The 144,179-nt window shown below is 42.4% G+C and overlaps 1 pseudogene; it reads left to right on the top strand.

Annotated features, from left to right (window-relative positions):
• The first annotated feature begins 35,610 nt into the window (after nt 1-35,610).
• On the top strand, nt 35,611-128,649 carry LOC117513206 (annotated as a pseudogene).
• Nucleotides 128,650-144,179: the final 15,530 nt, after the last annotated feature.

The following is a 144,179-nucleotide window of genomic DNA, read 5'->3' as shown; positions in this document are numbered from 1 at the left end:
CCTGGACAAAAAGCATGTGAGCCTGGATGTGCTCAATGAAAGGATTCAATCCTTCAACTATGGCTTTGCTGACTCTGGAAGCAAGCCAGCCAAGCTCTCCAGGAGCTCTATTTACCGTTGCAACGGAACTGTGAAGCAAAACGTGAATGAGATGTGGTGCATAATGCAAATGCTTCCCTTGATGCTGGGTGATAACATCCCACAAGATGATGAACACTGGGAGCTGGTAATTAGTCTCTGTGAGATAATGGCAGTGGTGTTTGTCCCAGCTATTACTAGTGAAGCAACCTACTTTCTGCAGTACCAGATTGCAGATCATCTAGATCTGTTCAAAGAACTCTTTCCAGAGGCAAGGCTCTGTCCAAAGCAGCACTACCCCAGGTGTATTCAGCTTGTGGTGCCTCTTGTCAGATTCTGGGCCATGCAGTTTGAGGCCAAGCACAACTTTTTCAGGTGCTTCTCTCATATTGTCTGCAATTTCAAGAATATCTGCAAGACAATGGCCATGAGACAACAGTTGGCTCAGTGTTATCGTTTCTACTCCAAGGCTCACATTGATTCCAGGGCATTAGAGATTGGCAGTGGGAATGTCACAGTACTGTCTAGTATTGAAGGTAGTTCCATCATTGCAGAACAAGAGACACACCGAGCAGAAATAAGAGGAGTTCACATGAACAATGTTCATTGCCATGTCAGCTGTGTTCAGCAGAGGGCGACAATGTGCCGTCTGAACACTCTCTATTGATCACTTTGGGTTTCTAGCATTCTAGTGACAGGGGTGTTCAGTCTCATAATGGGCAGTCCCATTCTTCACAACAGGGTACATCGGTGACGGCACCACACGTGGTACAATGGGCAGGCGTTGAAACACCCATTATGACTGTACTTGGAGGAACTTTGATACACGATATCAGGATTAACATGCGGGTGGACATTGCTTAAAGTAGACTAATTTGATCAAAAACAAACACAGAAACGTTTACTATCTCAGTTCTCTCTACGATTTAGGTGTCACATACCCTTTTAAAATAGTGGCCATGAATGGTGCATAATTTTGACCCACTTGATCTCATCATTTAATCTAGTGGCAAGCATCTTCTTCAGGTGCAACAATTGCAACAGTATAATTAATTGTTATATCTAATAGTTCTGTACATATGTATATACTTATAAATGTGATATCAACAAAATGTGAATGAATGTTGAATTGTAATGACTGTATGGTATGTAGAAATTGCAACAAGATGATTATGATGATCAAGCACTGATGCCGACCGACAGCAGTCCCCACAGAGAACCTAGCTCCATCACTCCTGCCGCCAGGTCTAGTGGCCCCAGTACAAGTACCAGTACCGGGACCCCTAATGTTGACAGAAGGAATGATTTGCCTGAACAGCTAATGCCACCTCCTTCACAACACAAGAAAGCAAAACAGTGTTTCTATATGAGTAGTACATTCCGTCAAAATGGGCATTATCTGATTATACAGTTTTACTGCTATGGTAAGATATTCTTTCTGATTTTGGAGGTGGTCTGTTATCTTGTAGGACATCAGAAAGACTTTGGAAGATGACAAAAATGGAGGGAACCATGTCATAGAGGAGTATGATGAGATGCGGGCACTGTCCAAATGGTCCAGAGTAAAAATGGTGCAGGTTGCCTGCAGCCTGCTGGTCAAGCAATCTGGCACTACCAAGTAAGTGACTCTAGTTTTTGTAACCACACTACCATAGTACTCAAGCCTACATGTTCAACTGAAAGTTATTTAGAGTCAACAGTCTGGCTATCCAGTGTCTAAATCTGTTGTTTTCTGTTCTAATCTTCTAAATTTGACTGTTTCTTACAGCACAAGGAAGGAGAAGCAGAGACTGGCTGAGTCCATCATCCACTGCTTCCCGGACTTGAGGTGTGAATCCGACAGTGGCTATGTAAGTTTCTGTAGATCTACTATGCCTTCATTTGCACAATTTCCAAACCTCGAGCTATAGTCAGTTTTCTTGCAAATGTCAACCTGTTAAATGGTAAACTTTACCAGTTCTACAGTACATTAATCATGTTAATGTTTTCCTTGTATTCTTTATTTCTAGGGTCAGTTCTTCACCCCTGGAAAAGGGAAAATTCCTGCCACTGGCTATGTCCAAGAGTGGTTGCTGAATCTTCAGCGCAAACTCAGCAAGCAGAAGGGGGGAGAGCTAGAGGTCAAAATGGGACTGGGAACACTGCTCCCTCACCTTCTGGTCATGGAATCACTGTTACAGGTACGATAATCTGATTGCAAATGCTTCTGAGGGTGATTCCCTCTGAAGTCACTAATCAATTGATCTGCTGCACCATTGTTCTTCTAGTTCTCAGATGCCTCTGACCAGCAGCTGGTAAACAACAGCTATCTGTATACCTGGCAGGATAGTAATTACCCTTCCTCATTTCTAGCTGCAGAAGACCTGGAAGCAACAGTGACAGAAAAACGGAACTGGCTGAAACACAATGTGGAGCCGCGGCACATGGTCAGGTCATACATGGGTGACACCAGACAGCCGAGGATGCACTGGATACATGGTAATGAGCAGCCATCCATAGGGGAGATATTGGCAGCCTATCCCAGATACATGGATCCAGGAGCATACATATGGGTAAGCTGCATAAAGTAGGTACCTATATGTAGTACTACCCCTCTGACCCCTGAGGTCTAACTCCTGACTCCTGACCTGTTAGTCTGGCTATGCGGGAACAGGAACCCAATGGGACGAATCGACCAAGAACGGGAATGGGATACAATGTACAACAGCCACATGTATAGGCTGATAGTGTGACTGATTCTAGTGTTGTATTATTTCTGTTTTCACAGATTGATGATGACTTTGAGCACCTGTTCAGTGAGGAGTCTAGCCACTTTACAGCTAAATGGGAGAGCATTGCCCCAAGGCTACTGCAGCAGCTAAAGATGGATTGCAAGGACAGCTCTGCTCGACAGCTGCTTGCAGAGCTGTTCAATCCAGCATTGACTCCCGGTGCTGACCCGGACCAGGAGGATATGGAGGAGGAGTATTCACCATCACAGGGGTGAGTATACATGTGATTGCTGCTGAGTAAAATTAAAACATACACATGCATTTTCTTAGGCCCTGGACATTTGTTTCAAAGTTTTCTTTGTTTTCAATGCCGAGTATCCAGCAGAATGTATGGCTGTGTGGACCTTGCTGCAGAGGGGGGTGTTTGGCATCACCACACCCTATGATGTGGAGCTGCTGGGACTGATAAAATGATTTTATGTCGGATTTCAATGAGATATGGGTTCTGATTGCTTTATATGGTAGAACTAAGCTAGAGCGCAACATCTGTCCATTATTTTGGCGGAATTGTTCCTAACGAACATGTAATTAGCTGACGAAGCAAAAACTGCTTCCATGGAAAACGCTTCACACCCATCAGTTTTCAACCAGTTTCAATCCTGATGGGTGTTTTAGGAAGGCCCCTCTCATGGGAACAAAACTTTGTCATTTGTTTGTTGGTTTTTGAATTGTGAACAATTTGTTTATAACTTTGTTCATTCTTTTTTTTAATCTGATTCTGATTGATTTATATGATAGAAGTAAGCCTAGGGCACAACTTATTCATTATTTTGGTGAAATTTTACCGAATGAGTATGTAATTAGCTTACAAAGCAAAAACCGCACCGTCACAGAAAACACTTCTCATCTTTTCGACCTATCGGGGTATTCCAATCCTGATGGGTGTTTTAGGAAGTCCCCTCTCATGGAAACAATCATGTGAAGAAACCTTTGTTGATTTGATATCATATTATTATTTGCTAAAATTTCGATCCAATTTTTATTGATTGCTCCATGTGGTAGAATTAAATCTTCAGATGGTCAGTTGAGCTACTATGCCCTTGACGTTCTAGTTTACATTATTAATTGCGTAACAATTTTGAATTCCCTTGTACCTGTACTGTAAACTATAAAGTAAACAATTGAATGGCAACATGTCATTGGTCAGTACGCCAATGACTGCCCAAATGGCATTCTCTTACTGTAAATTTGTATAAGGTATGGTAATACATGTACACAAATTTCACTTGGGAGAGGGTGTGCTTGAGGGTTTCAGGTATAGCATTGAATCGACTGTTGCAACCTGACACTGTATGATGTGGAATATGCTTTGTGAAATAAACAGTTGTTTATTGCATTAATTACACAAGTAATTGGTCCTATTAAATAATATTGACCAATATTATTATATATTAAACTTGTATATTATTATATTATTAAACTATATATTATTATATATTAAATATTATATTATTAAACTGATGTGGTGACATCATACATCAGTTTTTGTGAAAACATGCTGATCCCTACTAAAACTGTGAAAATATTCTCTAACAACAAGCCCTGGATAACTAAAGCACTTAAAATGACACTGAATGAAAAGAAAATAGCATTTAATTCTGGAAATCTGTTTGAAGGCAAAATCATTCAAAACAGACTTAATAAAGAAATTAAATCTGCCCAAAGAATATACAAGGATAAGGTGGAGAGGCTCTTTCAAAGGAGCAAAGCCAAAGATGCCTGGTAGGGGGTTAAAACTCTGGCTGGTCTCCCTACATCCTCCTCATTATCAGGACTTCCAGTAGAAGTATGTATACATATGGTTGAGGACCTTAACGACTTCTACTGTAGATTTGATCAGGGGGACTACACACAGGAGAGGGAGGAGCTCTTTGCACAGCTTTCCTCCATGGCCAAGACTACTCCTGACCTGCAGCTACTGCCTGGTGATGTGGAGCGCATCCTGAGGCAGGTGAAACCGGTCAAGGCCCCTGAACCAGATCAGATCTGCGGGCGCCTCCTTAAAACCTGCAGTGGTCAGTTGGCCGATGTCCTCTGCACACTGTTCAACCGCTCCTTGGCTGAACATTCCATCCCCTCCCTCTGGAAGTCCTCCATCATCTGTCCAGTGGCAAAGAAGAGCAACCCTACTATCAGCAATGACTATCTGCCTGTAGCACTGACATCACTGGTCATGAAGAGCTTTGAGAGGTTCGGCATGGCCCAGCTGCAGGTCGATGTTGGTGTGCATTCTGACCCACTCCAGTTTGCATACCGGCCACACAGAGGGGTGGAAGATGCAGTGCTGACCCTGCTGCATGGTGCCATCACTCACCTGGAAAAGCCCAAGTCCCATGTCAGTCTGGTCTTTGTGGACTTCTCAAGTGCATTCAACACCCTGCAACCACATCTCATGGGACGTAAGCTGCTTGAGATGAACTCCAACCCTCACGTCATCCTTTGGGTTCTGGGTCAGGGTAAATGGTCATCTCAGCTCGATCAGGACAATATCCAGAGGTTCACCCCAGGGCTCAGTCATCTCTCCACTTCATTCTGTACACTAATGACTGCAGGAGCACTACCCCTGGAATAACATATATCAAATATTCTGATGACACTATTATCATGGACTCCACTAACACAGATGGACTTCTACAGGCTGAACTGGATACTTCTTCACTGTGGTGCAGAGATAATTGTTTGGATTTAAATGTATCCAAGACTAAGGAAATGGTTGTCCTTTTCCATCATGGACACTCCACCACTCCTACACTTACAGTTAACAATGAAGCAATAGAAAAGGTCCACTCATACAAATACTTAGGTACAATAATTGATAACAAACTCACATTTCAACTCAATACAGAATAAATCTTCTCAAAATGTCAACAGCGCCTTTTTTCCTCCGTAAACTTTGCAAATTACAGGTTCACCACTCAATTCTTGCAGTTTTTTTATAAATGCTTCATAGAATCCATACTTACATTCAATATCACAGCCTGGTTTGGTTCACTCAGTCTTACCCATCGTAACACTCTCAATAAAGTCATCAAGATCAGTAGCAAAATCATTGGACAGCAGCAGGACTCACTTACCTCCATCTATAACCACAGAGTCGTGAGGAAAGCCACACAGATCTCCACAGACCCCACTCACACTCTGCACCAGCACTACAACTTTTTACCATCAGGTCGTAGGTTCAGGTCCCTGCCTCTCAGGACTAAGAGGGCCACCTCCAGTTTTCTGCCCACCTCTAGCCGCCTGATGAACAGCAGCTAATGTGACTAGGTTATAGTCCTATCAAGCCCCACTTTGATTAACCAATCTCTTGGTCAAACAGACCAATCCACATTGGTTGCCGTTACCACCAATTTTGATTGGTTGAGTTCCCAACCATATAAGATTGGTTGTCTTAACCAATAGATTAGTTGGAGACATATCTACCAACCAGATTGGTCACTTTCAACCAAAATTTTGGTTGTATTAACCAATCTGTTTTTAGGGTGTAAGGAACCCCAACTGGGGCCTTGTAGAAAAACCATGTAGAATATATATGTTATCCCACCAAAAGTAAAACCAGGGCCAACACTTACCCCCTAAGCTACTGCTGGAAGTAGATATTCCTTCTCTGACAAAAGTAAAAACTGAAATCCCAATATCAGATTATGTGCTCCCTTCTTATCTATTATTTTCTCTTCATATCTCCTTACCACTTAAATTGGTGAATCTGGTTGATCCTGTTGATACGCAAAATCCACATAATGTGTCTTATGTTCCTATCTGTGGGAGGATCAGTCTTACAACGTGTCTTGTGTATTGCATTACTCAATACTCCTGGTTCTGCTGGAGGTTTCTTCCTGTTAAAAGGGAGTTTTCCTTCCCACTGTAGCCAAGTGCTTGCTCACAGGGGGTCGTTTTGACCGTTGGGGTTTTACATAATTATTGTATGGCCTTGCCTTACAATATAAAGCGCCTTGGGGCAACTGTTTGTTGTGATTTGGCGCTATATAAAAAAATTGATTGATTGATTGAATACTTCCCCCTCTAGCCACACAGAGGTTCCAACCAATGGTGATGTACAGCACATCTGAGTACCCACTCACCAACCTCCACGGGCGTAGAATCCACCTCCTTCTCCTTCATCAAGATCTCCGTGACCTGTTGAGAAACACTAGCAACAGTATTCTTTAAATGTCTGAGATACTCACCCACATCCTCCGCCTGTGGCTCCTCAGCCGAGGAGTCTAAAGGGGTAGGCATCACTCGACCCATCAAAAGTTCATGCGGGCTGATGCCCATGATATTGTTAGGAAGTGATCGAATTCCAAACAATACCATTGGCAGAGCCAACCAACCAAGTAAGGGTCCTATCCGCACAGACCTTAGCCAAGGCCTCGTTTAAGGATCTATTGGCCTTTTCCACCAATCCCTTGGATGCTGGATGGTAGAGTGCTCCAAACTGAAGCTCAATCCAAAAAAAATCTCTCCATTTCTGCCAACATCCAGTGGTGGGCACAGATAACCAAAAAATTAATTTCAATAACAAATAATCAGATAACTGAAAAGTTATGTTTGATAAAAAGATAAACCACCCAACAATGTATCAGACGTTACAGATAAATATAATATACAGATAATATCCAGTATTGTCTCTGGTACATTTAGAACTACTAATAAATTGAATTTGTGTTTTAACATCACGATCGCTTCTGGTAGCATCAAAAGCAACAACAGACCCAACCAATGAGCCCACACTTTGTCTTTGAACATCTTGCCCCCTTCTGGAAGCTGTTGTTTACTACATGGCTTCAAACACAGAAGCCAGCTGAGAGCATCCACAAAACCCAGCTTTCTACCCAATCACAGCACTCCGGTCAGGCGGAGGTCTTGGAAAATAAAGCAGTGCTGTCTTATGGTTTTGATTTATAAATAACATTAATACCGATAGAATAACTCCATTAATGTCAATTCTGTCATTTTTACAAAGTTAAAATATAACAAATATCTTTTAATGTTGAATAATGCACTAATTCTGAGGTTTTGTAACAAACACAGACAGATCACAAAGGATTCTGGGTAAAATGTGCCTCTGCTAAACACTTATTGGTTGAGTCATTCATTATGTAAACCAACACGTTAATGTGACGTGTGTTGGTGTTTACAGTTGAATGTGCTTTTGTAAAATATTCCATTTTTTTATTTGTAAAAACAGGCATTTTTACGGAGCCCAGGAAGTGTCATTGCAAAATTTTTGCATGTGGAGAGAATGTGTGCTAATTTTTTTATATTGTGCACATGTTTTATGATGTTGTGCGCACGTTTTTTGATGTTGTGCACACGTCTTATTATATTGTGCACATGTTTTATTGTAAAATGTGCACTCAATATTGTCTTGATACATAAATGTTGGCTATTCGCTCTATTGACGTTTCAAATCCCACAAAACCTCGGAGAGTTCGCCACACTGCAAGATCTCAGTAACATTGAGAACTGCACTGAGACACTCCGATCATGCTGCACTTTAATCGCTGCACACAGACAACACCATTAACATTGCAACATAAAACAATTTTTATATTGTGTCTAAAACTCTTGTGAATATATTCTCTGGGTTTATAGATGTCGCTATTGTGTTTATTTTATGTGAACATGCGAGAATCACAGGCTGTCTCTCCATTATTTTCAATGGGAGCTGCTGTGAGCTACAATCACTTCCTGTTCATGTCATTCTGGGGGAAAGTGAAGTTTGCTCTTTAACGTCTTGATTATTGTTCTTTACAACACTATTTGTCCTCTTTGTTCGAGACTAATATATATAATATGTCTGAAATTCCGTTTGCGTTTATTAAATTCCACGCAGTTTAATAGAAACAGACACAGATTATTTGTTATAATTGTTTTCGCAAGGGGCAGCATGGTGGATTAGTGGTTAGCACTGTTGCCTCACAGCGAGAAGGTCATGGGTTCAATTCCCGTGGCCTTTCTGTGTGGAGTTTGCATGTTCTCCCCGTGTTTGCGTGGGTTTCCTGCGGGTGCTACGGTTTCCTCCCACATCCAAAGACATACGGGTTAGGTGGATTGGAATCTTTAAATTGTCTGTAGTTGTGTGTGTGGATGTGTCTGTGTTTGTTTGTCTGTTTGTGGCCCTGCGACAGACTGGCGTCCTGTCCTGGGTGTACCCCGCCTCGCGCTCTATGGCTGCTGGGATAGGCTCCAGCCCCCCGCGACCCTTAAATGGACTAAGCGGTAGAAGATGAATGAATGAATGTTTTAGCAAGTTTTCAGGGTATCATGCATGCAGTCTGTTATTAATGTGATGAAAAGCATAAAAAATACATTTTTTGTTGTATAATATTCATTTACAACTGTCATCGTGTTGATTCCCTATATGTTGGATTGCAGCGATGCTCTGGCACGCAAGGGATTATGGGATACATCAATACGGTGAATAAACACTACTGGCCAGTAGATGGCAGTAGAGACCTTGAAAACTTGCCAAAACAAAATTCCAGACAATCCGTGTCTGCTACATTTAAGATCTGTGGAATTTAATAAACACAGACACAATAACAACGTCTGTAAACCCAGAGAATATATTCACAAGAGTTTTAGACACTAGAGTTTATCCCAAGATAATTAGTCAGGTAATGGTTTTTAAAGTTATCTAAAAAGGTAATCTGATAACGAAAACATTATCTGTTTATCAGATTATTGGAACTGTGTCCAGCAGCATACGCTGCTACTAATTATCTGTATCCATATCTGTAGTCGGACTGGGTAGGGCCTAAACCAGATGTGGGTGTGGTTTAACCCAAATGGCTGGGGCTTAAATCAGTATATTATTTTATGACATACTATATTTACTATATACTATATTTTATGATATTTTATGATAATTGATATGGATTGATCAGAAGTTGCTATATTTATTGTTTATTTGAAAACTATTTACAGAACAGCCTCAAAATTGAGATTCAAATCAATGTTTTTGGTCACAAAAGTAAGAGAAATATTTGTAGAACTTTTTTTATGAACTCAGAACATGAATATTCTTAAGTGTATGAATGAATAACAGAACAGCCTCAGAATTGACATTCAATGTAGTAGGAAATTATGAACTACTACTGGCATACTCAACTTTTTTAAAAATTTTATGATCAAAACTGTGATTGTTTTTCAATTATGTATTTATTTTTACTACGTAACGTTCTTGGCATTTTTTCCCAAATAAAGTTAAACAATATTGATTAAGGTGTGTGTGTGTGTGTGTGTGTGTGTGTGTGTGTGTGTGTGTGTGTGTGTGTGTGTGTGTGTGTGTGTGTGTGTGTGTGTGTGTGTGTGTGTGTGTGTGTGAGTATGACTGAGTGACTGTGTGAGGGGGAGAGAGAGGTTGTTCGACTGACCATTTTATTTTTATGAACTGCAGTGAGAAAGTGTCAGATACTGCATGCAGCCATGTTCAATAAAAATATTACTATAGGCTACTTTGTGTGTTCAGCTACATGTGTGTATATGTGTAAGTGGTCTATAAGACTGTTTATTTTTTTAATGATCTGTGTGAACTTGGTGATTCATGCAAACATCCAGTGATGGCAAACGGAAATAATATGTCAGCCTTGTTCACTGTATTCTTCTCAAAAGCACCGCGTTCAGCAGGAGCAAAGTTTTCCACCTGACTTTATATCACCAACAAAATGAAAAGCAAACAAACGGTTAAATAAATAAATAACCCGACCGGAGTGGAGGCAGTGACCGACGCAACATGAGCTGTTTTCAGCTCTCTCTTGTTAAAAGCACCGTGTATGATACGAAACAAGTTCAAGTAACTTTAAATATCAGACAAACCGAAAAAGAGGCGAGCTAAAGAAAACTTTTAAAGACTATTAAGAGAGCAACGTGAGGCAGAATCCAGCTAAGCACAGAGAGAGATCCTGTCTGTCTGTATGTGTGAGAAGCTGCAGTGAGACGTGTCTGTGTAGGGAGGGGTGGGCGCTGTGTGTGACTGGCCAATCACAGTGCGTGAAGACAGTCAGTCAATGAGAATTTTCCTTCAGCATGAACACAGATACTGATGAGTTTTAATCAGATCATGCTCGTGCTCGTCAAAAATGCTTTATCCATATGGGATACTTGTCTGAAACGAGTATCCGGCTCAACCATAGTGGAATCCTTCCTCAAACCTAAAGTTATATGGAATACACACCATTAGGATCCCTTCTGTACAGCAAGTCACCCCACATTTATATGAAAAAAAGCAAGCGTTCGGGACTCAAGGCGAAGCACTCCTTGAAAATTCATCCCTCATTGAGGCTCGTAACCCCGACAAAGGGAACTCGCCCTTCTTGGCTTCGAAGACCCTCCTCCCTTCGGCTCAGCCAGACCACGGAACGGCTGGACTTTCCCCACTAATAAAATTACTGTAAGTATTAGAGAAAAATAAAAACTGAACTTTATTTTACAGTGGCTTTTAGGAATATCCAAAGTTAATAGCGAGAACTTTGGAGAGAGCAAGACCAACACATTAATACAACCAATATTAATTTTACAGTAATCAATATTGAAGAAATTCAATAATAGGTTTCCTGATCACCATAGAAAAGGCGCCTTAAAATTGGTTGCACAAAGAGGTGCATGTCCACAAAACAATGGGCAGCACAGCAGCATAGTGGTTAGCACTGTTGCCTCACAACAAGAAGCTCATGGGATGGCTGCCCACCTGGTGTGTGGAGTTTGCATGTCCTCCGCTTTGTTGCATGGGTTTCCTGCATGGTGCTCTGGCTTCCTCCCACTTCTAAAGACATTTGCTGTTTTGCAGTTATGAATCGTGCACCATCTCGCGGTCCGTGACTCATGTGAGAGGTCAGTTTCAGCAGAGTTCCAGTTCAGGGCACAATGTAAACAAACCTTGTGACGTATGGACAATAAGACAACATCGGGACACGGCAGAAATCCATCACAGGTGCTACACATCCTCTAGATAACCCTCTCAACGGCATCCACATCCTCGCAAGCCATTGTTTACATGCGCTGTGAGACACCGGAACTCTGTTGGCACCGTAGTGCATTTTGGGAAGCGAAAGGGGCCGCCATGGGTGATTATGGGAAACATTAAAGTACTGAATGCAGGTTAGGTGGATGTGACTGAACTGACCGTGGATTTGCATGATTGCGTTTTTTTTTGTTGTTTTTTTTTTGTCTTGTCTCTATGTGGCACTGTGAAAGACTTGCATCTGGTCCAGGGTGTAACCGGCCTCACACCTTATGACTGCTGGGATAGGCTCCAGCCCGTCTAACCCTTGAATGGATAGTATAGAAAATGGAATGAATGTTCTCTAACCGAATCCATCATTTAACGTGCCATCATTTAATGTTTATGTGACTGTCTCCCCATTCCCTGCGTGTGTATGTGCATGTATGTGGTCATGTCCCGGCTGTCTGTTGTGGGTATGTGTGATTGTGTCTGCCTCCCTGCTGTGGGTCTGACTCCGTATGCACTTGTTTCCCTGCTCCCTGCATGTGTGTGTCCTTTGTGGTTCCCTGCATGAACACCTGTTTGTTTCTGGAGGTGTGTGTTCACTTGCTGTTGCCCCGTCCCGTTTTGTCACTTTCTTAGTTCGTCTGGGGTTCCAATTATTGATCTGGGTTGTGGAATTTATCATTTTGCATCATGAAATTGTTGGTTTTATTCTTTATACTTTTTTCACTAACCTCCAGGATTGTCTCATATTTCTGTTTGCTATTTCTCTGTCCAAGGGTTTTCGTTAATTGGTAGTTAAGTTGATTCACCTTGTGTTGTCAGTGTTATTTTCCATGTTTGTAGTCTGGCAAGTTATCAGTTATGTTGCAGTTGTTTTCTTATGTCATGTTTATTTTTGTACTAACATTTCGTGCCACTTCCGTTCCGACTAATCTGCACCTGTACCTCATTTTAGTTTTTGTATTTAAACCACTCCAGTTTTGTTTGCCTCTTGTGGGTCGATTGCACATAGTTACATCCAGTTCTTCTTGTCCGTGGTGTCCTTAGTTCCTACTCACTCCTTGAAAATACTGTGTTGTAAGTACCTGTTTAGTTTTGTCATACATTTTGCCAGCCTTTTGTTGTAATCTCCTGACTGTCTCACCTGCTGATTTCCCTAAGTCCAGTGCATTGAACGGACTCTGTATTTTAGTTGTTCTCTCCCTCAGCACCTTTGTTGGATTTGGATTTGTTCACCGTGTGGATTTTTAAAGTTTTGGAGTTTTTGGTACATGCTGCCTTGCATATTTGGGGTTGTATTTAGTCTCTGCTCTGAAAATGTAACAATAATCATGTTTTCCTTTTGAGAAATCACATTGCCAACTACAATACATGTCTGTGCTGAAGGTGTCTTTGGGCATCCTTCCCAGAATCTGACTTTTCATTAAATTATGATGTCATTTTGACATTCTTGTCTAACTGGAGCTCAGAAAGTCAGCACAGCCCAGTGCAGCTCAGTGAATCAATTGTGAACACAAAAGGTTGAATAAGAATAAGAAAGAACTTTATTAATCCCGAAGGAAATTATTTTGCCAATACAATGAGAACAGTACAGCATGTTTATGCAAAATATCTGAAAGATATTTGTACAAGATGTTTGACAGTATTGCACATAGCTCTGAGTAATTGAAAACTCTTATCGTTATGTAATCAACCTGCAGAAGGGGAAGCAGTGATACAGTCTGATTGCCACAGGTAGGAAAGACCTCCTGTAGTGTTCTGTGGTGCACCACAATGGCCTCAGTCTTTGACTGAAGGTGCTCTGACAGGACATTAGTGTGGCATGCAGGGGATCCGACACCTCTGCCACAGACTCCAGCTCCACCACCAGGACAGAGCCAGCTCTCCTGATGAGTTTGTTGAGGTTGTTCATGTCAACTGCCTTCAGCCTGCTGCCCCAGCACACTATAGCATAGTAGATGATGCTGGAGACCACTGAGTGATAAAACATCTGCAACATATTTCTGCAGACATTGAAAGATCTAAGGAAGTACATTTGGTTTTGACCTTTCATATGCACAGCATCTGTATTTACAGTCCAGTCCAGTTTGTTGTCAATGTGGACACCCAGGTACTTGTAGAAGTCCACAATGCCCACCTCAGTTCCATTAATGGAAACTGGGTTCAGACAGGTCTATCATCTCCTGAAGTCCACCATCAGCTCCTTCATCTTAGATACATTGAGCTCCAGGTGGTTGAGTCCACACCACTCCACAAACCTGTCCACCACACTCCTGTACTCAGCCTCTGGATCACTGCCGATGCAGCCCACAATGGTAAAAGTCATCTGAAAACTTCTGCAGGTGGCAGAACTGTTACCAGAACCTGAAGTAGTCTGAGGTGTAGAGTGTGAACAGAAAGCGAGACAGGACCATCCCTTGTGGTGCCCCCATGCTGCTCCTGATGGTGTCAGATGTAATGTCCCAAAGCCTCACATACTGTGAATGCCCTGTGAGGTAGTTGGTAATCCAGGCCACCAATGGACCCTCCACCTTCATGTCACGTATCTTATCGCTGAGCAAGTCAGGCCGGATGATGTTAAAGGCACTGGAGAAGTTGAAGAACATGACTCTCACAGTGCTGCCTGCCACCTCCAGGTGAGAATAAGATCTATGCAGCATGAAGATGATGGTATCCTCCATTCCCCTGTTGAACTGGTACTCAAACTGCAGGGGGTCCAGTGATGATTCAGTGACTGTGCAGAGGTGCCTCAGGACGAGCCTCTCAAGTGACTTCACAATATAAGCTGGGCGAATTGGAGACTCGGCTCCGCACCGTGGAAAATTCTACAGCTAGCCAGGCCCCTGTAGTCGGTGCGGACCAAGGTAGCTTAGCCGCCGTTAGTTACCCCCTGGCAGATCCCGAGCAGCCGGGAAAGCAGGCCGACTGGGTGACTGTGAGGAGGAAGCGTAGCCCTAAACAGAAGCCCCGTGTACACCGCCAACCCGTTCACATCTCTAACCGTTTTTCCCCACTCGACGACACACCCACCGAGGATCAAACTCTGGTTATTGGCGACTCTGTTTTGAGAAATGTGAAGTTAGCGACACCAGCAACCATAGTCAATTGTCTTCCGGGGGCCAGAGCAGGTGACATTGAAGGAAATTTGAAGCTGCTGGCTAAGGCTAAGCGTAAATTTGGTAAGATTGTAATTCACGTCGGCAGTAATGACACCCGGTTACGCCAATCGGAGGTCACTAAAATTAACATTAAATCTGTGTGTAACTTTGCAAAAACAATGTTGGACTCTGTAGTTTTCTCTGGGCCCCTCCCCAATCAGACCGGGAGTGACATGTTTAGCCGCATGTTCTCCTTGAATTGCTGGCTGTCTGAATGGTGTCCAAAAAATGAGGTGGGCTTCATAGATAATTGGCAAAGCTTCTGGGGAAAACCTGGTCTTGTTAGCAGAGACGGCATCCATCCCACTTTGGATGGAGCAGCTCTCATTTCTAGAAATCTGGCCAATTTTCTTAAATCCTCCAAACCGTGACTATCCAGGGTTGGGACCAGGAAGCAGAGTTGTAGTCTTACACACCTCTCTGCAGCTTCTCTCCCCATGCCATCCCCTCATTACCCCATCCCCGTAGAGATGGTGCCTGCTCCCAGACTACCAATAACCAGCAAAAATCTATTTAAGCATAAAAATTCAAAAAGAAAAAATAATATAGCACCTTCAACTGCACCACAGACTAAAACAGTTAAATGTGGTCTATTAAACATTAGGTCTCTCTCTTCTAAGTCCCTGTTGGTAAATGATATAATAATTGATCAACATATTGATTTATTCTGCCTTACAGAAACCTGGTCACAGCAGGATGAATATGTTAGTTTAAATGAGTCAACACCCCCGAGTCACACTAACTGTCAGAATGCTCGTAGCACGGGCCGGGGCGGAGGATTAGCAGCAATCTTCCATTCCAGCTTATTAATTAATCAAAAACCCAGACAGAGCTTTAATTCATTTGAAAGCTTGACTCTTAGTCTTGTCCATCCAAATTGGAAGTCCCAAAAACCAGTTTTATTTGTTATTATCTATCGTCCACCTGGTCGTTAATGTGAGTTTCTCTGTGAATTTTCAGACCTTTTGTCTGACTTAGTGCTTAGCTCAGATAAGATAATTATAGTGGGCGATTTTAACATCCACACAGATGCTGAGAATGACAGCCTCAACACTGCATTTAATCTATTATTAGACTCTATTGGCTTTGCTCAAAAAGTAAATGAGTCCACCCACCACTTTAATCATATCTTAGATCTTGTTCTGACTTATGGTATGGAAATAGAAGACTTAACAGTATTCCCTGAAAACTCCCTTCTGTCTGATCATTTCTTAATAACATTTACATTTACTCTGATGGACTACCCAGCAGTGGGGAATAAGTTTCATTACACTAGAAGTCTTTCAGAAAGCGCTGTAACTAGGTTTAAGGATATGATTCCTTCTTTATGTTCTCTAATGCCATATACCAACACAGTGCAGAGTAGCTACCTAAACTCTGTAAGTGAGATAGAGTATCTCGTCAATAGTTTTACATCCTCACTGAAGACAACTTTGGATGCTGTAGCTCCTCTGAAAAAGAGAGCTTTAAATCAGAAGTGCCTGACTCCGTGGTATAACTCACAAACTCGTAGCTTAAAGCAGATAACCCGTAAGTTGGAGAGGAAATGGCGTCTCACTAATTTAGAAGATCTTCACTTAGCCTGGAAAAAGAGTCTGTTGCGCTATAAAAAAGCCCTCCGTAAAGCTAGGACATCTTTCTACTCATCACTAATTGAAGAAAATAAGAACAACCCCAGGTTTCTTTTCAGCACTGTAGCCAGGCTGACAAAGAGTCAGAGCTCTATTGAGCTGAGTATTCCATTAACTTTAACTAGTAATGACTTCATGACTTTCTTTGCTAACAAAATTTTAACTATTAGAGAAAAAATTACTCATAACCATCCCAAAGACGTATCGTTATCTTTGGCTGCTTTCAGTGATGCCGGTATTTGGTTAGACTCTTTCTCTCCGATTGTTCTGTCTGAGTTATTTTCATTAGTTACTTCATCCAAACCATCAACATGTTTATTACACCCCATTCCTACCAGGCTGCTCAAGGAAGCCCTACCATTATTTAATGCTTCGATCTTAAATATGATCAATCTATCTTTGTTAGTTGGCTATGTACCACAGGCTTTTAAGGTGGCAGTAATTAAACCATTACTTAAAAAGCCATCACTTGACCCAGCTATCTTAGCTAATTATAGGCCAATCTCCAACCTTCCTTTTCTCTCAAAAATTCTTGAAAGGGTAGTTGTAAAACAGCTAACTGATCATCTGCAGAGGAATGGTCTTTTTGAAGAGTTTCAGTCAGGTTTTAGAATTCATCATAGTACTGAAACAGCATTAGTGAAGGTTACAAATGATCTTCTTATGGCCTCGGACAGTGGACTCATCTCTGTGCTTGTTCTGTTAGACCTCAGTGTTGCTTTTGATACTGTTGACCATAAAATTTTATTACAGATATTAGAGCATGCCATAGGTATTAAAGGCACTGCGCTGCGGTGGTTTGAATCATATTTGTCTAATAGATTACAATTTGTTCATGTAAATGGGGAATCTTCTTCACAGACTAAAGTTAATTATGGAGTTCCACAAGGTTCTGTGCTAGGACCAATTTTATTCACTTTATACATGCTTCCCTTAGGCAGTATTATTAGACGGTATTGCTTAAATTTTCATTGTTACACAGATGATACCCAGCTTTATCTATCCATGAAGCTAGAGGACACACACCAATTAGCTAAACTGCAGGATTGTCTTACAGACATAAAGACATGGATGACCTCTAATTTCCTGCTTTTAAACTCAGATAAAACTGAAGTTATTGTACTTGGCCCCACAAATCTTAGAAACATGGTGTCTAACCAGATCCTTACTCTGGATGGCATTACCCTGACCTCTAGTAATACTGTGAGAAATCTTGGAGTCATTTTTGATCAGGATATGTCATTCAAAGCGCATATTAAACAAATATGTAGGACTGCTTTTTTGCATTTACGCAATATCTCTAAAATCAGAAAGGTCTTGTCTCAGAGTGATGCTGAAAAACTAATTCATGCATTTATTTCCTCTAGGCTGGACTATTGTAATTCATTATTATCAGGTTGTCCTAAAAGTTCCCTAAAAAGCCTTCAGTTAATTCAAAATGCTGCAGCTAGAGTACTGACGGGGACTAGAAGGAGAGAGCATATCTCACCCATATTGGCCTCTCTTCATTGGCTTCCTGTTAATTCTAGAATAGAATTTAAAATTCTTCTTCTTACTTATAAGGTTTTGAATAATCAGGTCCCTTCTTATCTTAGGGACCTCATAGTACCATATCACCCCAATAGAGCGCTTCGCTCTCAGACTGCAGGCTTACTTGTAGTTGCTAGGGTTTGTAAGAGTAGAATGGGAGGCAGAGCCTTCAGCTTTCAGGCTCCTCTCCTGTGGAACCAGCTCCCAATTCGGATCAGGGAGACAGACACCCTCTCTACTTTTAAGATTAGGCTTAAAACTTTCCTTTTTGCTAAAGCTTATAGTTAGGGCTGGATCAGGTGACCCTGAACCATCCCTTAGTTATGCTGCTATAGACTTAGGCTGCTGGGGGGTTCCCATAATGCACTGAGTGTTTCTTTCTCTTTTTGCTCTGTATGCACCACTCTGCATTTAATCATTAGTGATCGATCTCTGCTCCCCTCCACAGCATGTCTTTTTCCTGGTTCTCTCCCTCAGCCCCAACCAGTCCCAGCAGAAGACTGCCCCTCCCTGAGCCTGGTTCTGCTGGAGGTTTCTTCCTGTTAAAAGGGAGTTTTTCCTTCCCACTTTAGCCAAGTGCTTGCTCACAGGGGGTCATTTTGACCGTTGGGGTTTTACATAATTATTGTATGGCCTTGCCTTACAATATAAAGCGCCTTGGGGCAACTGTTTGTTGTGATTTGGCGCTATATAAAAAAATTGATTGATTGATTGATTGATATGTAATGTTAGGGCCACGGGACTATTGTCATTAAGTGTATTGGGATTCTATTTCTTGGGCACAGGGACCAGACATGAGGTTTTCCACTGCTCAAGGAACAACCATCTGGTTCAGGCTCAAGTTGAGGATGTGCTGGTAATTCCCACACAACTGAATAGCACATCCCTTCAGCACTCTGGGACTGAGGCCGTCAGGACCCACAACGTTTCCTGGGCACAGGTGACTAAATTCTCTTCTCACCTCTTCCGCAGTGATGGGAGGCGTTGATGAGAATGAGTGAGTGGTGGTGGGAGGGGAGTGGAAGCAAGTTGGTGGGAGGATGGGGGTGGTGTTGACTGGGGTGTCAGGAGAGTGCACAGAGGAGGATGGCACTGAGAGGAACTGGGGAAAGAGACCATGTTGTCAAACCTGCTGAAGAACAGGTTTAACTCTGTGGCCTCATGGTCTCCTTCCATCATCTGGTCCGCCTTCCTACCATGACCAGTGATGGTTCTCATCCCCTTCCACACCTCCCTCAAGTTGTTCTGCTGGAGCTTGTTCTCCAGCTTCCTCCCATAACTGTCCTTACCCTCTGTGACCTTCTTCCTCATTTCAAGCTGCACCCTCTTCAACTCCTCCCTGTTTCCACACCTGAATGAAGACTTCTTCCTTTTCAGTGTTGCCTTGATGTCCTTGGTCTGTTATTGGTCCTTCGTCGGTTTGTTACTGGGGTAATGGTGCCCAGTCTTGGGTGGGATGATATTGTCTGTTCAGAAGTTGATTTAATCAGTTATGCAGGCCGTAATGCTATGGATGTCCTCCCCCCCAGGCCAGACACATCATGGGCCAGTGATGTCATCCCTTCCACGATGATGACCTGCAGATGCTGCATCCCAGTGCTTTCATTGCCATCTCTGGTGATTTTAACCATGCTACCCTTTCAACATCCCTTCCCACTTTCAAGCAGTTTGTGGATTATAAAACAAGAGATAAGACAATTGACCTACTGTATGCTAATGTCAAGGAAGCATACAGTGCTACAACCCTACCAAAGCAGACCATAACCTGGTTAATTTAGAAACAATCTACATTCCTGCAATTCTACAGCAACCTGTGATCACCAGAGTGGTACGGGGGTGGTCATCATCATCGTGGAAGGGATGACATCACTGGCCCATGATGTGTCTGGCGCTGGTGGAATGTAAACAATGAGGATGATGCTGTGTGAAAACTCCCTCGGCAAATAATGACAGAGACTCGCTACCAGCAGCTCGATGTCTGGATTACATACACACTCCTTCACCGTAACATGTCCTGGATTGCACCACTTGTTGTTCACATAAACAATGAACACCCCCCCCCCCCCCCCTTCTTTTTGCCCTTGACGGCGCAGCTCTGGTCTGCTCACACCAGCTGACTACAGAGTCCGGTATGTTGTCATCAGTGGTGGGCTAAGGGGAAGGAGTGATACTAATCCGCTAATTATCAAAGCTAATGTTTTCATTATCAGAGTAGCTTTTCAGATAACTTTGAAAACCATCAGTGGGCCAATTAGCTTCCCATAAATATAGGTATAATGAATAAAGCTTAATAGTTATAAATATTTGTGAAGTCAAGGTAAAGTATATTAGCACCTACCTGTTAAATGTTTCCTAGCAGACAGACAGCCTTATCTTCTACAGACAGATGAGAGCTAGTTACAGAAGAGAAAAGAAGCAAGAGAGAGAAAAAAAAAAAGACAATTTCTCTTTATACCATAATGACTCGTGAGCATATCACTTAAGTCATCAACAGGCATACAGTTTTAACTTATGGTTAAAATTTTAACCAAACTAATTCCAGGCAAGTTATTTAAATAAACGTCACATCTGTGTTTTATAAAGTGAAAATATCAGCTATATGTTTTGGTTATAAAGTAATGCACTAATTTTGAAGGTTTTAGTGTTTGGACCACACATGCTGCAGTGCATTATGGGTAGCGATTCACGATAGGAGAAATGCATTGACATGCTCTGATGAGGCTGCACTTTAACTGCTGCACATGCACAACAGCAATAATTTCTTAGTATATTGTGCCTAAAACTCTCGTGAATATATTCTCTGGGTTTATAGACGTTGTTATTGGGTTTATTTTATGCCAGAAGCTTAGGTTGTGTGAGCTGTAATCACTTCCTGTTCATGTCATTCTAGAGGAAAGCGAAGTTTGCTCTTTAACATCCTGCCACCTACTGGCCAGTAAATGGCAGTATAGACCCTGAAAACCTTTAATAAACTTGAGCTTGTGGAGTGTTTATGTAGTGAATATTTATGCCTCCACAGGGGGCACCAATAAAATGTAATGAATATGGGTTAAATTTATTAATAATTTACTGAATCGCGCTCACACGGAGCACCAATAAAATGTAACAAATTTAATGATTATTGGTGATTTGAGTGGAGACACTTTGCTTTACATATATTCAGGCCTCACTACGGGCACCAATTATATGTAGCATTTAGTTGTAGTGAATAAGTAATTAAACTCCCAAACGGAATTAGACTGGATTAGGCCCCAAAATAATGGGTCACCAAAATAATTGATTTAGGGTTTAATACTTATTATTTAAGCATTAATGGGGCACTACTTAATTGTTTTTTATATGGCATAAGTACCATAATTTAAACATTAATTTATCAGTCTCAAATTAATTATTTAGTCTCGATTTAATTTAATCAATCTCTGATCTGAAAATCATGAATTCTTCAATACGGTTGACCAAGAGTTTCCTTCTGTACCCAAAATAAACCACAGCAGAAAATATTTACAATTTATTTACAATTTATACAACAAATGAACATTTCACTGTCATTTCACTGACAGTGATGAAAAATACGTTCATTCAGAGAAACAATTTTCTTACTCACTCATGAGACGTTGGAAGAAAGAGGTGAAGCTTAAACCTTTAAGTAAATTAATCTGATTGAAATTTAGTGATGAATTTTGAAGCCAATTATGAAATAGAATATTACAAGAATGTCTTTAAAGAAAAAGGAGATGAGGAGCCACCTGTACCCATTGACAACAAACCTCCTTCATGGAGCCTGGACTGGGTCGATTAGCTGCTGCTGGAGGGCTGGTTCCATCCGTCCGTTGTCGATATCGGCAGCGTGAGCTCACCTGGGTCGGAGGGGTTTACTGAGGTGTCCCAGGGTGATCCCAGGGCTTGTGTCAGCTGGTTTCACCAGCTGCTGCAGTCACGTGTGGAATCAGCAAAGTTGTCAGCTTGCAGTGACCCAGAAGCGGAAAGTGTTTGTTGAAAATGGTTCTTAGTAGCTTTCAAAATGGTTCGAGCCAAATTAAAGTCTTTGTGACTTTAGAAAAAACTAAAACTTTAATAAGAGCATTGAAAATTGAATGAAAAAGAAAAAGTCGCTTTTCTGTAAATTCGCTCTTAATTTGAAAAGCTCAGCTCAGAAGTTCTCTTAAAAATTCAAAAGCTTGACACACCTTAAAAGCGTCAGGTTAAACTTTGAGTTTGTCCCAAAGGTAAAGAATGAATGAATGAATGCCACGTGGTAGCTTAGCTTAGCAATGGCTCTTGGCCCAAAATAGAATTAAGCATTAAGCAAAAGAGAGAGGAAAAAGTTGCAGAAGAAGAAGAGCGAGAGCGGAGAGAGCGGGGGCAGAGCGGGAAGAGAAGACTCGGTTCTAACTTTTAAAGGGGGACTTACATCACCAAACTCCGCCCATTGAGGGTGTGTGTAATCTCAGACACTTCATGTCTTAGAGCAGGCAGAAATGATTCAACTATTTAAACACATTAATTAATTAATAATTAATTAATTAATTAACACATTAATTAACACATTAATTAATACTATTTGTTCTAAGGCACCCAAATGAACACATTATTACGAGACATTTAAACACATCCTTTGGATAAACAGAGTACTTCAACATCAGCATTTTAAATACAACTGAAAGGTCACACATACACACACATCAGTTAACATGAGCACATGAATAAATGGAATGACTACATGCAAAGCATTTCTTTTGAATAATGAATGCAACATTATAAGTCTTTAGGTATAAATGAGAGACATACTGATGTAAATTCTTATTTCAAACCAAAGGTCTTTTCTTTGTTTTACTCAAGATAAAAGTTAGTTGTGAAGAATCAACGATTCTGGTTGTGGGGGAAGGGTCCCCCCTTGGATGAGGAGAGGTCCGGTCTTATCTTATCTTGATCATAAAGGTTTTTGGGTTCTCCTGTCCTGGAGAAGCTCAGATTCTGACATTAAGCCATTATCATGTCATGTAGTTCATGAATTACAACCTTGTTTTTCTCTGAAAGGCAGTGTTAGACCATGGGGTGATGTCTCCAAAACTTATCTGAAGATCTCCAGATGACTTAGGAATTTCTCCACTGAGGTGGAAATGCAGTCTCTGCATCCAGTGGGTTTTTGTGATTGAGAGAGGATTAATATATTTTATTTAATCAGGTCTAATCAAGGCCATCGTGCTACATTTACATAAAGCAAACACTATAACATCTATATATCCAATATATTCATGAGAGTTTTAGGCACAATATACAAAGAGTTTAATATTGTTATCCATGTGCAGCGGTTAAAGTGTAGCCTCATCAGACTGTCTCATTGCATTTCTCCTGTCGTGAAATGTTATCCATAATGCACTGCAGCATGTGTGGTCCAAACACTAAAACCTTCAATAGTAGTGCATTATTTTAAAACTAAAACATATAACTGATATTTTTACTTTATAAAACCCAGATGTGACATTAATTTAAATAACTTGTCTGGAATTAGTTTGGTTAAAATTTTAACCATAAGTTAAAACAGTATGCCTATTGATGACATGTGTGATATGCCAGCAAGTCATTATGGTAGAAAGAGAAATTGTCTTTTTTTTTTCCCCTCTCACTCTCTGTTTTTTCCCCTCTTCTCTCTGTCACTAGGGCTAGATCTTAGTTCTATTCCTCAGTCCTTCCCCTTGTCCTCTGTTTTGCGAGGGTATGAGAGACAGGGAGGCATCTCAATTCTCTTTTTGAAGCTAGGCAGAGGGCTACAAATCCTTTCAAACAGAATAAATCTGGATGCACACTCCGTTTGGAGGGGCAGGAGAAGCTTACCGCTGTCTCCACAGAAACAAACACGGCGCCGAACTTGCCGAAAAACTTTACAGGCAATTGCCTATGACAGGAACATGTATGCTGCTGGATGCATGTTGCGTATATTGTCATTCTGAGGAATATCCTAACTTCGCTCGTGCGGTGAGGCGTTAAAATGTATATACACATGAACGCTACGATAAGACACTTTTATATCTCACAATGGAGAAAATCATGATAAAGGATAAGCACGTTAATTTGTATGTTCATAAATCTTTCGATAATAGCGATCCCTGCTGTTGGATTTCAAGGTCTGTAACGTGTGTATTTTGTCCTACAAACAAGGGAGCCCTGAGCACACTCACCTCCAAATAAAGCTTTCGGGCAGAAAATGAGAAGTTTCACCAATGGGAATAAGTTAGAAAATATATACACACGTGTATGTGTAACACATAACCTTACGTCCTAATAGACTGCTATTATTTGCCAAGGAAATTCCTAAAGGAAATAGTGCTGGATGCAAAAAATGGGAGAATTTGAAAAAGAAATATAAGGTTAACAGAACTAGATACAGCCCATAACATACATACAGGTGCTGATCATATAATTAGAACATCATGAAAAAGTTGATTTATTTCAGTAATTCCATTCAAAAAGTGAAACTTGTATAATGTATACATTCATTCCACACAGAGTGATATATTTCAAGTGTTTATTTTTATTACTAATTAATTAATTGCTAATCAATCAATTGATTAACCAATGAACAATATTAATTATTACTACTATTAATGATTATTATTATTAGTATTATTAACATTAATTACTAATTACTTAATTATTAATACTAATTATTATTATTATTATTATTATTAGAAATTACAAATTAATTCACTGAATTATTAATACCACGAAATTCTCCAACATGATTGCGATGCGTCAAAGAAATCTGCGACTTCTTCTATTTCTTTGTATTTATGCAGAAAGGTGAGAAAATAAAAAGCGCAAACAGGCTACTAGAACAAGTTGTGCTTCAGTTGCCATGTTGACAAACAGTGAAGACGGCAGTTTGAGACGGGCAGTTTAGTTTTTTCCCTGTAAGGTGGAGGAGTTTGTGACAGGCCCTGTGCCCGTCTTAATGTGTTTGTGTGACTGTGTTTATTGTGTGTTTTGAGGTCCTGGCCACCAGGAGGCGCTGGTGTGGTCCCCTGACCGGGAGGATAAAAGGAGGAGTTTCTGCCTCTTCGCTCTCTCTCTGCTGTGCTGCTGTTGCTGCTCTTCCTGTTCCTCCTTCGGCTCGTGGCTGGGAGTGCAGTCGCGAGCGTCTGGTCCTGGCTGGACTTTTACATCACGCTGCACTTTTGTTTTTCCTTTTTCTTTTTCTTATTTTAATAATAAATATTAGTTATTGGTTTTAAAAACCCTGTTGCTCTTGTGTGTGCCTCAGTTTTTTGTTGCAGCTTCTGAGCCGAGTACGTAACAAATGGGGGCTCGTCCAAACAGGTTTATGACGTTTAATTTCCCTAGACTCGTGTGGTGACGTGCGGTAAAGGTTTGGGATTAGAAGCGCGTCTTGTTGTTATAGCTGGTGCTTGTTTGGCGGTGATCTGCTGTGGAGTGGAGCAGGTGCATCAGTATGGACCTGCGACGCAGCAGGTGGTGGTCAGGACGCACGGGAGCATGTTTGTTTTTTTTTTCTCATTTTTTTGGATGGCGTGGCATGTTTTTGTGGACACAACCAAGAGAATATGAGTAAGTGGAGTGTTTGACTTGTGCACGAGTACTGAGCTCTGTTTTGTAGCTGTGTCTCCTGTTGAGGTAAGAGGTTGCGTTGCTTTACGCGTGGCCTGTTCGTTTTTTTGATAGTGTCGCGGGGTGCGGTTGGTGTTCACTGTGGGTCACAGTGTTCTCGGGAGCAGTCCAGGAGAAAGGTTTTCTCACTGGTTGTGTGCTTAATCATCCCGCTGCCAAACCAGGTGAAAAATTAGGTAAGTTAATTAGGCAGAGCTTGTTAAGCAGTTGTAGAATAGAGGGGACACGGTTGCATTGAGCATCGGGCTGTGCACGTGCAAGCACTTCAATTTGCAGTGTGTTAACTCGGTTTGTGTGTGATTATGTGACACGGTGTGTGCACGTAATTATAGATTTATCCCACCTTTTAGTGAAAAGGATGTGGATAAATATTTTCTTTAATTTGAGTGCGTGGCATTGATATTAAAGTGGCCGAGGGAGGTTTGGCCATTGCTGCTGCAATGTGTGCTGACAAGTAAAGCTCAGGAGGTGTATGCTTTGTTATCACTGGAAGATAGTTTGGTTTATGACAAAGTGAAAACTGCTGTGGAGAGAGCATATGAGCTTGTGCTAGAGGCATATAGACAGAAATTTAGGTGTTACAAAAAATTTGACCATCAAAATTATGTGGAGTTTGGATGTGCCAAAACTGCATTGATTGATCGCTGGTGCGCTGCGCAAAATGTTAAAAATTTTGATCAGCTGCAAGAGCTAATTTTGATGCTCATTTACATAAAGCTTAAATTCAGACCTGAATGTGTTGCTGATAGTGTGTGCCTTTGAAGGATATTAGTTGTAGCTGCTGACTTACCTCACCTTTTCTATCCTTCGCAGAGTCGGTTTGTCGTGTCCACCTGGGGGGTGTTTGGCGGTGAACGTGGCTCCAGAAGCGCCGGGCTTCGATCCTTTTGGGAACTGGAGAGCGCGCCGTCCTTCACTCCGCCAGACAGATGCATTTTACGTTTGTACACGTTGTATTGCACAGAAGGGGGAAAATAAATTGTTTTGTTATTGGAACCGCTTTCTGGTTGTTTTGGCGCTGGGTTCCGTCAGACGCAGGTCCGCTCCTCAACCCGCGTCGACACATAACAGTAGTTCCCGGCCATTCTAAAATGGACCCAGCGGCAGAGGCGGTTCCATTTGCCGAAAGAGTTCAAGAACACTTGGAGAAAATATGGGAGCAATTACAGCATCTCGCAAACCAAATTAAACAAACAGATGCCCACGTTATGGAGCTTGCAGCGCAAGCCGTTCCGCTTCCTGCTGCTCCAGCTGCGGCACCATCGATACCGGTGCAGATAATTCCGTCACCCAGAGATTCGGCTTCCGAACTGATTATTTGTCGTCCGGAGCCTTATGCGGGAAACGTTGAAGCCTGTGCTCCGTTTTTGATGCAATGTTTTCTGGTTTTTGCTTATACCGTTGCCTAACGGTTGCTGAATCTCAGGCAGGGGAGGCAGAGTGCGGCGGATTATTCTGTGGATTTCCGAAGTTTTTCTGCTCAGTCCGGTTGGAATGCCGCAGCATTAAGCGGAGTGTTTGTGGATGGTTTAAATGATCCATTAAAAGACGAGCTAGTAGTCTGTGACGAACCAAACGATTTAGATGAGCTAATACCTTTGGTGATTCGTCTAGATGATCGGATAAAGGAGCGTGGACGCGAGAGAGGGCGGCCATCAGAACGGGTTTTTTCGTCTCGGGGCTTTCCCCGACATAGGTCTGGACTGCCTCTTCTTCGCCCCACTGAGACTCCTCCGATGGGACCTCTGGCTCCTCTTGCGGATGAGTCCATGCAGCTCGGACGAGCTGAAGTCGCTATATTGCCCCGTCATATAAGCGTCAAGAAAAATAGTGGTGACGTATCTCCAGGTGTTCTGGGACAGGCAAAATAATACACACACAAAAAAAAAATTATTTGGGCTGTTTTGTTCTTTTTTGAAAGGGATTATAAATTGTTTGGGGATTCAGAGGCGGTTCTGGTGGAGTGAACGACAGGCGGTTCGAAGCCCGGCTGGACTCAGTTGATCGTTGGTTTTTATTATTTGTACTTAGGTATTTTCTGTTTGGGTTTGGGGTCGTTTTGTTTTGTTATTTTTTATTTCCCTTCTTCCCTAACCCCAACCTCACTCGCCCCAAGACCGTTCGTCTTGTGGGTTGTGGGGTGGTGCAGGTTGGTCACACTGAGCGTTCTCAGAAGACCTCTGCACCTGGGGGGGGGGGGTTGTCAGGGGCGTTATTTTTGGTTTGGTTAGGGCCCGGTTCCACTCCAGCCTCGGTGGGCCTTTGTACCGTTCGTCATTGGTGTTGCCGGGGTGTGGTGCAGCAGGAACATACCTCCGTCAGAGGGGTGGGCCGATCTGTTGCCGTTCGCCATTTCGGTAGTTCCACCCCTCCCGATAGGCTGGGGGTATGGTCGGGTTGGGGCACCGGACGTATTTCCAGTTTCCGCTGCGCCTTGGGGTTGGGGCCGGGTTAGTTTTTCCTGTTCCCTTCCTCGGCTTTGTAATTTTGTGCCGTTCACCAAAATTGAGCCGCCGAAGGGCTCTGGGAGTGATCTGGGGTCTTTCGGGGTGCTGGGGGAGGTAACAGGGTCTGTCGGTTGTTTCATTTGCCCCCGGGGTTGTTTAATGTAGTCCACCGGGGGTTGGAATTTTGTGTTTTTTCTGTTTCCTTCCAGGTTCCACCTCCAGGGTTGATGGGACGGTCCTCTGGGGGGGAATTGGCTTGTGGGGCCGACTAGCCAAGTTTGGCCGGGTCTGGGGTTCCTGCGTTGTGGGGAGGGTGCCTCCTGGGGTTTGATGGTACGGTCCTCTGGGGGGCGCCGTTGCTCCATGTGTACCTGGGGACCTCTGTGGGATTCCGGCTTTGGCTATTTCTCCTGGAACTGGCGGTAAAGGCCTTCTGGGGGGTGTTGGGCTCTGCAAGTCATTCTGGGGGGGTTGTTTGTTATTTTTCTTGGTGCATTTATGTTTGCATTGTGTTTGTGGGGCTGTGTTGGGTTTTTGTATTTGGGAGTTTTTCTTTTCTTCCCGGGGTTGGATGGGACGGTCCCCTTGGGAGGTTTTGGGTGGGTTTTGTGTTTTTCTTGTATGTTAGGTTGTACTTGGGACTGTTTTGGGGTTTTTGTTTGATGCCAGCCGGCCTTCCAGCTGTGGTGCCCTGCCCTGCTGTCTGCGGTGGACCCTGGGAGCGTTATGCTGTCTGCTTCCTGACGAGGACCCCGGAGGGAAGTGCTGTTCTCGGGCCTGGTCTGTTCGGTCGTGGGGAGGCTTCCTGTTAAACGGGGGGTACTGTTGTGTGTTGGGGGGGTTTGGCTGGACATTTGGGTGTTCTTTTCTTTATTTTGCTCTCCAGGTGGTATGCAAACTGATTTATTGTCTGTGGAGAAGGTGCTGGCAGAAGAGTCCTTCACCCTCATCAACGTGATGTGCAGCACCTGTGGATGGTGCTCATGTGCAACCTTAAAGACTTTCAGCTGAAGCAGATAATGAGATGGCGTTCTGCATTTAAGCCATGTGTGATTCAAGCAGAATTGCCGGGAACTCGACCTTGTGATGTTTGTTTGTGAGACGCTGAGGACCGTGCCTGGGTTTGACACATCGTGCCTGTGAAGGAGGACGGGTGAGGGACACATGCTGTCAGCACACATCAGAGGTGATTTGATTGTCTGCATAATTGTTAACAGTAACTTGGTATTTTGTTACGCAGTATATGTGAATATTGATGAGAGTTGTGCAGCTTGCTTCTCACTGCCGTGGCGTGCGGACTGATGATCCTCCACCTGTTGTGAGAAGCTGCTCATTTACATAAAGCTTAAATTCAGACCTGAATGTGTTGCTGATAGTGTGTGCCTTTGAAGAATATTAGTTGTAGCTGCTGACTTACCTCACCTTTTCTATCCTTCGCAGAGTCGGTTTGTCGTGTCCACCTGGGGGGTGTTTGGCGGTGAACGTGGGTCCAGAAGCACCGGGCTTCGATCCTTTTGGGCACTGGAGAGCGCGCCGTCCTTCACTCCGCCAGACAGACGCATTTTACGTTTGTACACTTTGTATCGCACAGAAGGGGGAAAATAAATTGTTTTGTTATTGGAACTGATTTCTGGTTGTTTTGGCGCTGGGTACCGTCAGACACAGGTCCGCTCCTCAACCCGCGTCGACACATAACAATCTCCATGTATTTTGGCTCCTAAGTCAGATAATACCTTGCGTTTTTGTTCTGTTTTTCGTAAGCTTAATCCAGTTACAAAACCAGATTGTTTTGTCCTTTGCCAAGAATGGATGATTGTGTAGACCAGGTGGGTTCTGCCAAGTTTGTGAGTAAATTTGATCTCTTGAAGGGCTACTGGCAAGTGCCATTGTCTAATGGCCCATTCACACGGCACTTAACGAAGGGTGATGAAGCCCTGACGAAACAAGAAATCTGGACTTTCGTTGACTGTCGTTGGCATCATTTAACCTTCGCGCAGCTTCGTTCCTGCAGCTGGCGCTTCGTCAGAATTTTTAAACTGTTGAAAAAATTGAACGAAGGGCAACAAAAACCTCAGTTCATCTGTGTTTCGTTTTGCTGTCGTTCTTGACATTTTTTAATTGTTTGTGTAGTTTTTGGAACGTTATTGTTTAGTTTGACTTCGTTGGAGCAGCTGAATGTTTTCACACAGTGCAGAAGCCGGTTGTGAGCACTGAGGCTGCTGCTGCTTCATGTACCCTCGGAAATTACAGGGCAAACTCAGCCTGCTTGAGCGGATTTTTTTATCTGTGTGGGGGGGGGCAGCTTCAGTGGGCTCCGGCACATTACATAGGCCAGAATTAATCTTTTGTGTGGATATAATTAATTATTTTGCCACAAGCAAATGTTGAATTTGAAACAACGAAAACGTTATGTAATTTCCAACGGTACTTGAATGCAGCACCAGCGGCAGTAGGAGCTCCTGCGTGCGCTTATTATTTTGTATTAAATATAACAATATGAGTGTTAGAATGATAATCCAGTCCTTCTGTACATGTGGCAACAGGTAGATGAATCAAAATGATGATATAAAGAGCTGTTCTGGAAGGAAGAATTCACGTTGTGGATCAGTGATCAGCTGGTGGAATAACCGCACGAGTCAATGCGCGCGTTCACACGCACTGATTAATTTACTGCTCTGATATATTCAATCATCTTTACACTTATGTTTATATTTATTCTCCCTTTTGACAGTTTTCTGTTATAAATAAATATATATGGCTACATGACCACGGAACACTTTTTTTTTTAATTGGAGCACGACGGAGCGCACAGAGTGTCGACAGACAGTGTGGATTCTTATGATGATGGAGATGATCCCTCTTTTGTTCTGGACAAGGAACCAGAGCAGGTGGTCCATCGACATGCACACAGATGTCCACAGAAGTTAAGTTCCTCTTTCGTCCCTTTTGCGCTCTTGCTTCACAGACTGTTCGGTGATAAAGCTCTTTCGTCCACCTTTTCTCAATGAATTGTGACGTTTTTTACTTTTTCCCTTCGTTCAGGAATCGTCGTGTGCCGTGTGCCAGCTGCGTTCCACAGATTGATGAATGCTGTTGTGGGTGACATGTCTGGTTGTGCAGTGTATTTGGATGACGTGGTGGTTTATTCTGACATCTGGGAAGAGCATTTGGAGCGCATTGAGGAGCTTTTCCCTGACTGTTAATCTTGCAAAGTGTGAGTTTGCAAGGGCAGCTGTTAGCTACTTGGGACGTGTAGTTGGTCAGGGGGAAATTCTCCCTGTGGCAGCTAAAGTTCAAGCCACTGAGTAATTTCCAGTTCCTAGCACTAAAAAAGAACATCCGTTTTTTTGGGACTGGTTGGTTATTATCGTTGTTTCTGTAAGAACTTTTCCTCAGTGGTTGCGCCGTTAACCAACTTGTTGCACAAAGATGCTAAATGTGTCTGGTCTTCCCTTTGTCAGCAGGCATTTGAGAGTGTGAAGAAGCTCCTCTGTGCAGATCCGGTGTTGGCTGGCCCACATTTAAACGAACCATTTCAGCTGTACGTGGATGCAAGTCTCGTGGGGGCTGGAGCGGTCCTGATGCAGTTGGATCTGGTTTGGATAGACCTGTTAGCTGTTTCTCAAAGAAATTTGATAAACATCAGCTAAATTATTCAACTGTCAAAAAAGAGACACTTGCGTTGATTTTGGCCCTGAAGCATTTTGAAGTGTACTTGTGTGGCGGTGCCAAAATTATCGTATATACTGACCATAACCCCTTAATGTTTTTGGCTGCTGTTAAGGTGGCTAATCAGCATTTGGTTTGGTGGTCTTTGTACCCCCAGATGCAAAATTTGGACATAAAACACATTAAGAGGGCAGAAAATCTGGTAGCAGACGCGTTGTCGTGCGCCCCTCTATAAAAGCTGCATGGCAGAGGGTTATGGTGGAACCAGTGTTTTGTGGAGGGGGGGTGTGACGGGCCCTGTTCCCGTCTTAATGTGTTTGTGTCTGTGTCTGTTGTGTGTTTTGAGGTCCTGGCCACCAGGAGGAGCTGGTGTGGTCCCTTGACCCGGAGGATAAAAGGAGGGGTTTCTGCCTCTTCTCTCTCTCTGCTGTTGCTGCTCTTCCTGTTCCTCCTTCGGCTCGTGGCTGGGAGTGCGGTCACAGGCGTCTGGTCCTGGCTGGGCTTTTTCATCTCGCTGCGCTTTTGTTTTTCCTTTTTCTTATTTTAATAATAAATATTAGTTATTGGTTTTAAAAACCCCGTTGCTCTCATGTGTGCCTCCGTTCTTTGTTACAGCTTCTGAGCCGAGTCGTAACAAGTGTCTCAATTCATAGGACTAGAGGCATACCCCTTCACCTTAACCCTTGTTTTAAAGGGGTAGGCATAGGAGTAGGGCCAAGGGGAAGGGGAAGGGGTACAAAAGAGAATTGAGATTGGACCTAAGTCTCTTTTGTTGAGAGAAAGCAAATCTGACACAGAAGCACTGGCTCATTGTTGTGTCAGTAGCTCCTAGTGTACTTGTTCGGATGTTTTGATTATACCCTCCGAATGGGTTAGTGACAGGCAGTACACCTGGTATGACTCGTGTTTGTCTCTAGTTTTATAGTTTATTGGAATGTGGCATGTTGGTGTACGGTATACCTTTAAGGTGAAGGTGGGCGGTGCCAACAGGGTCTTTAAAGCATGCAGGGCGCGCTCACAGAGATATACCACCTGGAGTGGGCTTGTGGTGGCGGCGTGCTGCAGGTTCTGTGCCAAATTGTTTGGCCACATTTGCATTAGACTCTGAGGGTTCCAGTCGTTCTTACAGGTTAGTTTTGTGCTTTTCTGTAGCCTCAGTTGACATTGGCGTTATTTAATTGCATGTGTCTCGGGTTCAGGGCAGCAGCCTGGCTGGAGTGTTTGTTTGATTTCTGGTTGTTGGGAGTGCGTGTTGTCGGGCACGCATCGTGGGCTCGGGGCTCTCTCCTGTGGTACGTTTGTTCATGGTTTTGCTGGTTTGTATGCTGTGTCACAGCTAATGTCAAATTCTGCTTTAGAGCCTGAGTTTTTGTGGGCTCTTTCCTCCTCCTTCTGCCCTCTGCGGGTGCTGTTGGCGCACTACACGGGATTGATTTCACCTGCTGTGATTGATGTGGTGGGGTGAGGGGTTATTCCTCCTCAGCTGAGTTTGATGCATGTTTGGTTGTGTTTTTTTTTTATTTGTTTGTTTGGTTTGCTGTTAATGCTTTGGTTTGCAGTGGGGTTTTTTTTGTATTAATTTGGTTTCTTTTGTCTGAGTTGGACCCTTGCTCACCCACATTAATTCGGTTGAAGCTGAATAATTTAACTCGGTTAAGTGCAATAGGATATTGATGGAAAGCTGAATAATTTAATTCAGTTAAGCGCAATATAAGATCTGGTTAAAATTGAATGAGACAATGCTGTGTAATATAAGGTTAATGTGAAAAGCAGTACTGCGAGATTTGTAATGTTTTTTTTGTATTTTTAAGCTAACTTGATAAAAATAAATATACCTTGTGATCAGTACACCTCTCTGTTTCCCGTACCTTGCGGAGCCTCCTGTTACGGATTGGGCTTTGATTGGTCCCAGGGCCATATCCCTGGGTGGTGTTGTTGGTCCTTCTTTTAAAACTGGAATTAAATTATAGTGTGTTTTTAATTAGGATAAACAAACAAATAACCCTAGCCCAGGAGCGAGACTCCACTTCGCCACACTTGGCGTTGTCGGCAGGATGGAAATGATGTAGAGGTGTGATCACTGTGGTAGTATTTATGAACTGTGATTCTTGTTTGTACTGTTTCTATGTAATTTTGTTGTGGATAGGCACAGTTGGACGAAGCAACGGTATTCTTTTTAGGACCCAAACTTGAGGTTGGTAGAACTTTTTTTTTTTTTTTTTTTTTTCTTCCCTTTTCTCCCTTGCCGTAGAGGTCGGTGTGTGTACTTGCAGCAGTATGGAGGAGGAGCTCCAATGGCTCAGAGAGCAACTGTCTCAGCTTAAAGCAGACAATGAGCGACTTCTCCAGGAGGGGGCCCAGACTGGGCCTAGCGGAGCTGTCCAGGCTCCAGGCACTCCTGCTGCCAGTGCTTCTTCAGTGATTCCATCTGCGTCCATAGAGCGGGTGATTGTTATGCCCCGTGATCGTAAGTGTCCTCTGTTCAGTGGTAGAACTGGTATAACATTGGATGAATGGACAGAGGAGGTTCAAGCTTGTATGCGTGCGCGTCACCTTGCTACCAGGGACAAGGCGCTATTCATGTTCGATCATTTGGAAGGTGAGGCTAAGAGTGAGATAAAGTTCCATCCCTTAGAGGATCGGGAGGACCCAGCTCGGATTTTGCAAATCCTTTTGGAACTGTATAGCTGTACAGAGCCATATGTCACTTTACAGCAAGCTGTTTTCTCCAGACAACAACAAGGTGGAGAAACTTTACAAGAGTTTTCATTGGCTCTAATGTCGCTTATGGAGAAGGTCAAACAGAGTACTCCTGGTGGTGTGCCAAATGCCACAATTCTTCTTCGAGATCAGTTTGTTGAGCACGTACGTGACAGCGCTCTGCGTAGGGAGTTAAAGCGGTTTGTCCGCGGAAGTCCAACTGCTACCCTACTGCAGGTACGTGCAGAGGCCCTTGTGTGGGAAAGGGAGGGGCTTCCTACTGTTCATCGTGAGCGTAGCTTTTCCCTCCCATCCATCTATGGTCTTCAGTTTGAGGTTAGAGGTAATGCTCTATCTCCCTCCTTGCCAGCACCAGGACTGAGTGAAGTCCTGGAGCTGCTTAAGAGCCAGCAGGAACAACTGAATCAGCTCACTCAGACTGTGGCTTCTCTCCAGGCATTGCGGCAAAGTGGTAGGCTTCCTCGTAGTAGTATCATATGCCGGAGATGTAATCAATCTGGCCATTATGCAAGTGAGTGTGATGGAGAGAAGGTTACATTTCGCAACCAAGTAAACCCTTCCTCTAGGCCTCCTCAAGCTTCTGAGCCACAGGGAAACTAGCGCCCACTGCACTGGGGAGCCAGAGTTCAGGTAGGGTGTTTAGGGGCTCAATGGTAGGCAATTTTTCAGGCTTAATGTCGTCTTGTCCGACCATTAAGGTTGGCATGGGTGGAATAAAGTTCCATGTTTGTTGGACACTGGATCTATGGTGTCAACTATTACGGAGAGTTTTTTTCAGAGAACATTTTGAGCCTTGGGGCACAGACCGTCTGCAGGCCTGTCACTGTTTGCAGTTGAGGGCCGCCAATGGGCTCAAGATTCTATATATTGGCTATCTAGAACTGGACGTGGTTCTGTGCAACAAAGTGCTAACTCACTGTGGAATACTTGTTGTAAAGGATTCCCCGGTTGCAAGACTGCCAGTGCCTGGTATTTTAGGAATGAATATAATTCGTTGTTGCTATCGAAAGCTTTTTTACACCCATGGTTCTTCTTTTTGAACTTCCAGTGGTTGCAGAGGCTCCAGGTCCCGTCATGGAGGCCTTACAGAAGTATCATTGGGCAGAGGCTTGTGAGCCAACTGCATCAGTCGGACTGGTAAAAACGCGGGGTCCACGAGCTGTGCGAATATCGGGTGGCACTATGAAGTTGGTTGCCGGCACTTGCCCTCAGCACTTTGCTGGCCAGGCAGTTCTTTTTGAGCCATCAGAATCAGGTCTTCCAGCTGGTCTTCTCACTTCTCCCTGTTTAGTGCGTGTTAACAGAGGTACAGTTTACATCCCGGTGGTTAATGTTGGGTTGACTGATGTTTTACTGTATCCTCGTATCAGCCTTGGAACCCTTAGCAGGGCTGAGGTCGTAAGTCTGCCAGCAGGGGTAACGGAGATCATCCCGGGGACAGCAACAGTGGCTGCCCATGTGGCTGACATGTCTGAAAGTGTGGGTGGAGGCAGTGGATTTGTCTGCACTTAATTCTAAAGATCAAGGAGAGGTTCGAATGTTGTTGCACAAGTATAGTACTGTGTTCTCTGCTCACGAAGGGGACCTTGGGTGTACCAGTTTGGTCACCCATGAGATTCCCTTGCTGGATGATGTGCCTGTTTGGCAACGCTATCGTCATATTCCACCTTTGGAATATGAGGCTGTGAAGGCCCATATTAATCAACTCCTCGACGTGCAGGTGATAAGGGAAAGTAGCAGTCCATATGCTTCTCCTATCCTCTTGGTCCGTAAGAGGGATGGTGGTCTTCGCCTTTGCGTGGACTATCGCCTTCTTAACGCTAAGACCAGGAAGGACGCCTTTCCCTTGCCACGCATCGAGGAGAGTCTCAATGCGCTGTCTGGTGCCTGCTGGTTTTCTACTATCGATCTGGCCAGTGGATATAATCAGGTCCCTGTAGCGGAGCAGGACAAGCCAAAGACGGCCTTTTGTACACCTTTTGGCCTCTTCGAGTTCAATCGGATGCCCTTTGGCTTGTGCAATGCTCCAAGCACATTCCAGCGGTTAATGCAGAGGCTGTTTGGTGATCAACAATGTCTGTCGTTGTTATATCTTGACGACATTGTTGTGTACTCTTCCAACCTGCCACAGCACCTGGAGAGGCTGCAACTGGTTTTGGAACGTCTCCACCGGGAAGGCTTGAAGGCCAAGCTAGAAAAGTGTTCCTTTTTCCAGCCAAAAGTTAAATATTTGGGACATGTGATTTCCCAGGAGGGTGTCTCTACTGACCCCTCCAAGATCGAGGCAGTGGCCACATGGAAGCGGCCTCAACATGTCACAGAGTTGCGTTCTTTTCTTGGGTTTGCTAGTTATTATGGAAGATTTGTAGAGGGTTTCGCCAAATTGGCTGCCCCGCTGCATAGGCTGGTGGCGGACGTTGCTGGAACAAAGCACAAGAGGGGTCTGGGAAGCCCCTGGTTGAGGGTTGGACTCCCCAGTGTGAGGAGGGCTTTGAAGCCTTGAAGGCTAAGCTGGTCTCAGCCCCAGTGCTTGCATATGCAGATTTCTCCAAACCTTTTATCTTGGAGACTGATGCAAGCTACAGTGGTCTTGGGGCTGTGCTGTCGCAAGAGACTGAGGGTGGCATTAGGCCGGTCGCCTATGCCAGTCGCGGTCTTCGGCCCACTGAGCGCAATATGACCAACTATAGTTCCATGAAATTGGAACTGTTAGCGCTCAAGTGGGCCATGACCGAAAAGTTTCGGGAGTACTTGCTTGGCCAGAAGTGCCAGGTCTTTACAGATAACAACCCCTTAAGCTACCTTCAGTCCGCAAAGCTTGGAGCTCTTGAGCATAGGTGGGCTGCCCAACTGGCTGCGTTTGATTTTGAAATAAAGTATAGATCTGGTCGCAGCAATGGCAATGCAGATGCATTGTCCAGGCAGTATCTTACATCTTCTGAGCTGGCTGCTAGTGCGCTTCCAGGCAGCTCTGTTCCACTGGCTTTTCAGCAACTTGCAGCTCCACATCTTGCCCGCCAATCTTTGGTTAGTGCCCTACCAGAGCGGTCTCTGCCTGAAATTGGTGCTTTGCAGGAAGATGATCCTTGTTTGAAGGAGATTTTGGTCTTTTGGTGGAGACGTGCACGACCCTCGTTAGAAGAGCATCGTGGCCTTCCTAGGCAGACATTGTGTCTCCTTCAGCAGTGGGATCTTCTTGTTGAACAAGAAGGAGTATTGTATCGTCAGCTTTTACGGTCTGATGGGGGGAAGAACGTCTTCAACTGCTCCTGCCAGCAGTACTCAGGGAACAGGTCCTTGAGCAGCTCCATCAGGAGCACAGCCACCAGGGTATTGAGAGGACTGCTGAACTGGTGCATCAACGATGCTTCTGGCCTGGGATGTTCTCTGACATTAAGTCCTGGGTGCAACAGTGCGAAAGGTGTCAAGTGGCTAAAGATTCTGCACCAGTACCTCATAGTTATATGGGGCATCTGCTTGCTTCCCAGCCTAATGAGATAGTGGCTATTGATTTTACACTGCTGGAACTGACCCGTAGTGGCATCGAGAATGTTCTTGTCATGACGGATGTATTTACTAAGTACACCATGGCTGTTCCCACTTGGGATCAACGGGCTTCTACTGTCGCCCAAGTGATCACCCGGGAGTGGTTCTATAAATTTGGGGTGCCAAGTCGCATCTATTCAGATCAGGGGCGATGTTTTGAGGGTGCCATTCTACAGCAGCTCTGCCATTTGTATGGGGTGAATAAGTCCCGGACCTCAGCATACCATCCTGCCATGAATGGTCAATGTGAGCAGTTCAACCGTACTCTACACAACCTTCTTAGGGCTCTTCCACTGTCCTGGAAACAGGACTGGGCATCTTGTCTCCCTCAGGTGCTCTTTTCATATAACACCACGCCTCACCAGAGTACAGGGGAATCTCCTTTTTTCTTGATGTTTGAGCGAGAGCCCAATCTATCCAGTTGATTTTGTTCTGGGACAGGTGCCCGATCCCCTCCCTGGGACAGTGCAGAATTGGGTTGCTGAGCATTGTTCAAGGCTCAGAGTGGCTTTTACTGGTTCCCGCAAGAGATTGGCTATGAGTGCTGGCCGTAGGAAGGAAAGGTATGACCATCGGGTTAGGGAGGCACCTTTGCAGGTTGGCCAGCTGGTTTACCTTCGAGACCATAGCTATAAGGGGCATCATAAAATCCAGGACATCTGGCGCCCTGGCTTGTTTCAAGTTTTGAAGACCCCCATTGGGGATAGTCCGATTTATACTGTTGCGCCGATCTCCGATTTGCATGCCTCTTGTAATGTACATTGGGACATGCTGAAGGCTCAGGTTGCGCCTGGCCTTATGATTGGACCCCAAAGAGTTGAACCCGTTTCTCATGTGCGCTCGGATAGTGAGTCTTCTGGAGACTGTGATGTCTGGGTGGTGGCTCCTTTGGCGTCTTGGCTCTCCAGTAATTCTGTTCCATCTGATCCTTGTTCCTCCAGTGATCCTGTTATTGTTCCAACAGAGAGTATGCCTGCAGGAGATGATGGTAACAGACTTATACCGGCGACTTTATCAAGTGCTAGTCGTCCAGTATTGCGTCGCACTACTCGTGCGACTGCCGGACAACATTCCAATGTCCATCATCTTCCCCGGGGCATTCAATAGGTAATTTTTTTTTTGGTTGTGTCATCGGGACGTCGACAAAGAAAGGGGGGGTAGAATGTGGCATGTTGGTGTATGGTATACCTTTAAGGTGAAGGTGGGCGGCGCCAACTGGGTCTTTAAAGCGCGCAGGGCGCGCTCACAGAGATATACCACCTGGAGTGGGCTTGTGGTGGCGGCGTGCTGCAGGTTCTGTGCCAAATTGTTTGGCCACATTTGGATTAGACTCTGAGGGTTCCAGTCATTCTTACAGGTTAGTTTTGTGCTTTTCTGTAGCCTCGGTTGACATTGGCGTTATTTAATTGCATGTGTCTCGGGTTCAGGGCAGCAGCCTGGCTAGAGTGTTTGTTTGATTTCTGGTTGTTGGGAGTGCGTGTTGTCGGGCACGTGTCGTGGGCTCGGGGCTCTCTCCTGTGGTAAGTTTGTTCATGGTTTTGCTGGTTTGTATGCTGTGTCACAGCTAATGTCAAATTCTTCTTTAGAGCCTGAGTTGTTGTGGGCTCTTTCCTCCTCCTTCTGCCCTCTGCGGGTGCTGTTGGCGCACTACATGGGATTGATTTCACCTGCTGTGATTGATGTGGTGGGGTGAGGGGTTATTCCTCCTCAGCTGAGTTTGATGCATGTTTGGTTGTGTTTTTTTTTTTTGTTTGGTTTGCTGTTAATGCTTTGGTTTGCAGTGTTTTTTTTTGTATTAATTTGGTTTCTTTTGTCTGAGTTGGACCCTTGCTCACCCACATTAATTCGGTTGAAGCTGAATAATTTAACTCGGTTAAGTGCAATAGGATATTGATGGAAAGCTGAATAATTTAATTAAGTTAAGCGCAATATAAGATCTGGTTAAAATTGAATGAGACAATGCTGTGTAATATAAGGTGAATGTGAAAAGCAGTACTGCGAGATTTGTAATGTTTTATTTGTATTTTTAAGCTAACTTGATAAAAATAAATATACCTTGTGATCAGTACACCTCTCTGTTTCCCGTACCTTGCGCAGCCTCCTGTTATGGATTGGGCTTTGATTGGTCCCAGGGCCATATCCCTGGGTGGCGTTGTCGGTCCTTCTTTTAAAACTGGAATTAAATTATAGTGTGTTTTTAATTAGGATAAACAAACAAAAAACCCTAGCCCAGGAGCAAGACTCCACTTCGCCACAGGAATTTCAAACAGAACAGACCACAGGTCATCAACCTGAAAACACACAGAAATGAACAAAATTTACAATTCTATATTCATTGAATATAAATGCAACATCATTTCAATTAAACAATACATTATACTATTTAGCTACAAATAATATGACCTTTATTTCTAATTTTTCATACTTGTATACTTATAATTATTCTTATAAACCCCATCCAATCTATATTCCCTGGTTTTCTAATCTCCCACTAACGCAGTAGGCCCTGCAGACTACATTTCCCATCATGCATAGTGTTGAACACGCTTGCGCAGAGCAGAGCTCCCCCACGCTCCGACTGGCACAGTGCATAAACCCATTTGATGCTCAGGTGACAGCCCTTTAGACTAGCACGACTCCTTTAAAGCCTACCACGCTATCGTCCGCTACATTATTTGGCTTGATAATCACCAAACACACAGTTTTGGCTGCAGCTAATATGGCTAACCGAGTACACACTCCTCTCATGCCACGCACCACACGTGATGCAATTTAACCAACTTTCTTTCATGCTACACAGACATAGCACAGTAAAGTAAATAATTACAAACTAACTGTGCTTTAAATTGCGTCTAAAGCAAAGTACATTAGCAACTGGTAGCTTTCAGTACACATTTCACAGTTTATAAGTTGCTACATACCGATGGGCTGTGTGCTCCTGATGATGGGTTGATGATAAGTGACGAGACTGATCAACACTTTACAAAGATAAGAGCGCAACTGCACATGCTCAGTTTTAATGACCGTCATGTACCAAACATAATAAAGGATTACGGGATATGTATAAACTTACAACTGAAATGACTGTATAAAATAAATTATTTGAAATGAATTACTCTTAGTATTTTAACCAGATTCCCATACCAATGAAATTTTTACTGTTTTATTAACCAGTGACCCAAAGAACTGAACAGTACTGCAATCAAATACGGAAAGTTATCGGTTTATCTTTTATGAGGTCTGTTAGAAAAGTATCGTACCTTTTTATTTTTTTCAAAAACTATATGGATTTGATTCATATGTTTGTACGTCAGCCAAGCTTGAACCTTCGTGCGCATGCGTGACTTTTTCCACGCCTGTCGGTTGCGTCATTTGCCTGTGGGCAGGCTTTGAGTGAGCACTGCTCCACCCCTCTCGTCGTTATTTCATTGCGAGTAAATGGCGGAATGATTTGGGCTTTTTTTCCATCAGAATTTTTTCAGAAACTGTTAGACACAGGCAGCTGGAAACCATTCGAAAAATTTATTTGGCTTTCGGTGAAAATGTTACGGGTTCACAGAGAATAAGGAGTGTTACTACAGCTTTAAGGACAGCCCACAATGGTGCACAGTGCGCCGCGCTCTGAGCCGCCATCAAGAGGCAGAAACCACCACATCATTTCTAAACAGATGGCTGTGTGGAGCCGGGACCATCGTGTGCAGTTTCTCTGGTTATAACAAGAGCTGGACATCAGCCATTTTCCGGCAGATTTCACTTTTAACAAGAGATTTTGTCATGGAAAGCCGCGTGGAGGCTTCGCGCGTCACAACCGATTCGCTGATGAAGCGAGACAAAGGAACACCTCCGTTTCGGAGTGTTAAAGGACAAGTTGGGCCATGCCTATCTCGGCTTTCAGTGCTTACCAGTCGAGTGAGTATAAGAGAAATTGTGGCGAGCTGGGCATGTCTCTTCTTCTGACCAGAGAGAAACAAGGAGTAAAAGGGGGGAGGGCAGAGGATGGCATGGGTTGGGGGTCTGCCATCTTCTCCAATCAGCTGTGCAATCAGATGCCTGCTCAGATCCTGACAGTGACAAATATGCCTTTTAATGTCCCACTGCTCCACTGCGATTTAGATGAGCATCATGCAGAGCAACCTTTGGTGCAACAATTAACAGCAAACAGCACTTATGATGTGCAGCTCACACAGCTCAGTTCAGCATGCTGGCACACCACAAAAAAACTGGAAGATGATGAAATGTAACTGCTCACCCACACAGTCAGAACAATAAGTCACCCAAAGACAAAGTCGTTAAGCTGTCAGAACCTTGACATGTTTTAACAAGGAGTCCTCAGCTGTTGCAGAGGTTTAAATTCTACTAAAACACCTGCTGGTTTTTGCGGTGAAGTGGAGGCCTTACGTTTAGAGAAGTCAGCTTGTGCACAGGGTCATAGGTTTGATCCCCCATCTGGACTGGAAGAGTGGGGAAGGTGAAGGTACGGCATCAACCTCACTCTCATTACCATCATCAACATGCTCTGAAGTAAGATCCTGAACCTCCTAGTTGTTCCCAGTGTGTGTGTGTGTGTGTGTGTGTGTGTGTGCGCGCGTGCGTGCCTGGGCATTGCAAAACATTCAGAATGATCTAAAAATACTCTCCACTTGCTACATAATTACATCACAGACATATTTTCGATGTCTTATTTTACATATTTATCGTTTGAAAAAAGCAAAAAAAACAAAACGATTACTGTCACCAAACAAACTTACTTTCAGAAGAAAATTCTGCCTGACCTACTTTCATCTTCTGATCTACTCTTCCGGCTAAACTGTTTAGTACTTGCAAACTACTATAAAAAATAGAAATGACAATGCCAGGAAAAAACAAGTTCAAAGGTCTTTTACCATATACTGTAGAAACAACTGTCCTACATCCTCATCAAGACGTCAGAGACACCAGCAAGCAAAGGTTTAAATGTCTCTGATGTAACAAGTTTTTTTTTTTTACAGTTTACTGTCTCTTATGTACTTCCATAATCAATTCGTACTTGTGTGTATTACTGTACTGAAGCAAGACAGTGACACCATGTCTTCAAAGAACAGGGGATGAACAGGTTCACACAAAAAGGAGAAGAGACCGTGAGCTTCAGTAAGGGCCCTTCCCACAAAATATGAAATTGGGCGAAAGTGGAGAAAGGTTGTCCATTTGGCTGCTCCCGTTTTTGTGTTCGGGGTCGCCACAGTGGATACAACCAGATCCGCACTGATATTTGGCACAGGTTTTACGCCGGATGCCCTTCCTGATGCAACTCCAGTGTTACCTGGAGAAACACACACAGCCGCTGGTATTCCAAAGAGGTCTCCAATCCAAGTACTAACCAGGTCCTGCACTGCTTAGCTTCTGAGATCTGACGGGATCAGGCTTACACAGAGCAGACCAGCTGCGGGCGAAAGTGGACAAAAATCCACAAAAAAATAAAATAAAATACATGGGGAACCGCGAAACATTTCACCTGCTGTCAGGAGGGAAGCACGGCCGGACAGGCATGCATGATACTGTGGCAATGGTTTCATGCACACTCGTGTTCATGCGCACCAACACAGTGTGAGCACGTGGAAAGTCGTACACACAGCAGCGGAGCAAAAGAAAAAAACACACCACAATTTATAATACTTAATTCCTGTTATAAACAGTACTACAGGACTTAGCCTCCGCCTAGATGTACACCAGGAAGTAATGAAAAGACGGAGATTACTGTTCTTCCTTTTAGACTTAGACTTAGACAACTTTATTCATCCCACCAGGGGCAATTAATTTCAGCAGACTGCATACCGGCACATCACAAAAAAACAACAACAAAAAAAAAACATACTACATCCACATAAAATGTGCAACATACTACATCCACATACCCATACATCGATCTTTACAATGATCTTTGAACATGTCTTTGTGATACTATGCAAGCTACTTTTATCTTTCAGTGCCAGGCTAGGAAACCAGCAGATGAAAGAAAAACATAAAAGACTTTCAATAAAGGACTGATAAAAACGACCCATAATAACAGAACTGACAGAGAAGGACTTCAATTTGCGAAGGAGGTACACTCTCTGTTGCCCTCGCTTCACAATGTCTGCCAAATTTACGTCAAATCTCAACTTCTCATCAAAAAAAGTGCCCAGATATTTATATGCAGGAACTTTTTCTACAGCTTTCCCATGAATAATGCTGTCTATAGCAAACCCTTAGTTACGTCTAAAATCAATTATAAGCTTTAAATGAATTACCTGATGCACTCGTCTCATGAAGACATCAGCCAGGCTTTTGTGTCATGAATACATCAGCCAGTATGGTGTGTCCAACGCGCAGTCATCCACTGATGGCTGCGTTGCAAATGTGATATGTGTTTTAATTTTACAATGTGGAGAAATCCCACAGATAGATGCACCTTGCTGTGATTTTCTGCATGGCACGATATTCACCAGTGTTGCAGTGCGATGACACGGTGGTTAGCTGAAGCGATATGTCTTTTAATTTGTTTCCACGAGAGGACAGCATGCCAACATCTGCACCTCATGGTAAAGTTATGTGAGGTCATATTCTACAAGCTACTACAGGTGTTCCCCAGCTGTGACTGGTGAGCACAGATATCTGAACATCTGCCAGTTGCAGGGACACGCCCACCTTTGGCTGCGGATGTGGTCAGCCCACAGGAAAAAAAACAGCTCACTCTGTTCTTTTAATCTGTGATTTTTATTTTATGTATGTATTTTTTTTTTTGTCCTGCATCTGTCTGATGTCTGTGTTTTTAATTTAACACCTTGTGTGCACAGTCAGGTCCAGCTAACAGTCATCAGTCAGCTCACAGGAGCCGTATGTCCACAGCAAAGCATATGAGCAAAGCAATCACACATGAATGAGTTCACGCCTTTACCCTTATTTGTTTTATTTATTCTCCACTCTTTCTGTCTGTCATGTAAGCTACAGTGACATCAGCCTGCCCGGCTGGCTTCACACCGTGCCGCGCGCTCAGACACTGGCTGGTACTCGTCATGAGGGCATGAGTGCCCGCCCACACATGCATTGCGTGTTCATCAGCAGTTGCAGTACACAGTGGTCAGGTGGACAGCGACTGGAGTGGTGTATTTGTGGCATGGTTGGCTTGCCATGTGCCATAGTCCTGCGACACGCCGCTCACAGGACACGTGTGTCCTGTCAGACAAACGTGACATTCAGATCGGGTGATCTGAATGTCACATCACATGATCTGACAGTCCATTCACCTGGGACAGCCTGTCAATGTGTGCGCTGTGCTCTCGCTTGCTGCAGCCCGTCGCAACAGCAATATTATACAAATACTGAATGTTTATGAGTTCAATGGTACAAATATTTCATGAGGTGAAAGTTGTTCCAGCTTTGTTCCAGCTTTCACCGAATTAAATATTCGTTCCATTGAAAGAATGTAAAAACATTCATTATTTGTTTTATATAACATCCAAAATAGATCCTTGTCATTTGATATTTTATTCATTTATAAACAACAGAAAGGGACTTACATTTTGGTGTTCCACTACTGCTACAGTCCAAATTATGACCTGTAGTCCAGTGATGCTGTGCACTGACTTTGTACTTCCATTAAAAAAAAGACTTTGCGTAGTTCCTCAGTCCAGCCAAAAAATCACGTCAGCGTTTCATCTGAACAGCTTTTCATGTATCCAGACAGCTTACAGCAGAGTGGATTTTGTGTGTGTATATGTATGTGTGTGTTACAAGAATTAGTAGCATCAGTTAGCGCAATCAAATCATTGTGTCGTTGTACCCCTGCGCGCACACACACACACAACCGGGTCTGCGCTTGTGCACACGTGTACTACTTGTACAAAGTACCAATCAAATGACAAGGATCCACTCACCCATTATATAATGGGGCTTAGTAACCACGTGCAGAGGTTTCCAGAGTAAAGCCAGCATCGTTTTGCCAGCATTGATGTTAAGTCTAGCGAAGTGGTATCATTCAGAAGTAACACAATGGGAGAACATGTTACAGTGACATCCAGTACAAAGAAAGAGCAGCACAGAGCTCACCCCAAAAACGCCTCACATCTTTACGTTCCCAGTACATGTGCATGTATGAGCCTATAAATCTGTCTGAGCACAGAGTACAGATTGGAGATGTTAAACATTTCAAGAGAAAGTTTCTTCTTGGAGTGAGGTAAGTCCTTTGAAGGTAGTTGAAATGGATTTGTTGATGGTCTGGGTTTTTAGAAGTAAAGGTAATTGAGGATGAGATCTTTTCCCAATCCAGTGAATCACATCCGATGTAGTGCTCCACTTCACTAGACCATACAAGTGTAATGGGAAGGGTTTTATAGGTGGTGTCTCAGAAAAGTGAATATATTCAGGAGACCCGACCTCTTTTTCATCCTTTATTGTATAAAATGGAGTGCAAAGGATGGGTAGTGAGAGGAGAATTCCATAGCACTCCATATGCTTTCATGGATGATTGCAGTTGAAAGTACACAAACAGTGATGTTGCAGGCAAATGAAAAAAAAAACATTTTCAAATAAATGAACTCTGGACAAAAGTTATTTGTGGTATATATACATTCATGCCTGGTAATCTTTGTATATGTTCCATAGATTGTTTGTACATTGCGTAACTTATTCTTAGCTAGTCTGACAACTAATTTACTCAGTTTTTTCTACCTACTATAAATATTTCAAAACCTTTTCTGATACAATAATTACGTATAAATGGGGGTAGTCCCTAGTCTGACAAAATAAGGTAATAGACTCTTACCCTATCCCTTAAACGTAAGTTAAAATATAATGTTACCTACTTATTAGAGGGGGTGATCACTAGCCCTAAAAACCAAGGTGATTTACCTAGTTCCTTAAGCAAAGGTTAAAATATTATGATGGCTACATACAAGAGTGTATAAGAGGGGGCGGTTACTAGTCCGCCAAACCAAGGTGATGGACTCATACCCTAGTCCCTTAAACGAGGGTAGACCTCTTATTTCCAACTCGTCCTGTGATTAAGATGTTACATCCCCAAACCCTACTTTGGTAGGAAGGGATGTGATTGATGCTACACAGGACACTAAAGTTAGTAAATGCGGTAGATGTAAAACTTGCAAATACATAGTAGAAGGGAATAACTTCAGTAGTAACACCACAGGTAGACAGTACAATGTTAGCTCACGTGAAACAGAAATGACATGCAGTACAAAAAATATAATTTACTTGATTAGCTGCAAAAAATGTGGTATCCAATACGTAGGAGAAACTAGCCAACCCTTAGGAGTAGAATGAACAACCATAGACAGAGGCTTAACAAAATGTCTGATTTATTTTTATACCAATACTTTTGCTTATATGGTCATAGTGTAGATGACATAGATGTAATACCTATAGAGGAAGTATTTTTGGAAGAGGGTGAATGCCTGAGCTTAGTTTCAAAACAATTACAAAGGGAGGAATACTAGTACATGGAACTAGCCACAATTTATCCATACGGACTTAATGACAATGTCAAAAACTAGGTAATGTTTCTTAAAAAGATATTGAAAATATTGTAATATGGACATACTTTAACAAAAAATGATCAGGTAAGCGCAGTAGACAACATACAACTAGAAAGACAGATTTAGAACTTAGATTAAGAGAACTAGTTAACAATCACAATAGATCTGGGTTAGTACATGAATTTATCACATTATTTTTTTCAGTTTTACAACAAAAACTTGGCATCCTAATAGCTTTAGCAAATACAATACTTATAGAACAAAAATTACCTATTTATATTCCTCTTGTCATAAAAGATTTAGCTAGCTTTAGGTTAGGTTTACATAAAACAGAAAAAAAACTAATATATCCAAAGATAATAATAAATCTTTCTTGAAAATTCCGTTTTACAACAAAGGCATTGAAATGATCAATCTATCACAGATTCTACATAGCAAACAATCCAAAAAACTATACCAAATTTCATCAGTGATCAGCCAGTGTTCAGGATGATGGTGGAGGATGAGGTAGTGTTGATCCTGACACTCTGTGTCCTCCCAGTCAGGAAGTCCAGGATCCAGTTGCATAGTGCTGAGGGGACTCCTAGTTCAGCCAGCTTGGAGACCAGTTTCTGTGGGATGATGGTGTTGAACGCAGAAGTGAAGTCCAGGAACAGCAGCCTTGCATAGGAGTCCTTTTCTCTGTGTGGGAGAGGGCCTGGTGCACCACGGTGGAGATGGCATCAGCTGTGGAGCGGTTTTGCCTGTACACGTACTGGTGCTCATCTGCAGTCATATCGATGGTCTGCTTCAGGTGCCTCATCACCAGCCTCTCAAAGCACTTTGTGGTGATGGGGGTGAGTGCAACTGGCCTGAAGTTGTTGAGGCAGGATGGTGCAGAGGTCTTTGCCACAGGGATTATCCTTGATGTCTTGAGGCACGGCGGAACTCTGGCTTGGGACAGAGAGGTGTTGAATATATTAATCAATCAATTGTATTTATATAGCGCCAAATCACAACAAACAGTTGCCCCAAGGCGCTTTATATTGTAAGGCAAGGCCATACAATAATTACGTAAAAACCCCAACGGTCAAAACGACCCCCTGTGAGCAAGCACTTGGCGACAGTGGGAAGGAAAAAACTCCCTTTTAACAGGAAGAAACCTCCAGCAGAACCAGGCTCAGGGAGGGGCAGTCTTCTGCTGGGACTGGTTGGGGCTGAGGGAGAGAACCAGGAAAAAGACATGCTGTGGAGGGGAGCAGAGATCAATCACTAATGATTAAATGCAGAGTGGTGCATACAGAGCAAAAAGAGAAAGAAACACTCAGTGCATCATGGGAACCCCCCAGCAGTCTAAGTCTATAGCAGCATAACTAAAGGATGGTTCAGGGTCACCTGATCCAGCCCTAACTATAAGCTTTAGCAAAAAGGAAAGTTTTAAGCCTAATCTTAAAAGCAGAGAGGGCGTCTGTCTCCCTGATCTGAATTGGGAGCAGGTTCCACAGGAGAGGAGCCTGAAAGCTGAAGGCTCTGCCTCCCATTCTACTCTTACAAACCCTAGGAACTACAAGTAAGCTTGCAGTCTGAGAGCGAAGCGCTCTATTGGGGTGATATGGTACTATGAGGTCCCTAAGATAAGATGGGACCTGATTATTCAAAACCTTATAAGTAAGAAGAAGAATTTTAAATTCTATTCTAGAATTAACAGGAAGCCAATGAAGAGAGGCCAATATGGGTGAGATATGCTATATATATCCGCCAGAACCTCAGACAGCTGGTGTGCACAGTCTTTTAGGACCCTCCCTGGTATTCCGTCAGGGCCTGGGGCCTTTCAGGGGTTGATCCTCTGCAGCACGTTCCTCACCTCAGCTGTAGTGATGTTGCTGACTGGGGGGTCTTTGAGGGAGGGACTCGGGCGGGGTGGTGGTGTTGACGCCTTAAAACGCACATAAAATGTGTTCAGAGTGTCCGGGAGCGCTGGGTCTGCAGAGCACTGTGCTACATTGTTTTTGTAGTTCGTGATGCATTTGATGCCCCTCCACATGCTCCGTGGGTCGTTGGATTGGAGGTGGCCGTGAACCTTGAGGGCACATGTGGACTTAGCTCTTTTTATTCCCACTGACAGGTTCCCTCTGGCTGCTCTGAGTACTATTGCATCGCTGTCTTTGAATGCAGCATCACAAATTTTCAGCAGGGAGCGCACCTTTCCGATCATCCAGGGTTTCTGGTTTGGCCTGATGGTGATGGTCTTGGAGGTGGCCACATTGTCTATGCAGCTCCGGATGGAGCAGTGCACAGTCAATGAGTATTCCTCCAGGTCCACATTGCTCCCTGTTGTTGCAGCGGCTCTGAACATTTGCCAGTTGGTGGTCTCAAAGCAGTCTTGAAGCATGGAGACAGCACCAGTTGGCCACACAGAGATGGTCTTTGTGATGGTGTCCCTGCTTTTCGACACTAGACTGTAAGCAGGAAGCATGAGGAGTGAGATGTGGTCTGAGGCGCCAAGATGGGGGCAGGGGGCTGCTCTATAAGCTCCACATATATTTGTATACACTTTGACAGCGTGTTTTCCCCTCGTGTGGCGATGTTTACATGCCGGTGGAATTTGGGGAGAATATATTGCAGGTTTACATGGTTGAAGTCCCCTGTTACTACATACATCGCATCTGGATGTTTATTTTGATGCAAGCTGATGGAGTTATGTAGCTGCTTCAGAGCATCGTTAGCATTAGCTCTTGGGGGGACGTAGACGGCCACAATAAACACTGCTATAAATTCCCACGGCAGATAGTGAGGGCGGCATTTTACTGTAAGATATTTTACAGCTTCAGAGCAGTGTCTTTCCACCACAGAACAGTTTGTGCACCAACCTTTGTTAATGTAGATGCATGGCCCTCCTCCTCTGGTTTTACCGGAGCGCTGCTGGTCTCTGTCCGCACGGAAGAGTGTCCGCTCATGTAGCTCGAAGACAGAGTCCGGCATGTTGTTGTTAAGCCACGTCTCCGTCAGGACATAAACACTGCAGCTCCTCATGTCCCGCTGATGTAATCTCTGTCGTAGCAAGTCCATTTTGTTATCCAGTGCACGGACATTGGATAGAAATAGTGACGGGATAACCGGTCTTCTGCCATTAGCTTTTAGCTTGTTTAACAGACCTCCGCGTTTTCCCCATTTTTGCCCTCGTGCGCAACGCTTCCTCTTGGGTCTGAGCCAGCTCCAGCTGTAACTCGCTCTCAGGATCGTCAATATGCTGAGCATTGCCTTTAGGTCCGGGTGGATTCGGACATGACGGCAGTTGTTGTTTAGCTTGATCAAATCTTTGGAGCTGTATCTTATGCTTGTTGTGTTACTCGGAACACTAGAGCTGCTAACACCGCTAAAACTATTTTTACTAAGGACTACACCGGGAGCCATCTTAAAAAAAAAAAACAAAACATGATTGAACATATAGAATTCCTTGTAGACAATATCTATATAGAGGTTGGCAACAGATTTTCAAACAAACAATAGGGATACCTATGGGAACAGATTGTGCTCCACCTTTAGCTAACCTTTTCTTTTTTATTATGAATATAAATTTCTGAAAGATAAACTTAAACAAATAGTCAGTCAGCAAAAACCTTTAGTAATACGTTCTGTTGCATTGATGCCCTACTTATTTAAATAACTCTAATTTTGAGAATGAAATTAAAAATATTTATCAATCAGAATTAGAGCTTAAAAAGACTACAGAAAACAATAACATACTCTCATACTTAGATATAGAATTGAGCATTATAGATAGACAGTTTAGAACAGCAGTTTTTGACAAACGGGATGATTTTAACTTTCTGATGAGTAGTAACATACTGAGTAAACCTACATACGGTGTTTACACCTCTCAGTTAGTCTGAATTGGTTGAATCTGTAATACGTTTTTCCACAAAACACCATAAACTTACTTGTAGATTAGTTAAACAAGGGTTTCTGTATGACAAATTGGTTCTTCAGTTTAAAAGATTTTTTAATAGATATCAAGAGATAATATCTAAGTTTGGGGTTTCCATTAGAAACTTTAGATCTTAACTTTAGATAGAAACCTAAAACATATTATATTTTAGCGTCTGTTTATATAGTAACATAGCTACATACAGTGCTTTATGCAGAGAAAGCAACAGAGTTATCCAGTAACATTCACATGCAAACTAGTGGAGCAATCCTGATAGTTACACACTCTTTGTTTGAGCGCGTGAGATTGTCATCAGAGGCTCTCCGTGTGCCCCTGCTTTCACTGATCGCTGTGCGTAATGGCGCAGGGCGCACTGAGTATGTAGTAATAGTATGTACTCATTGGAGCACCCAGGGGGCTATTCAAACGGGCCAACTAGTAACATATCACTCCTGAAAACAATCTTTGGCTTTTCACGTGAGGTAAATCTGCCCTACGATTGGATTTTGGAAAACCATGTGATGGTGAACCATTTCCGATTGGACACTCACATTGCGCACGTCATCACACAGCCTCTATGAGGAGTACAAAGATGGCCAATGGCTGGCTCGAAAATCCGCGGAGTTAACTTTTCAGCAAAAAAAAAGTAAGTTTCTATCTCATATCATTCAAAAGTTATTTATAATTTAGTAAAGCTTGGTCTTAGCCATCTTATACAACGGCGTCAGCCCCAGAGGGTTAATAGATATCCACAGATAGTATCTATATTTGGGGTTTCCATTAGATTGCATATACAGTATGTATTTTTCTTCCTATAGTAAGCTAGCAGGGTGAACTTTAGATAGATACCAAAAACATATTACATCATAGCTTCTGTTTCTATATATTAAAAAAACATATTTATAGCTTAGCCTACTAGCTATAATTTAGGTTTTAGAAGCTAACTCCTATAATATTATGTAGTAACTATATTTCTTGTATATGTTTATTACCCTGATTGTGTAAATATCACTTACAGTATATACATGCTGTCTATTTTCTTGAGCTGCTTGGGTGGGTAGGAAGAGTTCCCATGGGATAAAAAAGCTTTTCGAAACCTACCATCCCTGGTTCTCAAGACCAGGCACCTAAGTGGCTCTACTCTACTCTTCTTTTTTTTTTTTAGATATTTAGATATATCTTAGTATGCAGGGGTGGTGGCCAACTGGTTAAATTGCTTGGTTTCAGTTCAGAAGGTTCCGGGTTCAAATCCCACCCCTGCCACATTTCTCCATGTAATGTGGAGTTGCATCAGGAAGGGCATCCGGCGTAAAACCTGTGCCAATTCAACATGCAGAGCCACCTTGGATTTGCTGTGGCGACCCCGAGTGCAAACAAGGGAGCAGCCAAAGGAACTTACTAGATATATCTTAGTATACACTAGTAGATTTCTACCTTAGAATTGAAATGTATTATAGAAGACATACCTTACTGAAATGCTATTTTCTGGCCATATACGATTGTTGTTCCTCACTTTCATATCTTCCAAATATTGTTAAAGTAGACCTGCATTGAAATAAATGTGGTCAGATCTCAGGAAAAAAATAGCTGATATGTATTTATAAGACCCTTATGAATACAGTAAAGTAAATCTGTAAGCCCAAATTTGTAATTCAGCTGAGAAATCTTCATTTAAAAATGACAAATCTGCACAAAAATTTGGCCCTCGGCGAAAACTGTTTGTACATCCAGGTCATTGCAGTGACGTCCGGCAGAAGACAGAGCTCTCCCGCCTTCAGTCCGATCCTGCATTGAAATTGATTTTATCTGTTAGTAATGTTACTGTTATACACATCCTGGTTTCAGCATCCAAAAGTAAGCTGCAATGAATGTGAGATTCAGCTCTGCATGCTTAGATCAGCGGCGACATCGACAGCGGGTGACGTTCTTCCCCGACACCTCGCTCTCTGCCTCTGATGCGCTTACTGAGTCTGCATGCTCGGTAAACGCTGAAGCGGACCACTCACATCGCCCCCGTGTCTGCTGTGCAGCCGGCACCACCTCCCAGTATACTGAATGGAGGTGCAGCCAACTTGGCAAAAGTCCAGAGAATACACTCGCTGTTTTGATGCGGAGCGGCCGGTGACACCTGTTGCTGCAAGGACAGACTTTCCACAGCGCCGTCTCGGTAATCGGAGCTGCAGAGCTCCATGGCCGCTGAGAGAGGTTTATATCTTTTTAATGACTTGGATTCTTGCGGGTCCCGCATCCGTATCCTGCGACAGTAACACCGGAGGCGAAAGAAGGTAGATTTTCAATGCGACACCACTCAATCAAACGGGCGTATGAAAAAGTCCCCCAAAATAATTTTCAAGCACAATTAAAAGAAATATGTTCTCACCAAACGTGCCGCAAGACAATATGAAGTTTTAAAAAAGTAGATCCTTCTGTATAAGACAAGAAAAAGGTGCAGATGCAAACTGACGTAAATCCACAAATTACAGTTGGCGCGTGCAATGCATGCTGGGATAGGGTCTTTTCCCTGACGTCTCGGCAGCATCCTGGATGTGATGACAGTTTTGCGGAGGGCTAAATTTTAGCTGTAAATTTGTAATTTTTAAATGAAGATTTCTCTGTTGAATGACAGATCTGGGCTTGCAGATTTACTTTACTACATTCAGAAGGATCTTATGTGTAAATATAAGTCATTTTTGGTCCAAAGATCTGACTGCATTTATTTCATTGCAGGTCTTCTTTAAGGATAGGCTACATCTCAGCACCATCCGTGCACCACAGCTTTTAGAGTTGAAAGCAGGTGCAGCCGTAGTATAGTAATAACGATTTGACAAGCGTTGTTTATCACACGTCAATCAAGGCCACGTCAATCTTATGTCTCTTAAGCCAATCTAGGCACAGTGAGTGCTTAACGGGAGCATTTAAGCCATTTATATTCCAGCTTGCTATGTATATCAGACAATACTGGGCAAAGTTTTGTGTTTCTGCATTATAATCAGAGATATGACGATCCTGATATATAACTCCATGTCGCCCAGAAAATGTGAACTCACATCTACATAACAAATAACAAGGTGGCAGTAGCCACAAACAAAACACCCACAATATGGGCACCTGAGCTGAGAAAGCTGGCTATCACACATTATAAATGTCATCCCCTCATACATTATTCTAACATGTCATAAAAAGAACAAAACAACTGAAATTGTCCATGGTGCAAAATAAAATTATCCATCAAAGTTAGAGTTTTTGAGATTGTTTTGCTAAACAAAAGATATGAAAATCTACTGCAATACTGTAGTTACTAATAATTCAACTAGAAAAGAGCCTTTTGGGATTTATCCATGCAATACTAACCCAGAGATCCCATGTTACGAGTTCAGAGTGCAGACATCAGATTCCTTCATTAGTCCGGCGGTGGAGTCTGGGCGCTGAGGAATTCCTCAGCCTCTGCCTGGGTCCCAAAGATGTGCACTTCTGATCTGTGGGACTGCTTTGGTTTGGCTGGATAAATCAGGAACGGAATGAAGCTGAGTTTTGTCTCTGACTCCATCGTTTGGGGAAAATGAGCAACACCGTTTGATGGTGTAATTACTGCAGTCCGCGGCAAAGCGAACGTCTTTGCCGTTGACTTCAATGCGAGCCCCTCTGGCTGCTTTCACCTAGTGGGCCCGTTCTGTGTAACGTAGCATCTTGCAGATCAGGGAGCGGGATCTGGTGCTGGGCTCTGGTCCAACGTGATGAGCCCACATCACTTCGGTTTTCCCACCGGCACGATGTGGAACCATTTAGTGAGCAAGGATGAAATAAAGATCACAGCGTCGCCATTCTCAGCTTTTTGTGGCAGGTTGATAATGCAAACGTTTATCTCTGTGGGACAATCTTCCAGCGTGCGATGGGTTGCTTCAAGTTTGCAGCATTTATTTGGAAAGACTGCTCAGGTTTAGCTAGCTGAGTGAAAAGTTCTTTGTGGTCCGTTTCAGCTTCTTAGAGTTTTTTCGTTAGCTATTTTTTTATGTCCGTTCAGCTGTTCTGAAAACTTTGCAAACTCCTCCTTAATAAAAGTTTGCTGCTCTTTCATTGTGGTAGCTAGCATGGACGAGACAGCTAGCTTATATGACCCAGCTTTTCATGATCTTTCAGAGGGTTAGACCTAGCTTTGCTTCTCAAACCTTCAGCCATCATGTACACGGAGCTTATGGAGACTCGGGGCAAAACGTTTTTAAGTGTGAGATGAATGGTTAATATAGAAAAATGGGAGGAAGGGGCAAGAGTAATGCACTACGTAGCCATCTTGTCTGCAGGTCACATGCCACCTCACAAAATATATCTCTTTACAGTATGGAAAATTAAGTTAATGAACTTGTATTATTATTTTTGGATTTTGTCTATTACTTATTTGGTTGGGCTGAACAAATTTAGGTTCAGTAATTATCTTCAAATGTCTGTCTTTGCTCTTGTTGTATTCCTTATGACGAGTATAATTTCCTAAGGTACGAACGGGGGAGGAAAAAATAAGTGTTTGCTTCAACTTGCACCCTTTACGCTAACTGGGAAATCAGATTTTTTTTTTTGTACTGAAAGAAATTCATTCATTCTCATTGCTCCTTTGAACACCATGAGTATGACAGATAAGGATTTGATTATTAAAAAAAAAATCCAAACGATACCTGTCAGTGTACTGCCCACATCTAAATGATATTCATTTGAAATATTGCCAGTTCTCCCACCTATATTGGTGCCATAGGAGTACCTAGGGGGTTGTCTGATGAATATAAATTGGTGGATCAAATTGTAGCGGGATTTGACCATCTGTTGGTGGGTACAATTAACAAAAAATGTAGATAAAATTAATGACATCCATTATATTTTTCAGTGTGCAAAGATTGAATAATCTGACCATCTGTGACTGGACGACATGAACAACTAACAGCCACCTCATTCATGGCTTGCTATAAAAAGTTGGCTCTGGACTTTGTCATAGCCAAAAAGGGGGCTATATGCCACATGTTTGGCCAAAGAGTGTCACGCATTTATCCCAAAACAATACTGCACCTGACGGCTCCATAACTACAGCCCAGACTGGACTAAAGACACTCTCTGAGGAAGTGGTTGAAAATTCTGCAATCATTAACCCAATAGTTGACTGGTTTTAGAAGCATTTAGGCAAGTGGAAAGGACTGGTAGCTTCTATTGTCATTTCTCTGACTCTAACAGTATTGGTAAGACATTTCTCTCCAATACATCACTACTGCCTTATATAACTATTAAATGCCACAGCACTCACCTAACAAAATCATAAATTAATCTCCCTTTCCTGAGGGAAAAGTGGAAGAAAAAGACCTGGAAGAAGATGAGGATGAAGACTGATATGTTTTTATTGCAATTTTACATTTTTTATTTTCAATTATATAGCACCAAATCACAACAAAGTCGCCTGAAGGCGCTTCACACAAGTAAGGTTTAACTTTACCAACCCCCAGAGCAGGCACACAGGCGAAAGTGGTAAGGAAAAACTCCCTCTGATGATTTGAGGAAGAATCCTCAAGCAGACCAGACTCAAAGGGTGACCCTCAGCTTGGGCCATGCTAACAACACAATGGACAAACCAATTTACAAAATGAATATACAGGAAATTTTGGAGTTTTTGTGGGCTCTTTCCTCCTCCTTCTGCCCTCTGCGGGGCTGTTGGCGCACTACACGGGATTGATTCACCTGCTGTGATTGATGTGGTGGGGTGAGGGGTTATTCCTCCTCAGCTGAGTTTGATGCATGTTTGGTTGTGTTTTTTTTTTATTTGTTTGTTTGGTTTGCTGTTAATGCTTTGGTTTGCAGTGGGGTTTTTTTTTGTATTAATTTGGTTTCTTTTGTCTGAGTTGGACCCTTGCTCACCCACATTAATTCGGTTGAAGCTGAATAATTTAACTCGGTTAAGTGCAATAGGATATTGATGGAAAGCTGAATAATTTAATTCAGTTAAGCGCAATATAAGATCTGGTTAAATTGAATGAGACAATGCTGTGTAATATAAGGTTAATGTGAAAAGCAGTACTGCGAGATTTGTAATGTTTTTTTTGTATTTTTAAGCTAACTTGATAAAAATAAATATACCTTGTGATCAGTACACCTCTCTGTTTCCCGTACCTTGCGGAGCCTCCTGTTACGGATTGGGCTTTGATTGGTCCCAGGGCCATATCCCTGGGTGGTGTTGTTGGTCCTTTTTTAAACTGGAATTAAATTATAGTGTGTTTTTAATTAGGATAAACAAACAAATAACCCTAGCCCAGGAGCGAGACTCCACTTCGCCACACTTGGCGTTGTCGGCAGGATGGAAATGATGTAGAGGTGTGATCACTGTGGTAGTATTTATGAACTGTGATTCTTGTTTGTACTGTTTCTATGTAATTTTGTTGTGGATAGGCACAGTTGGACGAAGCAACGGTATTCTTTTTAGGACCCAAACTTGAGGTTGGTAGAACTTTTTTTTTTTTTTTTTTTTCTTCCCTTTTCTCCCTTGCCGTTGAGGTCGGTGTGTGTGTACTTGCAGCAGTATGGAGGAGGAGCTCCAATGGCTCAGAGAGCAACTGTCTCAGCTTAAAGCAGACAATGAGCGACTTCTCCAGGAGGGGGCCCAGACTGGGCCTAGCGGAGCTGTCCAGGCTCCAGGCACTCCTGCTGCCAGTGCTTCTTCAGTGATTCCATCTGCGTCCATAGAGCGGGTGATTGTTATGCCCCGTGATCGTAAGTGTCCTCTGTTCAGTGGTAGAACTGGTATAACAATGGATGAATGGACAGAGGAGGTTCAAGCTTGTATGCGTGCAGCGTCAGCCTTGCTATCCAGGGACGAGGCGCTATTCATGTTCGATCATCTTGGAAGGTGAGGCCTAAGAGTGAGATAAAGTTCCAGTCCCTTAGAGGATCTGGGAGGGGATCCAGCTCGGATTTTGCAAATTCCTTTGGAACTGTTATGGCTGTACAGAGGCCATATGTCACTTTACAGCAAGCTGTTTTCTCCAGACAACAACAAGGATGGGGAAACTTTACAAGAGTTTCATTAGGCTCTAATGTCGCTTATGGTGAAGGTCGAAACAGAGTACTCCTGGTGGTGTGCCAAATGCCAGCAATTCTTCTTCGAGATCAGTTTGTCGAGCACGTAGTGACAAAGCTCTGCGTAGGGAGTTAAAGTGGTTTGTCCGCGAGAAGTCCAACTGCTACTCTACTGCAGGTACGTGCAGAGGCCCTTGTGTGGGAAAGGGAGGGGCTTCCTCCATGTTCATCAGTGAGCATAGCTTTTCCCTCCCATCCATCCTATGGTCTTCAGTTTGAGGTTAGAGGTAATGCTCTATCTCCCTCCTTGCCAGCACCAGGACTGAGTGAAGTCCTGGAGCTGCTTAAGAGCCAGCAGGAACAACTGAATCAGCTCACTCAGACTGTGGCTTCTCTCCAGGCATTGCCGGCAAAGTGGTAGGCTTCCTCGTAGTAGTATCATATGCCGGAGATGTAATCAATCTGGCCATTATGCAAGGAGTGTGATGGAGAGAAGGTACATTTCGCAACCAAGTAAACCCTTCCTCTAGGCCTCCTCAAGCTTCTGAGCCACAGGGAAACTAGCGCCCACTGCACTGGGGAGCCAGAGTTCAGGTAGGGTGTTTAGGGTCTCAATGGTAGGCAATTTTTCAGGCTTAATGTCGTCTTGTCCGACCATTAAGGTTGGCATGGGTGGAATAAAGTTCCATGTTTGTTGGACCACTGGATCTATGGTGCCAACTATTACGGAGAGTTTTTTTCAGAGAACATTTTGAGGCCTTGGGGCACAGACCGTCTGCAGGCCTGTCACTGTTTGCAGTTGAGGGCCGCCAATGGGCTCAAGATTCTATATATTGGCTATCTAGAACTGGACGTGGTTCTGTGCAACAAAGTGCTAACTCACTGTGGAATACTTGTTGTAAAGGATTCCCCGGTTGCAAGACTGCCAGTGCCTGGTATTTTAGGAATGAATATAATTCGTTGTTGCTATCGAGAAGCTTTTTTACACCCATGGTTCTTCTTTTTGAACTTCCAGTGGTTGCAGAGGCTCCAGGTCCCGTCATGGAGGCCTTACAGAAGTATCATTGGGCAGAGGCTTGTGAGCCAACTGCATCAGTCGGACTGGTAAAAACGCGGGGGTCCACGAGCTGTGCGAATATCGGGTGGCACTATGAAGTTGGTTGCCGGCACTTGCCCTCAGCCACTTTGCTGGCCAGGCAGTTCTTTTTGAGCCATCAGAATCAGGTCTTCCAGCTGGTCTTCTCACTTCTCCCTGTTTAGTGCGTGTTAACAGAGGTACAGTTTACATCCCGGTGGTTAATGTTGGGTTGACTGATGTTTTACTGTATCCTCACCTCCTCGTATCAGCCTCTTGGACACACTTAGCAGGGCCTGAGGTCGTAACGTCCCTGCCAGCAGGGGTGAACGGAGATCATCCGGGGGACAGCACAGTGGCTGCCCATGTAGGCTGACATGTCTGAAAAGTGTGGGTGGAAGGCAGTGGATTTGTCTGCACTTAACTTCTACAGCTCAAGAGGAGAGGTTCGAATGTTGTTGTCACAAGGTATAGTACTGTGTTCTCTGCTCACGAAGGGGACCTTGGGTGTACCAGTTTGGTCACACCATGAGATTCCCTTGTTGCTGGATGATGTCCGTGTTGGCAACTGCTAGTCGTCTCTTCCACCTTTGGAATATGAGGCTGTGGAAGGCCCATATTAATCCAAACTCCTCGACGTGCATGTGATAAGGGAAAGTAGCAGTCCATATGCTTCTCCTATCCTCTTGGTCCGTAAGAGAGGGATGGTGGTCTTCGCCTTTGCGTGGGACTATCGCCTTCTTAACGCTAAGGACCAGGAAGGACGCCTTTCCCTTGCCACGCATCGAGGAGAGTCCTCAATGCGCTGTCTGGTGCCTGCTGGTTTTCTACTATCGATCTGGCCAGTGGATATAATCAGGTCCCTGTAGCGGAGCAGGACAAGCCAAAGACGGCCTTTTGTACACCTTTTGGCCTCTTCGAGTTCAATCGGATGCCCTTTGGCTTGTGCAATGCTCCAAGCACATTCCAGCGGTTAATGCAGAGGCTGTTTGGTGATCAACAATGTCTGTCGTTGTTATATCTTGACGACATTGTTGTGTACTCTTCCAACCTGCCACAGCACCTGGAGAGGCTGCAACTGGTTTTGGAACGTCTCCACCGGGAAGGCTTGAAGGCCAAGCTAGAAAAGTGTTCCTTTTTCCAGCCAAAAGTTAAATATTTGGGACATGTGATTCCCAGGAGGGTGTCTCTACTGACCCCTCCAAGATCGAGGCAGTGGCCACATGGAAGCGGCCTCAACATGTCACAGAGTTGCGTTCTTTTCTTGGGTTTGCTAGTTATTATGGAAGATTTGTAGAGGGTTTCGCCAAATTGGCTGCCCGCTGCATAGGCTGGTTGGCGGACGTTGCTGGAACAAAGCACAAGAGGGGTCTGGGAAGCCCCTGGTTGAGGGTTGGACCTCCCAGTGTGAGGAGGGCTTTGAAGCCTTGAAGGCTAAGCTGGTCTCAGCCCCAGTGCTTGCATATGCAGATTTCTCCAAACCTTTTATCTTGGAGACTGATGCAAGCTACAGTGGTCTTGGGGCTGGCTGTCGCAAGAGACTGAGGGTGGCATTAGGCCGGTCGCCTATGCCAGTCGCGGTCTTCGGCCCACTGAGCGCAATATGACCAACTATAGTTCCATGAAATTGGAACTGTTATAGCGCTCAAGTGGGCCATGACCGAAAAGTTCGGGGAGTACTTGCTGGCCAGAAGTGCCAGGTCTTTACAGATAACAACCCCTTAAGCTACCTTCAGTCCGCAAAAGCTTGGAGCTCTTGAGCATAGGTGGGCTGCCCAACTGGCTGCGTTTGATTTTGAAATAAAGTATAGATCTGGTCGCAGCAATGCAATGCAGATGCATTGTCCAGGCAGTATCTTACATCTTCTGAGCTGGCTGCTAGTGCGCTTCCAGGCAGCTCTGTTCCACTGGCTTTTCAGGCAACTTGCAGCTCCACATCTTGCCCGCCATCTTTGGTTAGTGCCCTACCAGAGCGGTCTCTGCCTGAAATTGGTGCTTTGCAGGAAGATGATCCTTGTTTGAAGGAGATTTTGGTCTTTTGGTGGAGACGTGCACGGACCCTCGTTAGAAGAGCATCGTGGCCTTCCTAGGCAGACATTGTGTCTCCTTCAGCAGTGGGATCTTCTTGTTGAACAAGAAGGAGTATTGTATCGTCAGCTTTTACGGTCTGATGGGGGGCAAGAAGTCTTCAACTGCTCCTGCCAGCAGTACTCAGGGAACAGGTCCTTGAGCAGGCTCCATCAGGAGCACAGCCACCAGGGTATTGAGAGGACTGCTGAACTGGTGCATCAACGATGCTTCTGGCCTGGGATGTTCTCTGACATTAAGTCCTGGGTGCAACAGTGCGAAAGGTGTCAAGTGGCTAAAGATTCTGCACCAGTACCTCATAGTTATATGGGGCATCTGCTTGCTTCCCAGCCCTAATGAGATAGTGGCTATTGATTTACACTGCTGGAAACTGACCCGTAGTGGCATCGAGAATGTTCTTGTCATGACGGATGTATTTACTAAGTACACCATGGCTGTTCCCACTTGGGATCAACGGGCTTCTACTGTCGCCCAAGTGATCACCCGGGAGTGGTTCTATAAATTTGGGGTGCCAAGTCGCATCTATTCAGATCAGGGGCGATGTTTTGAGGGTGCCATTCTACAGCAGCTCTGCCATTTGTATGGGGTGAATAAGTCCCGGACCTCAGCATACCATCCTGCCATGAATGGTCAATGTGAGCAGTTCAACCGTACTCTACACAACCTTCTTAGGGCTCTTCCACTGTCCTGGAAACAGGACTGGGCATCTTGTCTCCCTCATGTGCTCTTTTCATATAACACCACGCCTCACCAGAGTACAGGGGAACTCTCCTTTTTCTTGATGTTTGAGCGAGAGCCCAATCTATCCAGTTGATTTTGTTCTGGGACAGGTGCCCGATCCCCTCCCTGGGACAGTGCAGAATTGGGTTGCTGAGCATTGTTCAAGGCTCAGAGTGGCTTTTACTGGTTCCCGCAAGAGATTGGCTATGAGTGCTGGCCGTAGGAAGGAAAGGTATGACCATCGGGTTAGGGAGGCACCTTTGCAGGTTGGCCAGCTGGTTACCTTCGAGACCATAGCTATAAGGGGCATCATAAAATCCAGGACATCTGGCGCCCTTGCTTGTTTCAAGTTTTGAAGACCCCCATTGGGGATAGTCGATTTATACTGTTGCGCCGATCTCCGATTTGCATGCCTCTTGTAATGTACATTGGGACATGCTGAAGGCTCAGGTTGCGCCTGGCCTTATGATTGGACCCCAAAGAGTTGAACCCGTTTCTCATGTGCGCTCGGATAGTGAGTCTTCTGGAGACTGTGATGTCTGGGTGGTGGCTCCTTTGGCGTCTTGGCTCTCCAGTAATTCTGTTCCATCTGATCCTTGTTCCTCCAGTGATCCTGTTATTGTTCCAACAGAGAGTATGCCTGCAGGAGATGATGGTAACAGACTTATACCGGCGACTTTATCAAGTGCTAGTCGTCCAGTATTGCGTCGCACTACTCGTGCGACTGCCGGACACACATTCCAATGTCCATCATCTTCCCCCGGGGCATTCAATAGGTAATTTTTTTTTTGGTTGTGTCATCGGGACGTCGACAAAGAAAGGGGGGGTAGAATGTGGCATGTTGTGTATGGTATACCTTTAAGGTGAAGGTGGGCGGCGCCAACTGGGGTCTTTAAAGCGCGCAGGGCGCGCTCACAGAGATATACCACCTGGAGTGGGCTTGTGGTGGCGGCGTGCTGCAGGTTCTGTGCCAAATTGTTTGGCCACATTGGATTAGACTCTGAGGGTTCCAGTCATTCTTACAGGTTAGTTTTGTGCTTTTCTGTAGCCTCGGTTGACATTGGCGTTATTTAAATTGCATGTGTCTCGGGTTCAGGGCAGCAGCCTGGCTAGAGTGTTTGTTTGATTTCTGGTTGTTGGGAGTGCGTGGTTGTCGGGCACGTGTCGTGGGCTCAGGGGCTCTCTCCCTGTGGTAGTTTGTTCATGGTTTGGCTGGTTTGTATGCTGTGTCACAGCTAATGTCAAATTCTTCTTTAGAGCCTGAGTGTTGTGGGCTCTTTCCTCCTCCTTCTGCCCTCTGCGGGTGCTGTTGGCGCACTACATGGGATTGATTTCACCTGCTGTGATTGATGTATGTGGTGGGTGAGGGGTATTCCTCCTCAGCTGAGTTTGATGCATGTTTGGTTGTGTTTTTTTTTTTTTGTTTGGTTTGCTGTTAATGCTTTGGTTTGCAGTGTTTTTTTTTGTTTTAATTTGGTTTCTTTTGTCTGAGTTGGACCCTTGCTCACCCACATTAATTCGGTTGAAGCTGAATAATTTAACTCGGTTAAGTGCAATAGGATATTGATGGAAAGCTGAATAATTTAATTAAGTTAAGCGCAATATAAGATCTGGTTAAAATTGAATGAGACAATGCTGTGTAATATAGGTGAATGTGAAAAGCAGTACTGCGAGATTTGTAATGTTTTATTTGTATTTTTAAGCTAACTTGATAAAAATAAATATACCTTGTGATCAGTACACCTCTCTGTTTCCCGTACCTTGCGCAGCCTCCTGTTATGGATTGGGCTTTGATTGGTCCCAGGGCCATATCCCTGGGTGGCGTTGTCGGTCCTTCTTTTAAAACTGGAATTAAATTATAGTGTGTTTTTAATTAGGATAAACAAACAAAAAACCCTAGCCCAGGAGCAAGACTCCACTTCGCCACAGGAATTTCAAACAGAACAGACCACAGGTCATCAACCTGAAAACACACAGAAATGAACAAAATTTACAATTCTATATTCATTGAATATAATGCAACATCATTTCAATTAAACAATACATTATACTATTTAGCTACAAATAATATGACCTTTATTTCTAATTTTTCATACTTGTATACTTATAATTATTCTTATAAACCCCATCCAATCTATATTCCCTGGTTTTCTAATCTCCCACTAACGCAGTAGGCCCTGCAGACTACATTTCCCATCATGCATAGTGTTGAACACGCTTGCGCAGAGCAGAGCTCCCCCACGCTCCGACTGGCACAGTGCATAAACCCATTTGATGCTCAGGTGACAGCCCTTTAGACTAGCACGACTCCTTTAAAGCCTACCACGCTATCGTCCGCTACATTATTTGGCTTGATAATCACCAAACACACAGTTTTGGCTGCAGCTAATATGGCTAACCGAGTACACACTCCTCTCATGCCACGCACCACACGTGATGCAATTTAACCAACTTTCTTTCATGCTACACAGACATAGCACAGTAAAGTAAATAATTACAAACTAACTGTGCTTTAAATTGCGTCTAAAGCAAAGTACATTAGCAACTGGTAGCTTTCAGTACACATTTCACAGTTTATAAGTTGCTACATACCGATGGGCTGTGTGCTCCTGATGAGGGTTGATGATAAGTGACGAGACTGATCACACTTTACAAAGATAAGAGCGCAACTGCACATGCTCAGTTTTAATGACCGTCATGTACCAAACATAATAAAGGATTACGGGATATGTATAACTTACAACTGAAATGACTGTATAAAATAAATTATTTGAAATGAATTACTCTTAGTATTTTAACCAGATTCCCATACCAATGAAATTTTTTACTGTTTTATTAACCAGTGACCCAAGAACTGAACAGTACTGCAATCAAATACGGAAAGTTATCGGTTTATCTTTTATGAGGTCTGTTAGAAAAGTATCGTACCTTTTTATTTTTTTCAAAAACTATATGGATTTGATTCATATGTTTGTACGTCAGCCAAGCTTGAACCTTCGTGCGCATGCGTGGACTTTTTCCACGCCTGTCGGTTGCGTCATTTGCCTGTGGGCAGGCTTTGAGTGAGCACTGCTCCACCCCTCTCGTCGTTATTTCATTGCGAGTAAATGGCGGAATGATTTGGGCTTTTTTTTCCATCAGAATTTTTTCAGAAACTGTTAGACACAGGCAGCTGGAAACCATTCGAAAAATTTATTTGGCTTTCGGTGAAAATGTTACGGGTTCACAGAGAATAAGGAGTGTTACTACAGCTTTAAGGACAGCCCACAATGGTGCACAGTGCGCCGCGCTCTGAGCCGCCATCAAGAGGCAAGAAACCACCACATCATTTCTAAACAGATGGCTGTGTGGAGCCGGGGACCATCGTGTGCAGTTTCTCTGGTTATAACAAGAGCTGGACATCAGCCATTTTCCGGCAGATTTCACTTTTAACAAGAGATTTGTCATGGAAAGCCGCGTGGAGGCTTCGCGCGTCACAACCGATTCGCTGATGAAGCGAGACAAAGGAACACCTCCGTTTCGGAGTGTTAAAGGACAAGTTGGGCCATGCCTATCTCGGCTTTCAGTGCTTACCAGTCGAGTGAGTATAAGAGAAATTGTGGCGAGCTGGGCATGTCTCTTCTTCTGACCAGAGAGAACAAGGAGTAAAAGGGGGGAGGGCAGAGGATGGCATGGGTTGGGGGTCTGCCATCTTCTCCAATCAGCTGTGCAATCAGATGCCTGCTCAGATCCTGACAGTGACAAATATGCCTTTTAATGTCCCACTGCTCCACTGCGATTTAGATGAGCATCATGCAGAGCAACCTTTGGTGCAACAATTAACAGCAAACAGCACTTATGATGTGCAGCTCACACAGCTCAGTTCAGCATGCTGGCACACCACAAAAAAACTGGAAGATGATGAAATGTAACTGCTCACCCACACAGTCAGAACAATAAGTCACCCAAAGACAAAGTCGTTAAGCTGTCAGAACCTTGACATGTTTTAACAAGGAGTCCTCAGCTGTTGCAGAGGTTTAAATTCTACTAAAACACCTGCTGGTTTTTGTGGTGAAGTGGAGGCCTTACGTTTAGAGAAGTCAGCTTGTGCACAGGGTCATAGGTTTGATCCCCCATCTGGACTGGAAGAGTGGGGAAGGTGAAGGTACGGCATCAACCTCACTCTCATTACCATCATCAACATGCTCTGAAGTAAGATCCTGAACCTCCTAGTTGTTCCCAGTGTGTGTGTGTGTGTGTGTGTGTGTGTGTGTGCGCGCGTGCGTGCCTGGGCATTGCAAAACATTCAGAATGATCTAAAAATACTCTCCACTTGCTACATAATTACATCACAGACATATTTTCGATGTCTTATTTTACATATTTATCGTTTGAAAAAAGCAAAAAAACAAAACGATTACTGTCACCAAACAAACTTACTTTCAGAAGAAAATTCTGCCTGACCTACTTTCATCTTCTGATCTACTCTTCCGGCTAAACTGTTTAGTACTTGCAAACTACTATAAAAAATAGAAATGACAATGCCAGGAAAAAACAAGTTCAAAGGTCTTTTACCATATACTGTAGAAACAACTGTCCTACATCCTCATCAAGACGTCAGAGACACCAGCAAGCAAAGGTTTAAATGTCTCTGATGTAACAAGTTTTTTTTTTTACAGTTTACTGTCTCTTATGTACTTCCATAATCAATTCGTACTTGTGTGTATTACTGTACTGAAGCAAGACAGTGACACCATGTCTTCAAAGAACAGGGGATGAACAGGTTCACACAAAAAGGAGAAGAGACCGTGAGCTTCAGTAAGGGCCCTTCCCACAAAATATGAAATTGGGCGAAAGTGGAGAAAGGTTGTCCATTTGGCTGCTCCCGTTTTTGTGTTCGGGGTCGCCACAGTGGATACAACCAGATCCGCACTGATATTTGGCACAGGTTTTACGCCGGATGCCCTTCCTGATGCAACTCCAGTGTTACCTGGAGAAACACACACAGCCGCTGGTATTCCAAAGAGGTCTCCAATCCAAGTACTAACCAGGTCCTGCACTGCTTAGCTTCTGAGATCTGACGGGATCAGGCTTACACAGAGCAGACCAGCTGCGGGCGAAAGTGGACAAAAATCCACAAAAAAATAAAATAAAATACATGGGGAACCGCGAAACATTTCACCTGCTGTCAGGAGGGAAGCACGGCCGGACAGGCATGCATGATACTGTGGCAATGGTTTCATGCACACTCGTGTTCATGCGCACCAACACAGTGTGAGCACGTGGAAAGTCGTACACACAGCAGCGGAGCAAAAGAAAAAAACACCACAATTTATAATACTTAATTCCTGTTATAAACAGTACTACAGGACTTAGCCTCCGCCTAGATGTACACCAGGAAGTAATGAAAAGACGGAGATTACTGTTCTTCCTTTTAGACTTAGACTTAGACAACTTTATTCATCCCACCAGGGGCAATTAATTTCAGCAGACTGCATACCGGCACATCACAAAAAAACAACAACAAAAAAAAACATACTACATCCACATAAAATGTGCAACATACTACATCCACATACCCATACATCGATCTTTACAATGATCTTTGAACATGTCTTTGTGATACTATGCAAGCTACTTTTATCTTTCAGTGCCAGGCTAGGAAACCAGCAGATGAAAGAAAAACATAAAAGACTTTCAATAAAGGACTGATAAAAACGACCCATAATAACAGAACTGACAGAGAAGGACTTCAATTTGCGAAGGAGGTACACTCTCTGTTGCCCTCGCTTCACAATGTCTGCCAAATTTACGTCAAATCTCAACTTCTCATCAAAAAAAGTGCCCAGATATTTATATGCAGGAACTTTTTCTACAGCTTTCCCATGAATAATGCTGTCTATAGCAAACCCTTAGTTACGTCTAAAATCAATTATAAGCTTTAAATGAATTACCTGATGCACTCGTCTCATGAAGACATCAGCCAGGCTTTTGTGTCATGAATACATCAGCCAGTATGGCGTGTCCAACGCGCAGTCATCCACTGATGGCTGCGTTGCAAATGTGATATGTGTTTTAATTTTACAATGTGGAGAAATCCCACAGATAGATGCACCTTGCTGTGATTTTCTGCATGGCACGATATTCACCAGTGTTGCAGTGCGATGACACGGTGGTTAGCTGAAGCGATATGTGTTTTAATTTGTTTCCACGAGAGGACAGCATGCCAACATCTGCACCTCATGGTAAAGTTATGTGAGGTCATATTCTACAAGCTACTACAGGTGTTCCCCAGCTGTGACTGGTGAGCACAGATATCTGAACATCTGCCAGTTGCAGGGACACGCCCACCTTTGGCTGCGGATGTGGTCAGCCCACAGGAAAAAAAACAGCTCACTCTGTTCTTTTAATCTGTGATTTTTATTTTATGTATGTATTTTTTTTTTGTCCTGCATCTGTCTGATGTCTGTGTTTTTAATTTAACACCTTGTGTGCACAGTCAGGTCCAGCTAACAGTCATCAGTCAGCTCACAGGAGCCGTATGTCCACAGCAAAGCATATGAGCAAAGCAATCACACATGAATGAGTTCACGCCTTTACCCTTATTTGTTTTATTTATTCTCCACTCTTTCTGTCTGTCATGTAAGCTACAGTGACATCAGCCTGCCCGGCTGGCTTCACACCGTGCCGCGCGCTCAGACACTGGCTGGTACTCGTCATGAGGGCATGAGTGCCCGCCCACACATGCATTGCGTGTTCATCAGCAGTTGCAGTACACAGTGGTCAGGTGGACAGCGACTGGAGTGGTGTATTTGTGGCATGGTTGGCTTGCCATGTGCCATAGTCCTGCGACACGCCGCTCACAGGACACGTGTGTCCTGTCAGACAAACGTGACATTCAGATCGGGTGATCTGAATGTCACATCACATGATCTGACAGTCCATTCACCTGGGACAGCCTGTCAATGTGTGCGCTGTGCTCTCGCTTGCTGCAGCCCGTCGCAACAGCAATATTATACAAATACTGAATGTTTATGAGTTCAATGGTACAAATATTTCATGAGGTGAAAGTTGTTCCAGCTTTGTTCCAGCTTTCACCGAATTAAATATTCGTTCCATTGAAAGAATGTAAAAACATTCATTATTTGTTTTATATAACATCCAAAATAGATCCTTGTCATTTGATATTTTATTCATTTATAAACAACAGAAAGGGACTACATTTTGGTGTTCCACTACTGCTACAGTCCAAATTATGACCTGTAGTCCAGTGATGCTGTGCACTGACTTTGTACTTCCATTAAAAAAAAGACTTTGCGTAGTTCCTCAGTCCAGCCAAAAAATCACGTCAGCGTTTCATCTGAACAGCTTTTCATGTATCCAGACAGCTTACAGCAGAGTGGATTTTGTGTGTGTATATGTATGTGTGTGTTACAAGAATTAGTAGCATCAGTTAGCGCAATCAAATCATTGTGTCGTTGTACCCCTGCGCGCACACACACACACAACCGGGTCTGCGCTTGTGCACACGTGTACTACTTGTACAAAGTACCAATCAAATGACAAGGATCCACTCACCCATTATATAATGGGGCTTAGTAACCACGTGCAGAGGTTTCCAGAGTAAAGCCAGCATCGTTTTGCCAGCATTGATGTTAAGTCTAGCGAAGTGGTATCATTCAGAAGTAACACAATGGGAGAACATGTTACAGTGACATCCAGTACAAAGAAAGAGCAGCACAGAGCTCACCCCAAAAACGCCTCACATCTTTACGTTCCCAGTACATGTGCATGTATGAGCCTATAAATCTGTCTGAGCACAGAGTACAGATTGGAGATGTTAAACATTTCAAGAGAAAGTTTCTTCTTGGAGTGAGGTAAGTCCTTTGAAGGTAGTTGAAATGGATTTGTTGATGGTCTGGGTTTTTAGAAGTAAAGGTAATTGAGGATGAGATCTTTTCCCAATCCAGTGAATCACATCCGATGTAGTGCTCCACTTCACTAGACCATACAAGTGTAATGGGAAGGGTTTTATAGGTGGTGTCTCAGAAAAGTGAATATATTCAGGAGACCCGACCTCTTTTTCATCCTTTATTGTATAAAATGGAGTGCAAAGGATGGGTAGTGAGAGGAGAATTCCATAGCACTCCATATGCTTTCATGGATGATTGCAGTTGAAAGTACACAAACAGTGATGTTGCAGGCAAATGAAAAAAAAAACATTTTCAAATAAATGAACTCTGGACAAAAGTTATTTGTGGTATATATACATTCATGCCTGGTAATCTTTGTATATGTTCCATAGATTGTTTGTACATTGCGTAACTTATTCTTAGCTAGTCTGACAACTAATTTACTCAGTTTTTTCTACCTACTATAAATATTTCAAAACCTTTTCTGATACAATAATTACGTATAAATGGGGGTAGTCCCTAGTCTGACAAAATAAGGTAATAGACTCTTACCCTATCCCTTAAACGTAAGTTAAAATATAATGTTACCTACTTATTAGAGGGGGTGATCACTAGCCCTAAAAACCAAGGTGATTTACCTAGTTCCTTAAGCAAAGGTTAAAATATTATGATGGCTACATACAAGAGTGTATAAGAGGGGGCGGTTACTAGTCCGCCAAACCAAGGTGATGGACTCATACCCTAGTCCCTTAAACAAGGGTAGACCTCTTATTTCCAACTCGTCCTGTGATTAAGATGTTACATCCCCAAACCCTACTTTGGTAGGAAGGGATGTGATTGATGCTACACAGGACACTAAAGTTAGTAAATGCGGTAGATGTAAAACTTGCAAATACATAGTAGAAGGGAATAACTTCAGTAGTAACACCACAGGTAGACAGTACAATGTTAGCTCACGTGAAACAGAAATGACATGCAGTACAAAAAATATAATTTACTTGATTAGCTGCAAAAAATGTGGTATCCAATACGTAGGAGAAACTAGCCAAACCCTTAGGAGTAGAATGAACAACCATAGACAGAGGCTTAACAAAATGTCTGATTTATTTTTATACCAATACTTTTGCTTATATGGTCATAGTGTAGATGACATAGATGTAATACCTATAGAGGAAGTATTTTTGGAAGAGGGTGAATGCCTGAGCTTAGTTTCAAAACAATTACAAAGGGAGGAATACTAGTACATGGAACTAGCCACAATTTATCCATACGGACTTAATGACAATGTCAAAAACTAGGTAATGTTTCTTAAAAAGATATTGAAAATATTGTAATATGGACATACTTTAACAAAAAATGATCAGGTAAGCGCAGTAGACAACATACAACTAGAAAGACAGATTTAGAACTTAGATTAAGAGAACTAGTTAACAATCACAATAGATCTGGGTTAGTACATGAATTTATCACATTATTTTTTTCAGTTTTACAACAAAAACTTGGCATCCTAATAGCTTTAGCAAATACAATACTTATAGAACAAAAATTACCTATTTATATTCCTCTTGTCATAAAAGATTTAGCTAGCTTTAGGTTAGGTTTACATAAAACAGAAAAAAAACTAATATATCCAAAGATAATAATAAATCTTTCTTGAAAATTCCGTTTTACAACAAAGGCATTGAAATGATCAATCTATCACAGATTCTACATAGCAAACAATCCAAAAAACTATACCAAATTTCATCAGTGATCAGCCAGTGTTCAGGATGATGGTGGAGGATGAGGTAGTGTTGATCCTGACACTCTGTGTCCTCCCAGTCAGGAAGTCCAGGATCCAGTTGCATAGTGCTGAGGGGACTCCTAGTTCAGCCAGCTTGGAGACCAGTTTCTGTGGGATGATGGTGTTGAACGCAGAAGTGAAGTCCAGGAACAGCAGCCTTGCATAGGAGTCCTTTTCTCTGTGTGGGAGAGGGCCTGGTGCACCACGGTGGAGATGGCATCAGCTGTGGAGCGGTTTTGCCTGTACACGTACTGGTGCTCATCTGCAGTCATATCGATGGTCTGCTTCAGGTGCCTCATCACCAGCCTCTCAAAGCACTTTGTGGTGATGGGGGTGAGTGCAACTGGCCTGAAGTTGTTGAGGCAGGATGGTGCAGAGGTCTTTGCCACAGGGATTATCCTTGATGTCTTGAGGCACGGCGGAACTCTGGCTTGGGACAGAGAGGTGTTGAATATATTAATCAATCAATTGTATTTATATAGCGCCAAATCACAACAAACAGTTGCCCCAAGGCGCTTTATATTGTAAGGCAAGGCCATACAATAATTACGTAAAAACCCCAACGGTCAAAACGACCCCCTGTGAGCAAGCACTTGGCGACAGTGGGAAGGAAAAACTCCCTTTTAACAGGAAGAAACCTCCAGCAGAACCAGGCTCAGGGAGGGGCAGTCTTCTGCTGGGACTGGTTGGGGCTGAGGGAGAGAACCAGGAAAAAGACATGCTGTGGAGGGGAGCAGAGATCAATCACTAATGATTAAATGCAGAGTGGTGCATACAGAGCAAAAAGAGAAAGAAACACTCAGTGCATCATGGGAACCCCCCAGCAGTCTAAGTCTATAGCAGCATAACTAAAGGATGGTTCAGGGTCACCTGATCCAGCCCTAACTATAAGCTTTAGCAAAAAGGAAAGTTTTAAGCCTAATCTTAAAAGCAGAGAGGGCGTCTGTCTCCCTGATCTGAATTGGGAGCAGGTTCCACAGGAGAGGAGCCTGAAAGCTGAAGGCTCTGCCTCCCATTCTACTCTTACAAACCCTAGGAACTACAAGTAAGCTTGCAGTCTGAGAGCGAAGCGCTCTATTGGGGTGATATGGTACTATGAGGTCCCTAAGATAAGATGGGACCTGATTATTCAAAACCTTATAAGTAAGAAGAAGAATTTTAAATTCTATTCTAGAATTAACAGGAAGCCAATGAAGAGAGGCCAATATGGGTGAGATATGCTATATATATCCGCCAGAACCTCAGACAGCTGGTGTGCACAGTCTTTTAGGACCCTCCCTGGTATTCCGTCAGGGCCTGGGGCCTTTCAGGGGTTGATCCTCTGCAGCACGTTCCTCACCTCAGCTGTAGTGATGTTGCTGACTGGGGGGTCTTTGAGGGAGGGAGGGAGGGACTCGGGCGGGGTGGTGGTGTTGACGCCTTAAAACGCACATAAAATGTGTTCAGAGTGTCCGGGAGCGCTGGGTCTGCAGAGCACTGTGCTACATTGTTTTTGTAGTTCGTGATGCATTTGATGCCCCTCCACATGCTCCGTGGGTCGTTGGATTGGAGGTGGCCGTGAACCTTGAGGGCACATGTGGACTTAGCTCTTTTTATTCCCACTGACAGGTTCCCTCTGGCTGCTCTGAGTACTATTGCATCGCTGTCTTTGAATGCAGCATCACAAATTTTCAGCAGGGAGCGCACCTTTCCGATCATCCAGGGTTTCTGGTTTGGCCTGATGGTGATGGTCTTGGAGGTGGCCACATTGTCTATGCAGCTCCGGATGGAGCAGTGCACAGTCAATGAGTATTCCTCCAGGTCCACATTGCTCCCTGTTGTTGCAGCGGCTCTGAACATTTGCCAGTTGGTGGTCTCAAAGCAGTCTTGAAGCATGGAGACAGCACCAGTTGGCCACACAGAGATGGTCTTTGTGATGGTGTCCCTGCTTTTCGACACTAGACTGTAAGCAGGAAGCATGAGGAGTGAGATGTGGTCTGAGGCGCCAAGATGGGGGCAGGGGGCTGCTCTATAAGCTCCACATATATTTGTATACACTTTGTCCAGCGTGTTTTCCCCTCGTGTGGCGATGTTTACATGCCGGTGGAATTTGGGGAGAATATATTGCAGGTTTACATGGTTGAAGTCCCCTGTTACTACATACATCGCATCTGGATGTTTATTTTGATGCAAGCTGATGGAGTTATGTAGCTGCTTCAGAGCATCGTTAGCATTAGCTCTTGGGGGGACGTAGACGGCCACAATAAACACTGCTATAAATTCCCACGGCAGATAGTGAGGGCGGCATTTTACTGTAAGATATTTTACAGCTTCAGAGCAGTGTCTTTCCACCACAGAACAGTTTGTGCACCAACCTTTGTTAATGTAGATGCATGGCCCTCCTCCTCTGGTTTTACCGGAGCGCTGCTGGTCTCTGTCCGCACGGAAGAGTGTCCGCTCATGTAGCTCGAAGACAGAGTCCGGCATGTTGTTGTTAAGCCACGTCTCCGTCAGGACATAAACACTGCAGCTCCTCATGTCCCGCTGATGTAATCTCTGTCGTAGCAAGTCCATTTTGTTATCCAGTGCACGGACATTGGATAGAAATAGTGACGGGATAACCGGTCTTCTGCCATTAGCTTTTAGCTTGTTTAACAGACCTCCGCGTTTTCCCCATTTTTGCCCTCGTGCGCAACGCTTCCTCTTGGGTCTGAGCCAGCTCCAGCTGTAACTCGCTCTCAGGATCGTCAATATGCTGAGCATTGCCTTTAGGTCCGGGTGGATTCGGACATGACGGCAGTTGTTGTTTAGCTTGATCAAATCTTTGGAGCTGTATCTTATGCTTGTTGTGTTACTCGGAACACTAGAGCTGCTAACACCGCTAAAACTATTTTTACTAAGGACTACACCGGGAGCCATCTTAAAAAAAAAAAAAAACATGATTGAACATATAGAATTCCTTGTAGACAATATCTATATAGAGGTTGGCAACAGATTTTCAAACAAACAGTAGGGATACCTATGGGAACAGATTGTGCTCCACCTTTAGCTAACCTTTTCTTTTTTATTATGAATATAAATTTCTGAAAGATAAACTTAAACAAATAGTCAGTCAGCAAAAACCTTTAGTAATACGTTCTGTTGCATTGATGCCCTACTTATTTAAATAACTCTAATTTTGAGAATGAAATTAAAAATATTTATCAATCAGAATTAGAGCTTAAAAAGACTACAGAAAACAATAACATACTCTCATACTTAGATATAGAATTGAGCATTATAGATAGACAGTTTAGAACAGCAGTTTTTGACAAACGGGATGATTTTAACTTTCTGATGAGTAGTAACATACTGAGTAAACCTACATACGGTGTTTACACCTCTCAGTTAGTCTGAATTGGTTGAATCTGTAATACGTTTTTCCACAAAACACCATAAACTTACTTGTAGATTAGTTAAACAAGGGTTTCTGTATGACAAATTGGTTCTTCAGTTTAAAAGATTTTTAATAGATATCAAGAGATAATATCTAAGTTTGGGGTTTCCATTAGAAACTTTAGATCTTAACTTTAGATAGAAACCTAAAACATATTATATTTTAGCGTCTGTTTATATAGTAACATAGCTACATACAGTGCTTTATGCAGAGAAAGCAACAGAGTTATCCAGTAACATTCACATGCAAACTAGTGGAGCAATCCTGATAGTTACACACTCTTTGTTTGAGCGCGTGAGATTGTCATCAGAGGCTCTCCGTGTGCCCCTGCTTTCACTGATCGCTGTGCGTAATGGCGCAGGGCGCACTGAGTATGTAGTAATAGTATGTACTCATTGGAGCACCCAGGGGGCTATTCAAACGGGCCAACTAGTAACATATCACTCCTGAAAACAATCTTTGGCTTTTCACGTGAGGTAAATCTGCCCTACGATTGGATTTTGGAAAACCATGTGATGGTGAACCATTTCCGATTGGACACTCACATTGCGCACGTCATCACACAGCCTCTATGAGGAGTACAAAGATGGCCAATGGCTGGCTCGAAAATCCGCGGAGTTAACTTTTCAGCAAAAAAAAAGTAAGTTTCTATCTCATATCATTCAAAAGTTATTTATAATTTAGTAAAGCTTGGTCTTAGCCATCTTATACAACGGCGTCAGCCCCAGAGGGTTAATAGATATCCACAGATAGTATCTATATTTGGGGTTTCCATTAGATTGCATATACAGTATGTATTTTTCTTCCTATAGTAAGCTAGCAGGGTGAACTTTAGATAGATACCAAAAACATATTACATCATAGCTTCTGTTTCTATATATTAAAAAAACATATTTATAGCTTAGCCTACTAGCTATAATTTAGGTTTTAGAAGCTAACTCCTATAATATTATGTAGTAACTATATTTCTTGTATATGTTTATTACCCTGATTGTGTAAATATCACTTACAGTATATACATGCTGTCTATTTTCTTGAGCTGCTTGGGTGGGTAGGAAGAGTTCCCATGGGATAAAAAAGCTTTTCGAAACCTACCATCCCTGGTTCTCAAGACCAGGCACCTAAGTGGCTCTACTCTACTCTTCTTTTTTTTTTTTTAGATATTTAGATATATCTTAGTATGCAGGGGTGGTGGCCAACTGGTTAAATTGCTTGGTTTCAGTTCAGAAGGTTCCGGGTTCAAATCCCACCCCTGCCACATTTCTCCATGTAATGTGGAGTTGCATCAGGAAGGGCATCCGGCGTAAAACCTGTGCCAATTCAACATGCAGAGCCACCTTAGATTTGCTGTGGCGACCCCGAGTGCAAACAAGGGAGCAGCCAAAGGAACTTACTAGATATATCTTAGTATACACTAGTAGATTTCTACCTTAGAATTGAAATGTATTATAGAAGACATACCTTACTGAAATGCTATTTTCTGGCCATATACGATTGTTGTTCCTCACTTTCATATCTTCCAAATATTGTTAAAGTAGACCTGCATTGAAATAAATGTGGTCAGATCTCAGGAAAAAAATAGCTGATATGTATTTATAAGACCCTTATGAATACAGTAAAGTAAATCTGTAAGCCCAAATTTGTAATTCAGCTGAGAAATCTTCATTTAAAAATGACAAATCTGCACAAAAATTTGGCCCTCGGCGAAAACTGTTTGTACATCCAGGTCATTGCAGTGACGTCCGGCAGAAGACAGAGCTCTCCCGCCTTCAGTCCGATCCTGCATTGAAATTGATTTTATCTGTTAGTAATGTTACTGTTATACACATCCTGGTTTCAGCATCCAAAAGTAAGCTGCAATGAATGTGAGATTCAGCTCTGCATGCTTAGATCAGCGGCGACATCGACAGCGGGTGACGTTCTTCCCCGACACCTCGCTCTCTGCCTCTGATGCGCTTACTGAGTCTGCATGCTCGGTAAACGCTGAAGCGGGCCACTCACATCGCCCCCGTGTCTGCTGTGCAGCCGGCACCACCTCCCAGTATACTGAATGGAGGTGCAGCCAACTTGGCAAAAGTCCAGAGAATACACTCGCTGTTTTGATGCGGAGCGGCCGGTGACACCTGTTGCTGCAAGGACAGACTTTCCACAGCGCCGTCTCGGTAATCGGAGCTGCAGAGCTCCATGGCCGCTGAGAGAGGTTTATATCTTTTTAATGACTTGGATTCTTTGCGGGTCCCGCATCCGTATCCTGCGACAGTAACACCGGAGGCGAAAGAAGGTAGATTTTCAATGCGACACCACTCAATCAAACGGGCGTATGAAAAAGTCCCCCAAAATAATTTTCAAGCACAATTAAAAGAAATATGTTCTCACCAAACGTGCCGCAAGACAATATGAAGTTTTAAAAAAGTAGATCCTTCTGTATAAGACAAGAAAAAGGTGCAGATGCAAACTGACGTAAATCCACAAATTACAGTTGGCGCGTGCAATGCATGCTGGGATAGGGTCTTTTCCCTGACGTCTCGGCAGCATCCTGGATGTGATGACAGTTTTGCGGAGGGCTAAATTTTAGCTGTAAATTTGTAATTTTTAAATGAAGATTTCTCTGTTGAATGACAGATCTGGGCTTGCAGATTTACTTTACTACATTCAGAAGGATCTTATGTGTAAATATAAGTCATTTTTTGGTCCAAAGATCTGACTGCATTTATTTCATTGCAGGTCTTCTTTAAGGATAGGCTACATCTCAGCACCATCCGTGCACCACAGCTTTTAGAGTTGAAAGCAGGTGCAGCCGTAGTATAGTAATAACGATTTGACAAGCGTTGTTTATCACACGTCAATCAAGGCCACGTCAATCTTATGTCTCTTAAGCCAATCTAGGCACAGTGAGTGCTTAACGGGAGCATTTAAGCCATTTATATTCCAGCTTGCTATGTATATCAGACAATACTGGGCAAAGTTTTGTGTTTCTGCATTATAATCAGAGATATGACGATCCTGATATATAACTCCATGTCGCCCAGAAAATGTGAACTCACATCTTACATAACAAATAACAAGGTGGCAGTAGCCACAAACAAAACACCCACAATATGGGCACCTGAGCTGAGAAAGCTGGCTATCACACATTATAAATGTCATCCCCTCATACATTATTCTAACATGTCATAAAAAGAACAAAACAACTGAAATTGTCCATGGTGCAAAATAAAAATTATCCATCAAAGTTAGAGTTTTTGAGATTGTTTTGCTAAACAAAAGATATGAAAATCTACTGCAATACTGTAGTTACTAATAATTCAACTAGAAAAGAGCCTTTTGGGATTTTATCCATGCAATACTAACCCAGAGATCCCATGTTACGAGTTCAGAGTGTCAGACATCAGATTCCTTCATTAGTCCGGCGGTGGAGTCTGGGCGCTGAGGAATTCCTCAGCCTCTGCCTGGGTCCCAAAGATGTGCACTTCTGATCTGTGGGACTGCTTTGGTTTGGCTGGATAAATCAGGAACGGAATGAAGCTGAGTTTTGTCTCTGACTCCATCGTTTGGGAAAATGAGCAACACCGTTTGATGGTGTAATTACTGCAGTCCGCGGCAAAGCGAACGTCTTTGCCGTTGACTTCAATGCGAGCCCCTCTGGCTGCTTTCACCTAGTGGGCCCGTTCTGTGTAACGTAGCATCTTGCAGATCAGGGAGCGGGATCTGGTGCTGGGCTCTGGTCCAACGTGATGAGCCCACATCACTTCTGTTTTCCCACCGGCACGAATGTGGAACCATTTAGTGAGCAAGGATGAAATAAAGATCACAGCGTCGCCATTCTCAGCTTTTTGTGGCAGGTTGATAATGCAAACGTTATCTCTGTGGGACAATCTTCCAGCGCTGCGATGGTTGCTTCAAGTTTGCAGCATTTTATTTGGAAAGACTGCTCAGGTTTAGCTAGCTGAGTGAAAAGTTCTTTGTGGTCCGTTTTCAGCTTCTTAGAGTTTTTCGTTAGCTATTTTTTTATGTCGTTCAGCTGTTCTGCAAACTTTGCAAACTCCTCCTTAATAAAAGTTTGCTGCTCTTTCATTGTGGTAGCTAGCATGGACGAGACAGCTAGCTTATATGACTCCAGCTTTTCATGATCTTTCAGAGGGTTAGACCTAGCTTTGCTTCTCAAACCTTCAGCCATCATGTACACGGAGCTTATGGAGACTCGGGGCAAAACGTTTTTAAGTGTGAGATGAATGGTTAATATAGAAAAAATGGGAGGAAGGGGCAAGAGTAATTGCACTACGTAGCCATCTTGTCTGCAGGTCACATGCCACCTCACAAAATAATATCTCTTTACAGTATGGAAAATTAAGTTTAATGAACTTGTATTATTATTTTTGGATTTTGTCTATTACTTATTTGGTTGGGCTGAACAAATTTAGGTTCAGTAATTATCTTCAAATGTCTGTCTTTGCTCTTGTTGTATTCCTTATGACGAGTATAATTTCCTAAGGTACGAAGGGGGAGGAAAAAATAAGTGTTTGCTTCAACTTGCACCCTTTACGCTAACTGGGAAATCAGATTTTTTTTTTTTGTACTGAAAGAAATTCATTCATTCTCATTGCTCCTTTGAACACCATGAGTATGACAGATAAGGATTTGATTATTAAAAAAAAAATCCAAACGATACCTGTCAGTGTACTGCCCACATCTAAATGATATTCATTTGAAATATATGCCAGTTCTCCCACCTATATTGGTGCCATAGGAGTACCTAGGGGGTTGTCTGATGAATATAAATTGGTGGATCAAATTGTAGCGGGATTTGACCATCTGTTGGTGGGGTACAATTAACAAAAAATGTAGATAAAATTAATGACATCCATTATATTAATTTCAGTGTGCAAAGATTGAATAATCTGACCATCTGTGACTGGACGACATGAACAACTAACAGCCACCTCATTCATGGCTTGCTATAAAAAGTTGGCTCTGGACTTTGTCATAGCCAAAAAGGGGGCTATATGCCACATGTTTGGCCAAAGAGTGTCACGCATTTATCCCAAAACAATACTGCACCTGACGGCTCCATAACTACAGCCCAGACTGGACTAAAGACACTCTCTGAGGAAGTGGTTGAAAATTCTGCAATCATTAACCCAATAGTTGACTGGTTTTAGAAGCATTTAGGCAAGTGGAAAGGACTGGTAGCTTCTATTGTCATTTCTCTGACTCTAACAGTATTGTGTAAGACATTTCTCTCCAATACATCACTACTGCCTTATATAACTATTAAATGCCACAGCACTCACCTAACAAAATCATAAATTAATCTCCCTTTCCTGAGGGAAAAGAAGTGGAAGAAAAAGACCTGGAAGAAGATGAGGATGAAGACTGATATGTTTTTATTGCAATTTTACATTTTTTATTTTCAATTATATAGCACCAAATCACAACAAAGTCGCCTGAAGGCGCTTCACACAAGTAAGGTTTAACTTTACCAACCCCCAGAGCAGGCACACAGGCGAAAGTGGTAAGGAAAAACTCCCTCTGATGATTTGAGGAAGAATCCTCAAGCAGACCAGACTCAAAGGGGTGACCCTCAGCTTGGGCCATGCTAACAACACAATGGACAAACCAATTTACAAAATGAATATACAGGAAATTTTGGCAGTGTATAGGACAGGAGGGTTGCAGATAGAGGTAGTCGGATCGATCCTGATATTGATAATATTGATACCAACGCTGGTATTGATATTGAACGATCCTCATGTAAAAAGATCGATACTCAAGTTTTTTTTTTCTTTCCCGCACACTCTGACTGCTGCCCAACATGGAGCAGCACACCCTTGTATTGTGGTTTGTCAACCCTCTACGTCAGGAGATTTTGTTTTAAGTTGTGTTGAGTGATATTTTTTAAACCAAAATGTTGATTGTGATAATAAAGTATTTTGTTGTCACGTACATTGTTTGGTGAAATTCTATCCTAGGTCTTTTGGATCCTTTGGATCTATGAAGATTAAATATGAAAAAGTATTGGTATTGGTATCGATATCGGCGATACTGGGACTGTATTTACTTGGTATCGGATCAATACCAAAATTCCTGGTATCGCCCACCTCTAGTTGCAGAAACAGACACCACACCCATCTCTGGATGGAGCTGCACCTCAAACAGAGAAAAAAAACAGAATCAGGCATCAGAAAGACAACAAATACAGTATAATTTGTCAGCATTAAGCAACAAGAAAAACAAAAGAAATACTAAGGTGATCGCCAGCCACTAGCCCTAAACTTCACAAGAAGACCCAGAATTTAGATAAAGTTGAGGCCGCGGCCCTCTCCGTTTCGTAATAAAATGAATTTATAAGAGTAAAAAGCATAGTAACATACTATGCCAGTATGCTAGCCATACGAAAGGGAAAAGAAGTGCGTCTTAAGTCTGGACTTGAAAGCCTCCACAGAATCTGACTGTTTTATTGATGCAGGGACATCATTCCACAGAACAGGGACACAATAAGAGAAAGCTCTGTGATGCACAGACTTTTTATTCACCCTAGGGACACAAAGTAGTCCTGCACCCTGAGAATGCAAAGATTATGTTAAATATCATACTATTTAATATATTATTATATTATATTAAAATATTAATAGTATTAACTAGTTTTAGAAAAAGAATTTTGAAAGTTGACTTTTTTCCTGATATTTTTACTATGATTGTATGATTGCTTCCTTACTTTCTGTCAAATATTTTGCCATCTTTCTTCAGCTGGTGTTGGCTGTAGATCAGACTCACGGGTGGCCTATCCCGCTCTCCACATGCCTGAGGCATGCTCTGAGGCATTCATGCTTCCTTAACCCTGCTGTTTGCCAAAGGGAAGGCGACTCTCAGACTGGATCCATCAATATTATACAACACGGAGCCCATTATAAAATGAATTCTTCACACCAACAAAAAAGAGAGTTTTACCTTTCCGACTGCCATGGGGGGTTTGTTCTTTCACACAGCAGCTCTTCACATTCTGACAGAAAAACCAGCATGAAGCATAGTCTGGTACCTCAAGAGCTAAATACAGAGCCTGTCTCTGTGTGGAATGATCTGTGCTGTGACGTTCACACTCATGTTTGACTAATTCTAAAAGCAGTATTTTCAGTAGCTGTAACATAGAGATCCTTTAGGCCTGACCAGTGCACAGATGAGGACAAAGTTATTAGTCCCCCTATGAAATTTAACATTGATTATAACATTTTCCCAAGTGCTTTTATAACAAAGCAAGATTATTTTTTTTTGGAACACAGCATGCCTAATCATCCTAGTTTTATTTTAAATGCTTCCATGATTTTACTTTGCAGACAGAAACAAAATTATTTCACAAAAACCAAAAACTACCAGGGTCAAATTATTAACCCCATTAAGAACTGACCTTTTTGTTGAACAACAGCACATACCACTACTGAAACCACATAAACTTTATAATGCTCAAAGCTTGCAAACTCAAGTTAAAATAGGCTTATCTTCCAATGTACACACAGTATCAAACTTCAGTAAGGTTTCGAGCCATCATTTGAGAAAGAATCAAAAGAAATCAGTTTAGACTTGAGAAAAAGAATTGTTGATGCTCGCAAAGCAGAAGAAGGATATACAAAGTTATCACAGCATTTCCAAGTATTAAGAACTGGAATGAGAAGTATCATCAAGAAATTCAAAGGGAGTTACACAGTAGAGAACAAGCCTGGCTAGGGATGGGTATTGATAAGATTTTTATCTATATCAATGCCATTATCAATTCTGCTTATCAATCCAATTCCTTATCGAGTCCCTTATTGATACCTCTTGGGAATTTTCTGTGTACTAAAGGTAGGCTTTACAGGTTTTCTATGTCTATGTTGTTGTTACTATAATTATTAATATATGAATAAAAATAAATTTTAAAAAATTACAATTTTGCCATTAATTATTATACAGAAAACAAATGCACACAAATGTGCTGAGATGTGAACAGCTTAATGCTAACTTTAACTTTGAAAAAACGATAGACATGCTAATGCGTTAGCATCGGCCCCATTTTTAAGTTATAAAATACATCTATCAACTGTTTCAGAAGACCATAACAGGTCAGTTTAACATAAAAAAGGTAAATATTACTCACAGACATATGCTCTTTAGGGTTTTAGCGGGGAAAAATTAAGATACAGCAAAATAAAACAATGAATCAACGAAGCAGCAGATCGAAGCACTGCTTCAATCTGCGAATCACTACTTCGATTGGTTCAAGGCTCAAAGCAAAGCCAAAAGCCAAAGCGGTTGATTACAGATGCTCTGCATGGTCTGTAATCAATGTAGAAAAATGATCATTTTCCTGACAAACACCCCCTAAAACACTGGCCACTCTGAAGGACCGATATGGGAATCGTTAAGCAAAAAGGTTATTGATGTCGGTGGATTGAATCGTTTCTTAACGATACTCGAAAGGAACCGGTTCTCAATACCCATCCCTAAGCCTGGCAGAGGTAAGATGCACAAGATTCTGGAAAGAAATCTAGTGAGATTTGTTTCTAAAGACCCCAGAACAACTGCAAAGACACTAGAGAATGACTTAACCAAGTCAGGAGTTGTAGTCTCAAAAAAGACAATCACAACAGCCCTGTAAAGAAATGGACTATGAGGTTACAGACGAAGAAAAACTCACTCAAACCAGACTGAAGTATACTAAGGAAAAGTTGGAGAAAGACTATGCATACTGGAAGCACGTCCTTTGGTCAGATGAGATGACACTAAAGCTCTTTGGCCAGAGAGAAGTTGCTTATGTTTGGAGAAAGAAGGCAGAAGCGTATAGCTCAAGCAACACCGTCCCCACACAGTTAAATACAGCAGTGGGAGTATTATGGTGTGAGGATGCTTCAGTGCATCTGGAACTGGGAATCTTCTCAAGGTAAAAGGAATCATGAAGAAAGAAGTACTGCAGAAGAACAACGTCCAGAAGACCAAAGAACATTGCACAAAGCCCTGACTTGAATCCCATTGAAAATCTGTGGGGTAAATTGAAGGCCAAGGTCCATGCCAGAAGACCATCAAATCTGCAAGAACTTGTGAGATTTGCCAAAGAAGAAGAATGGGCTGGGATTCCTCGGGAGACATGTCTGAAACTTCTTGAAAACTACAACAAATGACTGCAGGGTATTATCCAGCAAAAAAAGGATACACAACTGACTTTTAGCATCAGACGGGCTAATACTTTTGACCCTGGTAGTTTTTGGTTTTTGTGAAATTTTGTTTCTGTGTGCAAAGTAAAATAATGTAAGCATCCAAATTAAATTTAGGATGTTTAGAAATGCTGTGTTGAAAATTCTTTGCTCTGTTAAAAATGCACTGGGCAAAATTTTGAAGAAAACATTAAATTTAAAAGGGGGACTAATAAATTTGTCCTTATGTATAGCTTTGAGAAACTTTGCATGTATATACATCAAAAAAGAGTTTGGGTGACAGCTCTTTCTTTCTTTGTGTTTATTTTTTAAACTAGTTAGGGCCCCTTCACACATAGTATGAATAAATACAAATCAGAGAGAAGCTCGTATGAGCAAACCACAAAAACACTGAGCCGACTGGCATAACTGTGTCATGCGAGCAGGAACACACTGTGAGTAGGTGGGATGTGGTGCACCACCACCACTGATGTGGAGAAAAATAAATTAAAAATCAGCTGTATAATTAGTGAATATCACTGGGTTGATATAAATGATAAATAAAAGGGGACGCAATACGGAACCATGCGGTTAAATAACCCTGGTTAAGTAAAAAATAAATGCCACTCACAGGATTCGAACCTGCATCCTCTGATTACCAGACAGAAACTTTTCTTCTGTCTTATAACAGGAGCATGACATGGCTAAAATCAACAAGCAGATAAACATGTTTTTTTTAAAAAAGAGAGGAAAAAAAACACCATGATAACTGACCAAACGGTGTTTGTTATGGCGTGTTTCTGCTGATACATGATGAAAGTGGCGTATTTTTTGGCTTGTCATATAGTCCTGCAGTGCACTGTTCACAGAACACGTATGTCCTGTCAGACAGACGTGACATTCAGATCGCCTGCTGCGTGTCCACATGAAGTAACGGTCCATAAATTGAAATATGGTCCGTAACCGTAAATTGAAGTTGTCCATCAGGTAAAGGAAATAATGATAACAATAATATCCTCTGTTTTGTGGGACTAAGTGTGCGCAGATTTTGGTCGGAATTAATAACTTCAGAGTGAATCACTATTTTAAATCAAATGGCACCTCTTTCCAAACGTTATAATACAGTAGTGTTCAACTAATAGTAGTGCTATGTGACTAAAAAGATTAATCCAGGTTTTGAGTAAATTTGTTATTGTTACATGGGAAACAATGTACCAGTAGACAAATCCAACAAGACCAAGCATTCATGATATGCACACTTTTAAGGCTATGAAATTGGGCTATTAGTAAAAAAAAGTAGAAAAGGGGGTGTTCACAATAATAGCAGTGTGGCATTCAGTCAGTGAGTTCATCAGTTTTGTGGAACAAACAGGTGGGAATCAGGTGTCCTCTATTTAAGGATGAAGCCAGCACCTGTTGAACATGATTTTCTCTTTGAAAGCCTGAGGAAAATGGGATGTTCAAGACATTGTTCAGAAGAACAGTGTAGTTTGATTAAAAAGTTGATTGGAGAGGGGAAAACTTATACGCAGGTGCAAAAAATAATAGGCTGTTCATCTATCTACACATCAACTGGCCTAAAGAGAAATGGAGGAATATTTTGTGGGCATGTTTCTCCTACTATGGTGTTGGGCCTACTATGGTGTTGGGCCTATATATCACATACCAGGTATCATGGATCGGTTTGGATATGTCAAAATACTTGAAGAGGTCATGTTGCCTTATGCTGAAGAGGACATGCCCTTGAAATGGGTGTTTCAACAAGACAATGACCCCAAGCACACTTGTAAACAAGCAAAATCCTGGTTCCACACCAACAAAATTAATGCCTCGCATAACAATAAGAAATATACTCAAAAGCTGGATTAATCTTTTTAGTCACATAGTACTACTATTATTCTGAACACTACTGTACAAACAATAAACTACAACTGACCGGGGGTTATTTTTTACCCAAAATGAGACGCCCTGCATTTTTTTATGAATTACATCCTGATGTGCAGCACAACTGGCTGAGCTCAGCTCAGAGTCTGTGGAGTTATATTTGTGTCATTAATATCTGAAAGGAAATACTTTTGACAAAAACTACTGATTTTGTTTATTTCTATTTATGTCCAGAGACCTAGGATCCACCATGTACATCAAGGATACAGTGGCCATGTACAGATTCTCTTGATTTTTATTTATGTCCAGAGATCAAGGATCCAGTGACCATTTTCATATTTATTTACTTTAAGTCTCAATGTTGTTGTTGATATGTTGTTGACATAGAAAACCTGTAAATCCTACTTTTAGTACACAGAAAATTCACGAGAGGTATTGATATGGGAATCAATAAAGAATCCCTAATCATATCGCACCAAATCGCATTGTATCACATTGTGAGGAACTGAAGCGCCTTCAAATACATATAAAATCAAATTGGGAACAGGGATGAATCGTATCGTCAGTATCATTGTGTATCGCAATATGTATCGTATCGCTAGTGTATTGAGGTGTGTATCGAATAAATGTCAGTGATGAAATTCACATGCCTTGTCTGCACCTTCCTCCACTCTTATATTCTACCCTGTGTGCCTCCTTTTTTAAAGTAAGTATTCACTGCAGCCAGTTCCATCATTTTTGCAACATCTGCCCTTCCACATTCCTGTCTTTGATATCATATCTACCCATTACTTCCTCATCACCGCTGTTCCCTTCATGGCCACTGAAGTCCACTTCATTCATTACTCTTTCATGCTTGGGTACACTCTCCACCATGTCATCTAACTCTCTCTCCAAATCGTCTTTATCCTTCATCTCACAACCTAGCTGTGGTGCATACACACTGATGACATTTATCATCACCTCTTTAATTTCCAACTTCACACTCATCATACTGTAAGACACTCATTTAACCTCCAACCCATTCGAAATATACTCTTCCATTAAAAGTGACCCCAACACCATTTCTCCTCCCATGCATACATGGTACAACAACTTGAACTCTGGTGCTCATGGACTTAGTTCCTTTCCACTTTCTGTCACGAACATACGGTCTCTCCCTTTACTAGTCATACTGCTGACATTCAAAGTCCAGACTCCCACTTCCACACTTCTAACATTCCTCCTCTCCTGCTATCTCTGGACATGTCCTCCTCCACTTTTTGTTCTATACCCAGCAGTTGCCCAATTGCGGCTGGCACCCTGTTGGGCGACAGTGCTGGTGGCAGTTGTTGTTAACCTGGAGCTGGACTGATCCAGTATGGAAATTCAACTTCTGAGCAGCATAATTATTGTGGCTTCTTTACACACTTTTTGTCACAACCCTACTCATATAGCTGAAATTTGGCAAAAGTTTATCTTAAACACCCCATCTCCTTCTACCCTTGTCATTTATCAAGAATCTGGATCCAGATCTGGAACACCGCCAAAATTTAATGGAGCATGGCCTCATATGTATCTGTTTTGAAAATTTCTTCAAAAGCCGTGCAGTAGTCTTGATGTAATCCTGCTAACAGTAATCCTTTAAGGCCTATATAAAGGGAAATCTTGATCCAGAATTCAGATCTGGATCACCTCCAAAGAACAGTGAAGTCTTCCATCCACTAATATCTTTCTTTGGTGAGAAAGATATTAGAATTAGATATTCAAATTTGGTGAGAATCTGTGAAGTAGTTTTGAAGCAATCTTTCAAAACCTATATAAAGGGAAATTTTGATCCAGAATCCAGATTTAGATCACTTTCAAAATTCAGTGGAGTCTTCCATGCCCTAATATCTATCTCTGGTGCAAATTTGGTGAGAATCCATGAAGTAGTTTTGTAGAAATCTTTCAAATTCTACAGTAGTGTTCAGAATAATAGTAGTGCTATGTGACTGAAAAAATTAATCCAGGTTTTGAGTATATTTCTTATTGTTACATGGGAAACAAGGTACCAGTAGATTCAGTAGATTCTCACAAATCCAACAAGACCAAGCATTCATGATATGCACACTCTTAAGGCTATGAAATTGGGCTATTAGTTAAAAAAAGTAGAAAAGGGGGTGTTCACAATAATAGTAGTGTGGCATTCAGTCAGGCAGTTCGTCAATTTTGTGGAACAAACAGGTGTGAATCAGGTGTCCCCTATGTAAGGATGAAGCCAGCACCTGTTGAACATGCTTTTCTCTTTGAAAGCCTGAGGAAAATGGGACGTTCAACACATTGTTCAGAAGAACAGCGTAGTTTGATTAAAAAGTTGACTGGAGAGGGGAAAACTTATATGCAGGTGCAAAAAATTATAGACCGTTCATCTACAATGATCTCCAATGCTTTAAAATGGACAAAAAAAAATCAGAGACGCATGTTAAAAAAAAAATGGAAAACAACAATCAAAATAGATAGAAGAATGACCAGAATGGCAAAGGCTCACCCATTGATCACCTCCAGGATGATCAAAGACAGTCTGGAGTTACCTGTAAGTGCTGTGACAGTTAGAAGACGCCTGTGTGAAGCTAATTTATTTGCAAGAATCCCCCGCAAAGTCCCTCTGTTAAATAAAAGACACATCAACTGGCCTAAAGAGAAATGGAGGAATATTTTGTGGACTGATGAGAGTAAAATTGTTCTTTTTGGGTCCAAGGGCCGCAGACAGTTTGTGAGACGACCCCCAAACTTTGAATTCAAGCTACAGTTCACAGTGAAAACAGTGAAGCATGGTGGTGCAAGCATCATTATATGGGCATGTTTCTCCTACTATGGTGTTGAGCCTATATATCGCATACCAGGTATCATGGATCAGTTTGGATATGTCAAAATACTTGAAGAGGTCATGTTGCCTTATGCTGAAGAGGACATGCCCTTGAAATGGGTGTTTCAACAAGACAATGACCCCAAGCACACTAGTAAACAACAAAATTAATGCCTCACAGATGTGTAGAAATCATGAAAAACTGTGGTTACACAACTAAATACTAGTTTAGTGATTCACAGGATTGCTAAAAAAGCAGTTTGAACTCAATAGTTTTGAGTTTGTAGCATCAACAGCAGATGCTACTATTATTGTGAATACCCCCTTTTCTACTTTTTTTACTAATAGCCCAATTTCATAGCCTTAAGAGTGTGCATATCATGAATGCTTGGTCTTGTTGGATTTGTGAGAATCTATTGAATCTACTGGTACCTTGTTTCCCATGTAACAATAAGAAATATACTCAAAACCTGGATTAAACTTTTTAGTCACATAGCACTACTATTGTTCTGAACACTACTGTATAGACAGGGAACTCTTGATCCAGAATCCAGATCTGGATCCAGATCACCTCCAAAATACAGTGGGGTCTTCCATGCCCTAATATCTATCTGTGGTGCAAATTTAGTGAGAATCCTTGAAGTAGTTTTGAAGAAATCCTTCACAGTCTATGCAAAGGGAAATATTGATCCAGAATCTGGATATGGATCACTTCAAAAATTCATTGGAGTCTCCCGGCCATGCCCTATTATTTATGTGGGGTGCAAATTTGGTCAGAATCCATGAAGTAGTTTTGAAGTAATTCTTCAAAGCCTAGCTATGTAAAGGGAAATCTTGGACCAGTATCTGGAGCCGGATCCGGATCACCTCCAAAATTCAGTGAAGTCTTCCATGCCCTAATTAATATCTATCTGTGGTGCAAATTTGGTGAGAATCTGTGAAGTAGTTTTGAAGCAATCCTTCAAATTCTATATACAGGGAACTCTTGATCCAAAATCCGGATCTGTTTCCGGATCACCTCCAAAATACAGTGGAGTCTATTCATGCCCTAATATCTATCTGTGGTGCAAATTTAGTGAAAATCCGTGAAGTCGTTTTGACGTAATCCTTGAAAGCCTATATAAAGTGAAATTTTGATCCAGAATCAATATTCATATCTGGATTACCTCCAAAATTGAAAGGAGTCTTCCATGGCCTAATATATATCTGTGGTGAAAATTTGTTGAGAATGTGTTAAGTAGTTTTGATGTAATTCTTCAAAGCTTATATAAAGTGAAACCTGACCAAGAATCTGGATCCAGATCACCTCCAAAATTTAACAGAGTCTTCCATGTCCTAATATACAACCCCTGGCAAAAATTATGGAATCACCGGCCTCGGAGGATGTTCATTCAGTTGTTTAATTTTGTAGAAAAAAAGCAGATCACAGACATGACACAAAACTAAAGTCATTTCAAATGACAACTTTCTGGCTTTAAGAAACACTACGAGGGCTGTCCGTAAAGTATAGGTCCTTTTTATTTTTTTCAAAAACTATATGGATTTCATTCATATGTTTTTACGTCAGACATGCTTGCACCCTCGTGCGCATGCGTGAGTTTTTCCACGCCTGTCGGTGACGTCATTCGCCTGTGAGCACTCCTTGTGGGAGGAGTCGTCCAGCCCCTCGTCGGAATTCCTTTGTCTGAGAAGTTGCTGAGAGACTGGCGCTTTGTTTGATCAAAATTTTTTCTAAACCTGTGAGACACATCGAAGTGGACATGGTTCGAAAAATTAAGCTGGTTTTCAGTGAAAATTTTAACGGCTGATGAGAGATTTTGAGGTGATACTGTCGCTTTAAGGACTTTTCACGGTGCGAGACGTCGCTCAGCGCTCTCAGGCAGCATCATCAGCCTGTTTCAAGCTGAAAACCTCCACATTTCAGGCTCTATTGATCCAGGACGTCGTGAGAGAACAGAGAAGTTTCAGAAGAAGTCGGTTTCAGCATTTTATCCGGATATTCCACTGTTAAAGGAGATTTTTTTAATGAAAGACGTGCGCGGCGGCACAGGAAAAACACCTCCGTGTTGATAACCATTTGTAAAATCCAGGCGGCTTTTGATGGCTTTCAGTGGAGTGAGTATATGAGAAATTGTTTATCAGCTGGAGGTGTTCCAACTTGTCCTCAAGGCTTCCAACAGAGGTGTTTTTCCTGTGGCGGAGCGTCGCGGCGGCTGCGAGCCGACGCTGCAATCCGCCCGCACGTCTTTCATTAAAAAAATCTTTAACAGTGGAATATCCGGATAAAATGCTGAAACCTACTTCTTCTGAAACTTCTCTGTTCTCTCACGACGTCTTGGATCAACAGAGCCTGAAATGTGGAGGTTTTAAGCTTGAAACAGGCTGATGACGCCGCCTGAGAGCGCTGCGCGACGTCTCGCACCGTGAAAAGTCCTTAAAGCGACAGAATCACCTCAAAATCTCTCATCAGCTGTTAAAATTTTCACTGAAGACCAGCTTAATTTTTCGAACCATGTCCACTTCGATGTGTCTCACAGGTTTAGAAAAAATTTTGATCAAACAAAGCGCCAGTCTCTCAGCAACTTCTCAGACAAAGGAATTCCGATGAGGGGCTGGACGACTCCTCCCACAAGGAGTGCTCACAGGCGAATGACATCACCGACAGGCGTGGAAAAACTCACGCATGCGCACGAGGGTTCAAGCATGTCTGACGTAAAAACATATGAATGAAATCCATATAGTTTTTGAAAAAAAATAAAAAGGACCTATACTTTACGGACAGCGCTCGTATAAGAAATCAAGAAAAAAAGATTGTGGCAGTCAGTAACGGTTACTTTTTTAGACCAAGCAGAGGAAAAAAAATATGGAATCACTCAATTCTGAGGAAAAAATTATGGAATCACCCTGTAAATTTTCATCCCCCAAACTTATACCTGCATCAAATCAGATCTACTCGTTGACATTGACCCTATGCCATGACATTGACCCTATGCCATGACATTGACCCTATGTGTCTTTTTACAAGGAATGTTTTCGCAGTTTTTGCTCTATGGCAAGATGCATTATCATCTTGAAACATCCCCAAACATCCTTTCAATTGTCCAAAATATCAACGTAAACTTGTGCATTTATTGATGATGTAATGACAGCCATCTCCCCAGTGCCTTTACCTTACATGCAGCCCCATATCACAAATGACTGTGGAAATTTACATGTTCTCTTCAGGCAGTCATCATTATAAATCTCATTGGAACGGCACCAAACAAAAGTTCCAGCATCATCACCTTGCCCAATGCAGATTCGAGATTCATCACTGAATATGACTTTCATCCAGTCATCCACAGTCCACGAATGCTTTTCCTTAGCCCATTGTAACCTTGTTTTTTTTTTCTGTTTTTTTTTTCTGTTCGGTCACAGACGTTGACTCCAGTTTCCTCCCATTCGTTCCTCATTTGTTTTGTTGTGCATGTTTCGATTTTTGAGACATATTGTTTTAAGTTTTCTGTCTTGACGCTTTGATGTCTTCCTTGGTCTACCAGTATGTTTGCCTTTAACAACCTTCCCATGTTGTTTGTATTGGTCCAGAGTTTAAACACAGCTGACTGTGAATAACCAACATCTTTTGCAACATTGCATGATGATTTACTCTCTTTTAAGAGTTTGATAATCCTCTCCTTTGTTTCAATTGACTCTCATGTTGGAGCCATGATTCATGTCAGTCCACTTGGTGCAACAGCTCTCCAAGGTGTGTTCACTTCTTTTTAGATGCAGACTAATGAGCAGATCTGATATGATGCAGGTGTTAGTTTTGGGGATGAAAATTTACAGGGTGATTCCATAATTTTTTCCTCAGAATTGAGTGATTCCATATTTTTTTCCTCTGCTTGGTCTAAAAAAGTAACCGTTACTGACTGCCACAATCTTTTTTTCTTGATTTCTTATAGTGTTTCTTAAAGCCAGAAACTTTAGTTTTGTGTCATGTCTGTGATCTGCTTTTTTTCTACAAAATTAAACAACTGAATGAACATCCTCAGAGGCTGGTGATTCCATAATTTTTGCCAGGGGTTGTATATCTGTCGTGAAAATTTTGTTAAAATCCGTGCAGTAGTTTTGACGTAATCCTGCTAACAGTAATCCTTCAAAGCCTATATAAAGTAAATCTTGGTCCAGAATCCACATCTGGATCCAGATCAGTTCCATAATTTAATGAAGTCTCCCATGCCTTAATATGTATCTGTGGTGAAAATGTCGTCAAAATCTGTGCAGTAGTTTTGACATAATCCTGTTAACAGTCAGACAGACAAACAGACAAACATAAATAAACGCCAATGATTTTTTTTTTTTTTTTTACATCCTTGGTAGAGATAATAAATGACGATGATTCGTTGGGAGATGTAAAAATAAAAGTGTTTGTTTCAGACTCAGTTAATAACAGTCAATTAAACTGGATTAATTTATACAGTTCCAAATAATATCAGTCACTTAAGATGCTTCACACAAGTAAGGTCTACACCTTACCCACCACGAGCCCATGAGCAAGCACACTGGTGATTCAAGTACACATTTTTAATTATCTTTAATGTATATATATTAAATATATATATTAATTCAACCTGTCCTTGTGTTGTTGTCACTATTAGTATTTCATGCAGCCGTTAATCATATAATTGTAAAATCTCATACATACATATACATATACACATACACACACATATCATGTCATATATCATATGAAAACAATTATTATAATATCAATAATTATTATATTACCATCAATAATGAATACATAAATAGCCTAATTTTTTTAAAATTATATATATACATACACATACACCCAAACATATATACATATACACATACACACATATGTCATATATCATATAAAAATAATAATTATAATAATATCAATAATTATATTATTATCACTAATGAAAATATAAATAGCCTAAAATTTAAAAAAAAAATTATATACATATGTATATACATACACATACACCGATACATATACACACACCTACACACACACACACACACACACACACTCTCTTATTGTGTTTTTGTGGGATGGTTTGTTTTTTGGGGGGGATACCACTATGAGCTGAGGCTAAAATGTATTTATTTTCGTGCCACCTTCAAAAGGGTTCTTCAAAAGGATTCTTCTCTTTTTTACTGTTAAAACATCTTAAATTGTGTGTTTTTGTGGGAACTCCTCCGGCCTGATCCCAGCTGAGCTGAGTGGACACACAGCTGATACACAGCAGCACCCACTCAGTCAGCCCATCAGTCTAATCCACTCTGACACCACATTACTGGCAGCTCTGAGTGCCAGCCCTCTTCCTCCACACACTGTTAATGAGGTTTGGACCCGCCGATTCCACAAGCGTTGAGATGGAATGCAAACAGCTGTTGGGAATGAATGTACTCACACGCAGCACCTGGGTGCTCCTGAATTCAAATGCAGTACTTACCTGCCCCAAACACAACTGCATGTAAACCTTTTTAAAATACTTCATTTCTCTGGAATCATGCAATTAATTTTATATTAATTTTGTTTTTCTAGTCTTTCCTGTGTGTATGCACATGCACACCTGCTGTTATGTAGAGCATGGTCAGACTATGCACAGTCAGGGGGTTTGGCTCTAACAGATGGAAGAAGTGACACTGCCAACGCTGAACATTTCATTAAGACCCACTGGTACCAGTTTGGTATCAAACTTGGTTTCAGATCAAATTATATTTGGACTAATTGGTTCCAGGTGGGGTTCAAGTCTATTCTTGACTCTATCGCTGGTACCACACATTGCCGGAGCACTGCCTGGTGACCTGGATTGCAACCTGGGAAATATCAGAGAGGTCCAGGGCCATAAAGTGAAGAAGCAGCATGAGAATGACTTTAAGGCCAGCTCAGGGAACAACAAGAGACACTCCCTGGCCATGGAAGGCCCAGAAATATTTATGAAAGAGGAAGAAGATTCAATGCAAACGTAAATTCACTGCATGTTGAACTGGCACAAGTATTATGCCGGATGCCCTTCCTGACACAACTTCATGTTATATGAAGAATGGACAGGGCTGGGTTTTGAACTGGGAGCCTTCCACACTGAAAACAAGCACATTTAACTGCTTGGAACAACCCCTGCAAAGGTCAAAAGGCAAAAAATTGAGTGTTCTTGTGGAGGTAGAAACCAAAGGAACACACATCAGCAAGAGAAGGACGCAGAGAGATTCCAGCAGAGGGAGACAAAACAACCTAAAGAGAAGAAGCAGGCCTGGAAAGGCCAACAAAAATTAGACTTAAAAAGTCCACATTCAGCAGACACAAATCTCTACCAAGAATTTAAACAAGAAGAGAAAGAGAAGAGCCACAGAGAACAGGAGGGGAAAGAAAAACCTATGTGGTATCCTGAAAATATCCTAGACACTGGATACAACAAAAGGGAACCCCTTTAAACCTTACGGAAGGTTTACAGTGGTGACTGAGGAAATGAGGACTGAGGAAACCTAAAATCCAAAGTGACCACAGTGAAAGGGGCGGGCGGGTATCCGGATACCCGCCCGCTGTGCGTAAATTGATGACGTCATAGTGCGCGCGCAGCCCAAGAACGGTCCGCAGAGGAAAAGATGAAAAGGGGAGAAGTGTGTATTGGTCCCAATATGGATATTCCGGATGATTTTCTCATGGATAGTACGACAATGAACAGCATCAAAGCAGCCAGCTTAATGAAGATGTACTGCTGAATTCGGAGAGCAGCACGGGCCAGCCGACTCGACAAACGTTAAAGTGAGCCAACTTTTCATGTACGCGTTACGTGTTGTGTATCTCAGTAAGTGATAATAATGCAAATAACATGCATTTGTCATGCGGTATGCATTTTCAGAGGCCCGACATCCATGCCGTCACCTAAAATGACACATATTCGCCCGATTTAGACGAGGGCGAATATGTGTCATTTTAGGCGAATATCTGTCATTGTGCCAGTTCAACATGCATATATACAAGGTCTGTTAGAAAAGTATCCGACCTTTTTATTTTTTGCAAAAACCATATGGATTTGAATCATGTGTGATTGCATCAGCCAAGCTCGAACCTTCATGCGCATGCGTGAGTTTTTTCACGCCTGCTGGTTGCGTCATTCGCCTGTGAGCAGGCTTTGTGTGAGCACTGGTCCACCCCTCTCATCGGATTTTTATTGCAAATAAATGTCTGAACGATTTGGAGCTTTGCTGCATCAAATTTTTCCAGAAACTGTGAGAGACCTCCAGGTGGACACCATTCGGAAAATTCAGATGGCTTTCAGGGACGATTTTATGGGGATTATACAGATTAAGGAGTGCTTCAGCCGGTTTAAAGACCGCCCACAGCGTCTGAGAGCGCGGCGCACTCCGAGCGCCGATCGACAGGCTGAAACCTCGCTGAAACAACCAGATCATTTCCAACATGAAGGCTTTGTTGATCTGGGATGTCGTCTGACTTCCGCAAAAATGGCAGAAGATGTGGGCATCAAGACTTTTTCGGCACATTCCACTGTTACAGGAGTTTTTTTCATGGAAAGAGAAGCAGAGGGATGCACCACGGAGCCGCTCATGGCGAGGGACAAAAGCACCTCCATGTTGGTCTCACAGGACGGCTTTCAAATGGCTTTCGGTGGCTTTTCAGTCGTGTGACTATCCGAGAAATTGTGCATGAGCTGGACATGCCAAAACATGTCCTGTGAGGCTTCATCACGGCGTTGCTTTGCACCATGCGGCTCCACCGCGACGCGCGGAATTCCTCCGCTCCTCTTTCCATGACAAAAACTCCTGTAACAGTGAAATGTGCCGTTCATTTCCACACTGGACGCTGTGTTGATCTGGGACGTTGTCTGACTTCCACAGGAATTGCGGAAGACGTGGACATCTGCACTTTTTCTGCACATTGAGACAGATGTGCGGAGGAATTCCGCGTGTCGCGGTGGAGCCGCATGGCACAAAGCAACGCCATGATGAAGCCTCACAGGACATGTTCTGGCATGTCCAGCTCATGCACAATTTCTTGGATAGGCACACGACTGAAAAGCCACCGAAAGCCGTCTGAAAGCCATCTGAAAGCTGTCCTGTGAGACCAACACGGAGGTGCTTTTGTCCTGCGCCATGAGCGGCTCCGTGGCGCATCCCTCCGCTTCTCTTTCCATGAAAAAAACTCCTGTAACAGTGGAATGTGCCGAAAAAGTCTTGATGTCCACGTCTTCTGCCATTTTTGTGGAAGTCAGACGACGTCCCGGATCAACAAAGCCTTCACGTTGGAAATGATCTTGTTGTTTCAGCGGGGGGGCCCGCCTGTTGATTGGCGCTCGTAGTGCGCAGTGCTCTCAGACGCTGTGGGCGGTCTTTAAACCGGCTGGAGCACTCCTTAATCTGTGTAATCCCCATAAAATCATCCCTGAAAGCCATCTGAATTTTCCGAATGGTGTCCACCTGGAGGTCTCTCCAAAATTTGATGCAGTAAAGCTCCAAATCGTTCAGACATTTATTTGCAATAAAAATGCGACGAGAGGGGTGGACCACTTCTCACACAAAGCCTGCTCACAGGCAAATGACGCAACCGACAGGCGTGAAAAAACTCACGCATGCTCACGAAGGTTCAAGCTTGGCTGATGCAATCACACGTGATTCAAATCCAAATGGTTTTTGCAAAAAATAAAAAGGTCGGATACTTCTCTAACAGACCTCGTGTATATATATATATATATATACATATATATATACATATATATATATATATATATATATATATATATATATATATATATATATATATATAATACAAATAAGGCTATGCTCGTCCAATATAACTTTTCTGAATCCAATATTTCTCTATGTTGGACTCCTTACCATCCATCAATTGTTATGTTCTACACCCCCTCCCAAATTAAGGAAACAACAAAGAGTCAAGTAAATTAGATCACTTTATTTTGTTGTGAACAGCATATGAATCCTTCTAAAACATCAGTAGAGTGCTTGTCTACCTTCTTAGTGTTTTTGGCATCCTTGGAGTTCAATATTTCCACCAGTTCCTCCTCGGCAAACTCAGCAAACCTCACTGGCAGAGGATTTTCTGCTGTTGTTGACATGTTTGCTGCCATTTTTTCAACCAGCGTCTGTCAGCAAGTTCCTGACCTCCGCTACGTCATTAATGATGTCATCTCATGAATAATTGCATGTCGCGCTCTGCTTGGCTAGCTGCTGGCAGTAAGCTCTAACGCTATTGGTCAGTGGGAACCGATCCAATATAACTTTTGGTCCTAACCTTTTTGGATCCCTTTGGATCCAACATAACTTTCTGGCACCAAGCATGCCACAATACAGGTAAATGATGGACAGAGAGGCTAATCTGTGATTGGCTATTGCAATCTGAGTGGAGAACATAAAGTAGTGTTCAGAATAATAGTAGTGCTATGTGACTAAAAAGATTAATCCTGGTTTTGAGTATATTTCTTATTGTTACATGGGAAAAGGTACCAGTAGATTCAGTAGATTCTCACAAATCCAACAAGACCAATCATTCATAATATGCACACTCTTAAGGCTATGTAATTGGTCTATTAAAGTAGAAACGGGGGTGTTCACAATAATAGTAGCATCTGCTGTTGACGCTACAAACTCAAAACTGTTATGTTCAAACTGCTTTTTTAGCAATCCTGTGAATCACTAAAGTAGTATTTAGTTGTATAACCACAGTTTTTCATGATTTCTTCACATCTGCGAGGCATTCATTTTGTTGGTTTGGAACCAGGATTTTGCTTGTTTACTAGTGTGCTTGGGGTCGTTGTCTTGTTGAAACACCCATTTCAAGGGCATGTCCTCTTCAGCATAAGGCAACATGACCTCTTCAAGTATTTTGACATATCCAAACTGATCCATGATACCTGGTATGCGATATGTAGGCCCAACACCATAGTAGGAGAAACATGCCCATATCATGATGCTTGCACCACCATGCTTCACTGTCTTCACTGTGAACTGTGGCTTGAATTCAGAGTTTGGGAGTCATCTCACAAACTGTCTGCGGCCCTTGGACCCAAAAAGAACAATTTTACTCTCATCAGTCCACAAAATATTCCTCCATTTCTCTTTAGGCCAGTTGATGTGTTCTTTGGCAAATTGTAACCTCTTCTGCACATGTCTTTTATTTAACAGAGGGACTTTGCGGGGGATTCTTGCAAATAAATTAGCTTAACACAGATGTCCTCTAACTGTCACAGCACTTACAGGTAACTCCAGACTGTCTTTGATCATCCTGGAGCTGATCAGTGGGTGAGCCTTGGCCATTCTGGTTATTCTTCTATCCATTTTGATGGTTGTTTTCCATTTTATTCCATGCTTCTCTCGTTTTTTTGTCCATTTTAAAGCATTGGAGATCATTGTAGATGAACAGCCAATAATTTTTTGCACCTGCGTATAAGTTTTCCCCTCTCCAATCAACTTTTTAATCAAACTACGCTGTTCTTCTGAAAAATATGTCTTGAGCGTCCCATTTTCCTCAGGCTTTCAAAGAGAAAAGCATGTTCAACAGGTGCTGGCTTCATCCTTACATAGGGGACACCTGATTCCCACCTGTTTGTTCCACTAAATTGACGAACTCACTGACTGAATGCCACACTACTATTATTGTGAACACCCCCTTTTCTACTTTTTTTAACTAATAGCCCAATTTGATAGCCTTAAGAGTGTGCATATCATGAATGCTTGGTCTTGTTGGATTTGTGAGAATCTACTGAATCTACTGGTACCTTGTTTCCTATGTAACAATAAGAAATATACTCAAAACCTGGATTAATCTTTTTAGTCACATAGCACTATTATTATTCTGAACACTACTGTATACACACACACACACACATATATATATATATATATATATATATATATATATATATATATATATATATATATATATATATATATATATATATATATATATATATACACTCAACAAAAATATAAATGCAACACTTCAGGTTTTGCTCCCATTTTGTATGAGATGAACTCAAAGATCTAAAACTTTTTCCACATACACAATATCACCATTTCCCTCAAATATTGACCAGTCTAAATCTGTGATAGTGAGCACTTCTCCTTTGCTGAGATAATCCATCCCACCTCACAGGTGTGCCATATCAAGATGCTGATTAGACACCATGATTAGTGCACAGGTGTGCCTTAGACTGCCCACAATAAAAGGCCACTCTGAAAGGTGCAGTTTTATCACACAGCACAATGCCACAGATGTCGCAAGATTTGAGGGAGCGTGCAATTGGCATGCTGACAGCAGGAATGTCAACCAGAGCTGTTGCTTGTGTATTGAATGTTCATTTCTCTACCATAAGCCGTCTCCAAAGGCGTTTCAGAAAATTTGGCAGTACATCCAACCAGCCTCACAACCGCAGACCACGTTTAACCACACCAGCCCAGGACCTCCACATCCAGCATGTTCACCTCCAAGATCGTCTGAGACCAGCCACTCGGACAGCTGCTGAAACAATTGGTTTGCATAACCAAAGAATTTGTGCACAAACTGTCAGAAACCGTCTCAGGGAAGCTCATCTGCATGTCGTCCTCATCGGGGTCTCGACCTGACTCCAGTTCGTCATCGTAACCGCACAGCCACAGTACTTAACCAGTCAATGTCAAACTTGGTAAAGTGACTGGGGGCACCAAAAGGGAAGTCACTGGGACCCTTAGGTGAAAGCGTACATGCATGAACATGCACCCACAAAGTCAGCCATATATATTGGATCACAACCTGCTCTGCTATCCACAGCCGCAGTAATTAAGCAATTGACACCAAACTTGGTAAGGTGACTGTGGGCACCAAGAGGGAGGTCACTGGGGCTATTAGGTTGAAAATGTATGTGTGCGAACACACACACACACACACACACACTCACACATGGTCAGCCTTACATACTAGATTACATATTGCTCACTGGAGCCCTTATTTTTGTAGTTTGCGCGGTACTCAGGTCAGGTAGCAAGAATCACACATTACTAACTACGTAGCAGCAACTGGCTAGGGTCCACTGTAATTACAATCTTGTTATGGCCCTGGGCCTTGTCTGCAGGGTGCTTGTTTCTGGAGGAGGCACTATAAAACTCCACCTGTTCTTCCGCTTACTCGCTCCCTCTCTGCTGCTTCGGGTCCTGATGTGCTGCTGCTGGGCTCTGGTCTTTCGTCATGCACTTTTGAGTTTGTTTTTTTAATTTCACATACCATACACTTTCGCACACATACACACACAATACATCCAAACACTTGCATTCACCACTGACGCTGACACTCACATCCCGTCTTTGTTTCTGTTAAAATTTTATTTTTTGTAAATAAATCCTTATTTTGAGCACGTTACTCCGACATGGTCTCCATTTTGTTATGCTTTGAGCGGTCATAACAGTTTGGGGGCTCGTCCGTTCCTAGGTTTTGTAATATTTGTAGTTTCAGTAATTTTGTCTAAACCGTGTTTCTGTTGTGGGTTACAGTGTTGGATTGGGTGCTTGTGCGTATTGGATAGCTCTTGTATTTTGTCAGCTTTTTGCCTTGTCTGAGTTGTCTGTGCATTTTGATTGGTGTGTGTTGGGGAAGCCCATGATGTCATTTTCCTTATTTGGCTAGTTTGCACTTTAGGAGATATGCCAAGAGTCAAGTTTGGTTGCATTGTTTGTGCAGCATGAGGGAGCATTTTTCCATGGTTTTTGGATGCAATGCATTGTTTTGTGGAGGCTTGAAAGGTAAGTGTCAGTCCTCTGATGTGCACTGGTGTGAAGTTTCAGACGAGTATCCCCTTGTACGTTGTAGCACCGTTTCCCAATAGGAGTTTCACCGTGTGGTTTTGTTTTGTGTGTGTGTGGAGGTACGGCAGGTAGAGCTTCCACTTTTCCCCTTCCCCTACTTCGGCTCGGGTGCATTTCGGTGGTTTCATGTGGTTACCAGCGTGCTGGTCGCCTGTAGCGTGCCACTGGGTTATATGTGCTTCAAAACCCACTGCTACGCCTCACGAAGACTAGGATTGAGTTTGTAAGTTGGGGGGTAGGTAGTTTAGCGGGGGCGTCCTCGTCTTTGGTTGACTATTGTTAAAGCCGGCGGTGTATCTGTTAGCTGTTTAATCTGCGCAGTTAGATTGATCTAGTTACCTAGATAACGATTTGTTTCACAGTGTTATCTTCACGTGCCTTAACTAAAGCACTCCCTCTGCTGAATCACCTCTAAATTATTTACACGTTATTCACTTTGTGTGTTTTTAGGAATCCGCTAGCTTAGCGTAGCTACTAGCTCTTAGCCGGTTTAGCATGGCGGCTTCTCCTGTCTCTCCCGCACTTTTCTGCTCTGGGTGTGAAATGTTTAGTTATTCCTCGGCCTCCTTTAGCAGTAATGGTACTTGTAATAAGTGTAGCTTATTCGTAGCTTTGGAGGCCAGGCTGGGCGAATTGGAGACTCGGCTCCGCACCGTGGAAAATTCTACAGCTAGCCTGGCCCCTGTAGTCGGTGCGGACCAAGGTAGCTTAGCCGCCGTTAGTTTCCCTCTGGCAGATCCCGAGCAGCCGGGAAAGCAGGCCGACTGGGTGACTGTGAGGAGGAAGCGTAGCCCTAAACAGAAGCCCCGTGTACACCGCCAACCCGTTCACATTTCTAACCGTTTTTCCCCACTCGGCGACACACCCACCAAGGAACAAACTCTGGTTATTGGCGACTCTGTTTTGAGAAATGTGAAGTTAGCGACACCAGCAACCATAGTCAATTGTCTTCCGGGGGCCAGAGCAGGCGACATTGAAGGAAATTTGAAACTGCTGGCTAAGGCTAAGCGTAAAGTTGGTAAGATTGTAATTCACGTCGGCAATAATGACACCCGGTTACGCCAATCGGAGGTCACTAAAATTAACATTGAATCGGTGTGTAACTTTGCAAAAACAATGTCGGACTCTGTAGTTTTCTCTGGGCCCCTCCTCAATCGGACCGGGAGTGACATGTTTAGCCGCATGTTCTCCTTGAATTGCTGGCTGTCTGAGTGGTGTCCAAAAAATGAGGTGGGCTTCATAGATAATTGGCAAAGCTTCTGGGGAAAACCTGGTCTTGTTAGGAGAGACGGCATCCATCCCACTTTGGATGGAGCAGCTTTCATTTCTAGAAATCTGGCCAATTTTCTTAAATCTTCCAAACCGTGACTATCCAGGGTTGGGAGTTGTAGTCTTACACACCTCTCTGCAGCTTCTCTCCCCCTGCCATCCCCTCATTACCCCATCCCCGTAGAGACGGTGCCTGCTCCCAGACTACCAATAACCAGCAAAAATCTATTTAAGCATAAAAATTCAAAAAGAAAAAATAATATAGCACCTTCAACTGCACCACAGACTAAAACAGTTAAATGTGGTCTATTAAACATTAGGTCTCTCTCTTCTAAGTCCGTGTTAGTAAATGATATAATAATTGATCAACATATTGATTTATTCTGCCTTACAGAAACCTGGTTACAGCAGGATGAATATGTTAATTTAAATGAGTCAACACCCCCAAGTCACACTAACTGCCAGAACGCTCGTAGCAAGGGCCGAGGCGGAGGATTAGCAGCAATCTTCCATTCCAGCTTATTAATTAATCAAAAAACCCAGACAGAGCTTTAATTCAATTGAAAGCTTGACTCTTAGTCATGTCCATCCAAATTGGAAGTCCCAAAAACCAGTTTTATTTGTTGTTATCTATCGTCCTCCTGGTCGTTACTTTGAGTTTCTCTGTGAATTTTCAAAACTTTTGTCTGACTTAGTGCTTAGCTCAGATAAGATAATTATAGTGGGCGATTTTAACATCCACACAGATGCTGAGAATGACAGCCTCAACACTGCATTTAATCTATTATTAGACTCAAATGGCTTTGCTCAAAATGTAAATGAGTCCACCCACCACTTTAATCATATCTTAGATCTTGTTCTGACTTATGGTATGGAAATTGAAGACTTAACAGTATTCCCTGAAAACTCTCTTCTGTCTGATCATTTCTTAATAACATTTACATTTACTCTGATGGACTACCCAGCAGTGGGGAATAAGTTTCATTACACTAGAAGTCTTTCAGAAAGCGCTGTAACTAGGTTTAAGGATATGTTTCCTTCTTTATGTTCCCTAATGCCATATACCAACACAGTGCAGAGTAGCTACCTAAACTCTGTAAGTGAGATAGAGTATCTCGTCAATAGTTTTACATCCTCATTGAAGACAACTTTGGATGCTGTAGCTCCTCTGAAAACGAGAGCTTTAAATCAGAAGTGCCTGACTCCGTGGTATAACTCACAAACTCGCAGCTTAAAGCAGATAACCCGTAAGTTGGAGAGGAAATGGCGTCTCACTAATTTAGAAGATCTTCACTTAGCCTGGAAAAAGAGTCTGTTGCTCTATAAAAAAGCCCTCCGTAAAGCTAGGACATCTTACTACTCATCACTATTTGAAGAAAATAAGAACAACCCCAGGTTTCTTTTCAGCACTGTAGCCAGGCTGACAAAGAGTCAGAGCTCTATTGAGCCGAGTATTCCTTTAACTTTAACTAGTAATGACTTCATGACTTTCTTTGCTAATAAAATTTTAACTATTAGAGAAAAAATTACTCATAACCATCCCAAAGATGTATCGTTATCTTTGGCTGCTTTCAGTGATGCCGGTATTTAGTTAGACTCTTTCTCTCCGGTTGTTCTGTCTGAGTTATTTTCATTAGTTACTTCATCCAAACCATCAACATGTCTATTAGACCCCATTCCTACCAGGCTGCTCAAGGAAGCCCTACCATTATTTAATGCTTCGATCTTAAATATGATCAAACTATCTTTATTAGTTGGCTATGTACCACAGGCTTTTAAGGTGGCAGTAATTAAACCATTACTTAAAAAGTCATCACTTGACCCAGCTATCTTAGCTAATTATAGGCCAATCTCCAACCTTCCTTTTCTCTCAAAAAGTCTTGAAAGGGTAGTTGTAAAACAGCTAACTGATCATCTGCAGAGGAATGGTCTATTTGAAGAGTTTCAGTCAGGTTTTAGAATTCATCATAGTACAGAAACAGCATTAGTGAAGGTTACAAATGATCTTATGGCCTCAGACAGTGGACTCATCTCTGTGCTTGTTCTGTTAGACCTCAGTGCTGCTTTTGATACTGTTGACCATAAAATTTTATTACAGAGATTAGAGCATGCCATAGGTATTAAAGGCACTTTGTTCATGTAAATGGGGAATCTTCTTCACAGACTAAGGTTAATTATGGAGTTCCACAAGGTTCTGTGCTAGGACCAATTTTATTCACTTTATACATGCTTCCCTTAGGCAGTATTATTAGACGGCATTGCTTAAATTTTCATTGTTACGCAGATGATACCCAGCTTTATCTATCCATGAAGCCAGAGGACACACCAATTAGCTAAACTGCAGGATTGTCTTACAGACATAAGGACATGGATGACCTCTAATTTCCTGCTTTTAAACTCAGATAAAACTGAAGTTATTGTACTTGGCCCCACAAATCTTAGAAACATGGTGTCTAACCAGATCCTTACTCTGGATGGCATTACCCTGACCTCTAGTAATACTGTGAGAAATCTTGGAGTCATTTTTGATCAGGATATGTCATTCAGAGCGCATATTAAACAAATATGTAAGACTGCTTTTTTGCATTTACGCAGTATCTCTAAAATTAGAACGGTCTTGTCTCAGAGTGATGCTGAAAAACTAATTCATGCATTTATTTCCTCTAGGCTGGACTATTGTAATTCATTATTATCAGGTTGTCCTAAAAGTTCCCTGAAAAGCCTTCAGTTAATTCAAAATGCTGCAGCTAGAGCACTGACGGGGACTATAAGGAGAGAGCATATCTCACCCATATTGGCCTCTCTTCATTGGCTTCCTGTTAATTCTAGAATAGAATTTAAAATTCTTCTTCTTACTTATAAGGTTTTGAATAATCAGGTCCCTTCTTATCTTAGGGACCTCATAGTACCATATCACCCCAATAGAGCGCTTCGCTCTCAGACTGCAGGCTTACTTGTAGTTGCTAGGGTTTGTAAGAGTAGAATGGGAGGCAGAGCCTTCAGCTTTCAGGCTCCTCTCCTGTGGAACCAGCTCCCAATTCGGATCAGGGAGACAGACACCCTCTCTACTTTTAAGATTAGGCTTAAAACTTTCCTTTTTGCTAAAGCTTATAGTTAGGGCTGGATCAGGTGACCCTGAACCATCCCTTAGTTATGCTGCTATAGACTTAGGCTGCTGGGGGGTTCCCATAATGCACTGAGTGTTTCTTTCTCTTTTTGCTCTGTATGCACCACTCTGCATTTAATCATTAGTGATTGATCTCTGCTCCCCTCCACAGCATGTCTTTTTCCTGGTTCTCTCCCTCAGCCCCAACCAGTCCCAGCAGAAGACTGCCCTTCCCTGAGCCTGGTTCTGCTGGAGGTTTCTTCCTGTTAAAAGGGAGTTTTTCCTTCCCACTGTCGCCAAGTGCTTGCTCACAGGGGGTCGTTTTGACCATTGGGATTTTTTACGTAATTATTGTATGGCCTTGCCTTACAATATAAAGCGCCTTGGGGCAACTGTTTGTTGTGATTTGGCGCTATATAAATAAAATTGATTGATTGATTGATTGTACATTAGACAGATTCTCACTTAAGCTTCTGTTTGGTCTCTTGTGGAGTTTTGCCATGGATGAAGTTGTTGAAGATTTTATTGAGTCACCATGTGAAAATGGTTTGGATGTTTATACAAAAAAACAACTTTTAATGTTGGCAGCGCATTATACAGTTGAAGTTGGTAATACTCAGAGGACTAAAGAATATATTAAATGTAATTTGAAGTCTAAGTTGTTTGAGACTGGTGTTTTAAAGCCTGGTACTGTTGAGCCTGGTGCATCTGTGGGCTTGTCTCTGCCTTTTGGGACGAGTGCCTCTGGTTTATCTTTTGAGCAGCAGAAAGAATTGCTTTTGTTAAAATTGAAAGCTGAGCAACAATCTGAAAGACGGCGTCAGGATTTGGAAATGGCTAAAATTGAGGAGGAGAGGCTGAAACTTCAGCTTATTGTTGAGGGTAAGCTGGATGGTGTGGAGCGCCCTCTGGGTGTGCATTCGGGAGTTACATCGGATGATTTGGGTGATTTGAGGTTGGTTCCAAGATTTAATGAAAAACCCAGAAACGTATTTTTCCTTGTTTGAACGTTTAGCTGAGACTCGTAGTTGGTCAGATTCTACACGTATGTTGTTGTTACAGTGTGTTCTGACTGGTAAAGCTCAACAGGCTTTTTCTGCTTTGAATACTGCTGATTGTGTGGAGTGTAATACTGTTAAATCTGCTGTACTTAAAGCCTATGAGTTAGTGCCTGAGGCGTATAGACAACATTTTTGGGGATGGAAACGTGGTGAAAAGTTTATGCGGGATCTGTGTGCTCATTTTAACAGTTGGTGTTCCTTGGCTAATGTCACCACTTTTGAAGGCATCCGTGATTTCATTTTGTTAGAACAGTTTAAAAATTCTGTTTCTGCGTGTATTGCAACTTACATTGTTGAGCGTGGAGTTAAGCCTGTGGCGGAGGCTGCGGCGCTCGCTGATGATTATTATTTGACCCACTCATCTGGGAGTAGTTTGGGTTCCTCTGGTCCACGTGACGTTTTTTCGAAAAGGTTTGATTTTGAGTCTAGAAATGGAAGGTTTTCATGGGAGTCTGAAAAAGTTTGTAATTATTGTCACAAGCGCAGACATTGGAAAAGTGACTGTTATTCACTGAAGTCTCGTCTTAAACAGGGTACTGGTAGTGCTAAGCCTGTCATGTGCACTGCATCTGTTGTGAAGGGGCAGGGAGTGGCAAAAGTTAATGTTAAGCCTGAGTTGGAGTTGTATTTGCCATTTATTACTGATGGTTTTGAGTCCCTGGTGGGCAGTGAAGAGCAGGTACGCATAAAAATTTTGCGTGACACAAGTTATTGTAGCTTCTGCTTTGCCATTCTCAAATAAAAATTCTGTTGGCTCAGACATTCCTGTTATGGGGATGCGCATGAATGTTTTGAGTGTGCCACAGCATAATGTGATGCTACATTGTGATCTTTTCCAGGGTGAGGTGTCTGTTGGGGTACTTCCAACCTTACCTGTGGATGGTGTGGACATGATCTTAGGCAATGACATTGCAGGTAGCCGGGTGTGGGTGGATGTCCCTCCACCTGTGAAGGTGACTGATGTTCTTGTACTGTGTAGTAAGCCTGATGAGAATGAAGTGTTATGGGCTGGAGGGTGAATTGAACCCAAACGCTGGGAGCAGAGAGGAGGCAGAAATAATTAGAACACAGGTTTATTTACAGTGGATATATGTACAAGAGGAGTCATTCGGGGGTACTGCCTAGCCGACTGGAGACCGGCCCGCTCAACAGTGGAACGAGGAAGCTGCGGTCCAAACGGAGTCGACCCGGGATGAGATGGATCCGGTGCCAGGTGGCCGCCTGCAAGCTGTTGACGTGGCTGAGGAGGAGAAACAGATGAGTGAGTGATGAGCCGGTCACTTCCAGAAGTGTTTATTCACAGGCAGTCGGTTGTTAATTATCCCAGCTGGGTCCAATTATGCTGACTGTTTGTTCCCTGACCTCTAGTAATACTGTGAGAAATCTTGGAGTCATTTTTGATCAGGATATGTCATTCAAAGCGCATATTAAACAAATATGTAGGACTGCTTTTTTGCATTTACGCAATATCTCTAAAATTAGAAAGGTCTTGTCTCAGAGTGATGCTGAAAAACTAATTCATGCATTTATTTCCTCTAGGCTGGACTATTGTAATTCATTATTATCAGGTTGTCCTAAAACTTCCCTGAAAAGCCTTCAGTTAATTCAAAATGCTGCAGCTAGCGTACTAACGGGGACTAGCAGGAGAGAGCATATCTCACCCATATTGGCCTCTCTTCGTTGGCTTCCTGTTAATTCTAGAATAGAATTTAAAATTCTTCTTCTTACTTATAAGGTTTTGAATAATCAGGTCCCATCTTATCTTAGGGACCTCATAGTACCATATCACCCCAATAGGACGCTTCGCTCTCAGACTGCAGGCTTACTTGTAGTTCCTAGGGTTTGTAAGAGTAGAATGGGAGGCAGAGCCTTCAGCTTTCAGGCTCCTCTCCTGTGGAACCAGCTCCCAATTCGGATCAGGGAGACAGACACCCTCTCTACTTTTAAGATTAGGCTTAAAACTTTCCTTTTTGCTAAAGCTTATAGTTAGGGCTGGATCAGGTGACCCTGAACCATCCCTTAGTTATGCTGCTATAGACTTAGACTGCTGGGGGGTTCCCATGATGCACTGTTTCTTTCTCTTTTTGCTCTGTATGCACCACTCTGCATTTAATCATTAGTGATTGATCTCTGCTCCCCTCCACAGCATGTCTTTTTCTTGGTTCTCTCCCTCAGCCCCAACCAGTCCCAGCAGAAGACTGCCCCTCCCTGAGCCTGGTTCTGCTGGAGGTTTCTTCCTATTAAAAGGGAGTTTTTCCTTCCCACTGTCGCCAAGTGCTTGCTCACAGGGGGTCGTTTTGACCGTTGGGGTTTTTGCGTAATTATTGTATGGCCTTGCCTTACAATATAAAGCGCCTTGGGGCAACTGTTTGTTGTGATTTGGCGCTATATAAATAAAATTGATGATGATTGATGATGAGGAGGAATCAGTTTGGATTCTCAGGCAGTTCAGTTTGAATCAGTGATAACTGACCACAGCTGATCCAAATAAGCAGGCAGTTAGACTGAATTGTTCAGTTCAGTTTCTTCAGGAAAAGTTCACAGTTCAGTTTGTATGATATTCCAAGCAGAGTTCAGTGTGCAGCAGCTCGTATGAGCCAAAAGGAGAGCAAACACTTAACTGGTTGACGCAGAGTGTGAGCTCCGTGCACAAGCTGAGGGTGAAGCTGGTCTTGGTGCAGAAGCAGTCAGATTTTGGTCCAGAGCAGAGGCTCAGACAGAAAGGTGTGTGGAAACACCAAAAAGTCAAGAAAAGGTTCAATTCTGGAAAACAGAGAGGCCAAGCTTACCATGGGAGATGAGCTGAGTTTCTGGCGAGGATGGAATGAGGAGTCGGGGTTCATATACAGGTGCTGATTAGATGAAGGTCAGGTGTGTCAATCAGCTTGCGACGTGCCACCTGGCCGAAGAGAGAGAGAGAGAGAGAAGCAGCAGCAGCAGGAACAGGCAGCCCACAACATGAAGTGCAGTTTCCAGATGTGTTTGGTTCCTGTGTGGTGACCCGTTCAAAGAAGCAGAGAGATAAGTGTTCTGATGATGACTCTAAAAATGATTTAACTGTGCCCGTGGCTCCCTGGTCTATTTCTTGCAGTGATTTAGTAAAGGAGCAAAAGGATGACAACACATTGGCAGCTTTGTGGGAGGAGGTTTGTTCTTCAGTTGAGGTAAGAAACAAGACTCATTGCTACTTTGTGCACAATGATGTATTGATGAGAAAATGGACACCTCAGTTAGATGTTTATTGGTGATCCTGTGTATCAAGTGGTTGTTCCTCTTAAATTTTGGAATGTGGTTTTACAGATCTCTCATGATCAGTCTGGACATTTGGGGTTAGGAAAACTTATGACCGTGTTATGAGGTATTTCTTTTGGCCTTGTTTAAAAAGAGATGTGTCCACGTATATAAAATCATGTCACACGTGTCAGTTGACTTATAAGCCCAACCAGTCTTTGAAACCAGCTCCACTTTGTCCATTTCCAGCTATAGGACAACCATTTGAACACTTGTTAATAGATTGCTTAGGCCCACTGCCACCGTCCAAGTCCGGTGCCTGTTATTTGTTGACTGTGATGTGTCTGAGCACTCGGTATCCAGCTGCATATCCTCTCCGTAGCATTATTGTAAAATCTGTAGTCCGTGCGTTGTCTTAGTTTTTCTCTACTTTTGGTGCCCCACGTTTGTTACAGTCTGACAGGGGATCGAACTTCTGTTGGAAATTGTTTGTACAGGTCGTTAAACAATTAAATGTGACACATAATCTTTCATCTGCTTGTCATGCGCAGAGTCAGGGCGCGCATGAATGGACCAGACTTTAAAGGCTATGTTGCGTTCTTTTTGTGTCCAAATGCAGTGTGATTGGGAAGAGACCTTACCATGGATGTTCCTGGCTGCTCGAGAGGTGGTCTAGGAAAGCACAGGGTTTAGCCCTAATGACCTGGTATTTGGCCATGAGATCCATGGTCCCCTGGCGTTGTTACAGGATGGTTGGAGAGTCTGACCCTCCCAGTAATTTACTGGATTTTGTGAATGGTTTTAGATATAGACTGTATTTGGCTCAGGAAAGTGCTAAGGAAAAGCTTGCGGGAGTGCAGTCTAAAATGAAAAAGCGCTATGACTCTAACTAAGACGGAGCATAGAGAGTTTCTTCCTGGTGATCAAGTGCTGGCCTTGATGCTGCTGGTTGCATCTCCTTTTCAGGCAAAGTATTGTGGTCCTTATTCTGTACTAAAAAAGTTGTCAGACTTGAACTATTTAATTTCTACACCTGACCGGAGGTCACGCACAAAACTATTCCATGTTAATCTTTTGAGGCCTTATGTTGCTCGGGAGCCTGTTGACTCTGTTTTGAAGCCTGTAGCTCATCCTGTCTGTGTGTCTGTTCCATCAGCGTCTCCGGTTGTGGCAGAGCTGGATGTTGACGATCTTCCTAGTCCGGATGATGCCATTGTAACTGGTCGGTTGAAAAATACAGAGTCTTTGGAAAAGTTGGAAAGTTTTTTGGGCCATTTGGAGCCATTGCAAAGAGATCAGTTGGTGCAGTTAATTCACAGCTTCCCTTGTATTTTTGGGGATACTCCATCGCACACCACCTGGTTAAAGCACGACATTGATGTTGGAGATGCTAAGCCTATAAGGCAAAGATTTTACAGAGTACATCCTGAATAACGTAATCACCTTGAAGCAGAAGTGGGGTATATGATTGAGAATAACATTGTGGTGCCTTCTGATTCGAGCTGGGCTTCTCCTTGCCTTTTGGTCCCTAAGTCTGAAGGGAGTCCACGTTTCTGCACTGACTTTCGTAAAATAAATGCAGTAACAAAACATGACTCCTTTCCTTTACCATGAATGGAGGACTGTGTGGACCAAGTGGGGGGGGGGGGGGGGGCTTTGTGACCAAGCGAGACTTGCTAAAGGGGTATTGGCAGGTCCCCCTGACAGAAAGGGCCAAGCAGATTTCTTCTTTTGTAACCCCTAGTGGCCTATACTCGTACAAGATCATGCCGTTTGGTTTAAGAAATGTACCGGAGTCATTCCAGCCCCTTATGAATTTAGTTGTGCGGGACTTAGAAGGCTCTGCTGTGTACCTCGACGACCTGGTTGTTTTCGCAAATAGCTGGCGGGAGCATTTGGAGCGGCTTAGAGCTGTGTTTAACCGCTTGGCTCAGGCCAGTTATACTGTGAACCTGGCTAAATGTGAGTTTGCTAAAGGCACGGTGGTATACTTCGGTCGTGTGGTTGGCCAGGGCACTGTGAGGCCTGTGCGGGTTAAAGTCTAGGCCATTGACCTATTTCCTTCACCCACTAAAAAAAGGAGCTAATGCGGTTTTTGGGGATGGTGGGCTATTATAGGTGTTTCTGTGAGAATTTTTCCACTGTGGTAGTGCCCCTGACCGGTCTTTTAAAAGGAAATGTAAAATTTGTTTGGTCTAATCCTTGACAGAAAGCATTTGAGCTTGTCAAGGCATTAATTTCAAATGCTCCTGTTTTGGCTGCTCCTAGGTGGGACAGGGCATTTCAGTTGGAGGTCGATGCAAGTTCAGTTGGTGCAGGCGCTGTGTTGTTGCAGGCAAATGATGAGGGGGTGAATAGACCAGTTTGTTTCTTTTACAGGAAATTCAATCGTCATCAAATGAATTATTCAGTTATTGAAAAAGAAACACTTGCTTTGATTTGGTCTTTACAGCATTTCAGTGTTTATGTCGGATGTGGTCCTGTAACTGCCTTTTCTGATCATAACCCTCTGACCTTCCTCAGCAGCCTGCAGTCTCCCAACCAACGTTTAATGCGTTGGGCCCTATTGTTTCACTCTTATTGCCTTGAAATACAACATATTAAAGGCCGTGATAATGTGGTGGTGGATGCGTTGTCTCGGGTGCATTGCTGTTATTGTGCCTGCTTGCCACAAGATCCTTTGTCTATCCTTCTAGTGTTTTGGTGCCTGGATACCTCTGTGGTGCAAATGTCTATGACAATGCTGTGACTTGGTCCACACATTGTCCACCTTCTAGAGCAGGGGTGGCCAAGTTCGGTCCTCGAGAGCCACCTTCTTGACACTCTTAGTTGTCTCCCTGCTCCAACACACCTGAATCCAATGAAAGGCTCATTAAAAGTCTGCTAACGAGTCTTTCATTGGATTCTGGTGTGTTGGAGCAGGGAGACAACTACAAGTGTCAGGAAGGTGGCTCTCGAGGACCGAACTTGTCCACCCCTGTTCTAGAGGTACATTAGATTGGCACACTGTTCAAATATTCTGTGGCCTGACTCCTTTAGGGAGTTTAATTTCTTTATGGGGTTTTTAAAGGTCCCTTATGGGTCCCCTTTTTGTGTGTGTGTGTGTGTGTGTGTGTGTGGGGGGGGGGGTTACGGCCCTAGGCCTTGTGGGCTGGGTATTTGGTCATGTTTGTTTTTGCCCTCTTCCTTGTTTGCAGGGTGCTCGTTTCCGGAGGAGGCACTATAAATCTCTGCCTGTTCTTCCGCTTACTCGCACCCTCTCTGCTGCTTCAGGTCCTGACGTGCTGCTGCCGGGCTCCAGTCTTTTGTCATGCACCTTTGAGTTTGTTTTTTTTAATTTCACGTACCATACACTTTCGCACACATACACACACAATACATCCAAACACTTGCATTCACCACTGATGCTGACACTCACATCCCATCTTTGTTTCTGTTAAAATATAATTTTTTGTAAATAAATCCTTACTTTGAGCATGTTACTCCGGCATGGTCTCCATTTTGTTATGGCTTTGAGCCGGTCATAACAATCTGAACAAGCCAGCACACGCCACGTGCAAGTTAAGGCAGGTGTTTTTTCAATTAAAATGTACCTGTTGTGTAAAGCATGCCAGAGCATTGCAGTGATATGTCATGCTATCACCTTTTTATCATCATTCACTTGAATCTAATGAATGTTACAAACTGCTCCAGGGTCATTCCATCTCAAGTTATCCAGAGGCTCCCAGGTCACCCCTCAGTTCTGTCCTGTCAGTTTGATATGTTATTCCTACTACAAAGTTATGGTGAAATGCCAAATATTAGGTCTATATCTTTCAATCATTTGAAGTTACAGCCTTTGGAATTTTTGTGAATTTTTCACATATCGTGAAAACTGTGTTTTCTACTGTAACAAATTACATTAATTTGATTATTTGGAATGAAAGGCACCTCACATGGAGGCACCAATTTAATGTAGTGAATGAGTAGTTAATAATTATTATGTAATTAGAATAATATCTAATTACCTCAGGGCACCACCCATTTAAACCATAGGTACTTTAATTTAAACATTATTAATCACTCTCAATTAATCAATCAGTCTCAATTTAATTAATCAGTCTCAAATCTGAAAGTGAATTCTACAATACAACTGACCAAGGGTTTCCTTCTGAACACAAAATGAACCACAGCAGAAATATTTATATTTTATTTACAAATATATAAGAAATGAATGGTTTACTGGCAGTGGTGGGCGCAGGACCAATAATCCGATAATTATCGGAGATAATGTTTTCATTATCGGATTATCTTATTAGATAACTTTAAAAACCATTATCGGACTAATTAGTTTGCGATAAATTTTTGTCCGATAATTTTTAGACCGATAACGTGGTAAATAAAGCTGAACAGGTACAAACACCCTCTGCCCTCTGCAAAACAGAGGAGATCTGCTTCTAGCTGAAACCGCTCTATCCTCTGCAGGCAAAGGAGAACTGGTAACCAAAAAAACCTCATTTCTTTTAACCCCATACTGATATGCGGGCAATATCACCTAAGTCATCCAGAGGCATACATTTTTAACGTATGGTTCAAATTTTAACCAAACTAATTTTGGACAAGTTATTTAAATTGTCACGTCTGAAGTTTTATAAAGTGAAAATATCAGATATATGTTTTACTTTTAAAGTAATGCGCTAATTTGTAAGGTTTTAGGGTGGACATGCTGTGTCCAGGTGCATTATGGGTTATGATAGGGTAATCTCAGTATGTTCATGACATGAGAAATGCATTTCAGACACTCTGATCAGGCTCCACAGACAACAGCATTAAACTCTAGTGCCTAAAACTCTCGTGAATATATTCTCTGGGTTTATAGATGTTGTTATTGTGTTTGCGTTTATTAAATTCCACGCATCTTAAATGTAGCAAACACGGATTATCTGAAATTTTGTTTTGGCAAGTTTTTACGGCATCTACTGCCATCTACTGGCCAGTAGTGTTCATGGCAGTATTCAAACTGAAGCTTGGCAGACACTATGATATTTTCAATCACTGTACTCGGTTCCAGCTCAAACTGTACCACAGAATTGCACGATGTAAAAGTTCAGAGCGCCCGATTTATGTTCTCACACACGTGTTCAAAAACCACACGTCGGACTCATGTTTCCAGAAACAAAATGTAAACAGAAGCTTTTTTTTTTCAAAATTTAATTTACATTTCTTATTTTTTCCAAAAAACTCTCGATGGGAGACATCAAAGTTAAAAAAAAAATTACAAGACAGGTGTTTGCACATGCACAGTGGGAGAGTTTGGATGCTTGTAGCTCTTCAGCAGCGGGATACACTCACGACGGCCGACCCGAATATCAAACAGGTTTGATTTTCACCTGACCATACAATCGCCGATCAGGACGTGGTTGTGAGATGTTAAACACAGCTCGTTACTCCATGTATACAAAACAATGCAGGATGCATGATTAACCTGAAACTCAGTGCGATCCAAAAAATTCTTGCACAAATGAAAAATCAGCTGAAAAAGGGCCAAAACTCACACAGTGTAAACCCAGCTTAAGTACTGAACGTCTGGGACCAGTAGATCATGGCAGTGTTCTATTTCTTTTTGACACCTTTTTTTTTTTTTTGAAAATGCCTGTTTTTGCAAATAAAAACTGGAATATTTTACAAAAGCACATTTATCTGTCAAGACCAACACACGACACACCTCACATTAACATGTTGATTTACATAATGAATGACTCAACCAAATCAGTGTTAACGGAGGCACATTTTACCCAGAATCCTTTGTCTAGTGTCTAGTGGCCTGTCTAGTGGATTTTTATTTTTATTTATTTATTTTTTTTTTTTACCACCATTGTCGTGTGTTACCTGTGCTGCTCCGCAGCCTGTCTAGTGGATTTTTATTTTATTTTCTACCACTGTTGTCGTGTGTTACCTGTGCTGCTCCACAGCCTGTCTAGTGGATTTTTATTTTATTTTTGCACCGTTGTCGTGCGTTCGCTGTTGCCGTGCGTTACTTGTGCTGCTTCATGGCCTGTCTGGTGCCTTAACTAAAGCACTCCTTCTGCTGAATCACCTCTAAATTATTTACACATTATTCACTTTGCGTGTTTTTAGGAATCCACTAGGTTGCGTAGCTACTAGCTTTTAGCCGATTTAGCATGGCGGCTTCTCCTGTCTCTCCCGCACTTTTCTGCTCTGGTTGTGAAATGTTTAGCTGTTCCTCGGCCTCCTTTAGCAGTAACGGTACTTGTAATAAGTGCAGCTTATTCGTAGCTTTGGAGGCCAGGCTGGGCGAATTGGAGACTCGGCTCCGCACCGTGGAAAATTCTACAGCTAACCAGGCCCCTGTAGTCGGTGCGGACCAAGGTGGCTTAGCCACCGTTAGTTCCCCCCTGGCGGATCCCGGGCAGTCGGGAAAGCAGGCCGACTGGGTGACTGTGAGGAGGAAGCGTAGCCCTAAACAGAAGCCCCGTGTACACCGTCAACCCGTGCACATCTCTAACCGTTTTTCCCCACTCGACGATACACTCGCCGAGGATCAAACTCTGGTTATTGGCGACTCTGTTTGAGAAATGTGAAGTTAGCGACACCAGCAACCATTGTCAATTGTCTTCCGGGGGCCAGAGCAGGCGACATTGAAGGAAATTTGAAATTGCTGGCTAAGGCTAAGCGTAAATTTGGTAAGATTGTAATTCACGTCGGCAGTAATGACACTCGGTTACGCCAATCGGAGGTCACTAAAATTAACATTAAATCGGTGTGTAACTTTGCAAAAACAATGTCGGACTCTGTAGTTTTCTCTGGGCCCCTCCCCAATCAGACCGGGAGTGACATGTTTAGCCGCATGTTCTCCTTGAATTGCTGGCTGTCTGAGTGGTGTCCAAAAAATGAGGTGGGCTTCATTGATAATTGGCAAAGCTTCTGGGGAAAACCTGGTCTTGTTAGGAGAGACGGCATCCATCCCACTTTAGATGGAGCAGCTCTCATTTCTAGAAATCTGGCCAATTTTCTTGGATCCTCCAAACTGTGACTGTCTAGCGTTGGGACCAGGAGGCAGAGCTGTGGTCTTATACACCTCTCTGCAGCTTCTCTCCCCCTGCCATCCCCTCATTACCCCATCCCCGTAGAGACGGTGCCTGCTTCCAGACCACCAATAACCAGCAAAAATCTATTTAAGCAAAAAAATTCAAAAAGAAAAAATAATATAGCACCTTCAACTGCACCACAGACTAAAACAGTTAAATGTGGTCTATTAAACATTAGGTCTCTCTCTTCTAAGTCCCTGTTGGTAAATGATATAATAATTGATCAACGTATTGATTTATTCTGCCTAACAGAAACCTGGTTACAGCAGGATGAATATGTTAGTTTAAATGAGTCAACACCCCCGAGTCACACTAACTGTCAGAATGCTCGTAGTACGGGCCGGGGCGGAGGATTAGCAGCAATCTTCCATTCCAGCTTATTAATTAATCAAAAACCTAGACAGAGCTTTAATTCATTTGAAAGCTTGTCTCTTAGTCTTTTCCATCCAAATTGGAAGTCCCAAAAACCAGTTTTATTTGTTATTATCTATCGTCCACCTGGTCGTTACTGTGAGTTTCTCTGTGAATTTTCAGACCTTCTGTCTGACTTAGTGCTTAGCTCAGATAAGATACTTATAGTGGGCGATTTTAACATCCACACAGATGCTGAGAATGACAGCCTCAACACTGCATTTAATCTATTATTAGACTCTATTGGCTTTGCTCAAAAAGTAAATGAGTCCACCCACCACTTTAATCATATCTTAGATCTTGTTTTGACTTATGGTATGGAAATAGAAGACTTAACAGTATTCCCTGAAAACTCCCTTCTGTCTGATCATTTTTTAATAACATTTACATTTACCCTGATGGACTACCCTGCAGTGGGGAATAAGTTTCATTACACTAGAAGTATTTCAGAAAGCGCTGTAACTAGGTTTAAGGATATGATTCCTTCTTTATGTTCTCTATTGTCATATACCAACACAGAGCAGAGTAGCTACCTAAACTCTGTAAGGGAGTTAGAGTATCTCGTCAATAGTTTTACATCCTCATTGAAGACAACTTTGGATGCTGTAGCTCCTCTGAAAAAGAGAGCTTTAAATCAGAAGTGTCTGACTCCGTGGTATAACTCACAAACTCGTAGCTTAAAGCAGATAACCCGTAAGTTGGAGAGGAAATGGCGTCTCACTAATTTAGAAGATCTTCACTTAGCCTGGAAAAAGAGTTTGTTGCTCTATAAAAAAGCCCTCCGTAAAGCTAGGACATCTTTCTACTCATCACTAATTGAAGAAAATAAGAACAACCCCAGGTTTCTTTTCAGCACTGTAGCCAGGCTGACAAAGAGTCAGAGCTCTATTGAGCTGAGTATTCCATTAACTTTAACTAGTAATGACTTCATGACTTTCTTTGCTAACAAAATTTTGACTATTAGAGAAAAAATTACTCATAACCATCCCAAAGATGTATCGTTATCTTTGGCTGCTTTCAGTGATGCCGGTATTTGGTTAGACTGTTTCTCTCCGATTGTTCCTTCTGAGTTATTTTCATTAGTTACTTCATCCAAACCATCAACATGTTTATTAGACCCCATTCCTGCCAGGCTGCTCAAGGAAGTCCTACCATTATTTAATGCTTCAATCTTAAATATGATCAACTTATCTTTGTTAGTTGGCTATGTACCACAGGCTTTTAAGGTGGCAGTAATTAAACCATTACTTAAAAAGCCATCTCTTGACCCAGCTATTTTAGCTAATTATAGGCCAATCTCCAACCTTCCTTTTCTCTCAAAGATTCTTGAGAGGGTAGTTGTAAAACAGCTAACTGATCACCTGCAGAGGAATGGTCTATTTGAAGAGGTTCAGTCAGGTTTTAAAATTCATCATAGTACAGAAACAGCATTAGTGAAGGTTGCAAATGATCTTCTTATGGCTTCGGACAGTGGACTTATCTCTGTGCTTGTTCTGTTGGACCTCAGTGCTGCTTTTGATACTGTTGACCATAAAATTTTATTACAGAGATTAGAGCATGTCATAGGTATTAAAGGCACTGCGCTGCGGTGGTTTGAATCATATTTGTCTAATAGATTACAGTTTGTTCATGTAAATGGGGAATCTTCTTCACAGACTAAAGTTAATTATGGAGTTCCACAAGGTTCTGTGCTAGGACCAATTTTATTCACTTTATACATGCTTCCCTTAGGCAGTATTATTAGACGGTATTGCTTAAATTTTCATTGTTACGCAGATGATACCCAGCTTTATCTATCCATGAAGCCAGAGGACACACACCAATTAGCTAAACTGCAGGATTGTCTTACAGACATAAAGACATGGATGACCTCTAATTTCCTGCTTTTAAACTCAGATAAAACTGAAGTTATTGTACTTGGCCCCACAAATCTTAGAAGCATGGTGTCTAACCAGATCTTTACTCTGGATGGCATTTCCCTGACCTCTAGTAATACTGTGAGAAATCTTGGAGTCATTTTTGATCAGGATATGTCATTCAAAGCGCATATTAAACAAATATGTAGGACTGCCTTTTTGCATTTACGCAATATCTCTAAAATCAGAAAGGTCTTGTCTCAGAGTGATGCTGAAAAACTAATTCATGCATTTATTTCCTCTAGGCTGGACTATTGTAATTCTTTATTATCAGGTTGTCCTAAAAGTTCCCTAAAAAGCCTTCAGTTAATTCAAAATGCTGCAGCTAGAGTACTGACGGGGACTAGCAGGAGAGAGCATATCTCACCCGTGTTGGCCTCTCTTCATTGGCTTCCTGTTAATTCTAGAATAGAATTTAAAATTCTTCTTCTTACTTATAAGGTTTTGAATAATCAGGTCCCATCTTATCTCAGGGACCTCGTAGTACCATATCACCCTAATAGAGCGCTTCGCTCTCAGACTGCAGGCTTACTTGTAGTTCCTAGGGTTTGTAAGAGTAGAATGGGAGGCAGAGCCTTCAGCTTTCAGGCTCCTCTCCTGTGGAACCAGCTCCCAATTCAGATCAGGGAGACAGATACCCTCTCTACTTTTAAGATTAGGCTTAAAACTTTCCTTTTCGCTAAGGCTTATAGTTAGGGCTGGATCGGGTGACCCTGGACTATCCCTTGGTTATGCTGCTTTAGACGTAGACTGTGGGGGGGTTCCCATGATGCACTGTTTCTTTCTCTTTTTGCTCTGTATGCATCACTCCGCATTTAATCATTAGTGATCGATCTCTGCCCCCCTCCACAGCATGTCTTTTTCCTGGTTCTTTCCCTCAGCCCCAACCAGTCTCAGCAGAAGACTGCCCCTCCCTGAGCCTGGTTCTGCTGGAGGTTTCTTCCTGTTAAGAGGGAGTTTTTCCTTCCCACTGTTGCCAAGTGCTTGCTCACAGGGGGTCGTTTTGACCGTTGGGGTTTTTCATGATTGTTGTATGGCCTTGCCTTACAATATAAAGCGCCTTGGGGCAACTGTTTGTTGTGATTTGGCGCTATATAAAAAAAAAGTTGATTGATTGATTGATTGATCTGTCTGTGTTTGTTACAATACTTCAGAATTAGTGCATTATTCAACATTAAAAGATATATGTTATATTTTAACTTTGTACAAATGACAGAATTGACATTAATGGAGTTATTGTATTAGTATTTATTTTATTTATACACCAAACCATAACTCAGTATTTTCCAAGACCTCCGCCTGACGGCAGTGCTGTGATTGAGGAGAGAGTTAAGCTTTGTGGCTCCTCTCAGCTTGCTTCTGTGCTGGAAGCCATGTAGTAAACAGGAGCTTCCAGCAGGGAGCAGGATGCTCAAAGACAGAAGTGCTGGCTCATTGTTTGGGTCTTGTGTCACTTTTGATGCTACCAGAAGTGATCGTGGTGTTAAAACTCAAAATCAGCTTATTAGTAGTTGCAAGTGTACCAGAGACAATACTGGAATGTATCGGTTATCTGTAACTTCCAATATAGTTTTGGGTGGTTTATCATTTTATCTTTATCAAAGATAACTTTTCAGTTATCTGATTATCTGTTATCAATGTTAATTTTTTGGTTATCTGTGCCCACCACTGTTTACTGGCATTTTCAGTGGACAGTGATTAAACAAGTTCATTTATGGACACAATTTGCTTACTCATGAGACGTTGAAAGAAAGTAGTGAGATAAAGCTTAAAGACTTTAAGTAAATAAATCTGTTTAGAATTTAGTGATGAAATTTGAAGCCAATTATTATTAAGAAAATTATTAAACACTGACAACAAAACCCTTTTTCAAGAATCTTTTAACTGGGTCACTTAAGCCTGTTTCACACGACAGAATTTTAAAATTATCTTTAGGTTTCCAAAACCTGAGAGACCACACACGTGAAGAAAAAATCATAGATCTGACAGGTTTGGTTGTACAGTGTGTGGTGTTCAGCCACACGGTAAGGACAACACCACACACAAACAGATTTCACACACGAACATTTACTGCTCAGACAGGAAATCTCGCAAAATCTCTCGAGATTAAACGTGACTTCAGAGTAAACAAACGGAGGTACTTTCTGGACTATTTAAAACAGAGGGAGAAAATGATACAAAAAGAAAAAGAAAAGGCGGTCTTTAAAGGAGTGGAGACAGCGCGACCACCGGACTTTCTGGTAAGTCAGAACAGCTGTTTTGATTTTATTTTCCAATCCGTGCGTCCGTCACCTCACTTTCTGATTGGCTGCACATCACATTCAGCAGGCTGCATGCTCGTTTGTGGTCGGAGGACACAACACACGCTGCGATATCGGGCCAAAAAAATCCAACATGTTGAATATCCCCGATTTGCGATCGGAGCACTCCTGATGCCCTTCCGAGCAGATGAGAGCGCTCGTAACACACCACACACGGGAGGAATATCTGATAAGATTATCTTTAATGTCATCACGATTGTCGGGGTGTCCTTAAGATTGTCAGAAGGGGAAGATCGGGTCCAATATTGGCCTAATTATCCTGCCGTGTGAACCCGGCTTTAGCTGATCCATTGAAGAGATGGTTCTGATGAACCATCCGTCCTTCATTGATGTATTAGGGTCTTTGCCGCGTGAGCTCACTTGGGTCAGGGGTTAAACCAGCGGTCTCCCTGGCAACCCCAACACTTCAGTGTTGGCTGGTTTCACTGACAGGATGACTGATGCTTTGGGGTCAGCTTGCTGGACCCCAGAGGTGGAAAGTGTTTGCTGAAAATGCATCCTGGAAGCTTTTAAAAAATTTGTTGGAGTCAACTGTGAAGTCTTTGTGAATTTAGAAAAAAATTAAAACTTTAAGAGCAGTGTGGTAAAGTACAGAAAAGGAAAGTCGCTTTTCTGTAAATTTGTTATTATTTTGAAAAGTTCAGCTCAGAAGTTCTCATAAAAATTTGAAAGACTTGACGAACTGTTACTTTGTTAAAAGTGATCAAAAATGAAACAACGAATGAAGTCACATAGTAGCTAGGCTAGCATGGGGCCTTGTTGACCCAAAAATAAGTTAAGCATTTGAAAAAAGGAAGAGAAGAGAAGAGCGAAGAGGGGGCAGAAGAGAGCAGCAGAAGAGCAGAAGAAGAAGGCTCCTTTCTGAAACTTTTAAAGGGGGCTTGCGTTATTATTATTATTTAGTTTGGTCTGAGACTGAATTTTGCATGGAAAGAGATGCAAATGAGCCTGGAGGATGCGTTGCACAGAACTCAACAATTTTTTTTTTCTCTGAATTAGGGTAACTGCAATATTTTTCCTGGACTTTAATGTCTTGCATAACAAACTTTAGGGTTCCTGAAAGAGAAAATAAAACACAGTTATTTCCCAGTAAAACCATTTCCTGGTATTCATATTTCAGAGTACTTTTGTGTGTGTGTGTGTGTATATATATATATATATATATATATATATATATATATATATATATATATATGCAACATTTTATCAGCAAAGAAAATGGTCAAAGCATGTGTCTGGGAAATAAATATTGGCCCTGCATTTTGTCAGTCTTGCATAAAGTCCCTGCACCTGTTTGACACTCTTGGTCTGGTGCCAAAACTCAATCATTTTTTGTTCGCTGTAGTATGTTTAATCTTGGCATTTTCCTGAGTCTTGCTTGACATCAACATAAACTTCAGGGTCTCTGCAAGTAAAAAAGAAACATAAGTGATTAAGTTGCATGGTAGAGTTTTAACTTGCACTGGTAGATGTAGCGACGAACTGTGTTAACTGACAGTGGTTTTCTGAAGTGTGCCTGAGCCCACATGGTAAGATCCTTTACACAATGATGTCGATTTTTAATGCAGTGCCGCCTGAGGGATCGAAGGTCACGGGCATTCAGTGTTGCTTTTTGACCTTGCCGCTTACGTGTAGAAAGTTCTCCAGATTCTCTGAATCTTCTGATATATTATGGACTGTAGATGATGGAATCCCTAAATTCCTTGCAATTGAACATTGAGAAACATTGTTCTTAAACTGTTGGACTATTTTTTCACACAGTTGTTCACAAAATGGTGATCCCATCTTTGCTTGTGAACGGTTGAGACTTTTGGGGATGCTCTTTTTATACCCAATCATGACACTCACATTTTGTGTCCTCAGTTCCACTGTGGTAAACCTATCACTGTCCCAGCTTTTTTGAAACGTGTTGCAGGCATCCATTTCAAAATGAGCAAATATCTGCACAAAAACAATAAACTTTATCAGTTTGAACATTAAATATCTTGTCTTTGTGGTGTATTCAATTGAATATAGGTTGAAGAGGATTTGCAAATCATTGTATTCTGTTTTTATTTACATTTTACACAACATCCCAACTTCATTGTAATTGGGGTTATAATTCAAAGATCACTTTAGCCTGAGTGAGAAACACCTCAATCTATCAGCTGAACCTGTGCATCCGGGCTTCAAGGAAACTGTAGTCCTATGTACAAATTAAACATTCAGGGTTTTCACGTATCCCATAATCCCTTGCGTGCCAGAGAGTTGTTGTAGTCAAAACAACATAGAGAATCCACACGATGACAATTGTAAATGAATATTATACTAAAAAAATGTCATTTTTTATGCTTTTCATCACATTAATAAGAGACTGCTGCATGAAACCCTGAAAACGTGCTAAAACAATTATAACAAAAAAATCTGTGTCTGCTACGTTTAATCTGCGTGGAAATCTGTGTTTAATAAGCACAAACTGAATTTCAGACATATATATTAGTCTGAAACAAAGAGGACAAACAGTGTTGTAAAGAATAATAATCAAGATGTTAAAGAGCAAACTTCACTTTCCCCCAGAACGACATGATCAGGAAGCGACTGTAGCTCACAGCAGCTCCCACTGAAAATAACGGAGAGACAGCCTGTGATTTGCATGTTTACATAAAACAAACGCAATAACAACGTCTATAAACACAGAGAATATATTCACAAGAGTTTTAGGCACAATCTAAAAATAGTTTTATGTTGCGATGTTAATTGTGTTGTCCGTGTGCAGCAGTTAAAGTGCAGCGTGATCAGAGCATCTCAATGCAGTTCTCAATGTTACTGAGATCTCGCAGCACAACGACCTCTCCGAGGTTTTGCGGGATTTGAAACCTGAAAAGCCTAAATACAGTGTTTGCAGAAACACCCCAACATCAAACACATAATATACAATAATCGCAGCAAAATCAAATCAATCATAATTCATAATAACCCCTTTCTATAAAGTTTCATCTCCCGACCTCCTCTAAATCTTCATCAGTATGATAAAAGTTTTTTAATGTGTCAAACTGACTCTTGTGTAAGCCATGTTTTCAGGCTCTCGGGTGTGTCCCACATTCACTCTCTAATTGTGTTGAAGAGTCCTTGCACAAAACCCCGAACCAAAAATCTCTTAAGTCTTGAAGCCTACTGACTCACACAAAAATGTCAGAAAAAGATGTACAAGAAGAACCTGAGCTTGTCAGAGTTGCCATCCATGGAAATTAGCAGAAAAAGAAACAACTGATTGAGTTTGAGACATAAACTCATTTGCAGATGAACTGATTTAATCCATTTTCCATTTTATTGATACTTAAATTAATGCCCGCACTGATTCTGACAGCCTCCCTCTTTTAATGATCACAATGAAATGCCCCATGTTTGTCCCCTCACAGTTCCAGCTTTCACACTGATTGAGCATAACTGGGGTATTTATATTCATCAGCAGAGCACGATTGTGGACAGATTAGTCGAGGAGTTCTTCCTACCCGCCCACTGTCCTCTGTGATCCCCTCCTGTCATTAATCATCTGCCAAGCCACCGTTACCGCACCCATCACCCCTCCTTCATTGTTTTTCCCTTTACGCTCTTCCATGGCTTCATTTTTAGTGCCGAGCAACATTTATTTCATCACAAAAAGTCATTGACTGATGTTGGATTTTTATGGAGGACAGGATACAATTTCAAAGCACAGCATGTGCATTTCATAAAGGAGACAAACACATTTACTTCTCCCTCTTCCCCACTCTCTTTCTTTATCTCTATCAGAGTAGAAAAAGGGAGCCTCCTGTGTTTATGTGAGGGTAGTCATCATTTGCTCTAATGTTTATTTGCTGAGGTGGAAGGCAGGCAAGGTGACAAATGTGCTGACAGGAGTATGGAGCATTAGCAGGTGAGGCAATGCATTAAATCCCTCAGACTCAATCACTGAGGTAATGTCCCATTTGTTTTAGATTCATAGCTGGTGCATTGAGTGTGACCAATTGTGAATCTCAAGCTACCCTACAGTGGCTTCAAAACCGTTTCATACAACGGTGTACGATCAGTTATTTTGCAGCAGAAGCTCAGTGTGCAGAACTCAGGAGAGATTGGGTTTGATGATAAATCAGAAACCAACTCTGATGTGCCATCTCAGTGTTACCAGGTCTGGTTACTGGGACATAGGACTCAATGCAGAAGCAGGTCTGGTCTGGTCTAGTCACTGTACTATGGAGCTGCCATGGGAACTGGATAGCAACAAAGTAGCCAGACATCTTTTCCTTCTGTACCTTTTAAAAGTATCCATCTGTCAGATGTCCAATGTCTTTCTCCAGCTTCAACACTGAGGCACCTGCTTGCTGGATCATGTCCAGAGAAACATGTCACATGGCTAAAATGTTGTAGCAGAAACTCCCAATACAAGTGGTATTCTTTATTTTAGTCTTTCTAAGTAAAACTTTGTTTGACACAGAGTCATTCCAGCATTATCCAAGGATCCTCCGACAAGACCGAGTACCAAAGACATCCAGTCCTCACCTTGGGGCGCCCAGATATCACAAACATACAGTGAGACAGGAAGCATCAGGATTTCAAAGACTATCAACTATTAGCCACTGTGGCTAATTGATGGCACTTCCAGTTCACCACAGCAGATGTTCAAAATATTAAACTCAAATACAAATCACCATTTTAATAAATCTAAACAGAGCGATGGCTTATATACAGTCTTCTTTTTTCAGACTGGTTCACGCTATTATAAACTGCAGTCTGTAGGCGACTCTCTCACATGTAGGCTTCATTCACACCGTCTGAACTCTGCTGCTCCTTCATACAGGACATGTGGTAAGTGGACACTTATATTTTTTATGTTGAGTTGTAGTCGGGGCTGATAAAATTAGCCCATAGGCTCCATTTCTATGTGGGCCCCAAAACGTCATCATAATCACAGAACATAGGTAAGAAGTAAAACTCTACAGTGCTCCATCAAATTATTGCAAACAACCACTTTATTCCCAGCTATGTGAAAATATTAGTTTTAATAAAACACGTTTTAAGGAAGGCTTCAAAACATTGTGTGAGATTTTTAAACACTGGTTTAAACAACTAAAAAAAATTACATCGTTAGGTGTATCATTTCATATCATGCAATCTTAGGCCAGTCAATCTAGCTCATTTAGGGTGTGAACACTGAAAATAATTCCAACAGAATTTATTTTGGCGGGCTATGGACCACAATAACCTGCTCTATAACATATCAAAAGTTTACCAAAATCAGCTTGGTCTAAACAGGTCAACAGCAGCCATCTTATAGATGGCCACATGTTCTTGCCAACTCAATGTTGCTTAGTTTTTTCTGATAATTCTTCAACATGAAGCAAGATACCCAAATAAAACCAACTGTATTCTGATGAAATAAATATAGGCTACATTGTAATATTCTTCATTTTTCCAAGTTTCTTCATCTGGATTACTTATATGACATATTAAACCATGAATTGTGTGTGTTTTTTGGCAACTATCCTGATGATTACACATTATAAATAATTTTGGTAATTATACTAGGGGAGCTACGACCACTACCTTTGCACCCCCACAGGACTAAACCAAACCAACTTTTCTAGGTTCCTTAGATGACCCCAAAACACAGTCAGGATGTTCCCAAAAATAAAAACTGGCCTCAAGCCAGTTATCCAAGATGGCATCCAAGATGGCCACCAAAATAGGGTTTTTCACTGAAACACCTTTAAACAACATATAAACAACTTAAATATCACAGAGATACAATGGGAAGACCATTGCAGGTCACAGCAAACTCATTTGTGCGAAAACTAAATTCATTCATGGGTTTAAGATTCAAAATGGCGTCCAAAATAGCCACTAATAGACCCTTATCATTGAATCTCTGTGTATTTAAATTGTTTATATGTTGTTTAAAGGTGTGTTAGTGAAAAATCCTATTTTGGCAGCCATGTTGGACGCCATCTTGGATAAAAAACTGGCTTGAGACCAGTTTTTATTTTTGGGAACATCCAGATTGTGTTTTGGGGTCATCTAAGGAACCTAAAAAAGTTGGTCTGGTTTAGTCCTGGGTGGGTGCAAAGGTAGTGGTCGTAGCTCCCCTAGTATTATCAGTTGTGGCCCACCTGGAATAACATTTAAACTTCCTAAAGAAAGTAAAATACAAGTTCTAAAGTGAAAAATCTCTGTCTGTAGACCGATTTTAAAAATGTATGTCCATAGCGTACGATTTGACCTACTTTCTATAATGAACTGTACTTGATCACTTATCAGTCTTTACCCATCCATTAATGTTTGATCAGTGATTTCCAATTAGATTTTTACCTCTAGTAATCATCATTTAAATTGAATATTTGATTCCCTCATACATTTATCATGATCAAAAGTATGAGAGGAACTAGAAGGTAAATGTGTCAAACATATGCCACAATCGAGCCTTAAAAAGTGGTGTAAAAAATGTAGTTCAGATGCACAAAACATGTCAAATACACTATCACGGTGGGGCGAATAATGTAAGACATCATATTTATCTGCCCAACGGTTGGGCGTGTAGTGTTCAGTGTATGACTTATCTGCCCAAGGGCTGGGCGAATAAGGTAAGACATTATATTAATCTGCCCAACGGTTGGGCATGTAATGTTCAATGTATGACTTATCTGCCCGACGGTTGGGCGAATAACGTAAGACATATTTATCTGCCCAACGGTTGGGCATGTAGTGTTCAGTGTATGACTTATCTGCCCAACGGTTGGGCGAATATAGTAAGACATTATATTAATCTGCCCAACAGTTGGGCGTGTAGTGTTCAGCGTATGACTTATCTGCCCAACGGTTGGGCGAATAAGGTAAGACATTATATTAATCTGCCCAACAGCTGGGCGTGTAGTGTTCAGCGTATGACTTATCTGCCCAACGGTTGGGCGAATAAGGTAAGACAATATTTTAATCTGCCCAACGGTTGGGTGTGTAGTGTTCAGTGTATGACTTATCTGCCCAACGGTTGGGTGAATAAGGTAACACATTATATTAATCTGCCCAATGGTTGGGTGAATAGCCTTTGCCAAACCAAAAACCAATCAAAGCTGTCGTCTTGCATGTCTCCACCTGAAATGGGCATATAATGAGGGCAAACTTTTTCGAGCCACGTTAACTTAAACCAAAACTTTTCATTCATTGGTCATGCAAATTACTCATGGCAAACTCGAAACACTGCTACAAAACCTTTTGAAAAATTTGAAATCCATTTAAAATTGTTTTGTGTCCACATGAAAGGAACACTTCATATGCTGTGCTTCCACCTGCTACTGGCACCTGCTGCAGAGTTCAGGAACATGCATCCAGATCAAACAATGAATTTAATATTTAAACCAATTGAACTACAAAACACAATGAAGTGACTGAGACCAGCAGGGTTTGCTGTGCATGTGGTAGTCAGTAAACCTCACTTCCTGATAGCTAAAAAGACTCTTTGTCCTCAGAGGCCAGAGCCCAGATTTTAGCCTGGGGATCATAAGTTTGTGTCCTGAGGTGGAGTGATGAGAGAGATGAGTACCTACACAACGCAGAGGTTAAACTTGTGAATGGGAATGTGTTTGTCTCTGTATATGTGGCACAGCGACAGACTGGAATCCTGTCCAGGGTGTACCCTGCCTCATGCTCTGTGACTGCTGGGATAGGCTCCAGCCCTCCTGTGACCCTTGATTAAAGTAATGTGGGTATAGAAAATGAATGACTGAATGAATGTATTTACTATTTGGGTGGGGCAATCAATTAGACCCCATTCAGACTGGAGTTTGTAATCTGACTGAATGGGGTCCGGTGTGCGCCAGGTTCAATCTAGATTGCTTTCTAGCTGGATAGCACTCAGACCTCTTTTTCCAAAGCGGACTCATCCTACATTTGTCCAAATTCAATCTGGCTGAAGCTGAATTCAAGCAGAATGTGTACTCTGTGTGTGTGTGTGTGTGTGTGTGTGTGTGTGTGTGTGTGTGTGTGTGTGTGTGTGTGTGTGTGTGTGTGTGTGTGTGTGTGTGTGTGTGTGTGTGTGTGTGTGTGTGTGTGTGTGTGAGAGAGAGAGAGAGATATCAGATATTGCCATCAGAAAAACAATCACAGTGTTCATTATAGCAGAATATCTGTTGTCTGCAGTAGCAACCTGTTGGTGATGACATGAGGCACTGTCTTTTGTCAATGACAACGACATGGGCAATAATTTATTTAATTGAAAGATACAACAGAGTTTTAGCATTTTGCAGTGTTATTTGAGACCCTGGCAAAATTTTGATTTTGTGGGAAGTCTAAATTAATTATATTCTGAAATATCACACAAATTATGCATGTTTATCTCATTAAAACGAGACAACTCTCTGCACTTAAATAATCCATCTCTTGCTGTCTGTTTTTCTTGCTCATTAACGACAAAACACAGCCAGAGGTGGCAGTTGCCAAAAGTTAAAAATTTTCATCTTTTTCTGCTTACCGCATCAACAAGGACAAAATCCATCACAGAAATTTTGAACGTGATGAAAAAGCTGCATTCTGATCTGATCTCACCACGATGCAGATTTGTAATGCAGATGCTGTGCACATGCTGGAATATGACCTGTGTCATTGTATGACTGAGGCAAAATGGGCATTTGAATTGCATGATCATGTTGTGAGTAGCCAGCTGTCCTTCCTGTTTAATTTACTTTGGCTTTGCCCGATTGCTGATTGCTGTTTTGCTTCCTTTCCTCCAGCATTAATTTTGCCTCCTGCATGTTGTGTCATGATCATTTCTGTCTTGAACCCAGATTCTGCATGTCAACTTGCATTTCCCCTGCTTGTTGTTATATGTCTACTGAACCTGATCCAATTAACTTGACTCTGAGACTGCCAGCTGATTTGGAGATAAATTTGTTCAGAGTTGCTTTTAGTACATTGTTTTATTGTGGTTGTTCATTTGATGTTGATTTTATGCATTGATGTGAAGCACTTTGGTTCAGTAGTCACTGTTGCAAAGGGCTATACAAATAAAGTTTGACTGATTGATTGATTGATTGATTGATTGATTGATTGATTGATTGATAAAAATAAATGAATGCCGCTATAATGTAAAAGCAACACACATCTTAGTGCACATAGTGCACACATGTTGACTGTAGGCGTTAAATATTAAATTCATTGTTTGATCTGGATGCACATTCCTGAACTATGTAGCAGGTGTCAGAATTCAGCAGGTGGAAGCACAGCATGATATATATATATATATATATATATATATATATATATATATATATATATATATATATATATATATATATATATATATATATATATATATATATATATACACACAGTGGGGAAAATAAGTATTTGGCCCCTTGTTAGTTTTGCAGGTTTTCCCACCTACAAAGAATGGAGAGGTCTGTAATTTTTATCATAGGTACACTTCAACAGTGAGAGACAGAATTGAAAAAAAAAAATCCAGAAAATCACATTGTATGATTTTTAAATAATTAATTTGCATTTTATTGCATGAAATAAGTATTTGATCCCCTAGAAAAACAGAGCTTAACAATTGGTACAGACACATCTGTCTGCCATTACAGAGGCCAGATATTTCCTGTAGTTCTTGACCAAGTTTTCACACACTGCAACAGGGATTTTGGTCCATTCCTCCATACAGATCTTCTCCAAATCTTTCAGGTTTGGAGTTTCAGCTCCCTCCAAAGATTTTCTATTGAGTTCAGGACTGGAGACTGGCCAGGCCACTCCAGCACCTTGAAGTGTTTCTTACGGAGCCCCTCCTTAGTTACCCTGGCTGTGTGTTTGGGGTCATTGTCATGCTGGAAGATCCAGCCATGACTCATCTTCAATGCTCTTACTGAGGGAAGGATGTTGTTTGCTAAAATCTCGCAATACATGACCCCATCCATCCTCCCTTCAATACGTTGCAGTCGTCCTGTCCCCTTTGCAGAAGAGCACCCCCAGAGTATGATGTTTCCACCCCCATGCTTCAAAGTTGGGATAGTTTTCTTGGGGTTGTTCTCATCCTCTAAACACGGTAAGCGGAGTTGATTCCAAAAAGCTCTATTTTGGTCTCATCTGACCACATGACCTTCTCCCATGCCTCCTCTGGATCATCCAGGTGGTCACTGGTGAACTTCAAATGGGCCTGGATATGTGCTGGCTTGAGTATGGGGACCTTGCTGCCCTGCAGGATTTTAAACCATGACAGCATCATGTGTTACTAATGTAATCTTTGTGACTGTGGTCCCAGCTCTCTTCAGGTCATTGACCAGGTCCTCCTGTGTAGTTCTGAGCTTTCTCAGAATCGTCCTTACCCCACAAAGTGAGATCTTGCATGGAATTTCAGACTGAGGAAGATTGACAGTCATCTTGTGTTTCTTCCACTTTCTAATAAATAATCATAAAAGTTGTTGTCTTCTATCAAGCTGCTTGCCTGTTGTCCTGTAGTCCATCCCAGCCTTGTGCAGGTCTACAGTTTTGTCCCTGGTGTCCTGAGACAGCTCTTTGGTCTTGGCTATGGTGGACAGGTTGGAGTGTGATTGATTGAGTGTGTGAACAGGTGTCTTTTATACAGGTAACAAGTTCAAACAGGTGCAATTAATACAGGTAAAGAGTGCAGAATAAGTGGGCTTCTTAAAGAAAAATTAACAGGTCTGTGAGAGCCAGAATTCTTGCTGGTTGGTAGGGGGTCAAATACTTATTTTATGCAATAAAATGCAAATTCATTATTTAAAAATCATACGGTGTAATTTTCTGGATTTTTTTTTTATATATTCTGTCTGTCACAGTTGAAGTGTACCTATGATAAAAATTACAGACCTCTCCATTCTTTGTAGGTAGGAAAACCTGCAAAACTGACAGGGGGTCAAATACTTATTTTCCCCACTGTATATGGAGAGAGAGAGATACCCACACAGACATATACAGTATGCCAAAAACAAAAAAATGTGACATTCTTAAGGTACTTCCTGATAAAATTATTAAATTATTCATCTTCATCTTTTTTAAGATGGCATTGCTACGGATGACTGCCTGTCAGTGTGCTCCTTGTTATTGTGCCTTTTAAACATGTTTTACTATTCATTCATTTCTTCTTCCTCTACTTCTTAGTGAATAGCTTAAAAAGTTATGCATGTTGCTTTACTTTTTACTTACCGTTTCCCTGGTGTTGGAAGTGTTTTTCCTGAGCAGGGTCCCAGCCATGGCGGCGTGGGAGCTCCTTTGTTAACATGAGAGACCAGCCGATTGAGCTCTGAGGCAGCAACCTGAATGAGGAAAGACATGATATCCCTAAAAAACTACGGAGGAAATACCGGCTGTAGAGCCGGGTGAGACAGAGACAAATGAATAGGAGATGTTGACCATATCTTCCTTCCATTGTTATGGGAAACGTAAGATTGCTGGCGAACAAAATGGACGAATTAACCTCACTTGGGAGGAGTGACAGGGTGTTTCGTGAGGGCCCAGTCTTGTGCTTCATGGAGACCTGGCTGCATGACAACATACCGGACGGACTCTGTAGTGAGTTTACCTGGGTTTCAGCTGGTGTGAGGGGACCAGAGCTGCACCAACATTGCCAAAAAGAAAGGCAGGGGGGTCGCTGTTTATGTGAGCAACAAGTGATGCAATCCAGGCCATGTTACAATGAAGGAGTGTATGTGTAATCCAGACATTGTTTACATCCCACCACCAGTGGACACATCGTGGCCCAGTGACATCATCAGCTCTGTGACAGTGAGACTTCAGACACTGCATACATTGCATTTATGCCATCTCTGTGGATTTTAACCATGTTACCCTTTCAACATCCTTCCTGCTTTCAAGCTGTTTGTGGACTGTAAAACAAGAGATAATAAGGCAATTGACACACTGTATGTTAATGTTAAGGAAGCATACAGTGCCACATCCTTCCCCCCACTTGGCAAAGTGGACCATAACCTGGTTTATTTAGAGCCAATCTACATTCTGGCAGTTCAATGGCAACCTGTGATCACGAGTGGTACAGAGGTGGTCACAGGAGGCTGAAGACAGTCTTCGTGGATGTTTTGAGGTGACCGACTGGGATGTGCTCTGTGACGCGCAGGGAGAGGACATTGATAATATGCATGCTCATTGTCCTCATCAGGGTCTTCATGTGACTCCAATTCGTCACCATAACCAACTTGAGCGGGCAAATGCTCACATTCAATGGTATCTGGCATGTTGGAGAATTGTTCTTTTCACGGATTAATCCCAGTGTTCACTGTTCAGGGCAGATTACAGACAGCGTGTGGCGTCATGTGGGTAAATGGTTTGCTGATGTAAACGTTGTGCATCGAGTTGTCCATGGTGGCGATGGGGTTATGGTATGGGCAGGTGTATATTATGGACAACAAACACAGGTTAATTTACAGTAATTGATGGCATTTTGAATGCACAGATATGCTGTGATGAGAGTGAGGTGCAATGTTGTGCCATTCATCCGTGTCTGTCACCTCTTGTTGTAGCATGGCCCCATGTTGCAAGGATTTGTACACAATACCTGTAAGCTGAAAACATCCCATTTCTTGTATGGCCAGCATACTCCTGAGATGTTTGAGATGCTCTGGATCAATTCCAGTTCCTGCCAATATCCAACAACTTGTCACAGCCATCGAAGAGGAATGGACCAACATTCCACAGGCCACAATCAACAACCTGATGAACGCTATGCAAAGGACATATGTTGCACTGCTTGAGGCAAATGGTGGTCACACCAGATACTGACTGGTTTTCTGATGCACTCTCAGACACCCCAATAAAGCAAAACTGCATATTTCAGAGTGGCCTTTTATTGTGGCCAGTCTAAGGCACACCTGTGCAATAATCATGCTGTCTAATCATGCTGATTAGACAGCATGATTAGACAGCATGATTTATGACCTCAGACCTTAGCATGAGAGCAAATTTATGACCTTCGAAGGTCATAAATTTGGTCCGCTGATGGTTTTTAAACTTATCTGAAAAGCTAAACTGCTAACAAAAACATTAGCTTCAATAATTATTGGTTATCAGATTAGCTGAACAGTGCCCACCAGTGTGTGTGTGTGTGTGTGTGTGTGTGTGTGTGTGTGTGTGTGTGTGTGTGTGTGTGTGTGTGTGTATATATATATATATTAACAGTAAAAAAAAGATCAAATAAACAAATTTCAACAAAAAATGGTCAAACATGCAAAACAAAGACAATGTAACTAAGCATCCAGATATTATTAAATTATTAAAGTCTGGGTTCACAAAGTGTCCTCTTCTATTGGCTCTACAGTTCTGCAGGACATTCAAGCATCTTCCCACAAAAACACAATAGCTCTAAATGGCTGTACATACAGTATTTGTGTACCTGTTCAACTTTCCAGCTCAAGGCACTTGATGTAAGATCCAGGAAGTCAGAGTTCCGTATTTTTTGCACTCACTAGATCTGTGAGGACCAACTCCATCCTGACCCAATCCATAACCAGCCCTGTCAGTGCCAGTGGTTTTACACTGAAATTAGCCAGGTTCAGAAAAGTCTTAACTTTATGACAGTTCTCAATCATCAAGTGAAGCTAGTATCACGGACCACAGTTACCACAAGTGTATTCACCTAAAGGGCTTCTTCTGTATCTGTGAACGTTGAAACCAAGGTCCATAACCTTTTTCCTGTAGGGTGCCTGGCCTGCATGCTTTCATATCTACAGTACCTGCTTTACTCACATCTGATTTTTTAGCTCTGTATTTCTGTGTCACTTTTTTCAAGTCATGAGTGACTGAGCAGAGTATACCTTCAAGGAAGATGCCCTTTGGGAGCAGAATCATTCTAACTGAGAGATGGGTGTGACGGCCCTCTGTGGCCATCCTAATGTGTTTGTTGTGCTGCTGTCTTAATGTGTGTGTTGTGTGTGCTAAGGTCTTGGCCACCAGGAGGTGCTGGTCCTGTTTCCTGTCCTGGGTGCTATAAAAGGGGGGAGTTCTCTTCTCTCCCTGGCGCTCTTCCTCCTCCGGATCGTGGCGTGGGGAATGGCCATGTGCGCTTGGTCCTGGCTTGGTCCTCGGGCTTATTCCATTACGCCTTCCTTTCCTTTTCTTTTCTTTTCTTTTTATTTTTTAAAATAAATGCCCTACCAAGGGTTTGAAAAGTGTGTCGCTTCCGTGTGTGCCTCACTTTTTGTTGCGGCTTTTGAGCTGGGCCGTAACAAATGGGGGCTCGTCCGAACAGTTTTTTTGTTGTTTTGCTTTCCCTAGACTCTTGTTGTGGCGCACAGTAAAGTTTGGGGTTTTTGCGCGTCTTGTTTTTGTAGTCTGTGCTTGTTTGGCTGTGACCTACTTTTGAGGAGAGCAGGTGCATTGGTGTGGGGCGTGGATGCTCACAGTAGGCTGCAGTGAGGATGCACGGGAGCGTGTTTGGTGTTGTTTTTTTGGATTGCATGGTGTGTTTTGAGGGACACAACCGAGGAACCGTGGTTACGTTGGGCATTGTGCTGTGCACATCTGCAGTGTATTGACTCGGTTTGTGTGTGAATTGTTTGGTTACGTGGCGCGTTGTGTGCGCGTAATGGACGTGGAGGTGGAGAGTGTTGTGGCTAATCCCACAAGGGAGAAGAAGCTTAATGTTTTCGTCAAAGATAATCTGCTGGCAGTTGCAGCTCATTTTGACATTCCAGTTGTAAAACGGGATAAGGAAAAAGTTATCAAACAACAAATTGATGACATGCTGGTTGCAAAGGTGCTGCGTCAGTGGCAGCCCAGGTGGCAGCTGGGACAGCTGACGCCGATTTGCGTAAATTGGAGTTGCAGTTGGAAATGAGACGCTTGGAGATGAATCTCTGAGAGCAGGAAATTCAGTTAGAACGGCGTAAACTAGATATGGAAGAGGCACAGAGACATGAGGCGGTGCGTGTGTCTGGCAGGCAGTGTTGGGGAAAGTAACTTTGGAAAGTTACTTCATTAGTTAATCTATACACTTATATTTTACAGTTACTTCTTACATTTACTTCATTAGCAGCTGCGGACACCTTGTCGGCAGCTGCTGAATGTAATTAATAAAGTTACTCATAATCTAATTTGGTTATTTTTAAGATTTAGTACTCAGAAAAGTAACTATTAGTTACTTTGCTGATTAGTTACTTTTCTGATTGCTCAATTTTACGAGTAACCAAGTTAGATTACTCGTTACCTTATTAGTTACATTACTTATTAGTTGCAAGTTTTCTGCAGATTCTAATAAAGTAATTGCATAAAGCTGCTAATGAAGTAACTGCATAAAGCAACTAAAAAAGTAACTAAAAAAGTAACTTGTCAAAGTTACTTTCCACAACACTGCTGGCGGGTGGACTGTTAATCCTGGTGAAGCAGACCTTGACGTTACAAGTGTATTTGATTTATTCCACCGTTTATTGAGAGAGACGTGGATAAATATTTTTGTTTTGTTTGAGCGCGTGGCGTCGATGTTAAAGTCGCCGAGGGAGGTTTGGCAGCTGCTGTTGCAATGTGTGTTTACAGATAAAGCTCAGGAGGCATGTGCTTTGTTGTCACTTGAAGATAGTTTGGCTTATGACAAAGTGAAAAGCACTGTGGAGAGAGCATATGAGCTTGATCAAAAACTTGATCATCAAAATTATGTGGAGTTTGGACATGATAAAACTACGTTGTTTGAGCGCTGCGTAAAATGTTAAAAAATTTTGATCAGCTGCAAGATTTGTTTTTGATGGAAGAGTTCAAGAACTGTGTACCAGAGAGGACTGCAACTTAGTGAGCAAATTAGTGAGCAAAAGACTGCAAATGTTTCGGATGCTGCTGTTTTGGGGGATGAATACGTATTGACACATAGGTCTTTTTCACAAAATGTGACTCCAAACCTCTGCCTTGGTTCCAGTGTGCCAAGAGAGGGGCGCTCTGAGGGTTTTGGTCGGTCTAGTTGGATGAAAGAGGGGGAAGTAAAAAAACTCTGTTTTGCGTGACAGTGATCAGTTGTGTCACTATTGTCACAAGCACGGGCACATTAAAGCAGATTGTGCTCTGCTAAAGTTAAGGATGTCTCCTGTTAAGCCCCAAGGAGTGGGTTTAGCTGCCCCAGTGCGTAACGCTGTGGAACATGAGGTGGAATACGTGAGCTCTGAACCATGTGACTCATACTTGCCTTTCATTCTTGAGGGGTTTGTCACATTGGTGGGAGATGACAAAAAGGTGCGTGTCAAAATTTTGCGCGACACAGGGGCGTTTGACTCGTTTATCTGAGCTGATGTGTTGCCGCTGTCTGTGGAGTCGGAGACAGGCATGCGGGTTCCAGTTCGAGGTATGGGTCTTAATGTGCTCTATGTTCCTTTGCATAAAGTGTCGCTTGAGTGTAAACCATTCAGCAGGGATGCAGTTTTGGCTGTTCGTCCTGCACTGCCAGTGGAAGGTGTCTCCGTTATCTTGGGCAATGGTTTGGCTGGTGCGGGACTGTGGAAGGACGTTGCTCGTCAGCTGTACAGAAGGAGGCGGAGCCAGTTCCTCAGACTGATGAGAGTAGTAAACAGTTCACCCAGGTGTTCACTGCGTGTGCTGTTACTCAGGCTAGGGCACAGGATGAGGTTATGAAGGAGAGATGTGTTAAAAATGTGTATGTAACTCTGTCTGACTTTCCTGTGTCCTTGTCTCATCGTGAGCTGGTGGCAGAGCAACATGCTGACGTGTCTTTAAAAGGCCTCTTTGATCAGGTACGCCCAGCGAGTGAGGTTCTGGATTGCGCATGTGGGTACTTTTTTCAGGATTCATTGTTGGTGAGAAAATGGTTGCCTCATGTGGGTATTGTCAGTGATCCTGTGTTTCAAATCGTGGTGCCCAGGAAATTTCGTGCTGCTGTGTTAAAGGTTGCACATGATGAGTCTGGACACTTTGGGGTGATGAAAACGTATGACCAGGTCCTGAGACATTTTTTTGGCCACGTTTAAAAAGGGACATTTCTTCATATATTAAGACATGTCATGTGTTCCAGCTCACTGCTAAGCCTAATCAAGTGTTGAAGCCAGTTCCATTGAGTCCAATTGTAGTTGCATCCAAACCATTTGAGCATTTAATAATTGATTGTCTCAGGCCTTTACCTCGTTCAAGGTCGGGGTCATTATATTTGTTCACAGTGATGTGTCATGCTACACAGTATCCGGCAGCTTATCCATTGTGGACGATAACTGCTAGGGCAGCGGCGCGGGCGCTTACTCGGTTTAGGTCTGTGTTTGGTATTTCGAAAACCATACAGTCGGATCAGGGAAGTAACTTTGCATCTCATCTGTTTGTCCAGGTGTTGAAGTAGCTCAGAATGCGGCATAGCACAGCGACAGCTTTCCATATGGAGTCGCAAGGCGCTTTGGAGATTTTCACCAGTCCAAGATGTTGCTGTTGCGTGCTTACTGTACTGAGTTTGGTGGTGACTGGGAAGAAGGTTTGCTTGGCTGATGCTGGCTGCTCTTGAAGTCACTCAAGAGAGTACTGGGTTCAGCCCAAATGAGTTGGTCTTCACACATACAGTGAAAGGTCCTTTGGCTGTAGTGGCAGACAGATTAAAGGAGCCAAACTCACCTAAAAATCTGATAGATTATGTCAATGGGTTCAGACGGCACTTGTATGTTGCAAGAGATTTGGTCAAGTTGAAAATGACTGTTGTGCAGAATAAAATGAAGTCTCTGTTTGACAAGCGTTCGGAGGTGCATTCATTTTTGCCTGGTGATCAAGTGTTGGCCCTTTGTCCGGTTATCACGTCAGCTTTTCAAAGCGAAGTTTAGTGGTCCTTACACTGTGCTTGAACAAGTTTCTGATCAAAATTATTTAATTTCAATGCCTGAACGCAGGAGAAAGCAACAAACGTGTCATGTCAATTTGTGAAAACCTTACTATGCCAGAGAAGTGTTACAGCAAACGGAGGCAAGTAGATCTATTGGGATGCTTGACAATTCTGGTACCTTGGACAGACACCGCCGATGACAGTGAAACTGGTACTTTGGACAGTGCTCTTACACAGGGGCATCTTAAGATCTCAGAAGTCTTGTCAAATTTGGATGTGTTGTTTGGTCATTTGCCTAGGTGTCATGCTCAACAGGTACGTGATTTAATACATCGCTTTCCATGTTTGTTTTCAGATATACCGGGGCGTACACATCTTATTGAGCATGATATTGATGTGGGAGATGTTCGGCCGATTAAGCAACGCTTTTACAGGCTCAGTTTGGATAAACGCAAGCATCTGGATGCGGAGGTAAAATACATGTTGGAGAATGGCATGGCGGAGCTAAGTGCGTCGAGTTGGGCGTCTCCATGTATTTTGGCTCTTAAATCAGATAATACATCACATTTTGGTTCTGATTTCCATAAGCTTAATGCAGTTACAAAACCAGACTGTCTTCCCTTGCCAAGAATGGATGATTGCGTAGACCAGGTGGGTTCTACTAAATTTGTGAGTAAATTTGATCTTTTGAAGGGCTACTGGCAAGTGCCGTTGTCTAAGTGTGCACATGAGGTGTCTGCGTTTATTACTCCATCAGGTTTGTTTTCTTACACAGTGATGCCGTTTGGACTTAGAAATGTGGCAGCTATGTTCCAAAGGTTGATGAATGCTGTTGTGGGCGATATGTCTGGTTGCACCATGTACTTGGATGACGTGGTGGTTTATTCTGACACCTGGGAAGAACATTTGGAGCACATGGAGAAGCTTTTCACTCGTCTGGCGGGGACGAGGTTGACCGTCAATCTTGCAAAGTGTGAGTTTGCGAGGGCGACTGTTACCTATTTGGGTCATGTAGTTGGTCAGGGGGAAGTCTGTCCTGTTGCAGCTAAAGTTCAATCCATCGAGGAATTTATGATTCCTAGTACTAAAACGAACTCATGCATTTTCTTGGACTGGTTGGTTATTATCGTTGTTTTTGCAAGAACATTTCTTCAGTTGTTGTGCCATTAACTAATCTGTTGTGCAAAGATGCTAAATGTGTCTGGTCTTCCCTTTGTCAGCAGGCATTTGAGAGTGTGAAGAAGCTCCTCTGTGCAGATCCGGTGTTGGCTGGCCCACATTTAAATGAACCATTTCAGTTGTACGTGGATGCAAGTCTCGTGGGGGCTGGAGCGGTCCTAATGCAGTTGGATCTGGTTTGGATAGACCTGTTAGCTATTTCTCAAAGAAATTTGATAAACATCAGCTAAATTATTCAACTATCAAAAAAGAGACACTTGCGTTGATTTTGGCCTTCAAGCATTTTGAAGTGTACTTGTGTGGTGGTGCCAAAATTACTGTTTATACTGACCATAATCCACTAACGTTTTTGACCTCTGTTAAGGCGCCTAATCAGCGTTTGGTTCGGGGGTCTCTGTACCTCCAAACATATAATTTGGACATAAAACATATTAAGGGAGCAGAAAATCTGGTAGAGGATGATTTGTCGCGTGGCCTTTTATAGGAGCCACATTGCACAGAGTCCTGGTGGGACCTATGTTTTTTTTTGGGGGGGGGGGGGGTGATGGCCCTTTGCAGCCATCCTAATGTGTTTGTTGTGCTGCTGTCTTAATGTATGTGTTGTGTGTCCTGAGGTCTCGGCCACTGGGAGGCGCTGGTTTTGTTTCCTGTCCTGGTTGCTATAAAAGGGGGGAGTTCTGTTCTCTCCCTGGTGCTCTTCCTCCTCTGGATCGCATCGTGGGGAGTGGCCGCGTGCGCTTGGTCCTGGCTTGGTCCTCTGGCTTATTCCGCTACGCCTTCCTTTCCTTTTCTTTTCTTTTTATTTTTTTAAATAAATGCCCTACCAAGGGTTTGAAAAGTCTGTCACTTCCATGTTTGCCTCACTTTTTGTTGTGGCTTTTGAGCCAGGCCGTAACATGGGACATTCTTAGTGTAGCGATTTACCACTAGGAATTCATTTTACCTCAAATAAAAATTTGGGGCACCACCTATTGGCTGAATGATTTCATAGCAACATTATAATATCAATATTTTTAGGGTCAGTCAACAGGAAATATTACATCAGTGTCTTATCTGCCAGTCGGAAGCACGACAGGTCAAGGGCCGATACCTCTGTTCAAACATAATCCACAGACAACTGCATACATACCCACATATATTGAAAACATTTGCAGTGAGGAAAATAAGTATTTGAACACCCTGTGATTTTGCTAGTTCGCCCACTTAGAAATTATGGTGGGGTCTGAAATTTTCATCTTAGGTTCATGGCCACTGTGAGAGCCATAATCCAAAAAAAAAAAAAAATCCGGAAATCACAATGTATGATTTTTTTAAATAATTTATTTGCATGTTACTGCTGTAAATAAGTATTTCAACACCGGTCAATCAGCAGAAATTCTGGCCCTCAAAGACCTGTTAATCCACCTCTAAAAAGTCCACCTCCACTCCACTTATTATTCCAAATTAGAAGCACCTATTTGAGGTTGTTAGCTGCATAAAGACACCGGTCCACACCACACAATCAGTAAGACTCCTACTACTAACATGGCTAAGACCAAAGAGCTGTCCAAAGACACCAGAGACAAAATTGTAGACTTCCACAAGGCTGGAAAGGGCTACGGGCCAATTGCCAAGCAGCTTGGTGAAACAAGATCAACTGTTTGAGCAATTATTAGAAAATGGAAAAGCTAAACATGACTGTCAGTCTCCCTCAGACTGGGGCTCCATGCAAGATCCCACCTCGTGGCGTATCAATGATCCTAAGAAAGGTGAGGAATCAGCCCAGAACTTCATGGGAGGAGCTGGTCAATGACCTGAAAAGACCTGGCACCACTGTTTCCAAGGTTACTGTGGGTAATACACTAAGACATCATGGGTTAAAATCATGCATGGCACGGAAGGTTCTCCTGCTTAAATCAGCACACGTCCAGGCCCCTCTTAAGTTTGCCCATGACCATTTGGATGATCCAGAGGAGTCATGGGAGAAAGTTATGTGGTCAGATGAGACCAAAATAGAACTTTTTGGTCTTAATTCCACTCGCTGTGTTTGGAGGAAGAAGAATGCTGAGTATCATCCCAAAAACAATGTCCCTACTATGAAGAATGGGGGTGGAAGCATCATGCTTTGGGGGTGTTTTTCTGCACATGCGACAGGACGACTGCACTGTATTTAAGGAGAGAATGACCATGCGAGATTTTGGGGAACAACCTCCCCTCCCTCAGTTAGAGCATTGAAGATGGGTCGTGGAATGGTCTTCCAACATGACAATGACCCGAAGCACACAGCCAGGATAACCAAGGAGTGGCTCCATAAGAAGCATATCAAGGTTCTGAAGTGGCCTAGCCAGTCTCCAGACCTAAACCCAAAGTCCATGTTTCTCAGTGACAGCCCAGTAACCTGGCTGATCTAGAGAAAATCTGTGTGCAGGAATGGGCCAAATTCCCTTCAGACAACATCAGACAACTTTATTGATCCCAAAAAAGGGCAATTACGTTTACACTCCAATTACCTCAGACAAGATACAGCAATTAATCCACAATTATTACTTACAAAGTGGACCAAAGTCCCTGCTGCAGTGTGTGAAAACCTGGTG

Source organism: Thalassophryne amazonica, chromosome 7, assembly GCF_902500255.1.
Source record: "Thalassophryne amazonica chromosome 7, fThaAma1.1, whole genome shotgun sequence".
In the NCBI taxonomy this organism is placed as follows: Eukaryota; Metazoa; Chordata; class Actinopteri; order Batrachoidiformes; family Batrachoididae; genus Thalassophryne; species Thalassophryne amazonica.
This window is presented reverse-complemented; position numbering and strand designations above follow the sequence as displayed.